The sequence below is a fragment of the Lytechinus pictus genome, chromosome 9 (genome assembly GCF_037042905.1).
Source record: "Lytechinus pictus isolate F3 Inbred chromosome 9, Lp3.0, whole genome shotgun sequence".
In the NCBI taxonomy this organism is placed as follows: domain Eukaryota; kingdom Metazoa; phylum Echinodermata; class Echinoidea; order Temnopleuroida; family Toxopneustidae; genus Lytechinus; species Lytechinus pictus.
The window spans coordinates 11,494,593-11,638,771 of NC_087253.1; the positions used below are offsets into that span (position 1 = coordinate 11,494,593).

At 36.1% G+C, this 144,179-nt stretch overlaps 4 protein-coding genes across 5 annotated transcripts; 3 read left to right on the forward strand and 1 right to left on the reverse strand.

The window, feature by feature from the left end:
• Positions 1-6,783: 6,783 nt before the first annotated feature.
• On the forward strand, positions 6,784-19,313 carry LOC129268802 (uncharacterized). Its single transcript, XM_064104678.1, has 7 exons — positions 6,784-7,088; positions 11,144-11,368; positions 12,241-12,430; positions 13,840-14,102; positions 14,603-14,818; positions 15,309-15,498; positions 17,199-19,313. The coding sequence occupies exons 3-7, from the start codon at positions 12,348-12,350 to the stop codon at positions 17,539-17,541; spliced, it is 1,095 nt and encodes a 364-aa protein (XP_063960748.1). The 5' UTR covers positions 6,784-7,088; positions 11,144-11,368; positions 12,241-12,347; the 3' UTR covers positions 17,542-19,313.
• A 2,311-nt stretch (positions 19,314-21,624) lies between these two features.
• Positions 21,625-68,534, reverse strand: LOC129267746 (uncharacterized). Its single transcript, XM_064104679.1, has 17 exons — positions 68,449-68,534; positions 58,463-58,606; positions 53,313-53,433; positions 52,121-52,171; positions 51,237-51,557; positions 49,391-49,441; positions 47,708-47,758; positions 39,717-40,031; positions 37,693-38,028; positions 36,962-36,994; positions 32,247-32,480; positions 28,454-28,690; positions 27,432-27,662; positions 25,894-26,016; positions 24,861-25,118; positions 22,602-22,687; positions 21,625-22,080 (listed from the first exon to the last, which is right to left on the reverse strand). Exons 3-17 carry the CDS (start codon positions 53,410-53,412, stop codon positions 21,790-21,792), a joined length of 2,718 nt encoding a protein of 905 aa, XP_063960749.1. The 5' UTR covers positions 53,413-53,433; positions 58,463-58,606; positions 68,449-68,534; the 3' UTR covers positions 21,625-21,789.
• Positions 68,535-79,170: 10,636 nt separating this feature from the next.
• Positions 79,171-99,712, forward strand: LOC129267745 (troponin T, cardiac muscle isoforms-like). Of its 2 annotated transcripts, XM_064104681.1 has the most exons (8): positions 79,171-79,240; positions 79,796-79,835; positions 84,162-84,263; positions 89,855-90,037; positions 91,949-92,161; positions 92,927-92,970; positions 93,410-93,467; positions 97,095-99,712. In XM_064104681.1, the coding sequence occupies exons 1-8, from the start codon at positions 79,212-79,214 to the stop codon at positions 97,107-97,109; spliced, it is 684 nt and encodes a 227-aa protein (XP_063960751.1). In that variant the 5' UTR covers positions 79,171-79,211; the 3' UTR covers positions 97,110-99,712. The 2 variants fall into 2 exon arrangements, with proteins under 2 accessions (XP_063960751.1, XP_063960750.1); XM_064104680.1 differs by lacking the exons at positions 79,171-79,240; positions 79,796-79,835 and adding an exon at positions 82,017-82,160.
• Positions 99,713-105,863: 6,151 nt separating this feature from the next.
• LOC129267742 (adhesion G-protein coupled receptor G2-like) lies at positions 105,864-118,771 on the forward strand. Its single transcript, XM_064104682.1, has 5 exons — positions 105,864-106,385; positions 111,632-111,915; positions 113,521-113,587; positions 115,828-116,083; positions 118,094-118,771. Exons 2-5 carry the CDS (start codon positions 111,714-111,716, stop codon positions 118,220-118,222), a joined length of 654 nt encoding a protein of 217 aa, XP_063960752.1. The 5' UTR covers positions 105,864-106,385; positions 111,632-111,713; the 3' UTR covers positions 118,223-118,771.
• Positions 118,772-144,179: the final 25,408 nt, after the last annotated feature.

Genomic DNA, 144,179 nt, shown 5'->3' on the forward strand with positions numbered 1-144,179 from the left:
CCCGGATCGCTATTTTCTGTCTAAATCTGTATATGAATAACTTTTCTAAGACGAAAGTATGTGTGTGTGATTGAGTTAGAGAAAGAAAGATCCTGGTTTATCTGTAATGCCTGTTGCACCAAATATTTTCTAAATTCTTATTTATCACAAAGGATTGGATTCGAAGAGGACATTCTAGATCCGACACAAAAAGACCAGTGCTTCACGAAGAGAAAATAATTCAAGTTTACCAATCTGGACTTTTCCTTTTCTGACCCGATGGCCGAGTGCGAGGACATGAAGTATATATGTGTGAGGATCGAGAGAAGAGATAACCCAATGACCACTTGGGACCTCGGCTATACTTTTGGAGTATACTCTGGCTCAACTTCACAGACCGGTTGTACTGAAGCACCCGAATGCCAACATGATCGAAGCCTTTTTAATTCGCTACTGTCAAAAGTACTTCAGCAAGATCGAGGACAGTTTATTATGAATGTATTTATATCCGATTCTGATTGCTGATTACCGATGTAGTGCGACCTAGGCTTTAAATTTTCTGAACATCAATAACCTTTGTAACATCGTAAAGCTGAATTAATACTGAATTTGTAAAATCGCTCGAACCAAGAACAGTAACAAAAAAGTTCTGTAAGAGAATTCAATATAGTCTACCTTTTAACAGTTAGCAAGTAATGCATTCCATAACAACAATCATGAAAAGTTAGTGTATAGTTTTTATAACTGCCCCCAAATTAATTAAACTATAGATTATACAGTGCGTATCAATAAAAGTGGACACTTTGATAAAAAAAATTCTGAGAATCTAAAGGATACAACATCTGGATAATTTTTCACATACAGTCTCGGTGTCTGGAAGAGAATCTTTTATGTTAAACGTAAGATAGCATTGTCAATTTTTGTTGTCAGCTCGCAGAAATCGGTTTACGCAAGAATGATGATTTTCAAGCTGTTACGAGGAAAAAGGGCGAAAAACGAACAGACCGTCCGGTACATTTCTCATATTACCCTTTGGCTTATTTAGCCCCCCCCCCAAAAAAAAAAAAATGTTGACCGCTTGGCAAACTGCAAGGCAAACTTTGCGTTTGCTACTATGGATGGATGTCTCTCGTCAACAATTTCTTCTGAAACATTTCTTCTGTCATAGTCCGATTTCGATGGCGCTTTCCAAGTGGGTATATAATGCTAATATCCGTTACTTGCTGGTCCGGATCAGGCCCAGGCTAAGTCGTAAAATTTTGAGTTTATAAATGGCGCCGGCTATTTTGGTGCTGCCTTTTAACAGCACCAGACCCGCACCATTCGCCGACCAAAGAGTTTATGAATGAAAGCAGAACCACGCCCGGCTAAACTACCTTGCGCGGACCGTAAGGTAACAATAAGGAGCACTTCCGCTCTGGATGGTGTGTAAAGTTACCATGACGGTTATCCCTCATATGCCTGAGTTTTTAAATGGGTGATCGTAAAAGTAGCGCGGCTCTGCTATAGTTACTGAACGCTTCTGGTGCGGACTACTTTAGTGCGGGCCTGGTGCAGACCAAAAGATTATGAGTTACTGAAAGCGGTATAACACTTAAGAGTTACTGAAAGCGGTATAAAAATCGTGAGTTACTGAAAACGATATAATACCACTTCCAGTAAGTAAACATGATTTTTGAGTCTGCACCAGATATAACAAAAGACATTCATAAATATACTTCCTTATTCATTTTATCATAATCTAATTCTTACTTTTCAATTTAAAGTAAAGACTGGAAGAAAAAATGAAGACTGCAGTGCTCCATTCCTTAATGCAGTCCTTAGAGTTATTCTTCCAGTCTTTAATTTTTATTTCATGTAGGGACTCTTTGTTATAATTTCATTTTTTTTGTATTATTATATTTTTATGGGGGCGGGTCAATTTTCAACACAGATAGGGAGGAGGTACTTAATATTTAAATGATGTTAAAACTGTGGGAGAGAAAAAAAGTAATATAGTAAAACATTGCCCAAGTTTTATCTTCTACTTTTCATAGACCTTCATAAGTCATTTTTTGTGAAGGTTCCAACAACTTTATAGGAAAGGTTGCCTGTAAATTGTTAATCAATTCACAGTAAAGACAACGTATAAAAGCCAAGACACGAGTTGAATATGGCGCAAGATAATAAAATTATGGGTGATAAAAGGGTTCACCTGACCAAAACAAAATATTTCTGAAACATGATGTAGCTCTCCAGACCGTACAATATTTATAACGTTAAGCATTTGATTATTTTAATACGGCTATTACTATACGGATTTAAGTTACCCTGACCTATGTGTCATACTCTTCATATCAAAATAAAGTTTTAAAACTTGCCCTAGTCGAAGTTGTCTTCTCGCTGTATTCTTTGTTATGTATAAGCTACTTCTTTAATCCTAAAGTAAGTCCAAGCTATTTTGCAGCTCCCATGCGTTACTGACAATTTACGAAATGTCTCTCCTAAATAATTTTTCATTTTTTTGGAAACATTCAGAATTTTTATCAATCATTTAATAAATTATTTGGTGGTATTGCGTAGAGGACAAAGTTAGAATAGAATCAAATAGAAAAAAATTACATGCAATATACATGTAAAGAGTAAACACAAGGCAACATTGAAAATAGATTCAAAATTAAAATACCATTGGAGAAAACAAAAGAGAGACAAGGAAAGATAAAGGAGAGAGAGAGAGAAATAGGTAGAGATGGGGAGAGAGGGCGAGTGCATGAGAGGGAGAAATAATATTACATATTCTACATTATATCCTACGTAAATTAAATCCTGTATGCTGATTGGTCTAAATGCCAGCATGTGACCAAACATATTCTCACTATTTTTCTATGATGTTGAAAATGAAACACTCACTGAAAAAAATTTGTTATTCCCGTGACGTCAATGATGGAGTAGAGCACTACTCCATCATTGACGTCACAGATCATTGGCATAGATCGACGTGCAGATTTCTCGGGCGTATGGCAAGCCGTTTCAACATTTAATCCTATTTCTTGCCATCGAGAATACGATTTCTTGATATCAAGAATTACCATTGCTTAACTACACAAAACCATTTCTTGATATCAAACATGAATTCTTAATATCAAGAATTCGATTTCTTGATATCTTGGTATCAAGAATTTGATTTCTTGATATCAAGAAATACGATTAAATGTTAAGGCTTGCCATACGGGCGCACTGGTCAGCGAGGTGACTCTACTAGGCTAGTCCCGTGAAGCGATGACTCGGGCACAAGTCCGCGTTCTGCTGAGCGCGTTGCTTCAGGAAAAGTAGATCAGTAAGCGCATCGCGTTATCAATATTTTGGTTCAGATTAATAGAATATGAATTATCTGTACAAGAACTATATTATCAAACTTATCTAAATGAACTTGAGGATATGAAAATAAACATACCAGGCCTTTATTTTCGAAAGTATAGAGGGAATTATTCATCCTCGGTTGTATGGCAAAATTACTATTTCTCTCTCGGGGCTTCGCCCCTCGGGAAAAATAGAAATGGCAGTCCAACCTCGGGCAAATAATTCCCGCTATATACTTTTACAAAGCCTGCCATATTTCTGCAATATTAATCTATTGATTCATTTTTGCAGTTTTCATAAAAAGTATATTTGCACAGCAAGTAAAATTACCTCAAAATTTCGTTTCAGTACCGAAATGTTAGGCTCGTTGCACTTACAGCTGGTGCACTTGAATAAAAGATGGAATATTGTATCACCTGCATCATTAAAGGATAAACCTCCCAAATCAGATCTTTCAAGATACAACAGAGGATCAGTGACCAATGATCTGGTATGGGATAAGACCCGAAAAGTTACTTTAGCGATTTTTAATATGCTTGGTTTTGGATGCCCTGGTAAAAAAAATGGATTTCACGAGAACTATAATACGAATGAGGAGAGAAATGACATGAAAATTATAGCAAATTCAACATTACAATTTCTTTACCGTTCAGTTAACACTGGTGTATACGTTGTGGGTCTGGGAGAGGCTTGGGGCAAAAAAAAAATATATATATAACGATTACAAATAAATGGAGTTAAAGAAAGGAAATGAAAAAGGTGAAATACGATACTATATACTGAACATGTCATAATCTGTCCCCCCAAAAAAATATATAAAAACGGCATTTTTCATGGCACACACAGCTTTTTAGAAACTTTGCCCTCTAAGACCTGTTTACCTCTGATTTTTTTGGCTCATTACGCCACTGGCAATGTATTACCAGTTATTTTATTCATGTATTTTGTTCATTGACTGAATCAATTTTTTATTGACTTTTTTTAAACTTAAAGAGAAATTCCAGTAGTTGCAGTAAACACTGATTTCATGAGAAAGTCTGTAAAACAAGGCTTAATCGTCAGTATATCATCGAGGATCTACATCTGGTACAATTACATAAACTGAACTTCGTGAAATCTTGAAATCTACGCTGAAAAATGTTCAGACTGAAGATCCCCAACACAGATAAGCGCACGTGGGACAGTGTATAATTATTGCTTTGAATGTCGTGCCCGACGCTCTACCCGAATCCTGTGCTTATTTGCTGATTTCTCAGCAATTACACAATTTCTTCCAGAATCCTTTGGCACATACTTTTTATATATACAAACAGACACTTTGATGGTCATTTCATTGGATTCTGTACGAACTCATTTTGATATCGCTACCAAAACTAGCATTTACCTTTAATTTTGTAGGGATGGCCTGTAAACAAATTATTCTATTGGATTCAGGTAGCGTTAGATCAAAAATCAACGACACTACAATATTGAAAATAGTATACCAAAGGTAGGACGAGAAGCATTTCTAAAATGTTTTTTTTTTAAATATGGCAAAATCTTCATTTTTTATGAATAACACATAGTTAACCACACTGCAGTTTTACAGAGCGACACATGTTTAACAACACAAAATAATTTTATCATCTCAAAGTTTTAAATCTTACTTGAGATGGAATTTGCACTTGGCCATGAGTATATCCATTTGTTTGAAGGTTTGATATCTAAATTTCACTCTGAAATATTGCTGTATCGTAATGCTGTGATCACGCAACATTCTGATACTTCAATTACGTTATGATATATACACGCCGCGGAGATAAGGCAAGTAAAATTTCAACTTGCCCTAAAAGTAATTGAATATTTTCCTGTTTTTTTGTTGTTGCTTTTTTACATCGTTCTAAATTCGACTGTAGATAAATGTGACACCACAATTTGAGAATTCTACTTACATAGCAATGATCTAGGGGATACATACTATCTACCTATGATGTAAAACCTTTTCTGTAGAGTTGGTTGATCTGTGGACCGAACTCATTTTCCACACGTCCTTGCTCCTGGTTTAAAGTGTTGAGAAGACTAAAACTTGATATCAAAATTAAATTACCCCCTATCTCCCCTTTAGGGAAAAGAAAAATTATCCAATAAATTAAATCGGTCTTGAATTACCTCTGATTACGTGTGAAACTAAAAGAAAAAGAAGAAACAGAAAGAAAGGAAATTCCATTTTCAAATGTCTGTGCCAAGAAACAAACACAATTGATGTAAGTATACAACAATATAGTCTATACCAATTTGGGTTCCTGTTAAAGCCCTTGTTCGCTTAATGAAATTGAAGATGGAGTGGTTTCTGCTTCTGTTTACATCAACGTTAAATTCACTCCTCTCTAGTTTAACGGTTAAGTCCACCCCAGAAAAATGTTGATTAGAATAAACAGAGAAAAATCAAACTAGCATACCGCTCAAAATTTCATCAAAATCGGATGTAAAATAAGAAAGCTATGGCATTTTAAAGCTTCGCTTATTTTTCACAAAATAGTGATATGCACAACTCAGTGACATGCGAATGAGTCAGTCGATGATGTCAATCACTCACTATTTATTTTGTTTTTTATTGTTTGAACTATACAATATTTAATTTTTTTACAGATTTGACAATAAGGACAAACTTTATTGAACCATATAGTATTAAACAATGCTAATTGCACATGTTCAGGGAGGAATTAATCATTGTTTCACACGGCAACAGGGAGAAAATTGGAATATTTCATATTTCACATAATAAAATACAAAAGAAATAGTGAGTGAGTGAGTGATGTCATCAGTCTCCTCATTTGCATACCGACAAGGATGTGAATATAACTGTTTTGTGAAGTTAAGCGAAACTTTAAAATGTCATAACTTTCTTATTTTACATCCGATTTTGATGAAATTTTCAGTGTTATGCTTGTTGGATTTTTGTCTTTTTGTTCAAATCAACTTTTCGTTGAGGTGGACTTTTCCTTTAATTTTTCATTTAATCGATAAGATTGCTAAGCAAACGAGCATTATCGGTACGCTGCGTCTGAGGGTTTTAAAACGAAATCTGCTAGAATCATTACACATATTGCCCTTTCACACTGAAACCAAACTAGAATCAAGAACGCTAATCACAATCACGAATTCAAATTCTACTCCTCTGGTGAATTTCAGTTAAGTTCCACTCGAATTACGGTACGAATTTTCCGTGTGAAAGGTCCGACGATTCTAAAGACGAATTGCAATCATCATGATTCAAGATTCATGTGTGAAAAGGTCCGTTGTATTAACATTGTATTTGACCTTCAAGCCTATTATTCATTTTCATGAGAAAGAAAGAACGAAAGAAAAAGACAAAGAGAGGGAAAAGAAACATTAATGGATTGACTGTTTAGTAGATAAAAGTGTGTGAGCGGGAGAGGGTGAGGTTATGTGTGCGCAAGCGTATGTAGCGCGTGCGCATTTGCTGCAGAATGAGGGGTAAACAATGTGCAGACAGGCTCCTTCCTCGAAACTGCGAGGTTCACAACGATTTTTACACCACAAAATCCATCTAAGCCCTACTTCAGACAGAAGTTCATTCGGAGACCCTCGATTCTTCTCGGCTAGAATACTTCTAATAGAGAGAGTCGACTGAGAAGTACGTCAGCAGAAGGGCTTCACTCGGTCCATATTATACACCATGTATAGCTTCGGGGAATAATTGCATCGACCCAAATGGTTTGCCCTACTCGGGTTCCTAGTCGTATTCCTGCTAGAATTTCATGCACAAGGTAAGACGCGTTTGCGAATATTGCCCAAGTAGGCTTAATACCCATTTAAACGAAAATCCAATCTCGATCGATGCAAACTATTCAACTACTATCTAAATGCATTTGAACTCAATTTTCTCAATGTCATTTTCAAATGGATTTTCTAATCATGCATCTCATCAACTGATAAAAAAAGAAGAGTTTAAATATTATTCTAATCGAAGACTGAAATTTGAATAGATACTGAATATCAGATTTGAACAGGAAAGCATTGCATAGGTTCCAGCAAAAGTGAATAAATTCATGTAAATTTGACCCGAATCCAGTTCATTTATTTAAATCAGCCCCCCCCCCTTCGATATTTTTTCGCGATAAATCTTTAGCGCGAAAAGCTAAAAAAAGTACATTTCATAATAAATTATTTAGTAGAAATATACATCATCTGCATAACATATTGAAACGTGCCAATAAAATTAAAAAAGTGGAGGGGCCTACTGAAAAGCAAAGGTTGTAAGATGTAGACCCCCTATCGAAATTATATATAAGGTTAATATATGATATGAATATAGCAAAATGATAAGCAAAATTCTATAAATTTATATATAAACACTGACACGAATGTATATACACTACATACAAAATTATATTATAAACTTTAAATTAATCAACACTACCGTGGATATTTGATTAAATCAGTATGAATTCAGAAGAAATTTTTGAAGTATTTAAGGACGTTCCACAGTTATGTTTGTGCGCATTATGATCTGCGCATAGTTTACACTCTGCGCGCTGACGTCACAATGGATGAACAGGTGATTAATTAGCTGCGGGTATGTGCTGATTTTTCTCATCTTCTGCACTTTAACTGCAGATCCGATGCGTTATTTCATGAAGCTAAAAAATTGAATTATTCCATGGACCATTCAAAAAAAGATTCTCTACAATTTCAAAATACTTTACTCTGCAATGCTGCCAAGAATCATGAATATTACGCCGAGTTTGAATAAATGGTAGAGTGGTTTTGATTTTTTCTTCACATAGATACAAAGCATTCGGCGCATTTTTGGTGTTTTAAAAAGCACATTTGCTCTAATAAAAATACTGATAGTTTAAAAACAAGCACATGAACCCCTATTTTTGAATGTTTGTTCCTCTTAGGTATACCTTCCTCTACAACTCTACAAATTTTGGTGAAAATGACATGGATTTTGAATAAAGTGCAGCATTTATTGTACTTTTGTAGTTTGTTACTGAAATTTCACATTTTTTAGATTGGGATTTTGTTATCTTTTACGCCATTTTTAAGAACTGACAGTGCTGTTAAACTTAAAATTGCAAACAAATAGCACTATAAATATATTCTCCATTCTAACAATACAATTATTAACTCTCTTGCGAAATTTGATGACTTTTTTATGTATTTTGACTGAGTAATACAGGTTTAAACTCATTGTAGTAATCTTGGGCGGTCTAAAAATGCCAAATTCTTTTGAATGCGCAATTCTTAAGAATTACATCAATTTGGGTGAACTTTGAAGTTCTATAGCAAAAAATCAAGCACATGGACCTATGTTAATTTTTGCATATTTCGAATATTAAGGTTCTAAAGTATCTATGTGCAAAGTTTGGTGAAAATGACATGGATTTCACTTTAACTGTGGAACGTCCTTAAATCGGTCCAAGGAAGATGCCTCTTTTTATTAGGTGTGAGGGGGCCTTTAAGACCCCCTCACACCTAACCGAATTGCCTGAAATATGCCTTGCGATGGTTGGCGAAATGCATTTTTTAAAAATCGTTTTCAATGGTAACTGATAGTAAATCATAATACCAATCGTGTTTGGGTTCGTACACCTACTGAACTAACAGCTGCGATTATTCAAATTCGCGCGGAAATTTTGAACATGTTTACTATTTCCCAACGAATTGAAAATCGTTGGTCATCTGTTTAAATTCGCATCTCTTATTTAGTCTGCGGTAATCGTTCGTTTATCGTTCGTGTGTTGTTGTCGCGCATAGTCCCTCATCGCGCTTTTGCCAAAGTGGACCGATCTCGAAAGAACCCTTCACGAAGCAACACGATGACACAAACGTAGAAGAACGCCCGATCTATTCTCTCGTCTCCGTTTCTATTCGCACCATTACTCACTGTCCGTTCGTCTTATTGGGTTGTTTCAACCCTTCGCTTGCCTTCGGCTGCAATTTACTCAAAGAGGTGAACCGAAAAATCGATAGGCCTATCCTTCGCATATCATATCCTTCGCTTACCGTTTGTTGATAAAATTTGACAATAGTTACTGATCGCATGATTTGTCAGAAATTTTATTTTAATTCGTTGATTTCACGTGCATTTCGTGCATTTTTCTTATTCGTCACCCTTCGTCCGCCTACATTCGGTCAGGTGTGAGGGGGTTTTTAAGCTAGAAACCGTGTAAAGGAAAGGCTGCACGTATGAGTGCAGGGCAAATGAGAACAGTGCGTGGTGTAGAGGAAAGCGTAGAAAGTGATCATTATTTTTTATTTATGTATTTAGATCTCGTGGGATGGAACACCCTATCAGCAAATGCTGTTTTTCGTAGGAGTCCATAAAATGAAAAGTTGCTCGCACGCATATTGATATTAACTAATATTAATCCAGTGCTTGAGTTTTGACAAATCACTTATCATTAGCAGGGGCGAATCTAGCCTTCGCCAATAGGGGGGGGGGGCGGATTTGCAGCCACATTTTCCCCGATCTGCCGCTCGAAGTTGATTTTTGTATGTTTCTTTGAAAGGGTAGTCCTAATAGTCACTTCTAAGCTTTATTCTTATAAATCAACATAAATATATGATAATCTCATAAGCCTTGTTTAAATAGTGCGAGCGCGAAGCGCGAGCTATTTTTTTATTTCATGTATTTTGTCCTAAAAATTAAACATTCTGGGCAATGTTTGTGATCCTAAACGAGACGTGTATCCAACTAAATAATTACTGCGAGCGAGAAGCGCGAGCAGAAAATGATGATTATCTTCCTATTTCTCTTCCTAAGCTCGAGATGAAACTTGTCGATATTCCATTCCCACAAAAGGGACAATTTGATGATTAAATTAATATCTTATTTATTAATCTTTAGAATAAGCCTAATGAGAGAGAATCGGTTAATATATAGGCCTGAAAACTGGACTTTTAAAGCTCTTTGTAAATATGAATAAGATGCATGAGTTAATATTTTTTCAACAACTAATGCAAGTGCAAATCGCGAGCCGAAACTTTTGATAAACTGTCATGAAATTGAGATTTTAAGTAGTTTGTTAAAGAATTAATATCGAGATATACATAACTCACCAATCAAAATGCGAGCGCGCAGCGCTAGCTTATACGTTTTGACAATCTGACCTGAATAGGGATATTTTGAGAACTTTTTTGGATACAGGAAAATAATAGGTACCTGACAAATCTAATCTTGCGAGCGGGCAGTGCGAGCGAAAATGTTAAAATTCAGACCATAACACATAAATTTTTAGAGCATTTTTAAAAATTGATTTGTAAATCAAACACAAAACAAGTTCAATTTCCGTGCTGAAATATGTTTTGTATATTGACTTCAAAATTTGATATTTTAATCTCCATATTGAGCAAGATATGTAAATCACAAAGTGACATGAAATTTTTTTTCCAAGTCTTCCCCTCATCTTATTTTATTCACTCGTCTTTCTCCTCTTATGTTTCACCTTCTTTTTCTCCTTTTTTCCCCCTTTTTTTTTATATATTTCTTTCGCCCTTGTTTTTTCTTTTTTTTTCCTCCGCGAATAAGGGGGGGGGGGGCTCGCGCCCCCTGGATCCGCCTATGCGTTAACATAGTAGAGCCATGCAAATTTCAGGAAACTGAAATGAGCATGGCCGTCTTGTTAATAAAGGTTCCCGCTTAAACATATTTAGCTTTGAAGTAAAAAGTGAGCCATCTATCAGATCTAACAATTTACTTTTGTTTTAGGATGTATATCAATGATTTCGATAATACGGCCTGTCGCCTTATGCCTTTGAATTTGGTGATTATATCAAAATGAAACCAAAATCCTTTCTCATTTTCTGTGTGTAGCTCAGGAGCCCTCATTCTCACTCAGCATCAGCTCCAGTGACCCTCTTTTGCCGTGTGTTTATCGAGGAGATCCGTACTTGAACGGCGAAACGTGGGCCGTAGACGAATGCACTACCTGTTCCTGTGATAACGGTACAACTACCTGTGTGATTGAAAGTTGTCAACCAGCATTCTGCGCTTCACCAGTTAAACCCGAGGGAGGATGTTGCTACGTCTGCCCATACAGTACGTCTTGTGTTATTATCATACGTGTACGTAATTAGGACACATATAACATTCAATGTTATCTCCAAATCGCTGACATCATTCACCCACCATCCACCATTGAGCCTACATTATAAATGGGTAATACAAGACGGCTTCAGCGTAACCACTTGATTGTGGTTAGATTACAAACAAACATAACTGAAATACATTATACAATATCATTAGCTCTCAAAATCACGGACATAAATTCCATGTGATTTTTTCGTATATTTTAAATCAGTAATTCACTATTCATTTGAATGCCGGGCGTCCGCACCCACAGCGTGTGTGCCTCCCATTTTCATAAGGAATTAACACTCATTTCTCTCCGCAGCTACCGGACAAGGAACCATCAAGAGTGCACCTGGTGCATAATTAAGACGTAACCGAGTGCTGTCAACATATAGGGTTCCAACCTCTGCGGGCCAGGAAACTCACAGGGAATAAAGATACTGCTAATTAAAATATGGCGCGAGAGGAATATGCAACTTGTGACTGTGAATCATTCGAGCGATTATGTACTGCTAAAATTGCAGCAATATCTCAACCAATAAAGTGACCGCATTTTTATAATAATAACTAGATTCACATGGAAATCGATAAAGCAGGACCATTTTTTGATGGACGATTTTTAGTAGGCCACATCAAAAGCCCACAGAGCACCTGAGACCACTTTCTTCATCAATTCTGTAATCAGGATGAGTACAAGCTCGTCGGAGAAGCACAACCATAATAGTATGCATATATTTCACAAGCTTAATAATGGAACATCAAATAATAAATGATCGTATAAATTTGGTTACCCAATATCCTTAGATTAAATTAGATTGATTACTTCTAAACCTTAACAGATGTCCTGGTGAAGAAAGTCCGGCCTGAAATCACAAGCAGAGATACATTCACAGAGGGAGGGAACAATCAAGTAAGCGTTGATGTTTCCATCAAGTTTCATGATGCTATGGACACCACCGGAGTCTCAGGAGAAGACCTTTGGAAGCTTTCTGCTTGGGCTTCAGCCACCCCAGACGGCAATGGACCAAGGTAAAGCCCTTGAAATTTAAAAACGGCTAAGAACGCCGTACGAACTTTTTTTTGACCATTTAGTAAGACCTTCTCAAGAGGTCATATGATGCCAGCGTACCCAGACCGTTCGTAGACCATTCGTAAATTTTGACTCGGTCGATGGTTTTGTCCAAGATTTTTTAAAACCCTTTCTTGATAAGCCGTACGTACCAACGTCGTATGAACTATGAACATCGTACGGACCAAGCAAGATGTTTGGAGGATCGAGAAAGAATCCTAGAAGACATTAATTCTTTACAATGGTCGTAAGAACGTATTAGGCTGTTCATAGAATGCTCTTACGACGTCCATAATAAAGCCTTAAGAACGGAAATTCGAACAGCACCATCTTACTTGGGGTTTTTAATGCCCCGTTCACAATTGGCGGTGCGACTGCTAACAACCGTTGCAATTGCAATATATGGTGAGCAAACGATCACTCCAGCCATTGTAAAAGCCCCTTAAGGGGGATGTAAGAAACACGTAGTATTCTTTGAACTGCTGCCATGTTGAAATTACTTTCAACAGTAACTGGATTTTCATTGGGACACGGCAGTGTCTTTTTTTAGAAACACAAAATATACATGAAGTCGGAAAAAATCCTCTCACGAATGGCTTGAGAGTACCGCCAGTTGCAACAACAGATATCGTAAGATGGCCTTAAGTCTGGCGAAAGAATAGTTGAAGGCATTTGGGGCCAGTGTAAGAACGGAAATAATTTCGTTTCCCGAGATGGCCTTCAGTTGTTCTTGCGACTTAAACGGCGTTCGAACGAATCTCTACTACGAACTCAAGAATTCATAAGAACTGTCAGATTCGTACGAACGCATCTTTCGTACGAGTTTTTGTAACTGTATATTAGCATAATTAATAAATAAACAACGTAGCGTAATCATCTATCCACCCAATCACCCGGATTCATTTCAAGTGCCTCTGGCCTCATCCGTCCTTGAAGTTGGTGTTCAAGATGGAAAATAAACAGTCCCTTGAGGCGTCCAAATTTTCCATGTTTTGCTTTTAAGCAGACCCCCCTATTTCATATTTTATTTTCTTCAAGAAATATCTAATTTTACTTTAATGAATATTATTTCAATTCCGCGTGGCTTACTTAAAGGTAATGTAAACGAATAGTAACATACCGTATATTTTTATATAGTATGTTCCATTTTTTGAAAAAAAATCCTATTGACAATTTTACACCGAACCAAAACTGATCCCCAATCATTTTTTCTGTCTAAACCGGTATGAATAACAGTGCTCAGATAAAATAATGTGTGTTAGAAAGAGAGGGAAATAGAGAGAGAGAGAGAGTGAGAAGGAGAGATCTTGGTTAGATTATAACCGTTGCTGGACCCAAATTTTCAAATGTGTTATTGTTTATCACAAAGGATTGGATTCGAAGGGGACATTCTAGATCTGAAACAAAAAGACCAGTCCTTAAATGGAAGAGAAAAAATCAAGTTTACCAATCTGGACTTCTCCTTTTCCGACCCAATGGCCGAATGCGTAGACATGAAGTATATCTGTGTGAGGATCGAGAGGGGAGATAACACATTTACCACTGGTTTCCTTGACTATACTTTAGGAGGATACCCAGACTCCAATGCACAGACTGGTTGTACAAGAGCTCCAGAATGTCGACGTAGTCAAGGTACTAATTTGTTTCGTTCGCTACTGTCAAAAGTATTTCAGCATATTGGTAAATAGTGGTTTATGAATGTGTTTGTTGAACTCCCGACTGCTGATTAACAATGTTATGAAGCATAGGCTTTAATCTCCGTAACTGAATCCATAAAATCATTCGGACCAATTAACAGTAATAAAGAAGCTATTCACCTTTTACTAATGCCATGTAAGCCAGTTATATTAAGCATCCTATAGGAAACAGAAATGAAAAAAATGGTTTAAGTTTGAACCTTTTTTTAATGTCAAGTATTACGCACCTTAAACAAGTTCTAATTTGCATCTTTTAGGGTGGAAACGAGCATTTCCTGGTGCAAATAATGATAATAAGGTGCATTTTTGCACCTTTTGCCATTTAGGGTGCAAGTTTACACCCAAATATGCCAGGCCTATTGCTTTATGTTTTTTATGATTTAATAAAGATTGGGCCAAAATCAAGCAAAAACCTTTCTTATTTTCTATCTGCAGCTGAGGGGTCAGACAGCGTCAGCTCCGGCGAGGGTCTTTTGCCATGTGTTTATCGAGGAATGCCGTACTTGCACTCCGAAAAGTGGGTTGTGGACGAATGTACCACCTGTGCCTGCGACAATGCTAGTACTACATGTGTAATTGAGACTTGTCAGCCAACATTCTGCGATACGCCAATAAAACCTGAGGGAATATGTTGTAACATTTGCTCGTACAGTAGGTGTTATGATCGATGGCAATAACTTTAATTATATACTCATCTAAACATATTTTTTTGGCATGCATACATTCTTAAAGACAAAGTAAAATACTATGTTATAGCTCACAATACTTTCAGCGCGTGAAGCTAATTTGAAAACGATTTTACCTAGACCCTGTTATTGCAGCATGCAGTATCTCCACCACGAAGACCAGTGACGGCAATTTCAGAAAAAAGAACTAGATTTACATTAAAAACCGATAATGCGGGACTTTTTTGTAGGAAAGATATTTTCGGATGCAACATCAAAAACCCATAGAGATTTTGAGGAAACTTTCCCAGATTCTGTCCTCAGGATTAGTGCAGGCTAGTTGGGGAAGCACAACCATGTGATAGTATGCTAATTTCGCAGGGTTAATATAACATCAGAGAACAAAATTAATGATTGTACAAGTTTGGTTACCCAATAAATTCAGTCATTTGCTTGATTGCTTCTAATCCTAACAGAAGTCCTGGTGATGACAGTCCTGCCTGTTATCACATACAGAGATACCATTGTAGAGGGATGGGACAATCAAGTTAGCATTGATGTTTCCATCAAGTTTCATGATGCTTTGGGCACCACTGGAGTTTCCGGAGAAGACCTTTGGAAGCTTTCTGCTTGGGCTTCAGCCACTCCAGACGTCAATGGACAAAGGTAAGGCCTCGAAATTTAAGAACGGCTACGAACGCCGTACGGTTTTTAGACCCCTTAGTAATAACTTCTCGAGATGTCCTATGATACCAGCGTACACACACACACACTGTTCGTAGACCATTCGTAAGTTTGTAACTCGGTCAATGGTTTTGTTAAAGAATTTTATAACGTAATCCAAAACCCTATCTCGGAAAGCCGGTCGTACGAGCGTCATATGAACAACATTCGGATCAAGCATGATTTTGTAGGATGGAGAGACTATTCTTTAAGCCTGAAATTATTACTATGGCCGTAAGACGCCTCAGCTGCAGCTGTTCGTAGAGGGCTCTTACGACGTTCGTAATTACGCCTTACGAATTATTACGGAACACGGGACACGGCAGCGTCTTTTTTTATAGACCAGACGAAATATGTAAAAATTCGTAAAATCGTCATACGAATGACTTGAGAGTGTGCCTTGAGTTGCACATAAGACCATCTTGCTACAAAATAAATCGTAAGATGGCCGTTGGTCTTACGGAAAATGTCAGAATTCTAGGCCCAGTGTATAACCGAAAATCATTTAGTTTCCCAAGATGGCCTTCAGTTGCTCCTGGGAATAGAACGGCGTTCGTACGAATTCAGATTCATTTATTGGTCCATATTAAAAAACAGATAAATCTGTCATTCAAAGGCAGTACATTATAATATGAAGTATATAAATAAACATTAATGGCGTATAAATTAACAAATATTAAACATTTAAGGAGTATAAATGAATATGTATTGTAGTAAATGAAAAAATGAAAAACAATATACTACGAACTCCAGAACTCGTAGGAAAAGTGAGACTTGTAACGAATGATGCGTTTGTACGAACATTCGTGACCGTAACTTCAATAGCATAATCAATATAAAATAGCATAATCAATATAAAAGCAACCTAGTGGCATCATCTGCCCACCAAATTATATGGATTCATTTCAAGTTCTTTCGCCCTCTTCCGTTGAACGTAAACAGCCCCTTGAGTCCTCCGAATTATCCAAGTTTTGCTTTTTAGCGGATCCCCTATTTTATTTGCTTACAAGTACTTCACTGATTTTTTTTTCTTTAACAATTCTACATGACTTACTTAAAGGTGATGTCAAACGAATAGTAATGTATTGTATATCCATCTTTTAGAAAACGTCTTTTTAAGTGACAATTTTAAACCAAACCAAACCAGAAAGCCACAATCATATTTTCCGGTCTATGCTATATGAATAACAGTTCTCAGAAGGAGGGGTGGGTGCACTAGCGTACCTACGGGGGGGGGGGGGGCAGAGGGGGCAGTCTGCCCCCCCTGACGACCCACAACCCATGCAAAGGACGTATCCCTGCCCCCCCTGACGAGCTTGAAAGACCTTTTTTGCCCCCCCCCCCCTGACGAGCATGAATACCTTTATTGCCCCCCCCCTGACGAGCTTGAAGCTCTTTTTTTTTTTTTTTGCTTGTCAATTTTTTTTTTTCTGGTACGAAATCCTTCATTTGTGATTGAAGACTTTTTTTTTTTTTTTTTGCTTGTCAATTTTTTTGGCGGACGGTTTTGCCCCCCATGTGGAAAATCCTAGGTACGCCACTGGGTGGGTGTGTTTGAGTCAGAGTGAGAGAGAGAGAGATACTGGTTTATTTATTTGCTGGCTGCACCAAATTTTCCAAACAATTTATTATTTATCACGAAGGATTGGATTCGAAGAGGACATTTTAGATCCGACACAAAAAGACCAGTACTTCAGCAAAAGAGGAAAATTCGAGTTTACCAATCTGGACTTCTCATTTTCTGAATGCAAAGACATGGAGTATATCTGTGTGAGAATCGAGAGGGGAGATAACCCAAGGACAACTGAGAACCTTAACTATACTTTAGGAGGATACCCGGACTCCAATGCACAGACAGGTTGTACAGAAGCCCCAGAATGTCGACACGGTCGAGGTACTTTTTTCAGTTCGCTACTGTCGAAAGTACTTCAGGAAGCTCGTGGAAAGATGATTATGAATGTATTCATTTCCGGTTCTGATTGCTGATTACCGATGTAGTTCACCATTGTCTTTAACTTTTTTGATCATCCAATAACCTTCGTAACAGTGTATAGCTGAATTAACACTGAATTTGTAAAACTGTTCGGACCAATTAACAAATATATATAAACAAATTATGCCAGAGAGTTCAATATAATCTCAACCTTGTTTGCCAGTTTATGCATTCTATGGCAATAATCATGAAAGTTCGTGTATAAGTGATTTATAAATGAATCAATTTATAGAGTGCGTATAATACAAAAAAGCGGGACTTGAAAAAGTCATGGGAATTAATAAAAAATACATCACATTTTTTTCCTATACATTCTCGGTGTTGGCTATAATGTACAATTAATCGTAAAAATCGAGTGTACGATTAATCGCTAACGTGTATGTTACATGTCCCTTATGTTACCGTCCTTGATGTTTGCGAAAGGTGGGTATTGCCGCTTTCAGTGACTCGCTGGTTCGGATCAGGCCTGGGCTAAGTCGTACAATTTTTAGTTAATGAATGGCGTGGGCACTAATATCCCGCGTCAGGTTCCGGGCTATTGCGGCGGTGATTACGGCAAAAATGCATTTCTGATATATAGAACAGCCACATTCTTTTCCGATTTTTGGAGCCTCCATTGCATGGCCCTGCGAAGCAGGGGTGTTGGGACGGTGTGCTGAAGCACGTCCAAGATAAGATTTTCTCAGGCGGTGCTGCGTGTATTATTTTCCATATGCAGCCATGGAATTTCGGCAGATGTGTCACATTAGGCAGATGTAAAGTAAAATAAGATTTTGCGTAGAAATCCCCTTTTTTGCTTGTCTGATTTCGTGGGATCAAAACGACCTTCATTTTGTAGGGAACCTTTTTTTTTTTTGCTTGTCGACGTTAGTTCAGCCCCCAGCAAAATAATCATTCCCAGGACCATGCTCCATGAGACAAAAATAACCCCTGCATTGGCGCTCGAGTGAGTGTTTGGGCAAGGAAACAAATGGAAAGGGTAATGGTTATCTACAAAGCAATGTTCTCAGCAAAAATCCATGTGCTCTTCATGATTAATGTCTACTTTTATAACTTTCCAAGTTTTGCACGAATCATTTAAAAAATATTGCTCACTTACGGGGAAAGATTTTCGAAAGTTACATCCCCATTCGCTTAAAAAGAACTGGTCCAATGTATAAATATGGAAAAAGCTTTACGATATCACACATATATTATTTCATGGGATTATTCCAAAGTGTATTTTTTACACGCACTATACATTCATGACATGATATAAAAGTGTATGCCCTAAAACAGTTACGATATGGAGGACATGACATTGAATTGTGTTATACATGATAAACTTTGCGATTTTACATGAAAAATCAATTCTATCGGGTGCTCTCTCGCGTCGGGTGCACAAGAACTGACGAAAAAAATATCACCTCCGCCTTGCCTTCTATGGTCATGCGTACTCATCTTCCTCTTTCTCAATCCATTTTTTTAAATGTCACTACTATATTAAAACATATATATATATATCTTTATGTATCTCTTTGTTTATATGTATGTGTTTCTTTAATGCAGAATTGCTATATCTTTTATATCTTTGGTACTATTTTATGTCTTCCATTTCTGCGGTTGTTACAAAGGCGATCTGTGCAAAGAATATTAAAGTAAAAATATGTTTTCAATTAATTAGACATACAATATAAGAAATAATCAAAACATAAAACAAAAGGTGGATGTGGGAAAAAATTCCATGCAATCAATACTTATAATCAGTGGCGTAATGCCCCCCCCCAAAAAAAAAAAAAATAATAATAAATAAAATAAAATAAAAATAAAATAAATAAATAAAAATGGGGGTCAGATTCGAGTATCGGGAAAAATCTATAAAAAGTTGTGAGCGAGCAAACATTTCGACATTTTTTTTAATTGAAAATTTTGTGATTGATTTTTATATAAATTCAGAAAAGAATATCATATTTCGTTTAATCTTTTTAAATAGGGTCTCGCTGACGACAAATGTTGTCCGCGCTGTCATTTTAAAGATTTAGTTCATGCTTTGTTCGATGTGATTTCTTTACTTATGTTAAGAGGATTACTATGTATACATTTAATGGCCAAATTCATGTGAATACTTTTTGTTTACTAAAAATGAATATCACTTTTCACTAACTTTTAAAAGTGAGTAGTGCTCACTCAAGTAGAGAGATTTTTCGAAAGTTATTTCATCATTCGCTTAAAGAGACCTGTACCAATACATAAATGTAAACAGAAAGCTTCAGTATATTTATAGGATTGTTTCAAAGTGTATTTTTTTTATACGAACTGTATATCATATGAAATTGTATGCCCTATAACAGTTATGACATGGAGGACATGAAATTAAAATGTGGCTTACATGATAGACTTCCCGATTTTGTATGCAAATTCAATTCTATCGAGGCCCTCTCGCGTCGGGTGCATAAGTACTGACAAAAACTACTGTATATATGTATATATTTCTTTCATCTAGCTCTTTATCATCTGCATGCGTTTTTATGCAGACTTTTTATATATTTTTATATCTTGGATACTCTTATCTATTTTATTTTTGCTGTTATGACAAAGATGATTTAAACAAGCCTAACTTTTAGATAGGCCACCTCTGTCCCATGTATCTGATATTCTTAATTCTTTGTTCATGAGTTTATCCTTGCGGATTTTTACCTTTTAATGATGAATGAATGTATTGTTCTCGGTTTTCAATGGAAACAAATAAATGAACTTAAACTTGAGACACCTGCGTTGCAAACCGTCTTTGGACGAATTATGGCTGAAATAGGAAACTAAAATGTGCACGCTTGGTATGGGTGTGTGATCAGGATCTATGACATTTGCTTCGGCGGCAATTTGCTCCGTTGTATATTCCGCACACAATTGGAATGACCAACTTTATCATTGGATTTACCACAATTCCCAAACCTAAACCTAACCCTTAATCTAACATAAAACCCTATTGCTACCATAACCCTATATCTTAGACGAAATAAATCCCGGAGCAAATTCGTGTCACCGTGTGGGTTGCACATGACTGGCACATGTTTTATGTCGGGCGTGAGCAAAGGAAGCGCTCTAGCATTTTGACAAGGCCTCGTGACCTGGGGAGCATTTCATGAAAGGACATGTCAGACGTTTTATCCGACAAGTCCCAGTTTATCAGACAGTTACCATAGTTACAGTGCTTCTCAGCCAATCAAAATCAAGGAAAGATGTCAGATCTGACAACTTGTCGGACAAAAATGTTGATGAAACGCCCCCCTGGCTATATTCCTCGTTAAGTAGTGACTGAAACTGGACTAGCGGTCGACGAATATCATTTGTTAGACCCGGGTAATGATAATAACAATAGTAATAGAAATAATAGTAATGATTATAATAAAAATAGGTATTTATATTGCGCCATCTATCGAGAAAAAATATTAATACCCCAAGCTTTAGCCCAAGCAGCTTTCCAGCGCTCAGTGCATTTCAAGGAATTAATCCTACTGGGTACTCATTCACCTCACCTGGGTTGAGCGCAGTACAATGTGAGTAAATGTCTTGCTGAAATGTCTTGCGGGTGAACGCACGATCTAACGACTTCAGAAGCTGAGCTCGCATTCACCAGGCATTTCGCGTGTGGTCTTTTCAGTCGGTAGGCGTTTGATAAAACAGACACGAGGCCTTGTGTAAGGGCTAATATCGCACATGCACTTAACACAGCATTCTTCGGTGACACAGACATATTTATCATTAATTAATGGAGTTTCAATTTTTAACACTAAATTTAGGATTAGATTGTGGTAGAATGTACACGGGGGCGGGTGTTATTGCTTCTATGAAAGTGTGATGAAGGTTGGAAGGAGGGTGAGGGTGTCACATTCACACTCCCACACACACTGGCTATATATATTCAAGACCTTTGGGCACTGATCACTGGCTGGATGATCATCAAATGCTGCATTGAGAGGCCAGACTGGCCGCCAGAGAGATCCGAAGTCATAGTGTTTGTGCCTTCGGTTATCAATCCTGATAGATGTATGTGCTGGAACCTTCTCTGCTTTTATTTTGTATTTTACTTTATTATTAATTCACTCTGCATCAAACGGGATCGGCAGCAGCGGGACCGGCATATGGCTATGAATAACTTACCTTGGATTTTGAGATTGGACTGAAGTTTCCTACTGTATATTCCTGAGATTTTTTAGGTAAGATTATACATGCTAAGAATCATTATTTTCCATAAGAAAGGATTACATGAAAATCAGAAAAAGCTGCTCACCGGTGTTTTCTGTGTCCATACTGCTGACATCCAAGAAACCGTTTGAGATGCTAGCTGCTTTTGTGAGAGCGTTCGTAACAAGGTCTCTTTCTTGCACGGCAGTCAGGCTGGTGGTATTCTTCATGTACACAGTGACTTCAGCATTAACTACATCAGTCCCTTGTTGGTTGAAAGAGCTGGGGTTGCAAATGACTTCCGGTGACAGATCTTCGTAGGATGTAAGACGAAGCTCGTTGGTACGATTCTTTAGACTATCAATTACCTTTTGAAAACAGAAACACATTACACAAATAAAACGGGCTTGGAAAGTTAAACCCTGAAGTCTGCATGGTCTGCTCTAGCTACTTTATTATTCAATTTAATTCAATTAAAATTCATTTCTCTCTACAATGAATACATGACAGGTAGAATTATAATTGTGAGACTCACACCGAATAAAATATTTCTAGTTGAAGTATTCTAGAATGCCTACGTCTTGGTGTTAAATCTTTTTCTTAAAAATATGTCTGGATTTCGAGCCGTAAAACATTTTTTTAAATAATCAATTGCATTGTCTCCAACTTACAATTGATCGCAAAAATCAAGCGTATGATCAATCGTTAACCTTTTTGTTACGGCTGGGACCCTCATCTTGTCTGCCGGATGGTGACGTTAAAAATATTGCAAAACATGCATGGAAATAATCAAGTCTGATTGAAACACGACTATAAAAAACCCACAAAAACACACCTGTATCCCTATACTGTATACACCAATGATACATCATTATGTTTAACTACTTACGAAGTCGCGAATGGTTGATGGTGTCTGCGAAGAAGAAATTCCATCAAGATGGAATCTCAATTTGGAAACTTTTATTGTGACCAAACCTAAGAAGAAGACATAAAAAACATTCAAGTCATCGCTATTTTATAAAGCTTGATCAGAATACCTTCGCATCAATTTATATGCCAGAAAGAACACCCGTCACCACAATGCAAAATAACTGTGTTCATACCATTGCGATAAAGCAACTCATTTTCACACTTAGGTACAGTGGCTTAACCTCAGAGAGAGAGAAAAAGTTTTCATCGCACTCTTTTCAAATGTGGTAAAGTCACTATGTAAACGCATTCACATTGTGACACATCATAGTGGGAAAGAGTGTTCCAATTTAAGGGGGGGGGGGCACAGCCGGCCCTTTGCCCCCCTTAAGAGGCACACTGGTTGATTGATTGATTTTATTCGTGAAGAATATCACAGGTGATTACAATGAAATTGAAGAATACCTTGACAGGATATCCCATGAAAGCCGAAAGGCTTATTTACAATGGGGTCCAATTGTTAGTATAAAGCATTAATATATTGTTACAACAAAAATTTGTAATGTAAAAAAGCAGTTAAAAAAAACAGCCCCCCCCCCCATTCGAAAGTGAAGACTTTTTTATTTGCTTATCTAATTATTCGTGGACGAAATGTCCTTATTTTATGGTTGAAATTTTTGTTTATCTATTTGTTTTTATTTGCTTGTTAATTTTTTTTCGTGTACGAAATATCCTTATTTTTTGGTTCAAAACCCTTTTTTGAGGGCTAGTCATTTTTTCCCTCAAGAAAATGTGCCCCCCCCCTTTTGGAAAATCCTGGATCCGCCCCTCCTGTGGACACACTTTGTTCATACTTTGGCTATATTAACACACTTGTGATTGCTATGTATTCGTTCAGACAGGGTTATTACATGGAAAGAACACATAAAACAGTGATGTCTCAAAGTGTGCTCACAATTTGATACGCAATGTGAAATCACAATTTCATACAGTATTAATCCCATTTTCATAAAGTGCGATATAGGGCACATGAGAGTAATTAATCCGCGCGCAAAGCATGTCGGACAGGCGTATTAAAGTAAAGATCACATGACTTTATTGATTAAAATAATTCATTTAAAATAGACAAAATGTTTGTATATCAAAATATAAATGATAGAAACAATGTCATGTTCATACTTTTTCATAATCAAGGCGTTTGGGGAGGCTAGACTGCATTTTTGTATTTGATTTTAATTATTATTACCCACAATGCAGTTCGGGTTTTTCTGGTAATGAACTGGCCGAAATTATGGATAGTCTTATTTCAGGCCATTTAACTTCTGATTGAGCTGGACAAGTACCCGATTAACATACCAAGTCTTAATGTACTGTTTATTGTGACTAACGTCAGTGAATAAAAGCAAAATCTTTCGTGGGATTGATTTTTGATGATTTTTTGATGAGCTTTGATTTAACACGTGAGTGAATGGGGTCTGTAATACTCATGTGAGCCCTATATGAGCACTCTGTAAACACCCAACCTGAAATTGTATTCTTGCTGTTAAATTTGAGCATTCGAACAACATAGATTACATCTTCACAGACCTTGTGTATGTACACACTGTAACCACCACCGTTCGATATTGTGTGTGTGTGTGTGGGGGGGGGGGGAGCAGGGAAATTTCACCGATTCAGCTTTAGGCTGCCGTGTAGTTTTCAATAAATACCTATCTTCCTTTTGAAGTGAAATCAACCTAATTCCAATCAAGTCAAATAAAATCAATACAATTCATGTCAAATCAAGTTAAAATATGCCCAATCAAGTAAAGTTAAATTAAAGCAATTCTAATCAAGTAAAGTCTATTCAACTAAAGTCAAATCAAGTCAAATCAGATCAGGTCAAATCAAATTAAACCACATTGAATCACACATAGGCCATATTATGAACTCGGGTATAAATTAAACTCTGGTTTAACTATGAATAGCCAATTGTGGCACAACGCTTTTTTATGGGTACATGATTAATTGAGCAGTTCATTTGACAGTCAAATCATTCATAATTGTCTCGGAATGTTAACGGATACATTTTTAGCATGAAGGTTAACGGGAAACAAATATTAAACATAATAAATATACAATGTAAATACAAGTTTTGAATTTGGGGCTTCCCATAATTTTAGCACAGAGTTTAAGTTGGTCTAAGTTAAACCTGACTTAAGAATACGGGCCATAGAATAAAATCAAATGCACGCCTTACCTTCGATGTAAATAGAAGCTGTCTCCGTGTCTATAGAGGATGACCGCTCATCACCATATCCTCTGCAAAAGTAGTATCCAATATGACTCGTATTTACAGATTGGATACGAAGAGTAGTTTTATCTGCCATGTTGGGCAAGGGGCTGTCATCTTTATACCATTCATAGGATGCAGCATTGTTAAAGCTGCATGTCAAAGCGACGGGGCTGTTGATCTGAACCTTCTTATTCTGGGGACGCGTGTTCACTTCAACGGGAACTGTGGTTTAAACGAATAAAGGGGGGTAACTTTACAGGATATATGTTTAATAGTAATACTTATATTAATAATAATGATATTAATAATATTAATACTAATGATAATTACAACATATAGGCCTACAATATTAATATTGCCGTTATTATTGTCATTAGTATCATTCCTATTTCAATTATTATTGTTACAACAATAATTAAAATATGATTGATAATAATGACAATAATAACAGCAATATCATATTCCACTTTAACATCGCGCTTAATACAATGACTTCCCCAAAAAACACAATCCCCAAACTTAGTTTCCTTATGTGAACTTAAGAAAAGAAATCACGAAAGTAACAATGTGAATTTTTTTCCAGAAGTTCCTGCTGCTGAGTCTCGAAAACAGCGCCTGTATTCCTACTGCATTCTGTAGGCCTAATCTTATATGTATAGTCTAAAATTACAGGTAATTGGTATTTGGTGTATGGAACTTAAGAAATTTACTGTATATTCTTTGTGTTTCTTTTTTTTTCAAAACAGACGTATTTTGGTAAATTGCAGAGAATAGCCTGTTTTTTTAACAATTTAACAATAATCCCCCCCCCGTATAATCTTGTTTTTCATATTATCTGTAAACTCCTCTTTAAAAACAGTATAGACTTGTAACAGTCCCTCCATTTGCATATTAGACGTTAGTGATAAATTGTGTTTCAAGGGCTATTGTAATATAATGTATACGTATACGCACAATGCATGATATGCATCTTAATTAAAAAAATGGAGAAACTCACGCTTTGGTTTATGAATGACGTCACAATGGGTTCCTTCGTAACCTTGAAAGCAGCTACATTGGTAGTTCCCTGATCCTAAATAGGTACAGTCTCCATTGACGCACGGTCGGGCTGTGCAAGGGTCTGAATAATTCGTATCCAATCAATTACAGAGAGAGAGAGAGAGATTGAGAGTGGGTGGTATGAATCATGAATCCGTTGATGTAAAGTCTGTGCTATGGACATGATGGAGGAAAAACTGCGTGATTTTCATGAAAGAATGACGGATGTTTTATCGATGTACTTTATCCTACAGTAACCTTAGTAACAGTCAGACACCTGTGCTAAGTATGCGTGTCTCCCAATCAAGAAATGTTGTCAAATTGGCAGGCAACGAATGCACGCACGTTGCCAGGGATATAGCCTTCAGAACTGTATAGTTATTTATTTCATGAAAATTTTTATTGATTATGTAAAATCATACAGTTTACTCTTAGTCCTTATAAAGCTCCAAATGTCCTGATTTTTGGTTCAGAAACTCTGTGCCATGTTCTCAGCAAATGCACGTAGAAAAATTGCAATATTTAAGAGATTAATTGATATGTATTTTATAGTTTTTGGAATTTCTTATGCATTTTCTTGTTTTTCGAGATTTTGTTTTAATTTTTATGATGAAATTAGATATGGACCCTGTTGTGATCATAAACAGCATGAAACACATGAGTCTAAAGCAGCAGAAGTAAAAATAATGAACCATTTATGACATTTGGTTGAAAACACAATTTTCATTGGTTTTGTACACAAAATCACGTTTTTTAGCGATTTGAGGTCTGGCATGCACTTACAAAATGCTGCGTTATTTTCAAACCGCGTGGCAAATTTATAGATGCGTTAGGCTTGAAGGTAAAAAAATGGCATGAAACATCGCCGCGAGAGCTTTACGCGTTCTAAAAATATTGCGCGAAACGCCGAGGGGCGGGGGGCTTATGGAAATAACAACGATTCCTTCAGTCATTAGTAAAATATGTGTATCAATATAAGCTAACTTGTAAAATAATCACAAATAGTTTAGAAAATGCCGTGGAAATAAAATCATAGATTTTAAAAGAAGCATAGCTCTCAGAAAAGAGCTATGCTCTTCTTTGAGAGGTATGCTCCTTTTCAATTGTACAATTTTATTTCTACGACATTTTCTAAACTATTTATGATTATTTTCTATATGCCGAAGCAGACTATTTCCATTACGCTAACTTGTATTTGGGTTGAACGAGCCATTTACATCATATCACATTCAATTGTCATGAAATCAACGATTTTCTTACAGGATAAGATACAATCTCCGATCTAAAACTGGGAGGATGATTGTCATCGACATCATAGTGAAAAGCCTGACCCTTGTTATTCTATTTAGGGAATGAGACGTCAACCGTAGGTTGCACCGCCCAATCATAAGAATACCTTGACGCCGCAAGGGATGCCAACGATGTGATACTGATTTTACACAGCCACATCTGCAACAATCATCGCAAAGGAGTGCGTGAAACTGTAGACTGTCTTACCTTGTACAGTAAGAGTGAAATTGCACGTAGCAGTGTTTCCTTCAGAATCAGACGCGTTGCATCTGATGGTAGGATCGCCGCCGAGAGGCAATTCATCAAAATAACCCGGAAAGCATTCAATGGATGGGATTCGATCTATGTTGTCTGTCACATCTGGAATGAAATTTGAAGGATCCTCTGCATCAAGGACGACCTGTCGGTCAGCGCAGGTAATCTGAGGAGGGTCTTTGTCTGTAATGTAAATGCGATAATCCAAGGTAAGGATTCAGTGACTTAAAAAAAAAACCTTTTTAAAGGGTAAGTACAACCGAAAAAAGTTGACTTGGAAAAAAAGATAAAAATAAAACAAGCATCAAGAAGATTTGAAGTTATTAGCCTTTGGTCCTTGTACCTGGCTTCGTTCCCGTCTTCACACAGTAAGCCCTTGGCACTTGGCCATTTAGCTCGCTAGTAGTCAGTCCTTGCACACCAGGCTTTGGCCTCAGACAGTCTTTGAACACATCGGGTAATGTGCCCTTGGCGCTGTTCTTGTGTCTAAGGACACTAGGCCTTGGCCTCAGCAGACAGTCAGTCATTAACATTGTCCTCGGCAAGTCAGTCATTGACCTGGTCATTGGTCTAGGACAGTGAGTCCTTGGCCTCAATCTGGTCTTGGCCTTGACTTTAGCGTCGGCTTTCCGGTCATATGTACAACACTGTTCTTGATCAGACATAAATCTTTGTAAATCCATGTCCAAGTTCTTTGATAATTTATATCTTGAACTGAGATTCAATTAACAAAAGTGACCAACCAACCTATTCTTTAGGTTCTTGAAAAGGGTGATTTGTATGTGTCCCGTAACTTTTTCCGTTCGTAGTTCTGGAACGACTAATCAATAAAGTTACACATTGTTTTGAACAGCCCACTGGAACTACTTCGAGATCAGTACCTTTAAGTTTCTTTTAATGCAAAAAGGTGTGATTTTATAGTGTCCCATACGGCACACATAGGAGTGTTATTTGATTGGAAAGTGTTTCGGTACCTGTTACTGAAACCGTGATAGAACACGTGGCGTTGTTTCCCAATAGGTCAGTCGCCGCACATGTTACAGAATGATTTCCATAAGGAAATGGAGAACCAGGAGAGCAGGACACAGACGGGTTCGGATCAGTATTATCGGAAACACGTGGATCGATTATGACATTGGAAGCGTAACGACTACCACGATCTGTAGTAGCGTTTATAAACTCGGGGCAATCCAGTTGAGGCGGGTCATCATCTAGAAAAGAAAGAAAATGAAGCAGAAAATGTTAAAGATATTTAACAGGGACGTGATTTTCCCTGTAGAAAAAAAGGAATAAGAGAAAGGTTGGACGAAAAGGGTCATAATAACCCTGACGCCACCTCTGATCATAATCATAAAAAAAGGAAAAAGTATCCATAACGACAACAAGTACCAATAACATGGTACTTCTAAATGGTAGAAGAACATATTTGTATTTCTTATTATCAAGTCTCGAAATATTAAGCCATGGTATCAAATAAAAAAATGATAACCATGATTAAGGTAAATAAATAAAGAGGCTTTAATAGGAGGAAATTATAATTTGTAAACAATTTTTCGGCTTTTCTCCTATGTGTTTAAGATCGCATGCTCGATCTGTAATGAAAATCATAAGTCAGAAAAAAATGGAACCAGTGGGATTCGAACCTGCCATCTATTGCTTTCCGGGCAGCGACTTAACCACCAGGCTATTCTGGTTCACGGTTAATTCACGATGAACTGGAATTCAAATACCCTCAATCCTCTTCTTTCGGACTTATTAATATGCAAATGCAGTCCGCCGTTTACAAATCATGATTAAGGTCTTATGCAAATTTAGTCCGCTGTTTAAAAATCATGATTAAGGTCTTATGAAATCGAAAAATGCTTTGTTTGTTCTGCTACTTTCACTCTACATTAAAATACCTAACTTCCATTGCTTCTGTTTAAAGTTCAAAATGGAGTTAGAAACCATCTTGTTGAATTGGACAATTTTTTCGGAGTGGGCATGATCTCAAATTTCCAAATTTTGAACCACTTCTGGAGTTCACTGATCCTGGATGCCACCGCTACTTGAAAGAACACAATGTCAGATAAGTGTGTCCGTGGTGTGTTCACAGTGTATTTGGGGTGCTTTTGGAGTGTGTTTAAAGGTCAAGTCCACCACAGAAAAATGTTGCTTTGAATAAATATAGAAAAATCAGACAATCATTATGCTGAAAATTTAATCAAAATCGGATGTAAAATAAGAAAGTTATATGACGTTTTAAAGTTTCGCTATTTTTCACAAAACAGTGATAAGCACAACTCAGTGACTTGCAAATGAGACAGTTGATGATGTCCATCATTCGCTCTTTCTTTTGTTTTTTATTGTTTGAATTATACAATAATCGATTTTTTACAGAATTGATAATAAGGACCATAGAACCATATTGTATTAAACAATGCTAATTGCACATGTTCAGGGTGGAAATTAATCGTTCTTTCACACGACAACAGGGAGAAAATTTGAATATTTCATATTTCATTTCATAAAATACAAAATAAATCGTGAGTGAGTGAGGTCATCAGTCTCCTCATTTGCACACCGGCAAGGATGTGAATATATCTGTTTTGTGAAATTAAGCGAAACTTTAAAATGTCATAACTTTCTCATTTTACATTCAATTTTGATGAAATTTTCAGTGTTATGCTTAGTGGATTTTTATGTTTTTATTGGAATCAACTTTTTGTTGGGGTGGACTTGTCCTTTAAAAAGGAAACCAAGTGACGATTTACATTATGAAAATACAGATAAATTAACACCGTTGACACCTATTCAGTGTGAGTGTTCATAGTGTGAAGGTGATTAAACATTGTGTTCCACACTGTGAACACACTGACAAAAACATTGTGTTCTGCACCGTGAACACACAGTGATTGTGATCATCGTGTCCAGCACTGTGGACACACTGTAAACACATTCTATTTTTCACTGTGATCTCACTGTGTTCAGCACTGTGTACACACTGTGTCCCGCCTTGTGAACATATTGTAAACACACTGTATTATGCACTATGAACACACCGTGTTCAGCACTGTGGACACACTGTATCATGCACTGTGAACGCACCGTGTTAAGTACTGTGGACACACTGTATTCTGCACCATGGATCTACCGTGAATACACTGTATTCTGCACCGTGAACACACTGTATCATGCACCGTGAACGCACCGTGTTAAGTACTGTGGCCACGCTGTATTCTGCACCGTGAACACACTGTATTCTGCATCGTGAACACACTGTATTATGCAACGTGAACTTTCCTTTGTCGGGTGAAGGTGGGTTTTGAACAATGACAAGCCGAATACTTTCTCCCATACGTGTACTGTATCAGAGCAATACCTTTGATCAAGCTGAGGCATGGCGGCTTGTCATTGTTCAAAATCCACCTTCACCCGACAAAGGAATTTATAATTGGTAGTGTCGAAAATCTGCCTATCTGACGGTCAGTCGGATCGGGGTCTCCCTAGCTACTAATCCGTCTCTGTGGTCTAGTGGTTAAGGCACCGGCGTTCAAAGCTGGGGGCCCGGGTTCGATTCCCGACAGAGACATTTTTCCGGCATCACCAATTTTTCTAAAGGGTAGATAGCTCTGGGGAACCTTGATTTAAGCTACGCCTACCATTCTTCTCTTCATCCATTTCTTTACAATATTTAAATAAAAGAGTTGCCAAAGCTGTTGTACATGTATAACTTCACACATTTGTATACTTTCTCCCATACGTGTACTGTATCAAAGCAATACCTTTGATCCAGCTGAGGCATGGCGGCTTGTCATTGTTCAAAACCCACCTTCACCCAACAAAGGAAATTATAATTGGTATAGTGTCGAAAATATGTATATCTGACAGTCAGTCGGATCGGGGTCGCCCTAGTCACTAACCCGTCTCTGTGGTCTAGTGGTTAAGGCACCGGCGTTCAAAGCTGGGGGCCCGGGTTCGATTCCCGGCAGAGACATTTTTTCGGCATCACCAATTTTTCCAAAGGGTAGATAGCTCTGGGGAACCTTGATTTAAGCTACGCCTACCGTTCTTCTCTTCATCCATTACTTTACAATATATATATATATATATAAATATATAAATATATATATAAATATATAAATATATAGGCTTATGTGTTATAAAAATAGGTTTGATGAAATCAGCAAAATATGTGTTAATAATAGAATACGAAGATCAAGTTTTTTTACATTAGGGTGTCTGCAACCCAGAATATTCTGAAAACGGATTACAACAGTGGCGTTAATAGGTAATATTGGGTAACTACTAAAGTCCCCATAAATTACTCGATGGATCAAATGATACTCCTTCATCGGAGCTACAGTCCCAATTCATGTTCACGAGGTAAAGAAATGGGCATCACTGATTCTATACGAATTTATTTTCATATAGAGTACCGAAGTGTGACGTCATCGATTTTCCCTTTTTGCATGTCAGCGTTTTTATATCATATTTTGGTTTCTAAATGTTAGAAACCATACATTGACTTTAATTGGGTTAATTTTGTATTCATGAGGTCATATCTAAGGCCCCCATAGACCAATATCCAAAAAAATTTGGTAGTGGGAGTTTTTCATTATGCTCTCTTAAAATATGGAATCAGAAACGCTGAAATGCACCACAAGAAAAAAAATGTGACGTCATCACTTCGGTACGTTAAATGACGTCGATAGGTGGGGGAAACCTCGCGCATATGACATGAACTAATCAGTAGTGTTCCTACCTCGTGACAGTCCGTCTACATACCTCTGATGGTGACGGTGAAATTACAAGTCGCATAGTTCCCAACATCATCTCGTACCGCACACGCAACCCACGTGTCTCCAAAGACGAATGCATGTTGCGAGGTGTAGGTACATCCCACCGATACGTTATCGTTTCCACCGTGATGTACGACAGGGCGGATGGTCACGTTAGAAGATGTATCACGACCTTTATCCGTGGATGATTCTATGTCAGGACACTGCAGACTGAGAGTTCCTTTAATAATAATAATAATAATATAGGTATATTTACCCAGGGAAGCCACTTCAGTTCTGAAAACTGTTCTCCCAGCTGGCCCTGCTGTTATTATTACCCCGGCTTCATCTGAGCTGCCTAGGCGCTCAAGCATGCAATGAATTTCTTCCTACCGGGTACCCATTCACCTCACCTGGGTTAAGTGCAGCACAGTGTGGATAAATTTCGTGCTGAAAGAAATTACGCCATAGCTGGGATTCGAACCCACAACCCTCCGTTTCAAAGTCAGAAGACTAATCCACTGGGCCACAACGCTTTGGGGTTAACAGTGAAGATAGGGCAAGTCATTAAAGGTAAAAGAAAGCAATTGCAGCAAACGATTATTTCATAAGAAAACTTTTAAAATCAAGGTTAATTACCGCAATATTATCATAGATCTTGATCTGGAACATTGAAATCAACTCATCTTGGAAATAATGAAATCTTAGCTGAAATCCGATAATTCCGTTGATAACTAACACAAAAACGAATATGTGGGACAGTGTATTAATTTTGCTTGAAAAAAATACCCGACAATTTATGGAATTTTGTGCTTGTTTTGCTCATTCATCAGCAGTTAATTTTTTTCCAGAGCCAATTGGCACATATTTTTTTTACTTGTACATACAAACCCTTAAGTGGTCATTTTATTGGATTCTGTTCGAACTCATTTTCAGGTCGTTACCACAACTGGTATTAAAGGAGAATGAAACCCTTGAAACCAGCTGAATCCATATCAAAGATAAAAATCAAAGAAACATATTGTTGAAAGTTTGAGGAAGATTGAATAAATAATAAGAGAGTTATGAGCATTTGAATATTGAGATCACTAATGCCATGTAGATCCTCCCATTGGCAATGCGACCAAGATCTGTGATGTCACACACGTACAACTCCCTCATTGCTTTAGTACTTATTTTACTTATATTCTCACTTTTATAGAATCTATCACAAGGTGAGGTGTTCTCTTTATGAGAGGACAAGTACAGAGGTTTCACAACATTATATCATTGATGAATCGTTTGTCATATGATTAGAATGAGCAAAAAGAGATGTTTTGGGGTATATTTTCAGTGTCCAAAAGGGGAGAGTTGTTCATCTGTGATATCATAGATCTTGGTTGCGTTGCCAATGGGAGGATCTCCATAGCATTAGTGATCTCGGCATTCAAATGCTCATAACTCTTCTATTGCTAGTCCTATTTTACTCAAACTTTTGTTGATCTTATTCTTTGATTTTTCTGCTTTCACAAAAGCTAACTTGCTCCAAGAGTTTCATTCTCCTTTAATGTTTAAAAAAACATGGGCCTGTATTCTGAACTTAGGTTTGATTTAACCTCTGGTCTAACCATGCTAGAAAGAACACACTATGATCACGGTGTTTTCACAGAGTGGACTCTGTTAAGATATTTACACTGTAAATATTCTCAAATTCATCAGTATGTATATATTTTCACACTGTGGACAACTGGACAGTGTGACTGTTCAGAGCGTGTTCACACGGTTTACTTTGTGAATATGTGGTTCACATTGTTGAAAGGCTGTAATTTAACAGCGTGGAGGTGATTTCACACTGTGTTCCACACTGTGAACACACTGTCTCACACACTGTGTTCTTTCCAGTAGGGAAAGCTGTGGGTTAAGTATAGAAAACTGTGACACAAATCAATCAAAGTACAAGTTCAATTTATCAGCTCATTTGGCACTAAAATTATTCACAAATGTAAGGAAATTACATGTACTGTATACAGAACATAAGAAACAAACGATGTAAACATAATTTTGGGCCAGAGTTTGATCATGGTCAACGTTCAGCCAGAAGTACGAATACAGGTCATTATGTCTTCAGCATTCGCTGACAGGAGTGTAAGTGATCAATAATAATAATAATAATAATAAAACGCTGAAGAGCGTTGAAAAAGCTGAAAGTAACAGAATTCCAAGACTTTCCTACTTATGCACATAGTAAACTTTAAATAAGCTGAATTTGAGCTTTAAGTAAAAAAAGGAATTCAGCTGAAAAGCTGAGCTCTCCCATCCTGACCTGATTTTAGGTGAGGAAGGGCAGGGGTATCAATTATAACAGGGGCGGATCCAGCCTTCGCCAATAGGGGGGCCGGAATTTTTTTTCAGCCATATTTTCCCCGATCGGCCGCTCGAATATGATTTTTGGTTTCTTTGAAGGGGTAGTCCTACTAGTCACTTCTTAGCTTTATTCTTATGAATAAACATATATATATATATATAATATCATAATCCTTATTCATATAATGCGAGCGCGAAGCGCGAGATATTTTTTTGTAAATATTATGTAATGTTTCCCTAACATTTTGAACATTTTGGGCAATGTTTGTTATCCTGAAAAAGATGTGTATTAAAAATGAATAATTACTACGAACGTGAAGCGCGAGCAGAACTGAACTAACAGAAAACTGTTAAAGACTGCTTGCAGTTAGCCCTGAAGACGTTACATATTTTTGACATTTTTACCTAAGGAATGGAAATTATTAGCACTTTTTGTAACTTAAACATAATAGGTATATAACTAAACAATTGATGCAAGCGCGAAGCGCGAGCGGAAAATATTGAGATTTGAAACCTACTGAACGAGACACTTTATTCAAGTTTTGTAAATCATGAAAAGGATGAGTAAGTGGGGATCTTCCTTACATTAATAATGCGAGCGCAGAGCGCGAGCAGAAAATTTTTATATACGTTATGAACTGATCGAAAAGGCACCTGTTAAGGACCGCTTGCACTTAGCTATGAAGACGTTTTATATTTCAACAATCAAATAATGCGAGCGCGAAGCGCGAGCTGAAAATTTTTGACATTTCTACATAAAGAATGTAAAATTTAAATCAATTTTTTTAATCGTGAATAGGATAAGTATACAACTAAACAATTGATGCGAGCGGGAAAAAATCGAGATTTAGACCTAAAAACGGGACACTTCTCATGTTTGTAAATCATGAAAAGAATGAGTAATAGGGAATTATCCTACATTAATAACGCGAGCACAAACCGCGAGCAGAAAATATTTGATATCGTGATCTGAAACTGGATAACGATTTAGATAGAAAACAAGTTGAGTATCTGAATAAACATGCGCGCGCGTGTTTCATATTTTGACCTAGATATGCATTCTAAATTCATCTTTTATCGTAAAAATCAAAGCGAGCGCGAGCTTTAACTATTTGGTATTCCGATCCTAACGGAGTCAATTTCAGCTCTATATTTCCAAGTAATTGGAAAGAAAATTGTGTGGAGGATATGGATCGCACTTAATAAAGAGCTGATATTTTTCAATATAATTACGTTTAGTTTTAACATAGGACCGGGAAATCCTTAGGACATGCATATGAAAATGATGACTATCTTCCTATTCCTCTTGCTAAGCGCGAGATGAAACAAAAGGGACAATTTAATTATTAAATCAATATCATATTCATTAATGCTTAATGAGGGCGCGAAATCTTATGACATTATGGCCTGAAAACTGGACATTCCAAGCACTTTGGTAATTATAAATAGGATGCATCAGTTAATATATTTTAACCATTTAATAATGCGAGCGCAAATCGCGAGCCAAAATTTTTGATAAACTGTCATGAAAAGGGGATTTTAAGTAGTTTGTTGTATAATCGATATTGAGACATACATAACTCGCCAATCAAAATGTGACCGTGCAGCGCTAGCTGATACGATTTGACAATCAGACCTGAAAAGGGATATACACGAAAATAATAGGTACCTGAAAAATCAAAATTTGCGAGCACACAGCGCGAGCAGAAAATGTTAATATTCAGATCTAAAACTGACATTTCTACATAGCACTCTTTAAAAATCAATTTGTGAATCACACAAAATAATGGAAGTTCGATTTCCGAGGTAAAATGTGTTTTGTATATTGACTTCCAAACTTGATATTTAAACTTCATATTGAACAAGATATGCAAATCACCTAACAGGCAATGCGAGCGCGAGCGAAAATATTATATAGTGACATGAAAGATTCTTTTTATTTTCTAAGTGTTCCCCTCATCTTATTTTATTCACTCGTCTTCCTCCTCTTCTTTTTTTCTCCTCTCTTTTCCCTCCACCCCCCCCCCTTTCTGCTCCGCCAATAGAGGGGGGGGGGGCCTCGTGCCCCCCTTGATCCGCCTATGCATCAAATTTGTCACATCCATGTACATGTATTAATCCCTCCTTTACACTGACTCTCTGACATGATGAGCGGCAACTTTTCACTTTGTTGAACCAAGGCTTCATGATTATGACACAGTCACATCCGTGAAGCCGACTCCATTTGACCGACCAAAGATTGCACGCTACTTCCAATGACATACAATCGGTCGATTTGGAGTCGGTGTCATTAGTGGGACTCGTGCATGATCATGTTTTACTAGCATGAGACAACCATACTTAATCATGGGACGAAAGAAGGCTTTTTAAAAAACTTACCATTTAAAGATGAGTCCAAGCTCAAATCGAACCCTGTGAAAAACACAAGGAAATGTAAATGAGTAAATGTAAAAGAGCAAACGGCAAAGCAAAATACCAAATGTCAAACTGTTGTCATTTGGGGAAATATCTACATTATTGTGGAAAATTGTTTAACCCTACATGGTTATTTTCAATTGAATTTTCGCATGTTTTACACCAGAAATCAGAGAAATGTTTATTATTTATGGTATTAATCGTAATATTCCCGTGGTATTTTGATACCTCTCACTCCGGGGGGGGGGGGGGGGGGGGCATTATGGCCCGATTAAAATCTTGGCTGCGAAAAAAAAAAATATTTTGGGTTTAAGTTAATGGGGCAAACTATCACTTCCTAGGCAATGCGAATCTATAGGGTATCTAGTGATGTTGATAGGGTGATTTTCATTTTAACTGATGGCTAAAAAAGAGAGTATGAAAGCGAGTCACCAAGCAATCAAAGGGCAGAAGGCTTAATATCCTCTCCGAGGAACCTGGTGATGAGGATAAATGCCTTACCAATAGACATTATCACACCTGATTGGAATCGAGTCCAGGTCAAAAGATTGGGAAACCATCTCTCTATGGACTGCATGAGCTATCACGCCTCCCCAGCTAACCTTCCACAAGAAAGCTAAACCAAAATTGTCTTTAAGAAATGGCTTTTCCAACTTCATTCTTTCACAAATGATTTTTTTTTTATTAAGTTATACCTGAAATGAAATCCAAACAGGCCGCACTGGCATCTTCATCATGAGCACAATCATAAAGCTGTGGTGTATCGTAGAAACATGTTTCCAGCTTGTGCTCTGTCCCCATGCAATCCACATTCTGGAGCAAGATATCCCCTTGTCCTTCGCCGTAAGTAGCCCTCACGGGTGCATATGCAGCACCGAAGAATCCAAGCATCCTGCATACCACATTAGCGTCTTGTGGATCCCAGAAATCGTCGCAGACGGTACCCCAGTGTCCCTGGTTCATCATCACCTCGACCCTTCCAATGTTGTTATTAGGACCATTGGCTAGACGGACCTGAAGAGGGACAGGCTCTGAAATAAAATGGAAGGTTGAAGTTGTTACAGTGTTATGGTCAATGAAGTTTGAATTGCCGTTAAGGGTGAGGTTTTTGGTATTTTGGCCTCGGACATCTAGTCCATGACGTTGGTCTTGGTCTCGAACACATTTATGTGGCCTTTTTCTTGGCCTCAGAGAAGGTCTTGGACATGGCATCTGGCATTCCTCGGGACTAATCTGCATGTCACCACCCCCTTAGAATCATGTCCCGATGTTTGGTTGTTTATTAGTTCAAACAATTAGAACTGGGTATTTGCTTTGATAATAGTTGGCATGGTCACCGAAATGGGAAAGAAAGAATTAATTGATAGGGTGTTTAGCCCCTCCCCCATGCCCACCAACCAATTAATCCAACCCTTCCCAGTCCGCAAAAAAAACATGCACTCATGGAGCTTCAGGTTATGCTATAGTCACACCAGTAGCGTACCGTGAACCGCAGGAGACAAAGCACTGGGGGGGGGGCACTGCATTGTCTGTGAACAATGCTTTGCCCCCCCAATGCTTTGTCTCCTCCGAGTCACGGTACGCTACTGAGTCACATCAACAGGGTTTCCGCACTACGAGATCCAAAACGAATTTCCTGAAATTCATAGACATTCCCTAAAATTTTCAAGTTTGATTTAAAAAAAAATCGGACAATGATATAGCGAGCCTAAACTTGGTCCAAGTGACCTAACTCAAGTAATTTAACCTTTTGTGATCACGCACTTTTTTTTTAAATAGGAACAAATTTACGGAATGTGAGTGCGGAACTCGAGCAGAAAGTTTTGAAAATTTTGAGCTACCTATGAGGCAAACAACTCTTAAAATACAACATAAATATTGAAAGTTGCTACAGTTTAATTTTAATTTTCGGATTTCCTGAAATATCCTGGCATTTTTTCTCTCCCCAAAATAACCTGAAAATGATCGGGATTTTTCGGAATTCGGGAAAGTTCCTTCAAAGTGGAAATACACCAATGAAACCAACTCCATGCACACAAAAGCAATAATGATGTTCTTGAGTATTCGCTTCCACGACGCGCGACGGATTAAAAAAATAAAAATGTATTGCCTTACATGACAATGAACAACCAAGAAGTCTTTGTTGAAAATCGGTTAATCTAAAAAAAAAAAGCAAAGCAGTTCCGTCCTGGACTCGGGACAAACGACATATTTGCATTTTCCCGTCAGTTCCAAAATCTTTGCCAAACGCCAGCTCCTAAACCTAGGGCGAAACTGCTGTTTTGATTCACTAATTTTCGACAAAGACTTATCGGTTGTTCTATGTGATTATGGGCATTTGACAATACATTTACTGTGTTCTTGAATCTATCGTGTGTCGTGCAAGCGAAAACTTCCTGATACCGATGACAGACCGTCCGTCGGTCTGGGCCCCGTCTGAAGAAAAGTTGCGATTTATCCGATCAGCCACAACTATGGAAAGCCAGCAACGTCAACACTTAGAGTACATGTTTGTTTGGAATATTTCCTATATACATTATTTGTTTTAATATATTTATAAAATTCCATGTGCTTTTATTTGGGACATTGTGCAAACTTCCCGAAGAAAAAAATGACATTGATGGACTTCCATATACTTGAGGTTCAGTCGTAACTCTTTATAAGACAGGGCCTGGAGTCGGTTTTGCAGTGGTGTGACTTTAGCCTATTGCACTCATACCTGTACAGACGATGCCAGCGTCCTCTTTATGCTCACAGTTATGAACCCAATATTTCTTCTTCCTGCAATCCTCAAGGCTGTACTCAGAGCCAGAACACTGAACATCATCCAGGAGGATATCTACTGTTCCTTCGCCGTATGTGGCCATAACCGGTGCTGATGATGCCTTGGGGAACCCCAACATTCTGCAGACGACATGGGCGTCGTTCAGATCCCAGCCATCGTCGCATACGGTTCCCCAGGTGCCGTTGTATAGTATCTCAACGCGACCCGAAGAATCGTTAGGTCCCACCAGCCGAGCCTCAAGATAGCGCTCTATATAGATAGAAAAGAGTTGCAACAATGCATATTTCAACATCCAGCAGTCACAAATTTTATCAGGATAGATATTGTGGTACGTTATTTCAAGATCGATTCGCATGCAGAACGAGCTGACAAATCCTTGACAGAAAGAATAGATCCCAAAAAATAATTATGCAAGGGAAAATATGCCATGAACAGATAATTATTTTATCTTGCCTGAAAGGGTATCTTCTCCCCAATAATATAAACCATATTTCATTTATGTGGTATGTGTTAACGTTTGGACAATCAAAATGAACTGTAATGTAAAGTTCGATCTACACGAAAGTAAGGCATTGCTGCAATGAATGAATCAAGATGTCAATGATGGTATAATCCTACATGAGTTAGTAAACATATTGTATCTTCAATGAAATCAACTTGAACATTGATACTAGAAAGTGTTTATTAAAGAATTGTAATGTTAATTATTAACAAGTGGAACGCCTCTGGCAGTCTCGCCTGCATTACGCGATTTAATATAGCAGCAGTGCTTACTTTGAAAACTATTATAAAATAATCATTCACAAAAACACTATTCATATAATGACATAATACCACGTTCATTGACCATAGATGACATTTGAACGGTGACTTAAGACTTGTCAACTACACCCATGTCCAAATTTCATTCACTCTATCCATAACCTTTCAAAGTTATGATGGCAATTCAACAATTACCCCAACATGGCCTAAGTTTATTGACCTTAACTGACCTTTGACCTTGGTTTTGTGACCTGAAACTCACAGGGGATGTTCAGTGATACTTGATTACTCTTATATCCCAAGTTTTATGAAATAGATCCATAAACCTTCAGAGTTAGGATGGTAATTTAACAAAGACCCCCAACAAGGCCAAAGTTCATTGACCTTAAATGACCATTGACCATGGTCATGTGACCTGAAACTCGCACAGGATATTCAGTGGTACTTGATTAAACTAATGTCCAAGTTTCATGAACTAGATCCATAAATTTTCAAAGTTATGAAGGTAATTCAACAAATACCCCCAACTTGGCCAAAGTTCATTGACCCTAAATGACCTTTGACCTTGGTCATGTGACCTGAAACTCGGGAAGGATGTCCACTAATACTTGATTAACCATATGTCCAAGTTTCATGAACTAGATCCATAAATTTTCAAAGTTATGATAGTAATTCAACAAATACCCCCAACCTGACCAAAGTTCATTGACCCTAAATGACCTTTGACCTCGGTCATGTGACCTGAAACTCGAGCAGGATGTTTACTAATACTTGATTAACCTTATGCCCAAGTTTCATGAAATAGGTTTATATACTTTCTAAGTTATGATGTCATTTCAAAAACTTAACCTTCGGTTAAGATTTTGAAAATAATTCTCCCAACATGGTCTAAGTTCATTGACCCTAAATGACCTTTGACCTTAGTCATGTGACCTGAAACTCAGGCAGGATGTTCAATAATACTTGATTAACCTTATGTCCAAGTTTCATGAACTAGGTCCATATACTTTCTAAGTTATGATGTCATTTCAAAAACTTAACCTTGGGTTAAGATTTGATGTTGACGCCGCCGTCGCCGCCGCCGCCGCCGTCGCCGTCGGAAAAGCGGTGCCTATAGTCTCGCTCTGCTATGCAGGCGAGACAAAAAGGGGTTTTGGAATGGATTATAATGCAACCCTTGTAGGATAATGACATCTGCTTTCATTAATTGCAGTCATGCTTTACTTTGGCGTAAATCAAAAGTGACATCACTGTTAAGAAAGCCTACTGATTATGATGTGTATAAAAGTAAAGATTATTATTTTTTTACTCACACGACATGGTATATATAAATTCTATTGAATGACAAATTAAATCAAACAAATATTCTAGTTGTGATGTATTGCTGTTTTGAATTGTGCTATGTGAATTCAAACATGTGATAGAGAGAGAGGATGGTTGAATTGGTGATTTATTGTTATATATATGTATATATATATATGTGTATATATATATATATATATATATATATATATATATATATATATATATATATATATATATATATACATAAATAAAAGAGTTGCCAAAGCTGTTGTACATGTATAACTTTACACATTTATATATACATACATATATATATATATATATATATATATATATATATATATATATATATATATATATATGTGTGTGTGTGTGTATGTGTATATATACATGTACATACTCATTAAAAGACGTCAATAGAATAATGTCTCGAAGAAGTTCTTTGTTAAGAGTTGTGAAATGTATATCAAAGATAAAAGAAATAGGAAACGAAAAGAAAGGTCAACATTAACGTAGCATGAACGATTTTCTAGAACAGTGTGAATGTGGAAAACCATATTTTACGTTAGATATTTACAACTTTTTTTTTTTTTAGATAAATCTTTTTCTAAATATAAGCTCAATATTTTATTAAAAAAACAACACAATAATTGATTTTCGATTAAAAGCGCAAAAAACAAGAGAATTTTATTAAAGAAGAGGCAAACAAAAAAAGAAGTATCCCTCCATCAGACATTGAAATAAGTGATAAAATTAATAAGAAACTAATTTGCACGTTTAATGATTATATCTACTTAATGTTCCTGTACACTGAATAACACTTTATTAATGTACCATCAGTTTTCATTGCAATACCTTATCCGCTACCGGGCTATTAATTATTCAAAATTTTGCATTGTTTGTCAGTGCGGAAACCGATCATGGATTTGGGCTTTCCGCGGGGCTGCCCCAAACTCTCTACATTTCTTTTTATAAAACAAAAGAGGAAGAAACAGATTTCCGATATGGGTAACATTAATACGCATGGATAGGCTACGAAAACATGGAAATTCAACATAGCTGTCAAAATTTCATTTCTAAACAATGGTAGAGGCGTCGGTAAAAAAAAGAGGGATTTGAGTTTGCTACAGTTGTAGATAGTGATTATCTCCATAAGAGGGAAGGAGGGGGGCTACCCAACTATCATATATTACATGTTAGAACTCATTTCACGCCCTTAATTAAAGTTGTGTGTAAAATATATGTTAAATTTCATACTTTTCTCTTTGAAAAAATTGAAAATAAGGCCTTTTTTCTGGTAGTTCAAAGAATCAATCTCTTCTCATCCTATTCACCTTGTGCAAAATCAATTTTTTCATAAGCATGAACGTGTCTCGGACATGTCAGAGAGGAGAATGAAATGTGTAAAATTAACAAAAATGAATGAATTAAAAAAGCTTAAAAAACTTATCACTGAAAGCTGGGGGGGTGAATGATAATAAAGTTCTGAGCATCTAAATGTTGAGATCGCCAATGCGACATCTAATCGTCCCTTTTAATAAGTCTTTCAGTAGATCATGTACTTTTAAAGTAACATTTATTAACAAGTCAATTGGGGAAGTAGGCATATTTCGGAACTTGTTGGGCTAGGGTTCCATACAAGAATAATCACGTTCGGTGCTTATGATCCATAGCCCAATAAAAAAAAATGCTCCTTGAGAAATCAACCGAGCGGCTTACCATATGGATAATATATGTATGTATAATATATACACAACAAAAAAAGTAAGACCCCCCTAAATCGAATTGTTGTAACTTTTGAACGGAATTATTTTGAGATATTATATTTCGTAGGTAGTTTTCTACACTGATTAAGCAACTCCTGGTGAAAAATGAGATTGATCGGTTGAGTCATGCATGAGTAATTAAAGATTGAATTAAAAATGACAATTTTTGAAAGTTAAAAGAGTATTTTTTCAGATTGTGCAAATACAAAGTTGGGCAAAAGTTGATTTTAGGTGAATTTTATGGTGTTATGCTGTTTTACTATCCATCATTTAGCCACTCCACACCCCCACTTTTTTCCAAAAGCATGTACAAAAATGTAAAAAAAGACCATACGATTGTGATGGTTTGCATGGTCAGCCCCCCCCCCCCCCACTTTGAAAACCGTTCCGCGGCCCCTGTATTGTGACGTATCATCATAGGGGTTTATGGTAGTATCCTCTACAACTTGTTAGATCATGTTAAAATTTGAAAATGTTGGTGGCTCCCCCCATTATAGGCCCCTCCCCCATTTTAAAATTCTGGATCCACAACTGATTTGTCCATAAATTAAACTGAATATGAGAAATTGTTAGGAAAATAATACATTTATGCAGTATAAAGAGTATTCATTCCTAAGTTTTCGAATGTGCTCGCTCAACCATGAAAATGTTTTAAGTTCGGAAAGTGTGTGGTGATAGAAATGATGGATGATAAAAACAACAGCAATTAAAGTCACATTTAAAACCGAATTCGCCCCCAATATTCACTTTATTACCCTTTAAAATGAGTCTGTGACATTGAAAATACAAATTTTCCCACTTTGATGCGTGCTCACTCATCCATTAATAAACAAATCGATTTAATTTTGCACAGGATTCTGCCCATAGGTTGATAAACATTACTGCCAAATGACATTGCTAAAGACAGCCTTGAAAAAGAGTTCCACCATATTGAATAAGGGGTTACTTATTCTTAAACATATGCACCTATTATGTACACAAGTCTATGAGAGAGGAAGTCAAAATTTTAACAAATATGAAATGAGGGTTTGTTTCATGGACGGTTTTTGTTACTTCTGCCAACAGTTATTTCATGAAACTTCGCACATGGATTCAGAGTAACATTATCCAAAAGGCGCGCACACCAAAATAAAAATTCAATACGGCACAGAGTGGGGCCAAGGCCTTGAACTTTCTTCTCATTTGCATAATTTTCGAATATTGTGTGCTCACTGTTGCATTAAACATTGCGATTTTCATAAGAATTAAATCAAATGAACTATGCAAGGAGGTTTTTGACAGATATCCATAGTTACAATTTGCATTTTTTCCAATAACGTAAAAAAGAGCTAATCACATTCCACATGTTCATTCAAGCGTGAACGTTTAATTAAACGCCTTTGAATCATTGAAGCATGTTAATTGGTCATGAAAATAACGAAAAAGTTGAGGAAAGATCATTTTCAGTTACCAAAATGAAACATTACATGCCTATGATATTTGACAATCGTATTTTTTGTTTTAATAAATGTTTATTGAACCGTGAAACGATGAATATTGTTGAAGATACTCTTCCCAAAAATAACTTTCATCATATTCGATCATTTTTATTGATAGAAATGTGTAAAAAATCCAATTAAGGCAAATTTGGACTTGTGTTTATTCAACCGTGAAATTTAGCCAAAAATGTTGTATCGTCTTTTAGAAAGTACCTTTTAAAAGCCTTCTGACTATTTTTCATGATGAGAATGTGGAATTAGTTCCAATAAAATGGAATCAAAGTAATGATATTTGGATTGTAACTTTTGAAAAGTGACATTTTTGCCTTTTGACGGTGCTCACTGAAGCATGACGTAAAACACGTCCATAACATTTACTCAGAGGATAGCTTATAAAATTACCTACACGCTCATGTAAAAAAATACATTAAAAACTCGCATTGGTTCGGAAATTATTGATGTTTGTTTAGGGGGGACTTACTTTTTTTTGTTGTGTATATATAACTATACATCAAATTCCATACATAAAATATGATCATTAAAAATATCATGTGAGTAAGACAAGCTTATAACGCCCATTCATCTATCATTTCGTCAAAGCAAAGTTGGGAAATGGAGGGATTAACTCAAAAGCAGGGTTTATTGGATATGAAGCCCTCAAACAAATAGGCTCCGATAACCAAGTTTCAAAGTCGTAAGCAATTGTATGACTTTATTCTTGTAATAGCAAAATGTTTGTTCTTCGGAATTTCGATTCCAAGTTGATGAATTCCATGTTAAGGCAATGCAAGTCAGAATTGTCAATACAATCTGTTTATTATCCCGACAAACCAAAAACAAAATATATATACTTTTGTATCCGACTATGAACAACTTTCCGAATTGACCAATATCTATATTTTAGGAATATGTGGTTATAAGAAAACGATACCTGCTCATCTCATATCTCAAGTGTTTTTATTGGTCTGTCAAATCGTCTTAAGAGTTTATAAGGACACTTCCGACTGGAAGATTTGGTTACTTTCATTTCTTATTTTAGGCTGATAAACATGATATCTAGTCATGCACTTGATTCACTATATCATGTACTACATGAGAACCTCACGCACTTTCTTATTTTTTCGACGCCAAATTCCTTGTTAAAATTGGTACCGGTCACACCAACGAAACCGACTCCAAACCGACCGATGATATGCCATTCAAAGTAACGAAATAGTTTTGATCTGTCTGGAGTTAGTTTCATTCGTGTGACAGGAGCATTACATCCTGGATGCACTTTCAGGAATTGATAAAAGTTTTGGCAGTTAAGTTGATAGTAATAGTCACGTGATACGATCACGTGGTCACAGAAGAAGGAACACGTAGATTTAAGGTTTTTTAAGGGAAATGATCAGCAGCAATATCAAACTTTCATGTTTCTGAACATACGTTGGTAATGATACTCAATGATGTTTCTCTTTAAGCCTATTCTCTCGATAATCACAAGGCCATATATTTTGTTTATGATTTCAACATTTTCCCATAAAATATTTTCGTAACATTAAGCCAACATTTATCGTCACGGTCATAACATATTTATATTGTTTTTGTGCAGAGATCGGAACGAGGAAATAACACCTAGAGTGCATTTAGCTTAGCGACATTTCGTGAAGAGCTTTGTCATTGATTTTCGCCGACTGATCTGCCATAAGCCAATCAGATGAATTGATTTCCAGTATAACATCTGTCGGTGAAAAGTCAATGTCATAACTATTAATGAAACGCTCCCCAAATCAGGGAAGCTATGTAGTAGCGTCATATAGATATATTTTTAGATAAAGATGAGATGAGAAAATGGTAGCCTTTCCCTAAATACTGGACAGTGCACAGCATCCCACAGTATGGACCACACTGTGAAACAACGTTCACACTATTAAATGTGAACATTTTAATAATGGGAATTACATGTTCACAAAGTCCAGTATATGAACACAGAGTGAACACTCACACTGTCGAGGTGTCAACAATGGGGAATTCCTTTCACACTTTAATTTGAACATTTTAACATGTATGAATCATATTTCACGAGTCCCCTGGCGCCCCAGCCTCTCCCTAGTGTGACGTTCAAGGTCACGCACACACACACACACTCACCCCCATATATATATATATATATATATATATATATATATATATATATATATATATATATATATATATATATATAAATATATATTTATATATATATAAATATATATTTATATATATTTTTTTTTATATGGAAATAAACTTAGTTGGAACTAGTACAATGCATTACCTCTTTGCCTCTTTTATCTCATCTGTGTCCAATACGCGGAATGTGATATCGTTTTGTATGTATATATATATATATATATAAACATGTATATATGTATATATAATCACATTGACCTAACAATCTAGCATCTTTGCGCTATGCTCTTTAAAATGTTAGGCATATTGTAACATGGATTCACTACTGAATGAAACGTACTGTATGCCTGGTTATACTTTGCTTATATGTAAAAGTGCATTTGATGAATACTTCAAGGTACGCGTTCTTGGTAAAAAATAATAAATCGAATTGAACTTGTAATCAAAGAGGAATAATCCTTACCTGAGCTTCTTGTAGATGGAATCCAAATTTCTGGTTGGTACACTGGCCAATCTATGATCAAAACATAGATTAACAATTTTCATGTTATTATGATAATGAAAATATATATTACTTATGTATACGCTTAAAGCTGATTTCATCAAGAATTAGTGCGCACTCTACTATGATGCAGCATAAATACCCTAGCACAAACATGACAAAGGTCTGCGCACTCCTATCTGAAAATAATACGATTGAACAGAGTAAATTAAGAATTTATTTTTGTTATGTCAATAATAACAGTTAAAGATTTTAATTATTCTGGCATGTTTGGTGTCGGTTAAATGGTTTTAAGAACAGAATAACCTCTTTATCCAGTAAGCTTTTAATGCCATCCCCCACTTCTCATTTTGTGCTTTTAATTATTTACTGGCCTAACATGGACACTGTGTGGGATCACCATTTCTGAAATTTATTATGTAACAATTAGCCTGATATGATTACATATTGTGTTTAAAATATGATGACACTAAGAACAATGAATATTCCTAACAATTTTCTCTGGAAAAGTGTGTAGAACCTACAGAAGAAATATTTCCTTTTTTAAGGAAACCTCTTTGTACGAGGAGGACAAGACAGAACAGAAAATTTGAGACAGTAAAAATAGGAAGAAATACCCTGCATAAAATCATCATTTTTACTCTAAATGAAAAATGAAATGGATATGAAATAAATTCATTCTTACTGTGGTAATAATAATTCTGGATTTATCTTGAACCCCCACCAATACACACACACACACTCACATCCACACGCACACACACACACACATATATATATATATATATATATCTCGAACTCTTCATTGATTAAAATTCAAATATTTAAGCTTCAGAAGGGTACTACAAGCTGAAAATTATATCAGTAGTATATCCTATTTTCAACATTCCTGGAGGACAAAATCTAAATAAACCTAATTTCATACAATGAACACTATGTATATATATATATATATATATATATATATATATATATATATATATATATATATATATACCTGCATACATATATATTAAATAAGAAAAAAGTAGGCAGATGGCATACGTAGAAAAAAACTGTTCACAAAAATAATGCAAAATTTTGAATTGCCATACCTTTCTGACATGTTGTACAATTTTGACAAAATGTTGAAATCTTTATATATCTGATTTTACTCCTCAAGGCAAATCATTTTTAGCGTGGGGTATCCCTTTCTTAATACGTTTGATTCGCTTCCTGAATTTTTGAGTTTACTATAGTGCAAGATATATAATGGATAATTTATAAATAAAATATTGAATAAAACATGATCACGAGTAAAAACGCGACAACGTACACTTGTTAGTATGTGAACCTTACAGTTGCTCTTTAAGCGGTTTAAGCAAGTGTTTAGAATAATAATCAATAAAGGTTCTTTTAAATATTTAATTCTCAGTGAATTACGCATGGTTGTTTAAACTGTTAAACAACTACTGCAAGGTTCATATAGTAAACAACGTTTTTACTGTGTAAATAATTCTTTAATCAGCATACAGTTCAGGGCTTGTTAAAGGTATAAGGAATTCCACCATCGAAAGTTCAAAAGTACACTGGTAATTAGATGATGTTCCAGAAAGAATACAAATTTATATCAGTTTATATTTTATACCATTAACCGATCCTTACCTATTTCGATTGCGCTCCAACTCCAGGTCACATCGTCCTCTTCTTCGGTAGCTATAGTTGACGCACAATAGATATAAGGAAGAAGAAGAATCAGGGAAATCAAAACTTTACCCCAATCAGCCATGTTGTTACATGGATGCTATGACTGCATGGAGAGTACTATTAACTGCAGTACAAAAGTTTGGTGAGTAGTATCACGATCAGGGTCGAGGGGTTGGTCATGTGATCTAAGAAAACATGATACTACATGTACTTCCTTCATCCACACTGGTGTAGGCTGCACCTTGAGAACCATGTGCCATGGAATTATCAATAATATTTTTATAATATTTTTTAATGTGATAAGCTACAGAAATCCGTGATGTTTATTGTCAGCATTTTTTTTTTTTTTTTTTGGGGGGGGGGGGGCGAATCAGAGGGGGCACTGTCGTTGATAATCCAAACTAGCGCATAGATCGTCTGACGAAATTTTTTTCTGTACTCGTTTTGAATTTTTTTCTTTCTTTTCCTCATTCAGAGGCTCTTTATTATTCATATTCCTTTCTCATTTTAATAATTTCTTTCGAGACACAGTGCATGAAGAGTTACAAAACAATTTACATTATATACATGCAGTAGACATCAACTATTTAATCTAAAATGTAATCAAGATTAAATTTCTCTACAGGGTAAAGCTCTTTGAACATTTGAATTAAATGAACATTGGATTTCAATCGCCGTTTTACATAAAAAACTATCTCTTTCTGAAACTCATACCAAATTGAATATTTATGTTAAAAGCTCTTGCATCTTATACATGACATATAATTTGTATATTGTATACCGTGCAAATAACATAAACAAGTTAACCAACGTGAACTTGCAATCGTGAATTTTGTATCCAATGAATAATGTCGTTTCGTTAATAGCAATTGTCATTTTAAACATAAATTGCAAAGAATTCTTTATCTTTATAAAAAATGGTAACATGATTACATTCTAACATAATATGAACAAACGTTTCTTCTGCTTTACAAAACATACAAGATGTGTCATTAGCTACAACGAAGCTACGACATCTGACGAATATAATCTAGCACAAAATAGCCCTTAACAGTACTTTCGGGGCGGGGCGGTAGTCGAATCTTTGTGTATACTTCCGAAATCCGGAAGAAAAAAGATGCGGAAAGGGGGGTTCAAGCTGAGACCCGTAATGCCGCCCCCGATGCATTAACGGGTTTCTAACCCCTCCCCCACCCCCCAAAAAAAAGAGAGAAAAAGAAAAAACATGGGAGAAGGCCGTCAAAGGCATGGAAGAATGAGGCAAAGTCAATGAAGAAGGGTATTTTTTTCATATAAACTCTATGAAGCTTAGCAAGCTCAGCTTACCATGCTTACTGAGGCTATTGTTACATGCACTGCAAAAAGTGAATGTATGGGACCTTGTCATACATTTTTTTCCCCAAACACTGTTCCTGTCATATTTGGAAGTAAGTAGATTATCAACTTCATCTTTTTCACAGATTTTTTTTTTTACTAAAACATGAAATTATTCAAATAACATGAACAATGTAGCTTCAAGGCACACAATCACAGCTTTTTGTTTGAGAGCCCCTTTCGAAAACGAAGAAAGGTTGGAGGAGTTTCACAATAAATAGAGTCAAAACTAAAAATCACACTTTAATATGACGCGCACATGATAATTAACGTGCAATGGCATTGGTTAATACGTGACCCTAACGCGCGTCCCACGACCATGATCTGACCAATGCGGTGAGGCGTGATATAGCACGTCCAATTTGGTAATTTAAGAGCAATATTCTAATCCGATTTGAATCTTTAAGAAACACCCTTTGTGTAAACCTACTTTCACATATCGCCCCTGCATCTTCCGAATGGACACAGTTATGAACTCCGTAGTCATTCTTGCTACATTCTTCAAGGCTGTTCTCAGACCCACGACACCAGACTTCGTCGAGGAGAATGACCCCGGATCCTGGGCCGTAACGGGCCATAACTGGTGCGGAGGAGGCCCTGTAGAAGCCCACCATTCTGCAGACGACATGGGCGTCGTTCAAATCCCAGCCGTCGTCACATACGGTGCCCCAAGTTCCATTGTAATGCACCTCAACGCGACCAGTGGTATTGTCTGGTCCATTCACCAACCGAGCCTCAAGGGGTGGTAATCCTGATAACAAAGAAATAAAGAGGGCGGGAGAGAGGTGAGTGGGAAATATATATGTATGTTTTTATATATATATATATATACATATATATTAGAACATTATAATTTTTAATTTTGGTGAAATTCAAAGCTCGATAGAGAAAAAAGGCAAGCACGGTAATTAATGTTATTTTTCCAAATTTGGAACAATCAGATACTGAATTAACTCTGTGCAATCACTGGCAAAATTTGGTGAAAATGACATTGATTTCATAATGGAACGTCCTTTACTCATTGGTCTACTATCAAATCGGTCTAATTCCCGAGTCTAATTTCCTTTTTAGTCTACACTAACACTTGATCTGATACCAAATTAATCTCAATTTCGTTGATCCCAATGCCAATTTGCTCGAAGTTCTACTTCGTTTAGTGAATCTATTTTTTATTAGTAGTTCAAATCAAACTTAGTTTCAATATCTGTTAACCTCTCCATATAGACAAGTGGTGTAGGACAAAGGTGATATCACTCAAAGTGGCTATAGTCTATGCATGCAGAGAAAATGGTAAATGGTGAAAACGGTTCTTACTTATCTCGGGAGTAGTCCACACTGTGGTCGCATAGTCATCCTTCCCGAGAGCTACAGTTGGCAAAAAAATGATATGGATGAAGAGTTATGAAAAACGAAACGTCTCCCCACTCAACCATGTGTGTGTTTACTGTGTGTGTGCGCAGGTTACCAAAGAGAGTACTATCACTGTATGGAGAGTACTGTAACCATCGATATGCTAACACACTCCATGTTCATGATGTTGTGATAACTGCTGTGCAATAGTGTTTGGTCACGTGAGCAAAGAAAACACACTTCCTTCTTCAAATTCCTACTAGAAAGAACACCGCGTGCCACAGTGTGTTAACAGTGTGAAACACAATTTGAGATCACCTTCACTCTGTCAAATATGAGCATTTTAACAGGTGTGAATCACATATTTACATATACCGTGTTTGCACGCTCGTCACAGCTCGTGGTGCAGAATCGGCTCGCGTGGCAAAAAACTGAAATGATCCGCGCACCAACAATATACGTCATAGGTCCATGGTCATAATAAATACAACGCTGGATCCGTGCTCTTACAAGTACGTCATAATGGTGAAGCAAATGAAATGCGCGCAAATTGCCGATGCCGAATCGGCTTTCTGTTTACACGTAGTAAAAAAGCCGATTCTGCATCGGCTCGCGGTTCTGAACCTACTACTTTGGTGGTGCAAAATTGCCGATTCTGAACCGAGAGCCGATGCAAGTTAATCGCGTTTACAACCAAAAAGCCGATGCAGCGTGTAAACATAATAGTCGACTACGTGAACACGCTGTCAACATTCCCACTGTCGTGGTGTCCACAGTGTAAAAAATATTTTCACACTGTTGAATATGAGAATGTTTAACCATGTGATTACACTGTGTCGTGCTGTTTTATTTCCAGCAGTGACTTCTTTTCCTCAATTCAATAACGTTTTTTGACATTTTCACAAGGTATTATTTTCATATAGTCATAAAAGGTAATTTTCAAGATATAGACCATGCTTTTCTACAGAATGCGGCGTGATTCCCTAAAAGCAAATACTTGTGGCCTTTAACAAATAATATATTACATACCCAAACTCAACCATTTTATTTGATCTAAATTTGCAATCAAATCCCAATGTAGTGAACCTGCCACGGAAGAAGATGCTGGCCTTCCTCAGCTACCTAGTATAATTTTCAAATCTATTTTCATACTCACATGATGATGAGTTCCATGCAAATGATGCTGTGGGTGACGACCCCCTCGCAATCCCACTCAGCACGCTCAGTAAAACAAGAAACGGTACAAGAATGTTCATTTTTGCGATACAGCTATGGTCCTACATGAGGAAAATCAAAACGTAGTTTTTTTAATCAATAATAACTGGTAATACAGAATTAACCGTAAGGTTTTAAATTAATATATTTTGTTATTTTGGACACAGTTCATCATGTCATTAGGAAATTTAATGCAGAAAAAACATAATTGAATACCTTGTTTATATAAATCTGTCGATTTAAACCTTACTCAAAGAATATGTAATTAAATTTCCTCTTAATTTATTGGATGGGTTAATTAATACTTATCTTGAGATCAATTTAGAGAAATATAAAATTGTCAACGATTATTTCTAAAAGTGATGTTTATTAAGTTTGGCCCGTTTTGACCCTGCCATGTCGTAATTTCAAGTTCAAGTTCAAGTTGATTAGCATCATTAACAAATACAAATCAAACAACCATCGCATACATGTATATAAAAAAATACAAATACAAATCAAATATAATTACAAATCAACTACAGATAAATTACAAAACATTTGTATAATTTTTTTTTTCAAGCTTGTTTGGAAATGAGGGGATCCACTAAAGAGCACTGCGTGTAGAGCGTCGATGCGCTAAAATAATATATTATACAATGAACAATTGGGAAGTCATTCCTCTGTGTAGGTTTACTAAAACAAAATATTTTGAGATAGAATGATAGGAATAAAAATAGATGATGAGTAACGACGAGAAACATTAAGAAGAAGACAGAAACGCGAGAAGATACTATACACACACACAGACGTGGGAATAATAGAGGGGACAGAGAAGGACTACAGTACTTTGCAAAACCTCCGGTGTTGATTTAACACCAGACCGGAATCTATATATGTCCACACCAGAGAAGTATTGAAACAAAACCAGTTTGGAATCAAACCGATGCTGTAATTGGTGTTGTATAAACACCTTTCTAGTGTTAGACCAAAACCAAACTGATGTTGTTTAACACTTCTCTGGTGTGGACATATATAGATTCCAGGCTGGTGTTAAATCAACACCGGAGTTTTTGCAGTGTACCGAAGGGGGTGCGATAGAGGGAGAGAGTGAGAGGGTATACCGTATTGGAAAATGTGAATTAAAATAAAACACTTTTTCAGAGAGCTTGATCGAGATGTTCGCACCAGCTATTCTGAACATGAAACAGTGAAAAAACTGTTAAAAATTAAAAACGAAAATAGATTAAATAGGGTAATGATAATCCCCCAGGGGGGGGGGGGTTCTCGACCAAAACAGTGGTAGGTATGTGCCGCGGGCGAGACAAAAAATGGGGGCTTTGGAGCGGGCTTATTGTAAAAAGAGGGTCCTCGGAACGGGCTTCGGAACGACAAATGTTTGTGAAAACGGGAGTCCTTGGAACGAGTCGCCTGCGTGTGAGTGCGTATGCGTCCCTGTGGAACGGGCATACGCGCATGCAGCTATCCCGGAGGCCGTGCCGCCGGGTGCGCTCGCGCAGGGGCAATGGTCGGACAGCGCTCTGCGACCGCTTTTCACCAAAATTGCAGCTCATTGCAGCGGATCAGTGCAGCCGGAACGGCGTAACAAACAATATATCTTTTTTTCTCGATAAGAAGAAAATGCTATGCTTTGGAGCGGCTTTCTTTGTTCTTTTTCTCAATAAGGTACAAATGCTATGCCTTGGAACGGAAATTTGAGCGTAAAATTGATGGTTCTCTCTGCGGCACATACCCACCACGCATTATGTACTGAGTGCCCCCCGGGTGATAATCACAATGTAAAGGGCTTAGAAGCCTACATATGAAGCGCTATATAAATGTAACTACTTTTATCATTATCATTATTATTATCAAATCTATTTAAATTTTTATTGAAAATTGCACAATGAAACGCATTCGTAGTACGGCTTTGATGTGTTTGTCAACTTGTACACTCTTAAACATGTTGGGCAGCATACTGTCCACACAACAATTGGTTATAACTTTATCAAATTCTGGGTAGTATTTAACCAATGTTGTGTTGCTTTGGGTAAAAACTACACAGTATTGGTTGAAAACTATCCAGAGTTGGATCCATTTTTTAGCCAATAGTTGTGTGGACAGTATGTTGCCCAACATTTTAAGAGTGTGGGGATAACGATATAATATTGGATTTCAACAGATTTGCACAGATAGTTTGTTCTTTGTTTGTGGTTACTGGTGGTGTCCTATGCACCAGTGCTGTTCATCTTTCTCTTCCCTATTATATGTGTGTCAAAATACACTCTTGAAATAGTTGGGCAAAAAATTTCCAACTTTTAACCAACCATGGGCAACATACAGTCCACACAACTATTGGTTAAAATCTGCCCAAACATGCCAAATTAGGTAATAAAAACTAATAATTGGGTAATAATTTTGCTCAATTGGATAATAATTGGCCAGAATAAATACATATATATGTATTACCAAAATACATTACCCAACACAGTGGACAGTCTGTTGCCCAACATTTTAAGTGTGTGCGTAAAAGTAATTCATGAGGCTCCTATGTAACACAGTATTTTCACAATGTCAACGAATATAACAAGTGATGCAATGAAATTCTAGTCTTAAGCTCGCAAGCACCCAGGATATTTTTTACAACTTTGATGATAAATAAATAACAAAATTGATGAAATAGGGCAGCTTACCACTTCACTCGAAGCCTGTCAGCCGCAAAGATGGAGTGAATGGTTGTGTCCTTTCTTCAAACAACTCATTTACGATGATATATTAACGTAACTTGATACTAACAACTGGGGCCAATTGGACAAAGCGTTGTAATCAAACGTAACTCTGAAAATTTAGACTCAACTTGATTGTCATTCAATCATAAGCGTGCATTCTGCATTCAGTTGCGTTTAAACCAAAATCTATCTGCAATCGGGTCCGTATCATTAATACAACATTGCTTCCTCATGATGCCCCAGTTACACCAAGGAAACTGAACCCAAATTAACCGACGCGTCTTTCATTCGAAATAACGATATAAGGACTATCGGTCTGGGGTAGGTTCCACCGGTGCGACTGAAGCTTCAGTATCACATCAGGCGTTCTGCCAATAGCACAACATTATCTTTATGAAGGAAGTAAAAATTGTTTTTTAAGAGTAAAGCTGAATTTGTAACATACCCCTTACATGTACTATCATTATCAGTATGGATATATACATCTAATGTAATTTGAAGGAAGATAGATAAATACATCTGAAATCTGAAACGTGTTTTACGCGACGCGTCGCAGTTGTAATTATTTCCTCTTTCCTTCCAGCTGTCCAGATGGTCCATCTGAACATCAACATGTTTAACAGCATGTTTAATAACCGGCTAAAAGTATATATTTAAACAGCTAATCGATTCGACTTTTGGTCTAAATGTGTGCTTCAACGATCAGTATGTGTAAATTATTGAGCCATATGTTTTTGCTTTACCTGTCAGTTTATGTGTTGCTTAATAAGCAAAATATTGAAAAAATTGAAAGTATGCAAAAATAATGCGAATCATCGAGGGCACTGGTAAATATTATACACGAACGAGATAAATTTGAAACATAAATATACGTCCGAGGCTAGCCGAGGCCGTCTGGACTATTTCAAAGGTAGCACGCGTGAGTAATTTAATGTCCGAGTAATAGGATGCTTATGCATGGACCTATGAAAAGATGGACGATTAACGCGAGCACTTCTTTGATCCAATGATAGTCACCGTCACCTGGTTATGCGCATCTTAATGAGAACAAACAGGTGTTGTAACAATAGCAATTACCATGACTACCAAGGGTATCTGATCACTCAAAGACGGAACAGTTTCACGGTCTTGATTTTTGTTGGCTGATACCCTGTTTCAGCATGTGGCTTTCAGTCAACATGTTTCATATATGGAGCAGCAAACTTGAGAAGCAGACGATTTTTATGATATAAAATATGATATTATTCGATCCGCTAACTACCGCTCACACATAAGGACTTCAATAATATTGAGAGATACACGATCTATACGTGTTATGTGCCATGTATATCTGGAATACTATGGAGAAACTTGCGAAAATTTAATTTTAAATGGTAAACAATCAATCACAATATTACCTCTATATCAAAATATGCAGACATTTCCCCAAATAAAACACATGTAACTAAGATTACCAAAGGTAAACAAAAACTGTACATCCATTTTCCATTATTTCATTGATTTTTTATCAAATGCGCATATAATTTGTGAAAATATAAATGTCCAATCACGAACTGCTTCAGTCCCTTCTCACGTTGACGATAACATGACCAAAGAAAACTAGTATAAAGAGAATGTTATTCAGATGACAATTACAGTCACCTGTTAGTGAATTCATTATCTTAGCGATGAATGTCCATCTATTCATAGGTCCATGGCTTATGAGACTTGGGCCATCACACCGGGTTATCGCGTCGGGTCGGGCAATCGCGAAACACGACAATTCGAGGAAAATGTCCCCTAAATTCCAGAAAAGTCTGGTTCAGGTTACCCCCACCATTCGAGAAAAGGGTCCCCTTTAATTTCCGAAAGGTCGGGCCCAATTAACCCGATGTTTTGTGAAAACTATAGCGAAATTATTGAATGGTCGTGTAAACTGGACTGGACGTTTCGGGAATTTAGGGGGCCCTTTTCTCGAATGGTCGGGTATATGTACATAACGTAATTGCTCGGCCCGAGGCGATAAACCCAGTGTGTGGCACAATCCGCGTATGATATGCTTTATAAGATAGTTATGTTGATCCTTGTTATTTTCATAAACCATTTCCATCTCAAAACCATGACCGGTCAATATAACTGGTCTGTTAGCTGGAATGAAAGACTGGTCACTTGAGAGATTTCAGCTAATCATTTAGTTATAGGACTAATATCACCATTTTATATTTCATAAACCAATATCAACATCAGATATCAGTACTTGATAGTTATTTAGTATTTAAACATCATATTATTTTCACGCAATGTTACTTTTCATCCATCAAGCGACAATTCAAGGTGATGCCATTTTATTTTGTCTGAAAAGAGACAACGCTTGAAATCAGTTTGCTATGTGTCTTTCACTTACAAGTTGTTACAACGCAGCCAAATGCCTCTATTACATCAATGACACTGACCCAAGACCGATCGCTGGTATGTTATTGAAAATAACGTAATATCTTTGGTTGGTCTGTAGTCAGTCTTGCTGATGTGACTGTGGTCTGGTATAACTCTGCGGTCCCGAGGCCCGTTTCATAAAGGACTTGCAACCACTAGCGTACCTACGGGGGGGGGCAGTCTGCCCCCCTGACGAGCCACAACCCATGCAAAGGACGTATCCCTGCCCCCCTGACGAGCTTGAAATACCTTTTTTGCCCCCCCCCCCCCTTGACGAGCTTGAAGACCTTTATTGCCCCCCCCCCCCCTGAAGAGCTTGAAGAGCTTTTTTTTTTTTTTTTTTTTTTGCTTGTCAAATTTTTTGGCGGACGGTTTTGCCCCCCCCCCTGTGGAAAATCCTAGGTACGCCACTGCTTGCAACTGTTGTAACTTTGCCATAATGGCAACTACCATGGTAACAGGGCTCAGCAGCCAATCATAATCAAGGTTTCCACGGTAGTTGCCATAATGGCAAAGTTTCAACAGTTGCAAGTACTTTATGAAACGGGCCCCTGGACAATGTTGACAACGGGGAGTTTTCGCTCAACGATGTCGCTTGTCCAGAATAAAAAAATTAAACAGCTGTTTTGATTGACAAAAACTTTTCGGTTTTTGTAATTTTTTTTATAGACGGGCATTCTCACAGTTCTTGAATCTTCCGTACGTTGCAGTGACAAAACTCCCTATAGACCAGTTCGTAGTTACATCAGGGACAATTTTGGTCAAATGACCTTTCATTTATTTCATTATAATGATAGGCAGGTTTCAAAGCAGGATATAACATATGCATGCCTTACATAGCAGGATGAAGAAATTGAATTATACCAGGTGACTAGAATAGCACACCATTGAAGACTCCATGAAGGTATTTGTTGCATTTCTACTTTGAATGCATATTATAGCATGTTGTACAATGTACTTGGCAAACTGCAGTGAAATACCATTCGTGGACGCATTTTTGTTCTTTGTGGATGCAAATGAGAAACACAATTGAAAAGAATATATGAATTATCAAGAAACCAAATTTGGTGCTTATCTCATTAAATTTTAAACCACCATGCCACTTTAGTACAAATGACCTTTCTCTGATCATGCGCAGAATGGAACTACGAACTGGCTTATTGCTGGTGCTAGCAACGGGTAGCCACGGTAGCCTAAAATGAAAGCCTACCACTAATGTTTGCTGCTTATTGTGTTTAACAAATCACCACAAGGGTTTGTAATTTCTTGGCTTAGGATGCCCCGGGAAAGCGAATCTGTTTGTTTTGTTTTCGTTTTGTTTTTGTTTTTCTTTCTTTTTTTAGGAGGAAACCCTGTACTATCTCTACAAAGTGGATATATATCTTTGCAACATGACCAAAGTATGAAAGGGAAAGTAAAAGCAAAATGTTATTTTCATCATTAAATGCAGTATCACCATGAAAATATTAGGAAAGTAATATGCTTGTCAATTTTTTTTTCAGTGCCAGTTTGGCGTGTGATAATTTCTTTACACTGGCTCACACAGTTACCTACGGCTAAAGCCTAATTTAATAGCACAAATGTAAGCACGCTATGTTAAGTTGTTGGGGAAAACAACCTGTATGATAATATTTTCAATGTTATTTTGTAAGGTGGTAATGTATATTCTGGCAAACACGGTAAAGTTATTGATCTGTTTGTAAGGATAATATTGCAACATCAAATATAGGAAGAAGCTCGTTGTCTTGTTGCAAGCAATTTTTACTTTTTGGCACGCCTATTAAATCTGACGCTTGTAAGTGTTTTCCTTTTGGCATATTAAATTGGATATCAGCCTATTTGTAATCATTATTTTTTCTTCTTTTTGGGGTCCTCGATTTCTCATGCTTTTGGTTTTTGTTTTACTTTCCCCAACCATTACATTCCATTAAAACTTTACAGTCTCTAAATGGTGTAATAATTCGTGTTCCTTTTTATTATCAAGGTAATATCAGTAACTATTTGCTTTATCAATTTGTTGTCATTGAAATTGGAGATATTTGTGATTTTTCAGATGTTTTTGAAATGACAGCATAACTTAGAATGTATAAGGACCTAGTTCATGAAACTTTAAGATAAGGTTGATCAAGTATTACTGAACAGCCTGCCTGAGATTCACGTCACATGACTGAGGTCGAATGTCACTTAGAGTTAATGAACTTAGACCATGCTGGAGGTATCAACATCAAAATCTTAACCTAAGGTTAAGTTTTTGAAATGTCATCATAACTTCGAAAGTATATAAACCTAGTTAATGAAACTTGGCCATAAGGGTGATCAAGTATTTCTAAAGATCCTGCCTGGGTTTCAAGTCACATGACAAAGGTCATTTAGGGTCAGTGAACTTTGACCAAGTTGGAGTATATGTTGAATTACCATCATAACTTTGAAAAGGTTTATGGATCTGATTAATATAACTTGGACATAAGAGTAATCAAGTATCACTGAATATCCTATGAGAGTGTCAGGTCACATGAACAAGGTCAAAGGTTATTTAAGGTCAATGAACTTTGGCCAAGTTGGGGATATTTGTTGAATTACCATCATAACTTCAAAAATGTATGGATCTAGTTCATAAAACTGGGACATAAGAGTAATCAAGTATTATTGAACATCTCGTGCGAGTTTCAGGTCACATGACCAAAGTCAAAGGTCATTTAAAGGTCAAGTCCACCTCAGAAAAATGTTGATTTGAATCAATAGAGAAAAATCAGACAAGCACAATGCTGAAAATTTCATCAAAATCGGATGTAAAATAAGAAAGTTATGACATTTCAAATGTTTGCTTATTTCTAACAAAATAGTTATATGAACGAGCCAGTTACATCCAAATGAGAGAATCGATGATGTCACTCACTCACTATTTCTCTTGTTTTTTATTGTTTGAATTATACAATATTTCAATTTTTACGAATTTGACGATTAGGACCTCCTTGCCTGAACCACAAAATGTTAAAATAATGGAATTCCACGTGTTCAGGGAGGAATGAAACTTCATTTCACATGACAATGACGAGAAAATCAAAATATTTCATATTTCATATAATAAAATACAAAAGAAACAGTGAGTGAGTAAAGTCATCAGTTCCCTCATTTGCATACTGACCGAGATGTGCATATAACTGTTTTGTGAAATGAAGCGAAACTTTAAAATGTCATAACTTTCTTATTTTACATCCGATTTTGATGAAATTTTCAGTGTTATGCTTGTTGAATTTTTCTCTTTTTATTCAAATCAAGTTTTTGTTGGGATGGACTTGTCCTTTAAGGTCAATGAACTTTGGCCATGTTGGAGGTAATTATTAAATTGCTGTCATAACTTTCAAAGTTTATGGATATAGTTTACGATATGTGGACATAGCGGTAATCAAGTATCACTGGCAACTCTTAGGCCACTTGGTAGGTCAAATATAATTTAGGGTCAATTAACGTAATATTGTATCATATGAATGGTGTTTTTGTAAATAATTATTTCATAGTAATTTTCGAAGTCAGTACTGATGCTATATTGAATTACGTATAAATGCAGGTGAGTCTGCCAGAGGCGCTCGACTTGTTTTAACTGGGGAACATTTGGTATAACATAACTGATGAAAGCATTGTCAGACAGATTTATCTCGTGTGATATGTTCAGACACCCCAAAATGTTAGCTCACTATGACGCTAAATTTTTATTTATTTTTGTATTCACATCACAGGGCAATTCATGACGAAAATTACTTTTCTATCCACCACACTCGTAAATTGCACCCAATCTGGTTCCAAAGCAAACTTAACTTGACCTTTTCAAACATGATATTTAAACAGCTTCACATTGGTCTTTCTTAATGTATTGAAATTCATTCATTACATTGAAATCTAAAATATACACCCAGACCTTCGTAAGCATACGCTTGATACACGTGTTTATTTTAGATATAACAATTGCACGATTTCGTTTGCTCCATTATCTTTATTGACTCGACTGCATTGATTTGATTTGTATTTCATTGATTATGAGTTAAATTAAATTGAATGTTATAAAATGAACCTATTCAAATAACACGGGCATGGTTTAACACTAAGGATATACAAAATATGATACCTACAAATAAAAAAAATATATAAAAGAAACCCATTAAGAAATTTATCTCCCTCATATCTATCTGGGAAATGATGTATAATCTTTACATTCTTAAACATGCTAAAAGCTTAGTTCCAATTCTGATATGAAAATCTTATTTCGACAGGAAAAGGGTTAAAAGCAATCCTAAATTATTTTTCATATGCCAGAATGTTTATTTAGAACAACACATTTCAATTAAAATAAATAAGGGTTGCTAGAAATCTTATTCATTTCATCACCACATGCTTTTCGTGGTGTTGCTAAAATGGACGGACGTTTTTCTGTCATCTTTTCTGATCTTCTTTTCCTCATTGCCCTGTAATTATATATTTTCCTGAAAAATCGTTCGGCAAATATTGTTTATTTAAAGTGTTCATAGTGAACATGTGAACATTTGATTTTCTGTTGTTACCAGTATCAGAGTTTATTTTTACGACGGTCAAATATAATATTACCCTGATAATCTTAACAAAACATAATTTTGAATCGAATGTTTCATGTACTTCCTTCCTTATTGCGGCTTCACGTATTCAGGATATTTTCACAACGCAGAGCGTGTTATTATGAAGTAAGCTTTGGACAGGTTGGCATCGCAATTAAAACGAGAATAAAATAAAATGTGAAAGAAGTAACATATAATTGTGTGAATCTTAAAGACAAAGGTTAACATTACAACTGTGCTATTTTGAAAAAACCGCAATATTGGACGTGTGTTGTATTAAATATAGTTCCTATGGATAATAAAAACGCCTACAGCAAAAAAAAAATAATACGTATAGACATCTTCACGGTTTGTCACTGAAATAATCATTCAGGGGAGACTAATCGTAGCACATGTAGTAAACCCTACATGGAATTAAATTGGAATGGCATTTTCGGTCACTTTACTTGAAATTTTTTGATGCACTATATATACACCTTTAATATACTGAACTATTCAAATCTACCAGAATCTATGATAGTAGAAATGTTCACTCTCACACACATACTTTCTCTCTCTCTTCCTCTTTTTTTCTTTATTCCCTTTTCTTCCGTGCTAAGTTATGGTTAGTCAGAACTCATTTTTTCATGTTATCTGGCCGCACGTATTTTCATTTGTTGTTTATCTTGGTGGGGATGAATGTCGTAATTTAATACATGCGCCCCCATCATTATAAACAACCTTTCTATGTGTTTTAATATTTCTTATGAATGATGTACAATTCGTGTAAAATGAATTTTTTAATATTTAATGTCGATTGTATGTTTATGTAAATGATTGTAAAGGGTTATGCAATTCGGCTTTTCAGCCGCTATAGATACCCTTGTTGAAATAAACCGTTTAAATAAATGAATACATAAATAACTAAATAAATAAATATATTCTGGTGCAATTTTTTTCAAAGCTTCATTTAAAAAAATGTAACACAGGCAGCAGTGCCAAACGGGACGTTGCATTGGAAACATTCACATAAAAAAAGAAAAAAAATCAATGTAAATGGATATCTTTAAAGATTTGGAGAAGGAAAAAAGAACAACGTAGGAACATATCCACTCCCTGCAATCTGTTAAATGTGTTCTATGATGCATGTTTATCTAATGTCATTCTTACGTTTTTTTATTTGCTTCCACTCATTTTGTTAATATTCTTTGTCAATTTTTTGGCTGAATTAATTCGTAATATATTTACAGTGATATTTCTCGTTTTCTTGTAATTTTCTATCATGACTGTCCAATAGTAATTTTGTTATATAAAATACTCATTACATTGGTTTTTTTATGTAATATCTAATTCATTACATTATCATGTTGATATTTATTGTTTTCAGCCTGTTGTATCATTAACATGATGGGAAAAAAAAACAGCTGTGATGATTACGATTTATCCTGAATTAATAAATTCAAATAAATAATAAAAAAGTAAAAAGAAAAAATGAAGGGAAAAGTCTGCACTTTAATTACGTCTAATAGACATCGATTCGCAAAACTGGCATGATGAGGTTCAAGGCAACACCCGATGCGTAAATTACAGAATCTTTAAGGAAAGTCTTGAGTTTGGACCCTACTTAACTCAGCTAAATGACAATGAAAGAATTCATCTGAGTAAATCTAGATGTAGTTACGACCGTCTTTCCATGTGTTACTTTTATATGCAAACATTCCCAGACCAGAGATAATATGTAACTGTTGTGAATCGAATATGTTGGGAGATGAATTTCATTTTATGTTGCAATGCCTTTTCTTCTGAGACATGTCGGATGACGGGATTAGGTGTATTCAGTCTTATTTTAGAATTCACCCAAATAGGCATGGGATGATGATGCTATTTAATACCAAAGACCCACAAGTATTGCCAAAACTTGCCAAGTTTGTAAAAGTAATACTTACTGAATTTAGAGTAGATGTTAAAGGTATATTATGCAAACCTGCATGCCATGCACATGCATGTTAAGTGCCATATTATAATTAATGGAGTGTCATATTTTAACGTTTTCTCTTAAAGCTATTGTTTAACTTTGTGAGCAGCCGATTAAAAAAATTCTCAAACCAAGACGACACATGTGTACAAGTGCATGTATTAGAACTAATAAACCCTGAATACAACCATTATTGAGAATGAAAAGCTAAAACTACAAGGCAAACCCCAATTTTGTAAATGGGTGTCTAATAGACGCCTAAATAGTACACATAAGTGTATGGGATGAAATTAAGATGGTGTTTTCGGTCACTTTATATTTCAATTTTTGAAGCACTAAATAATTATTTTCGAACGCAATTTTTTCTGGGCTTCATTTTTGTAACATATCACAGACACAGGTGACAAGTGTGACCTTCTAGTTCAGATTTTTTTAAAGTCAAAACAATGTTAACCAATCACTTTAAATGTTAAATATCTGTGTATTTCTCATACCCCGAAAGTGGTCGATTGATATTTGCATATAAAGTTCAAAATTCAAAAGTTCAACAAAAAATGATGATGATGATAATAATGATAATGATGATGATGATGCTGACAAAGATGACGATGAGTGATGATGATAAAGATTACGATGATGGTGGTGGTGGAGATGATGATGAACAATAATCGTATTTTTCTTTCTGTTAAAGAAAGACAGTACGAGATTTAAAAAAAATATATATATATTACGGGCATTTTCAAGCGAAGTCCTGAGCAGAAATAGAGTAGCGAAGTTTGACGTCAGTTGTCATGGTGCCATGGCCATGATGGCGGGCTGGTTCTAAACGGAGTCGCAGCTGACGATCGTCTGAACATATTTGTATGACTTTGGCTCGTCTGAAAAATAGGTGGCAAGCGATTTAATTCCGATAGCAGCCATTTTCTCCTATTAGAAACACACGCTTCCATTCGGCGGGTTCATTTGTTTAGAACCAGGCCGCCATGACACTATGGCAACTGGCGTCATCGCTTCGCTACTCTATCAACAAAAAACCATAACGATTGCCACAAAATAATAATGTGAAAATCAAATAGCGCCATCACATACAAACGACTAAACACACCGAGGTGTGGAAAAGGGTGTTCCTTACCTTGCTTGTGGTGAAGATACCATAACGTACAACTACCCACCCACCCACACATTATGTACACACGCACCCTCGCGTACGCAATCACACACAAAAACCCAATCACACACAAGTAATAAACCTAGACATGCCCCGCTTTTAATATACGCATACACACACACACACACGCATATCCACACCCTTACACCCACATACACACACCCTCCCACGCACTGTCACACAATTCTACATGAGCCACATTATCAGTTGAGCTGTGTCACACACTCCCCCCCCCCCCCTCCACTCCCTTATGAAAATATCTAACAAAGTGATACTCCATAATGAACGACACATACTAAAAAAAAAATATTGGGTAAAAGTGCTCCATGAGGCTAATTTTGTGTCTAACCAACATTTGGCATTTCTTTGGGCATTTTCATTTATTGAGTGTGGTGACAATTTTGCCCATTCTAAAGTAATTGCTGCTTACTTTTTAACCTTACTGGACAATATGCTTCCCGCATTTAGTAAAATACTTCCCCAATGGTTGGACACATAATTATCCTCGTGGTGGTTAAAAAAAGTTAACCCAATATTTTTTACAGTGTATTTGAATAGATAGGCCTATGAAGTGCCAGACAAACAAAACAATGAACATTGAATCAGAATGAGACAACGAGTAACAAAGTTGTGACATATGTGGACTAATTCGGCGAAACGGTTCTATACATGTCCTAATAGTAAAAATTGTGATGAGCGATGTCATGTCTACATTTATGTTTTGTATTGTATTATATGATATTGTTTTTTTTCTTCATATTTTGTCCAAAAAAAATGTAAAATGGGATCGACTCCTGATTTAACAGTTTAATGTGTAAGGTAGTCATTGCTTCAACTATTTTATTACAAGGGAGATGTGCTGTCCTCTAATGTATGGGCTATTATGATTTGATGTTATAGAACAAAGAAGAAAAGAAAAATGAAAGAGAGGACTTGACATCATCAGCCCACGTATTACATATTCATGACAGCCCTATGGCAGCAGCATGTCATATTTCACAAATATTGTGATTTGAAAAGCCAATACCTTTGTGAATAATTTTGTTTAAGATTTTTGTGACATTTTCCGAGTTTTCGCTTTTGTTTAGTTTTACTTTATTTGATTATATATTTTTAATTTTCAACAAGTAGTACGATTCTCAGTATACTGTATAGTGTAAGTGTATAGAACGCAAGGAGCGGGTGATGAAACAACCATTTATGATATAATTTAGGAAGATATTCCTAAAACATTATTATTGGTGTATATCGAAATAGCATGGTTGGCATAGAAATGATTCGAAGTAATTTGTTCCCTAGGAAACTCTTCAAAAGTCAAGTATTTGTTTCCTAATGAAATGTCTAATTCTTCCTCATGTAACAGTGACAGGATGCGGTCGAAAATTAAAGACTTATATACAAAAATTATACAAATTACACATTGACTATTCAATGAATAAAATACATGATTGTGTATTGAATAGCCTATAACCTGTGATCACGAAATAATTACGTCGGTCTGATTAATTAAAGTTTTAGAAGAATTTGACATTTTAATTACTGTGCATTAAAAAGGTTTTTTCCGTGTTGCAAACATATACATATACATAATAATGATAATAATAATATACAAAATTTATAAAGCGCTTTATTCGAAAGTTTCAAAGCGCTAAGAAAGAAGGGGAAAAGAATACAAGATATCTCAGTAAAAGAGCAACAAAGGAACTGAAAGTGAAAACACCATTACGAAAAATTATTTATACGTACAATTAAAGAGATAATCGGCGAATACACAACTTAAATATAACGGGTCGACAATCATGTATGTAAATTTAAATAATCCTAATAACTAACATGTAGTGCTTTTTTACAAGGATAATAAATGCCATGCAGACGGTCTGTATTGTCAAATTTGCAGAAAACTTCAATTTTGATTGTATTGAATTTAATGCAGGCCTAATACTCATTTTATGTAATATATAATTCACTATCTAATGAAACAACATTGTGATCAGCATACTATATTATGTCTGCGTATTCTTTAGATGCTATCTCGTAGTATCACATTCACATCCAGGTATGCACGGTATCTTAGCTATCTAGTGCGACAGAGATGGATATGCCCCCGCAACACCATGCGTTGAAGTGGGGCATGCGATAGTTATGTCTATACCCCCTCAGCACTGAAGCAAATGCATGAAATAGTCAAGTCTATACACCCTCAATACTATAGCATGCGATAATAATGACTATGCCCTGACATTGCTTACCATTTGGAGTGTCGCATCTACTATCTTGTCATTGGCGCACTGTGAAGATTCACAGGCTTCTTCGGCTTTCCCCGTCAGTTTGTGGTGGATTGTAAGTACTGTACCAACCTGCTCCGTTAATTTGAGTGATTTAACACTGATCGCGCGCGGTTTCGTATCATTTGATAATATTTGTTTGGAATGCCTGGGTGAAAGTCGCTCTCTGACCTTTGCTCTCCCATGTTCAAAACGAGCATGGGACATGTTGATGCATGAGGTTGCCATTTATATTTTTTTATGAAGTTTACGTGTTTGGTCGATTAGCTTATTTAGAACTTTTTCTATCTTTTGATTAATTACCTACGTGTTTCATTGTTGTGGGTCCATAGCTATTTCTTTCAGAAATTGCCCCTGCTTCACCCATAACTGGGATTGGCATGGTGTGTCCCACTCGTACAAAATATTTGAAAAAAAAGTTTTTGTTTTTTCAGGTGAATATGATTACATATTTGATATTTTCTTTGATGAAATGCCTATTTCAGTGCAAGATTGAATTATTGTCAGTTCACGTCTTCCGAGCGTCACTCAAACATCAAACCGTTTTAAGTATGGAAACCTACTGTACTCTTTACAGTTTGTCTAATTTATGATCTAGGCCCATAATATTCTTAGTAATTGTCAAAATTATTTAAAGTCCTATTTAGCCTTGTCCATCTCATTTTTATAACAAAAATGCATCTACATCAATTTCACCATTACTCCTCTGGCTACAATAATATTAGCAATATTGTCATATATTGTTTTGTGTGTGTATATGTTATAGTGAATGCTACATATTGATTTTTGTAAAATCTTTGTAATTACTTAAATTGTTTTATTAATTATCATCATAGCTATCATCATCAAATTACTCATCTTCAATATAAGAATTTGTTTTTGGCTACTTTCATCATTACAAATTTCAACAATGCCATAATCGTTATCATCATTAATATTATTGTCGTCGTTTTAGAATTTTCATGCAATCATGATCATCTTCATAATCATAATCAGCTTCATCATTATTATTTTCAAGTAAAAACAATTTCACCAGAGTCGTATAGTATCATGTGGTCAAGGTGGCTAAAATCATGAAAGTTACCACAGTGCGTGGTCAAACAACCTTACCTGATGTAAAGGTTTTTATTACATTTATAAAAACTCTTCACAGATTATTGGTAGCTTGACATACTGATAATTACAATAAGCATTATTTTGGCCCTTTTTTAATCATCAAATAATGTGTGAGCAAAAAGTGGTCGAAATTACCACAGGATCCAACAGTTAGGCCAATACCACGGGCCTATAAGGAATCATTGTATTGATTTTTACCCAAAAGTTTTCAAACTCTCCTGATTTAAAAATAGTTGATGCTAATATTAACGCCATCCTGAATTGTCTCCTCACCATTTTCCATATAGGCTGAATTAACATACTCATTGGGCAGGGGTCAAGGTGGCCAAAATGATCAGGGTAGTCATTTTAATTCAATTTAAAGAATTAATACACCAGTGACATGTGTCACAGCACATCCTTGTAACGATTCTAGTAACATTCGAAGTATTTTTTGATAAATTGAACTAATGGTATTTGGTCATTTTGGGGGCAAAAAGTGCCCGAAATGATCCTTATAGGTCAAAACTGACAGAATAAATTACACGAGGTTGATTGCATACGATCCAGGGCACATTTAAAAAAAAATGTGGATTTCTAAGAACGCACACTTAAATATATGTTGGTCAAAATACTGTCCACTGTGTTGTGTAACATATGTTGGTAAAAAATATATATATTCTGGGAAATTATTATCTAATTGAGCAAATTTATTACCCCATTATTAGTTTTTATTACCCAATTTGGGCAGATTTTAACCAATAGTTGTGTGGACAGTATGTTGCCGAGGGTTGGTTAAAAGTTGGGCATATTTTGGCCAACTATTTTAAGAGTGCATCTAATCGTAATTCTGATCAATATTTGTAACACATTTCAAACAAAAAAATCATGAAAATTGTCATTTTGGGTCAAAACTTGGACAAAATAACCAGTTCTAATGTGATTTGGCAAATTAAACCACTTAATCTGGAATCTGGTTGCATTTTTACGTAGGATAGACCCTAAATGGATGTGGTTACCAAAGTAACATGTTAAGAGACCATTTTCCAAAGAGTGGTCAAAATTGTCATTTTTTGTCAAAAATTTGCCGAAATGGCCATAATGCCGTGAGGACGGTCAATACGACTCACATTTTTGGAATCAGCACACAATTTTACCCCGGATAAGCTTGTCAAACCTTCCCCACCAAAAATTTTGAATAAAGCCCCCTATCTCCTAGAGACCTACACTAAAATGAACCAATCGCCGAATAAGCAAGGGCGTCGTATCTCAAATCAATCTTTTCCCATTTTTCTGCGCAACCTGGATTTGACATTAAAATGTCAAACTCGTCTTGCTCATTAATGCGTGAAATGTTCATCTCATGTTAGGTGTCGAAATAAAGAGGAATAATTGTAATTGAATTATATGATTATGTAAATGAAATATAATACATGTAATTTATTTGCCTTTGAAAAAAAAAAGACTTTTTTCCTGGGACGCACTGTACATGGATGCAGTGGCGTACCTGGGATTTTTCACAGGGGGGGGGGCAAAACCGTCCGCCAAAAAATTTGACAAGCAAAAAAAAAAAAAAAAAAAAAGGTCTTCAAGCTCGTCAGGGGGGGCAGGGATACGTCCTTTGCATGGGTTGTGGCTCGTCAGGGGGGGGGCAGACTGCCCCCCCCCCCGTAGGTACGCTAGTGCATAGATGTATACATTCATCATAGATTTACGAAAAGCAGATAAACATACATCAAGAGAGAGAGAGAGATAGAAAAAAGTCGCATAGAAAGGAGAATATGTTTTGGGGATATTGAGCAAGTGGCAAGTAGGTCCACCTCATTCGGTGAGGAAATTCGTGTGTTTTTTTTTATTGTAATGATCGTGCCCAATGTTATTGCTAATGAAAAAAAAGTTATATATGAAAAAATTTTATATTTATTTAGTTATAAATAAATCTATAACCATAACATTTTTGGAATATTTCACCCCGCGAACTAACTAATGAATCAGTCTTCTCAGTAGAGCGTGGCCTCTTGGGGAAATTTCAAAATAGTCTCCACCGCGCAAAAACTAAATTTTGCTGACAGATGTTAACATAACATACACAAAAATATTTTATAATTTACCCCTCTCTCCTACATTTCATTCCTTTATTTGTTTTTTATCTCGGTCATGGTAATTTTTATGCACTATAAATATAATTTAGGGGTGGGGCAAGTGACCCAACCACCTTTCTGCATAGCCCTAGGAAGCGGGGGTGCTGGAGCACCCCCATGAATTTCCTGGGGGTGTTGCGTGTATTATTCTCCATATGGAGCATCACAAGGAATTCTGGCAAGTGTGAAAAACTGTGAAATGTAAACAAAATTACCATAATTTGGTAGTGAAAATCTTTTTTTTTCTTCTTTTGCTTTTTTTCAAATTCAAATCAGCATTTGGGACATTACATCACTGTAATAGTCCAATGTAGTCATTACAGCCAACAAAGCACCCCAAGTGAAAAAAAAAATCGTCCCCAGGGCCCTGCCCGTCTGTATTTTTTCAATATTTTTTAGTTTGTTTTTATTTTACGGTGCTCCCATTCTAAGGAAAATATATACGCCATTACTCGAAATAGGGAAGGGATAAATGGCGCATGTTACGTATAGCGTAAGAACCCTCAGTACCTCTGTGTCTAAGGTAGATTGAACGCATCGCAATGCAATCCTGTCAAACGAAGTACGGTCATGTCGTGAATCACAGTCGGTAGCGCCCTAATTAGGTGATGCGCATACAGTGCTGCGCAGTACGTCACCCGTAGGGGAAGTCCCCCGTGGAGACGTAATCAATGTACCACTGAAGTAGGTGATAATAATTGGAGAGGTTTATAGGGGTACTCGACTTCAGAGTGCCGTGTCTTGTTACAGCCACAAAGGGGACGATCACATTTCATCAGATGAGAAAGGGGTTCATGGCGGTTCTCAAACGGTGACACGACATTTGCCCCGGTCTTAATGGCGTCTAAGATGTAGGATTAGGGCTGCAATAGGGTCTCATGCTAGTTATAGGTTTAGGGCTCGTGGGCCACTTCCATTGACGAGTGGATACCATGTGCGACCATTTAATTGGGTCTCGAAAAGCACCCTAAACAAGTATTTTCCATATTCTAAAAATGCACCCCTTAACAAGTACTGGAGTGTGAAACCCTACCCTTAACAAGTATTGGAAACAAAACGATACCATAGGCAAGTATTTCCTGAATTGAACCCCTAAACAAGTACAGCGATATTTTAATTGTTATGTCACGGACGTCGGATTTACTTTTTACATACATGTACATCATTGGGTTTAGTACGGCCCCACCTCCCACACCTCGCGCAAATCGGACTCTAAACACGTAGTGTTGACTGTTTGGGCAAAAAGTATTCCTTTATAAAACATTTTAGTCTTTTTAATACCCTCCCAAATTTGACCCTAAACATGTAACTTTCCTAGCGAAATAGATACCCTTTTTTCATTATTCTAGTGTTTTTGACACCCTTATTACGTTACGTACGTAACGTGCCCTATCTTGAAAAAGGCAGCCTTTTTACGTTTTTTTTCGTTACGTGTTGAATTTAGAGCGGAGCAATTGTCGCCGGAGCAAATGTCATAGAACCTCAAACCGCCGTGAGCCATGTACAAACGATCGCGTTCTCACCGCGAATTAAATTTACACTGTAAAGTTCCCGGATGGAAATCTCACGGTTTTTTACACGGTATAGGGCATCTTCGCAATCACTATACAGACACTTTCTACAACGCACCAATTCCTTTGAAACTGCAAGTCAAATCACAATGGACAACTGAGATGTTTTTGTCGAAAGTTGGTGGACCGGGACAGTAGTTCGTCTGAAGATTTGGACTGGACGAAATCATAGCAAATAGGCCTATCTGCCTATGTCGTTTGTCCGGAATCTAGGACAGCATTGCTGCTTTCATTCACCGAATTTCCACTCAGGCTGGTTTTTTTTCATTGAAGGGCTTTTTACAAAAGATTTTCTGCGTTTTCGAAATCGTCTGCATCGTAACTGGGAAAATGTTTTATTATTACGGATCTTGCGGTGCAAAAACGAAGGGTTTCGTTCTTAACATGATGAATGGCGTATTCACCAGTGTCAATGTCGAAACCGCCAAATCCGGCACGGATAGATTAAACATGTTTTATTTTTAGGTGATTTTGGGGTGATTTTTTGTGGTTCACATGATTTATCATGTTTATGGCAGTTGGGTGTTGGATTACCACGGTCTACGTACTTTGGCGGAGAACAGTGCGGTGGTATCACAGGCCTAATTAATTTCCCATAGACTCGTACGTGTTAAAGTGGCACTTAAAAAAAAATCATAAAAATAAGGAGGAAATTCGAGGGTTGAATGTTTTCTCCCAGGGACAGGATATATGTCTGACATTCCGTATCTGACCAGAAAAGGGTACCTCGACCGGCTCTTAAAAAAAAAAAAAATCGGCATTTATGAAGACTACACCTGACAGGATCAAATTAATCACTTGAGAGAGTAAAATGGCCCTCATTCTTCCGCCAGTAAAAAAAATAGTTCCAAAGTAGTGATATATCTTTCCAATTTGGAAAAAGGAAGTTCAGTAGGTACCCTAACTAGAATCAGTGTTAGATTGCAATCATATCATTATTTTTTGTCAATTAGCAATATCAAATGTAAAAATTGAGAATGGGTTGGGTCGAATGAATATTTTTTGCCTGCCAGTTGTAATTAGGCCCGTGTGACCCGGTATCTCGAATTGCGATGAACAGCCAGTTGTACCGGCGATGTGTGTCCTCCCCGCAGGGGCAGGGAGTAGAGCATATGGGCCAGGCTCGTTTCTATGTTGGGGCCTACAGCCTACTATCGTATTTATACATTTAATTTCCATTAAAAAAAAACCACATAATGAATACTACATGTAAAAACAGCATCATTTGGTCAAGAAGTAGCAGCTGCATTACAGGGAGACGAGATTTAAAAACAAGCATGCTGATATAGTTAAATATCAACTTGATATAGTTTGGCTAAATGTCATGAAGAAAATACAGAAACATATTATTGGGCATTCGTGTAAACAGAGATATAAATTGACATATTATTCGGCATTCGTGTAAAAAGAGTTATAAAGTGACTTAAGAATGACTATTGGTAGATTAGTGAAACATGTGAATTGAAAGAGCGGAATATACCGTATGGGCATTATTTTGGCTATTTCGTTTTCTTATTTGTACTCCAATTTGATTTGATTTGCTGTTTTTTGGTTTGGTTTGGTTTTATTTACCGTATAAAAATCACAATAAAATACATTTCTCAAGATATTAGATTAAATATAAATATATAAACATGCACATAAAAATATACGGATGGATCACTCTATTCAGGGCCATTGATATAATGGCTCTGTTCTTCCTAGAGGTCCAGTCAAAGTAACATGAGAAATAATATGACATATATATATATATAATGACACATTGATGATAACAAGTATTTAAAATATTATTAATTAAAAAACAAAAATAAATACTACACAAAAGCGAGTGGTAAACTAAATAATAATAATTAAACACAATTACACAATAACAGTCCTAAACCTTCCCTATTCCTAAGGATACCTTAAACCTTAACCCCCCCCCCCCCCCGGTCAACCAAAAGTTTAAAAATCAAAGGTTTCTGTCCATTTATCAAGGTCAGTTTTAAATAAAGAGAGTGTGTTGGGTCTGCGAAGATTAAGTGGGAGTTCGTTATATATTTTCGATCCACGATAAGAAAATGTCCGCTTACAATAATTAGTCTTTGGTTTTGGCAATACAAGATTTCCAACATTTCTTAGGGCATAAATACTTTCTTTGTGAACGAGATTATTTTGTAAATATTTCGGAGCTAAATCGTGAAAAATCTTATACAACATTACATACATGTGTTTTTTACGCCTAGTTTTCAGGGTCTCCCAATCTAAAAGTTCGTGAATTCGGAATATAGATGTGTGAGTGTAGTTTTTGAAGTTGGTCCAGAAAGATGTTTGGACATGATTGCCATACGGTATCAGCGTAATCAAAATGAGGGAGAATAATTGATTGATAGATTATATTGAGATAGGACTCGTTTAGTGAGTGCCTTAAAGTGATCATTTCACTTTGTTCTGATTTAAAAAATTCTCATTTTGGTTCTTGAAAATGGGCTAAACATTAGGCTTATAGTGTACAAATACCATCCCAAAAGTTTCAAAGTATTTTATCTACAGGATCAATTTTAAAACCTTGGAGATGTAAACCAAAGTTTGAAAATAATTGGGAGTTGGTTTCAATGACTTCATGTATGTGTATAGAGCGAATCTGTGCAACACAACACATCAACTCTAGATGAAACCAGCATGACCTACATACAGTGTGTATAAGGTATACACTGAATGTACAGTGCAGCTAATAATAGCATGTGTATAGGAGATACACAGAGCAGAAGGCAGTCAACATAGCCAACAGACTTTTTGAATTGGAGAAAACTGGTCATAAGCTGGAACCCATCTACTAGACGGTTCTCAAAATCAAGCTAATAAATTGCTACTTGTATCTAAAATAGAGTTTTTCCTCCTATATTGTGGTCTGTTTCAGGGTTTTTGAGGACAAATACAGGCACTCATACACATGTTTCGTCTCAGTGTGAGAATTTTTTAAATCAGCTGCTCACAAAGTTAAACGATCAATTTAACCTGCCCAAAAAGCTTACCATTTTCCCTATTTTCTTGATTAGTTCGTTTAGGTGGAGGTCCCATTTCAATTTGGAGTCAATGATCCTCCCTAAATATTTCATATGATTTACCTGATTTATAACAGCACTGATTATACCAGCACTCCTCTGCATTCAAATCATTCGGATAATAACTTTATCAAAGCGTAACAAACATATTTGATTACCGTTTTGGCATGAGAAATCATACATGACGTGTACTAAAAACTAAAATTCAGAACATTGTTTTTTTATATTAACATTTAGCAGAAGATTCAGTCTCATTAAATTGATTAATATATACATTCTAATGCATAATAGGTATATTTCTAAATGAAAAGAATCATTTCATAATTTGAGTAATGAAGATGGAGATGCTAATGATGAGGATGATGGTGACAATGATCAAGATGAACGCCATTTTTTTTTATTAAAATAAGAAATTATGGAGTAATGTCTTACTACAACGGGTGTACTATGGGAACACGACTCTCGTTATTTTGTTTATTTTCTTATTATTATTATAATTATGAAGCACCTTTTTTCAAGCAACATATGAAGAGTTTAGTTCCAAAAGGGGTTAGGTCCACTTTGGACCATTCCGAGAAAAAACACGTTTTTTATTCTGACTTATTGCAATATTCTTATGAGAAACTAAATTGTCATGATGTACTACCCTATCATGTGAACATAAAATTGGGTATAAAAGAAATCTACCTGTCTTCAAATTTGTTCTACATATTTAAAAAAAATTATCATTGTAGACCTAACCCCTTTTGCAAGTAAACTGAAATGAATCCAATCTCTTTTGATTAAAAAAGTGATTTTTCTTTGCCACTTTCATTCACGTTTTCATTTGAATTTCAAATTGTTTTTGGTATCATCAGAGTGACTAAAAATTTAGAGGTTTAGAGACAGAAAATGATAAAGTTATGAAAAATGGACCTAACCCCTTTTGACAAATGAGTTCTTCAGAAGAGTTTAGTTGCAAAAGGGGTTAGGTCCACTCCAAGAAAATCTTTTTTTTATTCTCCCATATTGCAATATTCTTATGCGAAACTGAATTTTCATGATACCCTACCATGAGTACATAAAATTGGGTATAAGAGAAATATACCTGTCTTCATATTTTTTAACATATTCTTTTCCAAAAAAAAATATGTGTGGACCTTACCCCTTTTGCAACTAAACTGAAATGGACCTAACCCCTTTTGAAAAAAAAGTTATTTTTCTTTGCCATTTTAGTTCACTTTTTAATAGGAATTTCAACTTGGGTATCATCTTATAGAGCTACTTAAGATCTATACATTAAGACATAAAAATCAAATTTGATGAAAAATGGACTTAACCCCTTTTGCAAGTGAGCTCTTCATATTACTACAACGGGTCAATTATGTAATAGCGTTATTCAAATAACGTCTACTCTTAAAACTCTTTGTGTTATGCTTTATTCCTCATATGTCTTTTATCGTTTTCTACTAGACATAATTCTCATCAATTTGATTTGTTTTATTGCATGGTGGAAAATTACATCAACCTTGCCCCCACCCCCAATGACAATTCAAAAATTTATATAAATGACTAAATAGAAACAAAAAATTATTATAATAATGACAAAAAAGAGATAAACAAATATTTAAAGTCCATCAAACGTCCCCTCTTTGCCTCCCCCACTCCTAGATTTGAGGGTGAAATGTACTATCCATTTGGTATATGTAATCTCCAGTGAAGACGAAGATCAGAGATAGCCAATCTTGGCATTTTGATAAGCAATGATTGATGTCTGCTATACTCCAAGACAAAAATAAAATATTATTTCGGGCCATGTTGTTTGAATGGAGGGTTTTGTTCTATTTCCATCGCCAGGAATTTGTAAGAAAGACCCAAGGGAAATGAGGAAAATGTCTTCCCGAAGATGGGAGAGGAAGATCATGTTATTTTGATTTGTTTTGATGCATCTTGGGTCCATTCTTCTATGAAAGAAGGGTGTCTATATCAGCAAAGTATTCCTTGAAAGTGTGGCATTTTGATTTTGGTTTCGTTCCCAGCAATTCTCGGAATAAGCATAAACTGGTTGATAAATAGAAGGTTGGATTCGCTGTTCCCGCCATTTTCATTCACCGTTATTATTCGCAATAACCCGTTCTCAGGTAATTAATATTTCATATTTCGTTGGTATGTCGCTTTGGATAATTATATCAATCTTTTTAACTTCACCAAAAAGCAAAGCAAAAAGAGGGGGGGGGGGGGTCTCTTTTACAAAGAGTTAATGCCCTTCAAAGTCGCACTTAGGATCTCATTTGCATTTGACTACTTCATTCGTATGTCGCTAAGAGGGAACTCCCTAATATTGCATAGGGGAGGCCGTTACTACGTGAATTTAGGTGACAAAACGTCATTGTTCTTTTGGTGTAATGATAACTGTAAGTCGCACTTTATTGTCTGTGATAATAACAAAAAGAAATAGTAAACAGTTCTTCAGTCTAGCGCATATCACACTAACGTCTCTATTCTCGTCCAAAGGGCTAATTGGATTTCATTAACCCCGCTTAAATTTGGCCGCCGTACACTGTAAAAATTATGTCCAACCAATTTAGCATATTGTCAAGTAAAGTTAACAAATAAGCAGCAATTACAATGGGCAAAATTCTAATCGCACTGGATAAGAAAGATGCCCAAAAGAAATGCCCAATGTTGGTTGGACACCCAGATTACCCTAATGGAGCATTTTTACCCAATATTTATTGGAGTGTAATTAATTAAGCACGCATACAATTCAAAGAATTAATTCCTACCAGGTACCACTTACCTCCCCCCCCTGCCCCCTTCCTCGCTTATGTTCGTTATCTTTTTTATTTTTTTTTTCAGGTCCTGTTGAGGGGGTAAACATATAACAGACTGTGAACATGGCGGCTGTTGAGCAAGAAGGAGAGCAGTAAGTTATTTTTTTCTCCGCTGGTTACAATTCGAAACTTCATTATTACCATTTCTTTTCATTCACTTTCCTTCTTTCAACTTTAAAACATACACAAGATCCTCACACACAAAACAAATACCTACATTACACGGTAACAAATACCACTTTCTCTAGCCCGTCTCATTAACTACAATTGTCTAATCCGATTTTGTACCTCACTTTAACTCTCTTTCAACTTTGGAACATACATACGTACATCCTCAGACAGCGACACAATTATCATGATTATGAACATTCCCCTGCTATCCCCCTTATTTATGTGTTATATAGTGATAATTAAACTAAATAATGAACTTGCTTGTATGTTTAAAAATACTATGGCAGCAAAAGTAACGATAATAATAATTATTATCCCATTCGACTGGCGATGGGGTCCCTAAAGATTGTTTTCATATATAGGGGATATTATGGAAATTTAGAATTGCTTAGAAAACCCCAGCCACAGAGAAGTAAAAGGAAGTGAAATCTATGAAATTGAAATAATTTAAATCTAATTATATTTCTACTACATAGCACTCTGACGGAAGAGGAGGAGTCAGCCATTTCAGATAAGGTTCGTGTCCTCCCTTATGTTCTACTTTCAATATAAATACACCTTTAAGAATATGACAAATCTGCACCCTAAATAGCACCACCGATTGCGGTGCTACCGCGCACCCCACATGAAAAAAGGTGAAAATATACACCATTTTGTATAGTTTGCACCCTGTGTAAATTGTCCATGGTTTAGGGATGCAGAGCTTTTTTTGCATTCACAAGGATGCAAAGTTTCCTTAAAGGTACAACTCTGCACCGCTATGGTGCAAAACGTAGACACCGTCCAACATTAAGGTGTAAAAAGCTCAAAATATTGCGCGCCAAACATTTGAAGGGTGCAAAAGTAATTGTTTTTCTTACTGCGATGCTCAATTTCAACATTTTGACGATGGATTTCTATACATTTTGTTTATTCATATACATTATATAGTGCTTTAAACTCGAAGCGATGTAAATGATTATTATACATGAATTAATATATTTACTAACATATTCGAGTTTTCTTTACTAAAGATATGCAGAAAAAATGCCATTACTTTGGCAGACTAATTAGAATTTTAAAAATCCGAACAAAGTAAAAATAATTAAACATGCTTGCTTTAAATCGATTTTGAATCGATCTTTGTCATGTGATGTAACAAAATCTAATTATATTAACGAGTATAGCAAAGACATTAATCCACTCTAACGCATCATGTACTTATTGAACTTTAACTAAATCTAAGCCTGTCTATTAAAAAGTTTGGTAAACGGTGCAAAATTTGTTTTATCATTCTGCCATTCGAACGAGAAAAAGTTGGATAAATATCATTTGATTTTTTTAATATTAATTTTAGGTTATTCAGATTTAGCGCCTTCTCTTATGTTTTATAATCTTACTAATTAAGACCTAGGCTATTTGAATACTTACCTTACATTTACTGCGATTGCATATCTGAAAGCCTAAATTCAAAGGTTGTATCGAAAACTTTGAATCCATTTATGCTTTAGAAGTGCTTCATGTCAAACAAATAAAACAAAAACCATTCTTGGCTGTTTGGGACCCTTTAAAAAAAAAAATCATGTAGGAAATTCGGATAATAATTCCACCAATAAATATGGGAATTAATATAGCATTTTTCGAGCAACAGGGATTCGTGTTTATGACTTTGAAAATGCATGATTATTTCATTTTCAGGAAATGAAAGAGACTTTAACACGGTTCGATTATAGTCAACATGGAGATAGAATGATATTTCTTTAAAAAAACTTCAAATTGTCAGCTTGACAAACAATATCTTTAATGAAATATGTTTGTTATGTGTTGTAAAACGAAAGCGAGGCTTGGTCTGTAAATAGTTTGTTCATACCTACGTATATTGTGAGTGGTGAAGATTTTAATTTCATATCGATGACAATTTCTTTATCATATTTTCAATTAATCGTATTATTACTATTATTATCATTTTATTTTACTATTATTATCAATGTTATTATTATTATTATTATTTTCATTATTTTACTGCTACTACTACTACTGCAACTACTTCTACTATGATTGCATTGTTATTAATGTTATTATTCTTGTTATTAACTGTATTACCTTTATTGTTTTACGATTATTATCATTAATTATTATACTATTCTCATTATACACAGGAAATCCCATGGCTAGGTCAACTATACTACGTGCATGTATAGCCATGTAACAGGTCATAGAATGTGTTCTATCGTGTCATATACACCTATTAACATTAATCTATTTCACTAGTTAGATGTAGTGTTAGAATCCGTTCCCCTATGGTTCCCCCTTACTCTCAATTACTAATTCACCTGAACTATGCATATCTTTCGATAAAACCTTTTGTGCAAACCATTTACAATTACAAGTTACATTAGTTTTCATAGTTTCCATTAAGAATATTTTTTTTTACACTGGTGGTGAAAATTTGGCGAATATGGATGGGTCCAGTATAGGTACATTCATGAGTTATTTATTAATGTACTTTATGTGAAAAAAACAATAATAGAAGAAATAATATTTCATGTAAACTGTTTTACTTTGGAGCATGATTATTTTAATGTAATATCTAAGCAATGGCAAAATAATTTTTCGAAACGAGCCCTCTATATTGTTCGTTAGGAGTCCATGTTTCTACTCGTCGCCTCGTTCTAATTCCTAACATGTCTAACACCCATCACGTGACTTTTTCGTCACGTGGTCTTGTCCATGTTCTGTGTTGTCACGTGACAGAGAAAGAAGAAAGAAAAGATGAGACTCGGGGCCCGAGAATCTCTCAAGCAAATCCAGGACTTGCTCGCCCAGTATGACGCCGAGGCAGACAAAGTAGTCTCAATTTTTGTAAGTACTTACAATTTTTGTAAGTACTTTGCTGTTCTCTCACTATAATCGTCGCCTGACTTGCAAAAGTGGGTTAGCATTTACGCGCATCTCTATTTACTTTCCTGTGCGGCTGGCAAGATGGCGTCAACTCAATGTACATTTCTCGTTGCGCACGCTTGAGGTGACGCCCCTATGCCAGGCGCACAGAAATTGAAAATCGATGGGCACGCGCAATCTAATGCCAGTCTGCTAGCCAGCCGACGTATATATCGGAGCGTGAATTTGAATGTCACTCAAAAAGCTAGCTTGCCCGTCATCTTGCAAATTATTTTATGTTTTAGGCAATCGCCGCCAAATTGTCTGAAGCATGAATAGACATCAGTTGTTGTTCTTGCACATGATTCACGTACCGCACACTCCCAAAATAAAATAAAATGCTCAAACGCTCAATATATCCTTGATATATCAGTTATATAGAAGGGAAAGGGGATAGGAAACAGGTTATCTGGATAATTATGAAAAATATTGACTGTGATCTAATGTTATTCGATTGGAAAAAAATGTAATAGAATGATGAATTGTGATATACTATAATTCGGTTAAAAAATAAACAACTATAATCATCATGTTTAGTTAAGACCCAGGATTGAGCGTCTGATCAAGATGGCCGTGCTAAAGCCGGGGTAATAGTATGCAGCGCTTTTAAACATTTGTATTAAGCGCTATATAAATGTTGCATATTATAATTATTCACTATAATCATGATAATGACACCAAGTCAGTTATTGTAATAGAAATGAACATCAATTTAATTGATGTGCATTCATTTCGTAGTCAAATGATTTTAAGGGAGGCAAAGCCATGTCAGACTGATATCTCAATCGCTTTTAATATCATTAATACCCCCCCCCCCAAAAAAAAAAAAAAAAAAAAAAAATCCGTTGCCTTTCTAAATAAAAAAGTCTATAACCTCACTTAACATCCCCATATCGAACCCCATTCCCATTATGCTCCCATCCCCCAGTAGAGTAGTGACGTCACTGCATGGAATATTGCATTATGCTGCAATGCATGACGGGAATATACCTATTTCCCTTTTAACCTCGGGAACGTTAAAACAACTTGAGCCTTAATATTTGTTTTTTATCCATAATGATAACTATAGACTCGTTAATTCATCTTACTTTGTCACGTGACAGTGTAACTTGTTCCTTGTTATTTTATTTTTGTTGTCATGGTTACATGTCGCCTTATATACTTCAGGGCGAACCAACTCCATGTTTCAACAGAGGGAATGAATCCCGAAACACTAGTAGAGATAAGATTACTAATTCGAAATGAAAATGCTCTTGAACTCCTTTTTTTTAATGGCATTCTTGTCCACTGACTGTTATGTCTACACTTCTTCTTATCATGATTAGGAATCATTATATTGTCTCTCGAAATGTGATCTTTTTGTCACACTCAAAAGTTTTGGGCATTTATTTTTAATACCCTACCTGTTGGAGAAAACACAACATCCGATAGTTTGTCCAAAGGGTCTGTTGAAGTGTGTAACACAATTTGAAATCCGTTTCACAATGTTAAAACACCCAATTTTAACAATGCGAATCAAGTTTATCTCACTTTGTGATCACAATGTGTGACACTATGATTTTTCCAGCAGGATAACTCCATTACTGTGATGTAAAGATGATATTAGACCGATGTTTTTAGCTAATCTTCACTATAAATAAATATAAGTTGTTACAAGGAAGACATGTAACCGTTATCTGTGTATCACCGTATTGTGACTATAATCACGTGTTTTGTCATTGTATATTTTTGTTTCATTCCTTGTGGTTTTTCGTCACTTGAGTAACGTTACGCTGTCACGTACGATGCGTTATATCAAGTAACATGAATAATAACAACTTAAACTTGTAACGTGGCTGTCACGTTTGTTTCCTCGTCTCAATGTGTTTGAGTCACGTGACTGTCACGTGGGTGTCGTTGTTTGATTGTGTTGTCACGTGACAGAAAAGGCAGGAGTTCAAACAGGAGATCATCCAGTCTTTGAAGATGGTGAGGAAGATCATCGAGTCGTACGACGAGGAGATAGCTGCCCTCAGGAAGAAAAGGGTAAGTGATAATTTGCATTTAACGTTTAGCATTTGGGGTTAAAAGTGTCAATGCATGTTTCTTAGGTGAAATTCGTGTTTTGTTGGCCAAAATTAAATCATGGTTGTGTAAATTCTACAAAGTAAATAAAGAGGCTTTAATAGAAGGAAATTTAATTTTTCAACATATTTTTGGCATTACTCTTATTTGTTTTAGATCGCTATGCTCGATCTGTAACTGTGTAATGAAAATCATAAGTCAGAAAAAAATGGAACCAGTGGGATTCGAACCTGCCCGGAAAGCAGTATAGTTGGCAGGCTCTAATCCCACGGGATCCATTTTTTCTGACTTATGATTTTCATTACAGATCGAGCAAATCGATCGTAAACAGATAAGAGTAAAGCCATATACTTAAAGAAAAACCTTTAGCAATGACGGAATCATGACACAATAGTAGGAGCCATTACAGGCGCAATTGTGCACCTACCTGATCTGAAAGTCGCACAGTTAAATATAGATGCGTGTAAATGTGCTGCAAGACCAGAAAGCCAGACGTCTGCACTTTTTTGTTAATGTTTGCATGCACTTGGAAAGGGTGCCAGGTAAAATGGCAGAGGTAATAATGGCAGAGGTAAAAATGGCAGAGGAAAAAACGAGCAGAGGTAATAATGGCAGAGGTAAAAATGGCAGAGGTGAAAATGGCAGAGGTAAAAATGGCAGAGGTAATAATGGCAGAGATAAAAATGGCAGAGGTAAAAATGGCAGAGGTAAAAATGGCAGAGGTAAAAATGGCAGAGGTAAAAGTGGCAGAGGTAAAAGTGGCAGAGGTAAAAATGGCAGAGGTGAAAATGGCAGAGGTAAAAATGGCAGAAGTAAATATGGCAGAGGTAATAATGGCAGAAGTAAAAATGGCAGAGGTAAAAATGGCAGAGGTAAAACTGGCAGAGGTAAAAGTGGCAGATGTAAAAATGGCAGAGGTAATAATGGCAGAGGTAAAATGGCAGGGGTTGTAATGAGAGAGGTAAATATGACAGCTCTAGGTAAAATATGGCCAGTGTTAAACCCCCATGCAATGAATTGTCAAAAAGCCCCCGCATGTAAAATCCTGAAGATTTTTCCACATGTTAACATTGGTACAGATCCATTTAAGCAAATGACGATATAACTGTCGAAAAATATTTCCGCTTGAGAGAGCACCACTTATATACTTTTGAAAAGTTAGTGAAAAATGGGGTGCTGGTTTGTTAAAAAGCCGAGAACAAAAAGTTTTCACTCCAAAATGAAAGGGGATTTGGTTAAGGGGGAAAATGACACAAAAAATAATTTCAACTTAGTGAAGTTCTTTTAGTGGCAAAAAGAAGCTGCTGAAAACTGCTTATCTAATAAAATAGAGCCAATGGAGTAAATTAGAAAGTCAAAAAGGGCCTAAGCTTTCGATCCTAGCAGAATCTTCGTCGGAGGCAAAATGACAAACATATAAAGTGGAACAACCATAATATAGACCACAGACAAGCTACAGCAACACTAGAAACAAGGAGACAAAAGGGACATTAGTGAGTAGAGAAGACCAATCAGGTTAGTGAAGTTAGTGTAAGTAACGCCAGTAAAAGACCTCAAGCCAAGAGGGATCAAGATAATGAGGCAGGCAACATCAAACAGGATCTGGAACATAACAGTGATAGAGGGTATGAGGAAGAGATGAATAACAACAGAATTAGTGAGAGGTGGGTCAAACAGGTTACAAAGAAACGCATAATAAACTGGTGCATAAGAGTGGGGGGAAAAAGGGAAAAGAATGGGGAACAACTGATAATGTGCAAAAGACATATGATAAAGCATTAAACAAACTAAGAGAAGAAGGTTAGTGTAAATATGTATATATAAGTGATATGTATATAAATATATCAAAAAAAGAAATGTATATGAAAAAATATAAATACACATATGGTGTAACTGATATTGTATATAGTATATAGTATAGGGAAAAAAAACCTGTATATGTGAAAAAGATGAAGCAAATTGCCTAAAAGGGTAAAAGCAAATATAGAAGAGAGGGGGTGTATTATGAAGAAACCATAGTATACATGTAAATAAGCAAAATTGATGATGTGGTAAATCTAAAAGAGGTGAGTGAAGAAAAAAAATATATATATAATAATTATTATATCGCCTGAATAAGGAAAGAAATATTGGAGCTGAGCTTGTATGAGATATGGGAGGAAAGTAGAGGAAGAAACTATAATGTAACTATTCAAAAGAGCTGAGGGTAAAAATAAGCCAGTTCACGGTTAGCTCATGATCAACTTTTCTCAAATGACCTTTGTGATTTTTCATTAGGATAATCACTATCATTTTCAAATGTAGATGTTGCGTAAGATTAACCGGTAGAGTATTCAAATTCTAAGAACAAAAGGCATTGTATAGACCAGGTGACTAGAACAGTACATCAGGGATAAAGTTTGGAAATCTGTTTTATTGTCTGCCTTTGGCACATTTGACTATTGTTTAGGCTACTGTCAAATACCAGTGATTATCAAGGCTCTATTGATTACTCTTCAGCTTGGATGTGATAAAATGAATATTTTGAAAGGAATACACGAATAATCATCAAATCACAAATGCCTATGTCAGTGAATTTGAAAGCCACCTTCATGGTTTATCTCAAATGACCCTTTTCTGCTCGTGCGCAGTTTACAACCTTGAACAGGCTTATTATATGTATACAGTGCGTCCCACAAAAAAACGAAACCGAGATGTATCGATGATTTATCATAACTTAATCACAAATACAATAGACAAATGACCTACCATTGTAAAGCTTAGAATCTCCTCTTTCATCCGAAATTACTTAGATTATTTCACATTCACGCATGAGTGAGCTAAAATAATTTGAAGAGGGGATACCAAAAAGTCATTTGGCGGGCTGTATCTGGGTTTCAAAAAGGAAACCACAGTTTTAAAAAGTTCAATATCTGCTCTTTAATATGATACCTCAATTACAGAAAATGGTCAAGAAATAACAGAGTTCTGGTTATTTGAAATAAGGCTTGAATTTCAATAATTTCATAAAATTAAGAGGTTCAACAGGCTAGCGTTCAAACTCACTTGACACTCCGTTTTGTTGACGATCAGCCATGCATTAAGTCTTTTGTTACCGTGCGATAGCTTCTGTGGGAAACCGGTGAAAACACGTTTATTTAATGAAATTATGGAAATACAAGCGTTGTTTCGAGGGAACATTACTTTTTTACTTGTTGACCATTTTTTGTGATTAAGGTATTAAATAAAAGAGCAGATATTGAACTTTTTAGGCATGTGATTTTCTTTTTGAAATTCAGATACCGAGTTTTTGGTATCCTTTCTTCAAATTATTTTTGCTCACTCATGCTCACTCATGCATGAATGCAAAATATATTTTTGTTTACAACAGCAACATTCATTCATATCCTACACTCATCCAACATCCACCTCACAAACCCGATAACAATATTAGCACATAAAACGATCAGACATCATGGCCCAGACATCTGGAATGATTTGCCCAATGATATTAAACTCACTGCATCTATCTTTTCTTTTAAAGCTTCATTAAATAAATTTCTTTTATCGAAGTATTCTTAAATATCACACCTGCACGTTCACCCACTTGTACACACACGCACACTTTATTTCTTCTTTTTTCTTCCTTCTCCTTTTCTGATGATTTGTGACGTAAGATTTTCTTCCAGACCTAGAACTATAGAATAATTGGTTTCCATGTAGCCCCTTTCCCCCTTTGGCTGCTATTACTCAAGCATTTATTTTGCTTATATAGTTTGCCACTGCATTTGTTTTTTTCACTACTTTGTTTTATCCTTAAATTGTATTCATGTCTAAATTTTGTTATGACACTTCTATAAATTTGTCACATTACAATGTACTTTCATGTCATACTATGATTATGTTTATGTATTGTAAATTTATTTTGACTTTACAATAAATGCAGAAACTCCTGCAAAAAAAAAAATGGAGAATAATCTAAGTAATATCAGATGAAAGAGGAGATTCTAAGCTTTACATTGGTAGGTCATTTGTTTATTGTATTTGTGATTAATTTATGATAAATCATCTCTTAATCTCGGTTTCGTTTTTTCTGGGACGCACTGTATATAAATTGAAAGTGGATAGGAAAGAAAAATTTGTCGTTCCCCTCTTGGATGTTCAGGCCATGAGGTTGGGTGGTGCGAAGTCGTCTCATCCAGAACTTCTCTCTGCTAGTACGGACTGAGTCAGGACGGGTACCTAAAGATTCGATGCCCTGTAGCATCATGTCAGTGATAAAGTGGTTGGGGAGGTTCTTTTAGGTCAGAAAAAGAATTTCAACAAAAATAATATCAATTAGATAATAAACAATGTTTTTTCTTCTGTTTGAAATATAACAGAGATTTGTATCAAATATCTACATTTTAGCATACCAAGCTAATTACCAAGAGGGTGCTGCTTATGGTGTACAAAATACCCAACAGTACTTCCGCTTCAAAGGGTTATGACCATCAAGGCGTTTATATCATATTGGATACAGCGGTAAAGTTTCAGGGTCTTCTTTTATGCAAAGAATCTGAACCAGACGGACTCCCTCGATCGACCCCAAATTGGTTTTTCAGTCAAAACAAGATTATTATTGATTTTCATAATCAGTTACATGTTCAGTGCCAAGCCTGGGAACGCATGCTTATTGTCATTCAATTATTTAAAAAGAATAGTACAGACGACATTACAAATAAGGACATAATATTTAACCACAATCATTCGTGAGAATTTCAACGTCTAAGCTTTCCCGCTATGTTCTCTATGTTTTTCCCCGCCCCCTAACCCTCTCTGTCTCTCCACCTCTCTTATGTCTACTCTTCCTCATTTTTGCATCGGTAAACCTGGCAAAACTTTAGATATAAAAAACCAGCCAGACAAAAAGGAATGTTATAAAATGATAAATGAGAATAGTGCAGTTTCATTTTGCTCCTGATAAATTGAATGAAAAAATATCTGTCGTTTGATTTCTTTTTGAAAAGCGTTCACGGTACACCTCCAACGAATTCGTAAATAGCATTGTTAAGGCCGATGAAGACATACTGATGATGAGATGCCTAACCGTGACATGCACTTCTTATTTAATGTATGTACATGCGGGGGGCTTTTTGACAATTCATTGCATGGGGGTTTAAGACTGGCCATAATTTACCTTGAGCTGTCATTTTACCTCTCCCATTATAACCCCTGCCATTTTACCTCTGCCAATATTACCTCTGCCATTATTACCTCTGCCATTATTACCTCTGCCATTATTACCTCTGCCATTTTTACCTTATGAAGTGTTTAGTTCTCAATAGGCCTGTGCTGGGCTTATCTTCCTGTTGTTTTTCCATACTAATGTAACCTCTTGTTTCTGATGTGTAAATATCGCCCCCCCCCCCCAAAAAAAAAAAAAAAAAAAAAAAAAAAAAAAAAAAAAAAAACGTATAGTACATTTTGGGAGCAGAAAATTCATAAATGCATACCTAATACACGTTTATTTATCAGATCTTGTATATTTGATGTTAGAATTTTCAATATATTTTTAACCTTATTTCAATCAGCTTGAGAGGAAAAATGAGCAAGCGATGTGGCTGGAGAGAATCACGAAGAGTGAAGAAGAGAGAAAGAGAAGACAACGGGAAGAGAATGAAAGACTAAAAGCACAGAGAGAACAAAAGAAGAAGGAGAGAGAAGAGAGGCAACGCGCCATGAGGAACCCCAACGCGTACAAGAATGTTGTTCAGGTAAGAATGTCTAATTGAGCGTATGTTACGGTCTTAAACTGTAAACTGCTGCTATAGAGTAACTCGCTCCCTAGCTTATTGAAAATGTGTCCAGTGTGTGCGCGCACTGCCTTTGTGTTGTTTGGTACCATTATTTGTTGGCGATATTACATGCAGATTGCAGATATATCGACAGAATGAAGTGTATTAGATCGTATGAATTCACGCCTGCAATTATATAATTACTCCCTAACACTACATAACCGATATAGTACGATTCTTTTAATAATAATCACGTGTTTTATGGAAAATTGGTGGTACCGTTTACTGACGTGATTATATCGCACCAACTCCCCATTCTGAGCGGGCGTGTACATTATTATTTACAATAGAACACTTTTTCGCGAACTTACCCGGCTTGTTGCAGGTTAAGCCCGAGTCGCTTATAAGATCGTAACAAGCGTACAAGCCCTTCAGTCATGTCAGTTTACAGTCACATACCCTGTTTGATCATAAGTGGGCCATGACACAAAATAGCACAAGTGTAACTTGAGAAGACTCTCATGTCAACAAGGCACAACCAGGGATGTTATGCTATATATTCAGGCCACTTTCCTGGAGTGGATGGTTTTAATGTCAGTCCATACAAGAACAAATTACTTACGAAATTGTCATGTAGTACTTCTGTGGTACTTCTTTTGTACCAATAGTGGTAACAATGTTGCGTTTGTTAGCACCACATAAGGTATCCTAGGAATTGTGAAAACTGTGTCGCCGATGTCCTGTACGTGGTCTGTGGTACTTATCTCGTATCCTTGATGTACCCACCTGGGCCGAAATCCCAGGGGGGACGCGTTCCCCTACCCAAAATAGTAGGGGGACACAATGTCATATGTCCCCCTAATATTTTTGGTCTTTTATGATGGAAAGAAATACATCGCTACGAGCGGTAATATGAATGTATAATTGACTCATGTACAATTGTGCAAAATTGCGAAGACGGCACGCCTATGTACGTGCATTTGTGCGAACGTGGTGCTCAAAGAGTTAAAAATCGACATTAAATATGTATTTTGATGAACTTACTTTTTGGGTGATAATTTTTTTTTCTTGTCAAATTTATTTTGGCCGAAATGTCCTTACATATGGGGTGATAACCTTCTTTTTTTTTGCTTGTCAAATTTATTTTGGTCGAAATGGCCTGACATTATCGGGTGATAACCTTTTTTTTTTTTGTTTGCTTATCAGATTTTTAAGCCCATGGTCCCCCTACCTTTGGGGAGAGATTTCCGCCCTTGTGTACCCGTGTTGTACATGTTAGTATCTTATAAATTACATACAATACAATACACGAATGGAAATGTATCACATTCCGTTGTATCAGCGCGTGGTATTCCCTTGGTTGTTCAGTATACCCGTGTGTTGTAGGTGCTAGTACCACAGGAGTGAATAATAATTAAAAAAAAACACCGCGCAGATTCTGTGGTAATAGCCATATCGCGAAAAGGAGTTCCTGGCATACACGAAGGCCATAAACTTCCTCTTAAAAAAAATCGATGTCAGAACCCCTTCACCGTGGACAGTTGCTTTCAAGATTCCCTGCTGCAAAGGACACAATTTTACGCAATGTGATCGTAGTGTGTTCACATAGTGTGAAAATATTATCCACTCTGTTAGAATGCTCGAATTATATAGTGTGAAGATGTTTTCACACTGTGGACACCTCGACAATGTGACTGTTCACATTGTCGACTATGCGAATATTGTGATGCACATTTTTGAAATGCTCTAACCGTGTGGTGATTTCAGATTGTGTTCCACAGTGTGAACACACTGTGGCACACCACGCAGGACAAAGTTCTTTGCAGTAGGCTTACCCAGCTCATATTGTGTAATGATGAACTCATAATGCCTCTGTTTTTTTTTCTTTAGGATGAGAGGATAAGGTTTGCCAGGATGACGGTTGAAGAGCTCGCTAGAGAGAAAGAAGAGACCCTTGCTAAACGAGCACCAGCCATCGATGTTGATTCCCTGACGTCGGAGGAAGCCATTAAAGAAGCAGCACGTGATCTTTATGCTAAGATCGTCAAAGCTTTCGGCAACCTCTTTGATCTACAGGAGAAAGAAAAGAGACAGAAATATGATGTAAGTTTTTACCTGCATTATATGTGTTATCAGCTGACCACAAGTCAATCATAAATACAAAAATCAATAAATTCGTAATTAGTGTGCAATCTATTGCTGGTATAATTTTTTGCAACATAGATTTAATTACTATAAATGCATATTTCATAGACAATGGTCAGCTGATAACATAAATGATGCAGGGTCACAAGAAATTGTTTTGCGTTTGGACTTGATAACCTTATGACCTTTTCTGATGTTGTTTTTGTCCTTGTAATATTTTCCATAAACCAACTGTCAACCTATTCTCCATCCTTTTTTGTCGACGAGAAATGAGTTTCACAGAAGTCTCCCCACCCCACCCTCATAAAAAGTGTGTAGGGGCCTGTATTGGCACTTAGTGTGAGATTGAGTCTATAAGGATGTTGAACAAAATCGATTGCGCGTCAATAGATGTCCACAAGTCAATTCGTAATTAGTGTGCAATGTACTGCTAGTATAATTTGTTGCATCAAAGATTTAATTTCTGTATTGGATCTACCAATATATAATTTAGAATCGATTGTACAACTGATTGCAAATTAACTTCTTGTGGTGATGATGTTTGCAAAGACGACAGCAACTTCACATATACCTGTTAGTTTGTAGATTGATGCAGTGTGGACCAGGATGTTTCTTGTAATGTCCATAGAAATGCAATACTTCAATAAAAGAACATTTGAATGTCCGAGCTTCAGTTTTCAATGGAGATACTATTCTTGCTATTCTTCTATCGTTTTTCGACAGATTAAGGAACTCAATACACGTATCGCCGCTTTGCAAGCTGCTAAGTGAGTCCTAACATACCACTTTTCCATTTCATTCTAGGAAATTAATTTTTCATCTTTATTTTCTTTACCTCTCGGTCACACATTCCCTATTTTCTTACAATACGAAATTGAGTAAAAGAAGGCAGCACTATTATGTCCTCATCCTTACTAATTGTTGATCATTTCAATATTGATGATATTATCGTGTCATAAAGCCCACCTATAATAAAGGATTAATCAAGTGGTAACTTCTTTCTCTTGTATTAAAATACGTTCCAGGAAGATGCCACATTTTTTACATATAATTGATAGATTGATGAAAACCTTAAGTCTGAAATATACGTTAAACTTAAGTATTTATGCAGTGATTGTGTTCACAATGTTTTACTCTGCTATATCATGTATATGTCCTGAGAGTTTCCTTCAAAATAATATAAACTATGTTCACCTTTATTTCTAGGGTGAAACCTACATCGGATGGCAAGATAAAGAAGATAACTCTACCTTTCGGAGATCAGGTAAACATGCACTCTAAACACCGGAGTGTACACCAGTTGGTGTCAATAGATGATCACACACTGAGGTGTTACATTTACACCCTAGAGATTGAATATAGCACTAAAGAGTGTACAAGTTACAGCCAAAGGTGTTATAATAGAGTACCGAACTGTGACGTCATCAATTTTCACTTTTTGCATTTCAGCGTTTTTATACCACATTTAAGTAGAGCATGGTTGCTTGCTCACAGGCATTCGTGCTTTCTTAGCAGTCAGGTAAAAACCTCGGTATAACATGATGAAAGACCCACACAACCCAAATATGGGGGGAATCGGTCCGTAGGGCCGTAAGATATGACCTCATGAATACATAATTGTCCCCATTGAAGTCAATGTATTATTGGCCTGGTTCTATAAGTTCGGAACCAGGCCGATAATACATTGATTATTGGGCTAATTATGTATTCATGAGGTCATATCTCAGGCCCCCATGGACCAATTCTCACCAAATTTTGGAAGTGGTGATTGTTTACCATGCTCTACCATAATATGGTATCACAAATCCTGAAATGCAAAAAAAAATGTGACGTTATCACTTCGGTACTCTATAACTCTCATAGGTGGTGAACTAGTCGATCTGGCACTGCTCGGAGTGGCTGCCCGGTCCAAGATCTATTGGGGAAAAAAATAATATTCCTTCGGGTCAGATATTTTAAATTTGGTGTGATCATCTAAGAACATCAACCAACACAGCAATATTTGCAATCAAATGAAAGTTAAAGTGCATTGTTGAAACATCTGCAAAATTAAACAGATCAGACGGACCACATCCGTGAAGATGACTGATGTGTTATGCGTACAGAATTTAACTAACAATATTTGCCGTGTCAGTGATGGATTATGAAAGTAGTTCTATCCTACTTTTGAAAACAAGCGAGATGTTTGAAACAAATTTATTTCACAGTCACACCAACAATACCGTATCCAAACCGAGCGATAGTATGTCATTGAAAATAGTCTAATATCTGTTATCGGTGTGGATCAATTTCATTGGGTGTGATCGCGGCATTGCCCGTGTTTAATCCAATTTCATAGGCTCGCAGTATTCTCTTCAATATAAATATGAAATCGTATTCTTTTATTTCCAACAGTTAAAAAAAAAAAAAAAATTAATTAATTACATGATTCCACTGCAGAACTGATGATATATGCAAACTGTGATTCAATTTTTTTTTACAAGTAAACTCTGGGTGAATTTTTAAGGTAAACCCTATTCTCTATCATGTATATAGCAAGACTTGAATGATGTCACTAATACACATGAATAGATTTTAAAACTGCCATTAATATATCAACAAAGATTTGATCTTATTCCAGGGGGCCTGGGGGGGGGGGGGCACTAAGAATATAATGCATAGTGGGTATGTGCCGCGGAGGGGACCCCCATTTTTACAATCAAACTGCCGTTCCAAGGCATAGCATTTTTGTCTTATTGAGAAAAAGAACAAAGAAAGCCGCTCCAAAGCATAGCATTTTCTTCTTATCGAGAAAAAAGAAGAAAGAAATCCGCTCCAAAGCTTCGCATATTTTCCGTAACGCCGTTCCGGCCGCATTGATCTGCTACAATGAGCCGCAATTTTGGTGAAAAGTGGCCGCAAAGCGCTGTCCGACCATCGCCACTGCGCTAGTGCACCCGGCACCCGTGTCGCCGGGCTAGCTGCATGCACGTTCCATAGGGATGCATACGCACTCACACGCAGGCTGCCCGTTCCAAGGACCCCCATTTTCACAAACATTTGTACTTCCGAAGCCCGTTCCGAGGACCCTCATTTTTACAATAAGCCCGCTCCAAGGCCACCTTTTTTTGTCTCGCCCGCGGCACATACCTACTACTTTTTTGGTCGAGTAACCCCCCCCCCCCCAGGCCAGGGGGCCGTTTCACAAAGCTGTGCGTTAGTTATTAGAGCGACCGGTTAACCTGTCTTACGCGCTAAATCATCGCCAATGGTGTATACCATTTACCACAAGAAAGGATCACCAGTCGTTCTTAAAGTCGCTCTTAACTTACGAACAACTTTATGAAACACCCACCAGATACCATTTATTCAAAGTGTAATATGCACATGAAATATTTTTTGAAGGTCTTATATTGGCCCCACCATCGTCACTTATCAAGAGTTTTAGCTAATCACTTTTAAGGCCTGGTCCAATGGGCCCACGGATACAAAACGTATTCATAACGGATACAGCGGACAAGCAAAATATCGGCGTGGCTCCATCCGTTTTCATCGGCTCCAGACAATGGACAAAATGGACGAACAATGAAATCACAGTGGACGGATGCTCGATGGATATAGAGCGTATGCAACACGTATGCAAAGAGTACACAACGGATGCATAGTTTTTTCCAACGGATGGCAATATTCTTCTCCGTTTTACATCCTCTCTGCAGTTGTAAGCATGGGCGAAAATCCCAGGGGGGGGGGGGACCGAAAATAGTAGGGGGGACACAATATCAAATGTCCCCCCTACTATTTTCGGTCTTTTATGATGGAAAGAAAGACATTGAAATAAAACATGTATTTTGGACGAAATGACCTTTCATTTGGAGTGATACCCTTCTTTTCCTTTTTTTTTTTGCTTGTCAAATTTATTTTAGTCGAAATGACCTTAATTTTTTGGTGATACCCACTTTTTTTCTTCTTTTTTTGCTCGTCAAATTTTCCAGCCCCTGGTCCCCCCCCCTACCTTTGGAGACAGATTTCCGCCCTTGTTCGTAAGTACAGTGGGACCAAGCCTTAAGGAATTTTCATTCTTATAGAAACAAATGTGTTGATTTGAACAACTCTTCGTCCGTATTTGGAACCTTTACCAAATTTAAAGGTTCTTCAAAGACGCGCGAGAAGAGTCTGAGCAGTCTTTCAGAACCCCGTTGGGATCTTCAAGAAACCCATGAAGTTTCTTTACTTAGGATCCCATTGGAAATAAGCCTTTCGTCTTTCATGGATCATCCTGTTCAAGGTAGAACATTGTATCTCATATTACCTGTGATATTCTTGACGACTAAAATCAATCAGTCAATCAATCAATCAATCCAAGTGGTTATTAACTATGCAAATAATCCAGTAAGTTCAAGTTGAACTTACTGGGTTCAACCTAATAAGGTTTCCGTAGAACAGAACAAAACTTGTTCTGAAAGACTGTTTAGAACATTCTGCTGTTTCTTTGAGGAGCTTAAAGGCTTGGTCCCACTGTACCTACGGATTCAGAGAGGATGTAAAACGGAGAAGAATGATCTTGCCATCCGTTGGAAAAAATTATGTATCCGTTGTGTACTCTTTGCATATACGTATTTCATACGCTCTATATCCAGATATCCATCGAGCATCCGTCCACTGTGATTTAATTGTTCGTCCATTTTGTCCATTGTCTGGAGCGGATGAAAACGGACGGAGCCACCCCAAAATTTTGCTTGTTCGCTGTATCCGCTATGGGTACGTTTTCCTCCGTCGGCCAGTGGTACCAGGCCTTAAAAGATATCAAATATGGGGCAAATAGGGGTTCTAAGATATATAAGAGTGTTCTAGTGTATTTTACGCTTATTCATTATAATATAACATTTTTATACCGTTCAAAATTTATTTACAGGAGGCCGCTGAATAGACTGGTGCACTCAACATCTTGTTGCCAAGAATGAATGGTTAGATGAAAGAACTTCATTGGGGGAAAGTACACCAGTCTGATAAGCTAGCTGCATATCGGCGTATAAACATCAGAGGTTTATTACATCCAAGAATGTAAAAGTGACAAAATAAAACAATGTCAAATTATTCAACTATGCAATTAATGACCACTGATTTTTACACTGCAAAAAGCTCTGTGTTAATTTATTTGAAGGTGAAATAATATTGACTGAATTCGGTATAGATTAATGGGAAATGGTATGTAGAAAACGAAAAAAATAGTTGAAATATTAACTTTAAAACCAAATTGGTTTCTTGATAATAGCTTAAAAAAGGATCCCAAATCTTCCTTCCTGATTTTGGGAGGAATTGGTTGCAAAACTACGTCACATTTGGCGATGCCACGGGAGGCAAGCAATGTTGAAGTCATTATGAGGAATTCTTGAAACGTCTAACTTCAGGTCGGTAAGCTTAAAACATAATGAGCTGCTAAAACATGTATTACTTAAGATTACATTTAGTTCATTGAAATATATAAACTGTGTGTGAGGGACTGTCGGGGATGATGTCACTTCAGTTGTAATTTCGTTTCATGCCATGATTTTTTGTAGGTTTTTAGACCGCGCTTCTCTTTCGTCGTACTCCCTCAAAGAAAATGAGTTTGCTACATTGTTTTGAGGGGCTTAACAGTTTTATTTTGATACATTGACCCATTCTTTTTAAATGTTATTGTGTTTCAGCTTTAACACCAACACCAAGCCTATATGTTTATTATGTTCGCATCGGAGAAGTGTTGAAACAATACGCCTGTTCACGGTTGTAAACTGCGCACGAGCAGAAAAGGGTCATTGGAGACAACCATGAAGGTGGCTTTCAAATTCACTGACATAGGCATTTGTGATTTGATGATTATTCATGTATTCCTTTCAAAATATTTATCACATCCAAGCTGAACAGTAATAAATAGAGCCTTCATTATCACTGGTATTTGACAGTAGCCTAAACAATAGTCAAATGTGCCAAAGGCAGACAATAAAACAGATTTCCAAACTTTATCCCTGATGTACTATTCTAGTCACCTGGTCTATACAATGCCTTTTGTTCTTAGTTATCACAATTACTGATAATGACAAAGCAACAGTAATTATTTTTTATCAAGCCTCAAAGCCTACACTCTTAAAATGTTCGACAACATACTGGGTGATTTCAAGTCCGCTGTTGGCCTTGGTGTTGGTGTTAGTGTTGGAATTTGGATTGCTTCCCCTAGCTCCAAAACTCATTCAGATTTTGTAAAACTGATCCAGATCACATTATTGACATCTCAACAACTAGTGAGTAACTTTTCGGGACCATCTTCATGTTATGTTTGATGTTAAAATCGTGTAAAAATTGACCTAACACCAACACCAAAAGGTCAACACCGGACTTGAAATCACCCACTGTCCACACAACAATTTGTTAAAAATTTTATCCGGGCATGGTGGCTCAGTGGTAGAGCGTCCGCATCATGTACGGGGGGTCGCGGGTTCGATACCTGGCAGAGTCATACCAAAGACTTATAAAATGGGACCTTCTGCCTTCTTGCAAGGCGCTCAGCATTTTAGATTGGAGAAGGGTAATAATAAAATATTGTTATGCAGGGCCCGCTGGTAGAGCAGTTTTCTAACTGAAGTGGAAGTGGCTACCCTGGGTAAATAACACATTGTTATTATTATTACTTTATTATTGATAAAACTCTGGGTAGTTTTTAGCCAATACTGTGTAGTTTTCACCCAAAGCACACATTATTGGTTCAAAACTACCCAAAAATTTGACGAAGTTTTAACCAAATGTTGTGTGGACAGTATGTTGCTTAAGAGTGTAATGGTAATGTTATAATGGGAATAATTTGTAATAGTAATCAACAATTTATATTACTGCAAGATTGTTTTTTGTTGTTAGTTGGTTGTCTAAAGTGTTTAAAACGATTAATATTGAAGTGGAAAGGAATACTATCGGTTATACTACAAATTAGATTCAAGAACAGTACTGGTATGAGAATATTAAGGCCGTCCATGATTCGTATTAAAGCCGAGACTGGACCACTCGAGTATTCACTTGTTACTTTATCCTATGCTTACAAGGACACACTTGCGACAGAGATTTGAAATTTCAGATTTCTTAACATGTATTTTGCGGTTCACAAAGTGCAACAAATAAAATGAAAGTAACAATACACCGTAAAAACATACAAAGTTTAATGTCAATTGAGGATAACAAAATTGACCTTGGCTATAAAAAAGGATAATATAAAATAATAGATAAAGAGCGTACAATGGTATCATGGATAGTATGTGATAAAATGTATGATCTTTCAAGAAAATCAGGAATTTTACTTGCATCTATTTATTTATTCATTTATTTATTAATGTGTATTGTATTAATCATTCATTAAGTCATTAATTCATTTGCGTGTTTTTCTTATCATTTACTCATTTAGTCATTCATTATTTCTTATGTTTTTTTCATTAGTTGTTGACTTCTTAAAAATAAAATTTATAAATAATTCACACGCGGTGTTTATTCAATTTTTACATATTATCTAAAAACAAATTAAAAAAAAAGAGGCGGCGGCGTTTAGAGCACCGATGTATTTAAATGTGTTTTGACATTTTTTTGTTTAAATCACTGTGTCAATATAATGCCTTTTACATGATAAACAGTTTTGGGCAAAGAGCTCCAGCTGCAGTAAATCATTTGTTTGCAATGTGGAAAAACGTAATTTCAATACTGCATTATTGCAATAGTAATAGTTATATAAATATAAGTGAAGTATATATAGCTTTTCATCTCATATGAAACAACCGATGTGTCAGAAAGATTATTATTTTCTTATGTTTGATAAAAATGTATCATCAATGTAAGTCTATCAATATATAATTTTGTGCATTTGATATATAGGATATAATACCTTTATACAAGTGCTGGAAAAATGTTTAGTTTGAAACTCCATTAACTCTACATGTTATATATGTTAATTCGTTTTTCGTTTTTTTTCCAAAAGAATCGCTTTTTAGAGGCTTGAAGAATTATATGCACGTAGTGAGTACACAACTGTGTTAATCGTGTAAATCCAATTTGTATTAAGGCCTTCTTGTTAATGTAATTGCTACATCATTACTTGAGTAGTAATTTAAGGTTTAATATGTAGTTGCGACAAACACTAATTTCATGAGAGAGTCTGTAAAATTGAGGCTAGCTATCCCTCATTCATTATCGTGGGAGGTGTAGATCTGGTTTATTTACTGTAACCTGTAACTCTTTGGAATCATAAACTATAAGCTGAAAATTTACCACACTCACCAACACAGATTAGCACACGTGGGACCGTGTCTTAATATTTTCTGGAAAAAGACCCGATATTTGGCTCTTATGCCATACTTTTTTTATCAATCAGAAATTAAACATTGTCTTTAAGAATCATTCGGCACATTTTTCTTTTATTCATAAATATCAATACCTTCGTGTTTATTTTATCACATTCTGTTAAAACCCATGTTAGATGTTTCCACAGCTGGCATTTATATTCAGTATTGGCTGTTCCCATTGCAACCAGAGCTGTAGCCTACTGCATTATGTATGCGTAAGTGTGGGTTGAATTTTCATAGTGTTGCGTACAGCAGAACATTGGCCGGGGTTAGGCTGTACGCTCACTAATAAGGTTGTGCCCCACTTAGTCAGTTAACGTGAACAAGCAGAATGGCAATGGAAACAGCTCAATCCCATCAAATTATTTTAACATTATCGCATGCAGAAAACACAAACAACCAAAAACAAAATCATAAGCCGCCTATGTTGTAATCATGATTATGACGCACTGAGTGATGACGCTAAGACTACTATGGTACAGGAAATAAAGCTTAATGTAACTTGAATTATTTGGTTTTTGTATTGTACTCTAATGATCCCTGCAAGCGTTTTTATCTGATTGTAGAGTTTGTGCCTAATATGATGATCTCAAGGAAAGGCCACTTTGACTTTTTTAATATCGTATTTCTTGTCTATTAGGTGCTCATAAATGTTTTGCATTGTTACAGAGTATTATAAGTTCGAAGGCAAAGATTGAAAGAAATGACAAAAGAAAAAATTATGAAGTTATCAGATAGATCCTTAGTTTGATAGCTTTAAATTTGCGGTGCAACTTCTTTGACTCGCTTATTTCACACAAGAGCTATGCAAATGCGCAAAACAGGTACTTCCTGTATAGCGCGTGCGCATAACCGTATGTTTACCAAAAAGCGAGTCAAGTAAGTTGCGTCACGAAAATCTCTTAGGAGAAATTGTAAGATTATTCGGATCGGTTCTAAATCAAGTGTAAGTAAAAACGAAATTCAAGTAAAAGTCATTTAATTACGTTGATAACTATAAATTGGAAGCTGCTTTGCGTTCAATTGAAACTCGTCTTTCTGACAACGCCCCTTTATGCTTGATGTTCGGACTTAATTATATGCTTGATTTGTATTTGAACGGAAGTTTGTTGCTACACCCATTCATGTTTGTGGCACACGAATCGGTATTTCATTTTGCGCCAGTCAGGAAGATTCGGGTATGCAAATTCGCATTACACTTTGCAGACGCAATCTTATAGTTCAAACACAGTCGCATCTTGATGCATGGTGACGTACGTACGCGTCAAACGACTGTGCGTAAATGTGTGTGAACATGGAGATAGCGACTACACGTGTCATGCGCAGTATCTCCGATTGTCTTTGAACGGCGCAATAGAAATGCCTTTCGTGTTCTGCATGCATTACACAATATACCATGGAGGTTTTAAAATGCCAATTACTTGACGATGTGGCAAGATACATTTATTTCATCACTTAATTCGTTACTTTGTGTAAGTGGACGTTGCGACATTATTTTATTGCCAAGTCGACTTTTAAGTACTTGCCTGCCATGGTGACGTATAAGGTTTATTGTATTATTGTTTATTTGACTATGTTTTCATGGTGACATAAATTGTCTTGCCTAGTCGACTTAAAAGGAAATTAAGTCTGTATGACGATGTGTACCTTTCGAGATGACGACATGGCAAGAAAACTTATGACGTCATTTCAACTTGCTAAGTCGACAAATTTACCCTCTCACCATCTCGTCAAGTAGTTGACACTCTAATACCTCGGTCACATTTGCTCTACGGCGGCCGTACGGCGGGTCGAAAACAGCCGTTTTATCATTTTTTATTCAAGCCACCTGGCTCTTTTCGACCAGCCGCACGGCCGCCGTAGAGAAAATGTGACCGAGGTATTAAGCTTCCTTAGTTATGAATTATATTGAATACCAAGGTGATGACGTCACTTTTTTTAACGTTTTTTATACCATACCACTGAGGGGCATTATGAAACTTCCCACAACCCAAATCTGGTGGGAATCGTCCATGGGGGCCCAATTGAAGTCACTGTATTACTGGCCTGGTTCAAAACATTTAGAAACGGGCCAATAATACATAGATATCAGTGAGGCTAATTATGTATTCATGAGGTCATATATTGGGGCTCCATGGACCGATTCCCATCAAATTTGGGTTGTGGAGGTATTACATCATGTATGCTCGACCGAAATATGGTGTCAAAAGGGTAAAATACAAGATTTAAGTGCGACTCTAATTCATACTTAAATCTTTGTGAAACACCCTCCTGGATCATAGTTTATGTTACTATATTTCTTGTTTTAACAAGAGCTAAATCTCCAAGTAAATCCAATACAAATTGCCATTTGAGCTCAGTTTATACACAAAACTGATCAAGTTGAATTATATACATTTTATCCTAATGAAGTTAAGAATGTTTTTTTTTTTACAACGTGTCTTTATCATGTTTATGCAATGACTGGGAATGTTGGCAAGTCAAAGAAGGTGTGGGTTTGTAAGCGCAGAGCGCCCTCTTGTTAATTTAGTTGGACATATATAAATAGTTAAGAGAGAAAAGGGCAAAATTGTTCTATTGTCTATAATTGTGATTTGTTTTTCTTTTTATCGCATAAAAATTGGAAATCTGGCGATTTTTATTTTTGTTAACTTAATTTGTAAGGTCAGATTAAATTAATAAAGCCACTGAATATTTTATACGTCAAAATAAAAACAAAGAAGCAGGACAATATTTTACCACATGGAACGGAGCATAGAGCCGAACAGAAATTGATGAAAGTTTTCGTAAAGAACGTATTTCAGCTGAAATAATAAAGTATGTTTTCTCAAGATCTAAATACGATGGTTTAATTATCTTATTGTACAAATCTATTTTGCCAATGTATGGTGATGGCGAAGGTGATGATGGCGATGATGAAAATGCTCATGTCCGATCAAGTAAGGATCCGTTTTCCGTCGGTTCCGTTGGTATGCCTGTCCTGCAATAGTCAAAATAAAATTTTACAGACGATGTATATTGCCTCGTGTTTTATCATTATGTCTATAACCAATGTTGTAAATAGTTCAAAATATAAGCATCGCTTGCTGTGTTTACTTTTGTTTTATTTACTTTGCCTAACTATATACTATAAACTAAATAGGTTCATTATTGCAGACTGAAATAATCGCTAGAGGGTATTTATTTGTCTCGCAATCTACTATGGTCAACAAGGAAATTCGCGATCACTCTCGCAAAAAATGTTCACTAGCTTTCTAGGAAATTCGTGATCACTCTCGCAAAAAGTGTTCACTAGCTTACAAGTTCACGAGCTTTCGAGTGCCGCTGCAACTCTTTATCAAGTGACGAAAATTATCTGATAACGTAGTCTATTTATACCAGTCCCCAGGACCGTACGCACGAACGCGGGAACAATAGGTGGGCACTGATCCGTTGTGTGATTGGTCGGGCGTTTCGCCAATCAGTGCGTCGATGTACGGTGCGGCCGGTGATCCGTATATGCAAATAAGCCTGAGGTATATGCAAATACGCCGCGAGTCGGCAATATGCAAATAAGACAAAATTGGCGGGCTCACTAGTTTCCCGTGGGTGGGGGTTGACTAGCTGAGCGGTCCCTCGCTCGGGGCCGGGAACGATCGGGTCGTATATACTATATACGTCAAAAAAAAATTCTAGCTCGCTCATCTATGTTGCGTAATGGCGAAAAAGTAGTCCTTTATAATATTTCACAGAGGATTATTGTGGAGGGCGAATAAAATCATAATCACCGTCAGTTAAAGTACTTTCTTATCGATATATACACACACGTGACAGCGGTACACCTGTCTGAAACTTTAACGACATCTATTTTTCTTCTCTATATAGGCCTATATGCGCGAATCCAGCGAACGTGTAGATTTATTTCCAATTCGTCTAATGCCAATTCGTCAAATTGCCAACTCGTCTACTATCATATGGTCTACCATCAGTTCGTCCACTCACCACATGGTCTACTTTCATTTAGTATGATGCTATTCCGTCTAATGACCAGTTGGTCCAATAGCCATTTAGTCCATATACCATTTGGTCTCATGGGACTTAGTGTTCTTGTGCAAAATGAATGAAAATGGCATGGATATTAGACCAACCGATTATGAGACGAAATTGTGATTACAGTGACATCAGACGAAGTGATGATTGGACCAAATGGTTATTAGACGAAATGTTGATGGACGTAATGGCATTAGACTAAATGAAAGTAGACCATGTGGTGAGTGGACAAATTGCAGTAGACGAATTTCCAATTTACCAACGTGTAGAGGGGGAGGGGAGGTAGGTGCACGCAGAAGATATGATAGTATGAATAGACAATTAGGCCTAATGAGGCATTGTTTACTCATTAATAAGGAACACATGACGTTAATACATTAATAACGGAACAAAGAATAAGACATCCTTCCTACCTGTAATGAAAAGAAGGAAAGGGTTCCTCTGAATATCTCCTTTATGGGAGTCTTGGTTCCTCGAAATGACGAATGTACAAGAGATATGTTTCAAAAGATTTACCGCCCTTTCACACGGTTAAAAAAAATCGTTATTTGAATGGTAATTCCAGTGAAAAATAAGGCTAATGACTAATTTTTAGCGCGTATAAAACCAAACTAGAATCACAAACGCTCATCACAATCACGAATTCAAATTCTACTCTGGAAGTGAATTCCAGGGGCTTTTCCCACGTGAATCTTGAATCATCATTGTAATGACGATTGCTATTGTTATCGTGACTGTGATTAGCGTTCGTGATTCTAATCATCTCCTAGTTTGGTTTCACATGTGCTTAACATTCGTCATTAGCCGTATTTTTCACTGGAATCATCACTTAAATTACTTTTTTTTTTTACCGTGTGAAAGGGTGGCCAGTTAAGTTTCACTCAAATTACGGTACGAATTTTCCGTGTAAAAGCTCCGATGATTCAAAAGACGAATAGAAATCATCATTACAATAATGATTCAAGATTCACGTGTGAAAAGGCCCGTGGTATAGTGCATCTACGTGTTTGTACAATGTGCAACACTGTGCCTGAGATGAAGTGGCATGGCCAGGTTCTTTGTGAGTTTCCCTTTTATGGAGTGCAGAAAGGGTGGTCCATGCAATGGTGGGACGCAGAAGGTATTCTTTTGTACTTCATTTCTTTTGTGTAGATGTTCCCCTATTGTGAGTAGATAGGACGCAGAAAGATTTATCAAATTCTTTGTCTGAATAAAATTCCCTCTTCCGTGGCGGATTTTCTTAAGGCATGGAGTTTTCAGGACCTGTGATAGGTTGAAACTTAATCAGGTATCTGGTCAGTGAGGTAGTCAGTGAGGCATGACTTGTGCTAGCTTGTGGTTGGTGAACTAATTGAAAGAAATGCTATTATTGGTTGATGGCGTGGTGCATATGAACGTATAGTATTGCTGGAATTTCGAAAGGACATCCTGGTTTGTTTAGCACTTAGCTACAGACCAAGATCGCATCAACGTGTTAATTCCATTATATCATCATCAACATGGCATCCTTTACCATGTTAAAGCCCCTTTCACAATTGGTGGTGCGACTGCTTACAACCGTTGCGATTCTGTGCAACATCTATTGTGACCAAATGCTCGCAAACGATCGCACAAGCAATTATGAAAGCCCCTAAGTTACTCAAAAGACGAAAACTGAGGCAAGAGCAGTAGCTAAAGCAGCTTAGGAGGGGAATAACACACCCACAAGACTCAATCTGGCATAGAAAAACAGAGGAACAGTCCTCATGAGTTTCCCAACTACCGTGACTGAGCAGAAAAGGGTCACATCATCGCCTCCTCCAGGATTTCATAAATTGGTGGTAAGTGCGAGGGTAGGTGCCAATGATTATTTCGGGGTTCTTGTTTGTTTGTTTGTTTATCTCTTAATGTTTCTGTGTTTAAGATGCAAGAAACAAGTATTCAATACCTAATCAATGTTTATACGTTGTTACTGACTTTTCATTTGTACTCATATTAGGCATCTGAGGAAAGAAAAGGCGAAAAATTGGTTTACGGTGCGGGAAGAGGGAGGGTGCCAGGAGATAGATTCATATGAATTTGAAGAGAGTTCAAAACCTTTCGAATTCAGTGTCTTCATAATACGGTGCGCCATAATTCGCAATGCATGCCTAATGGGGAAAAAGGTCGACATCTGTTGCCTGCGCTATAGTGCATGCGATTATTCAGCGCTGGCCGACGCGGCTCGACCGGATATACTTTAGATTTAGATTTAGATTTCTTCATTTTCCGTTCACAAAGCACAAACAAAATCAAAGTAACAATACATAGTCAATTTAAAGTACAATATCAATCGTAATAATGCATAAGAATTAGAAGGTATAAACAATGAGAACTAATGAGAACTAAAGTAACTTTGACTAATAACTATATAAAACAGAACGGAGGGGTTTGCCAAGAAAAGCAAAGCTTGTATGGGAGTCAAGCCCCTGTAACTTAGTTTCAATACGTAACTTAGAGACAACATTACAAAACTATAGTATAAAGGAGAGACGGAAGACAGTTTAAAAGGAGGCTATACAAAATATCGAAGGTAACAACGAAAGAGTGACACAAATTAGAATAAATGATAAAAGTAATAATTAAAAAAATAATAATAAATAAAATAATAATAAAATACTGTTTACTAGGGTCCAGGAGCTGGGAGAGAAATGTGCCCACATATTTTTAACCGATTTCTTTTTAATTCTTGCCATATGGTTTTCATTTTTGAAGCACCACAGTCACATTTAGTCCAGGCTAGGCCACATAGAAAATTAACCAATCCTTGTTTTTTCATTTATACAATATTTTTTTAATGGTTTCTTGTCAATTCGAGGGTGCTGATTGCGAATCTGAATGATGCCACTCGTGTAACCTTGAGCATTTTCCACAAATTGGCAAAATCCAATATGGCCGCCAAAATATGCAAATTACACATAAAAAACATAAAATTGCCCGCACATTGGTTATAAAATGTGTGTATTTGTGTTGCAGGGGTGAAATATTCTCTAAAAAAACGATTTTTGACAAAAAAAATATTTTCTAGATATTCAAAATGGCCGCCATAGACCCCCTGTATTCTATAGTATGTACAGTACGAATGGGGAAAACTACATTTCACAAAAATTAGCACTATTAAAAATGCAAGTAATTGTGATTTTTAGTGAAATAATGGATGAAAACATGATTGCTAACGAAGTGTATCATTTGTTATTTCATGTATGTAATAAATGAAGCATTTTAATATTAAAAAAGCCACTAAATGCCAGGACAGTATTATGGACAATGTTAATGGGGCAAAAGAAAATCACAAGAGTGAGTACTAAAATACATATTACTAGTATTAAGATAAGCGAGTGGAATACTGGATAAATACATAATTTTTTACGAAATATAAATGCAGTTTATGTGATAAATGCTGTATTTTGACATTCAAAATGGCCGCCATAGGCCCATTATACATCATGTACAATGCGATTGGAGAAATTAATTTTCACAAGAGTAAGAACTACAAAATTCATGTAATTGTGATCACCGAGGAAAATGTTGTCTGAAAACATGCTTTTTAGCGAAACATATCATTTCTTTGTCATGCATGAGATAAATGCTGTATTGTGAAATTCAAAATGGTCCATATAGGACCTAACAGTATTATCTACAATGTAAATGGGGACATGTAATTTTGTAAGAATTTGGATTTACTTGAATATGAAATCCATGAAATCCTGTTGTATGATAAAACATTATTTGAAAACAGGATTTGTATGAAATATAGCATTTCTTCTGCCATGTAAGTGATAAATACTGTATTTTGACATTCCAAATAGCTGATGCAAGCCATAACTAAATTATGATACATGCGCATAGGGAATCTAATTTTTACAAGAGTGAGAATCATAAAATGCACGTAACTGTGATGTATGAGTAAACATCATTGTATTAAACATGATTTCTAAATAAATACATCACATATTGGTCATGGAGGTAATAAATGCTGTACTTTTAAATTCAAAATGGCTGCCATAGGTCCTAAAAGTATTATGTACATTGTAATTTGGGACATATAATTTTGACAGTTTTGGCTTTGCTTGACCAGTATTGCATATAATTGTGATGTAAGAGTGAAATATTGTCTAAAACCATGGTTCCTAACGAGGTATATCATATGTGGTGCATTTAAGGTGATAAATGCTGCATTCTGAAATGGAAAATGGCCGCCATTGGCCCTTATTATATTATGTACAATTAGAATGAGGACAGGTAATTTCCACAAAAGGGCATATGGCGGCCATTTTGAATTTTGAAATATAACATTTATCACCTGAATTTTAGATGATATGATATATTTCGTCAGTAAGATCATGTTTTCAGACAATATCACTCACACAACACCATTTAGTCAAGTAAGCCAAAATATGTTAAGATCATTTGTCCCCATTCACATTGTACATAATAATGTTGGAAACTGTAGCGGCCATTTTGACTTTCAAAATACAGTATTTATCACCTACCTGGCAGAAGAACTGATATATCTTTTTAAAAATTATGCTTTCAGACAATATTTTACTCATAGATCACAATTACGTGCATTTATGATGCTCAATCGTGTGAAAATTTGTTTCTTAGTTCGCATTGTACATTATACAATCAATGTCTATGGCGGCCATTTTGAAAGTCAAAATACAGTATTAAACACTAACTTTAAACCTGATAGATATATTTCGTAAAAAATTTTGTTTTTTAGACAGTATCCAATTTATTCATTACAAATGAATGCACTTCAGTGCTCAATTTTGTGATTTCTTTGGTCCTCTTTCTCATACTGTTAGGGCCTTTGGCGGCCATTTTGGATATCAAAATACAGCATTTATCACATACATGGCATATTAAATGATATATTTCGTTAGCAATTGTGTTTTAGTCAGTATTCCGCTCGTTTCTCTTAATAACATGTATTTTAGTGCTCACTCTTGTGATTTTTGTTGGCCCCTTTGCCATAGAAAATAATACCATTTGGGCCAGTGGCAGCTATTTTGAATATTAAATACAACAATTTTCCCATACATGACATAATAAATGGTATATCATGTTAGCATTGATGATTTTTATATATTACTTCGTCCATAGATCACAATTACTTGCAGTTTAGTGATAATTTTTGTGAAAAAATATTTTTCCCTATTCATATTGTACATAATAGGCTATACAGAGGTCTGTGGCGGCCATTTTGAATATCAAGAAATGAATATTTTGTCAAAAAATGTTTTTTTCAGAGAGTATTTCACTACTGCAACACAATTACATACATTTTATAGCCAATTCACTTGCAATTTTATGATTTTCATGGGTAATATGCATATTTTGGTGGCCATATTGGATTTTGCCAATTTGCGGAAAATGCTCAATGTTACACGAGTGGCATCTTTTAGATTCGTAATCAGCACCCTCGAATTAACAAGAAACCCCCCAAAAATATTGTAAATATGGAAAAACAAGGTTATGCCTCTTCTATCCTGGACTAATTCCAGTTCTGTGCGCTGCCTGCGCCTGCGCGCGATGTCGACTCCGACACAGGGGGCGCGCCCCCCTCCTAATGTTTGAGCGGCGCCGAAAAAAAAAGTAAAAGAAAGAAAAGGCGCAGCTTGAAAAAATAAAAATAAAGGAAAGAAAAGAAAAGGCGCCGCTTTCAAAAAATTATACACTGATATATTAGCAACAGTAGAGGAAAGATTATCCCGCAGCATATCATCTTCCTTATCTTTTCTTTTAACGACCCTTTTCCCAACAACTTCGCAGGTTAAAAATAATCAGCAGTGCGCTGCCTGCATAAGACTGGCGCCAATCGAGAATAATCAGCACCACCTAAATCTAAATCGGCGCCGGACAAGAATAATCAGCGCCATTGAAATCGGCGCCAGTCAAGAAAAATCGGCACTGCCAGAGTCTTAACCGGCGCCGATCAAGGATAATCAGCGCCACCTTAATCTAAATCGGCATCGGACAAGAATAATCAGCGTCATCTGGTTATAAATCGGCGTTAAATTGATTTTAAATGATAACTTACTTTGTGACACACAATGGATTAGGCAATCAAAATTATATTGGTGGACATCGTGTACTTTGTACAAACTGTGGACGCACTGTGTGGCACACTGTGGGGTACTGTGTTCTTTCCAGCTGGGATTTAACGTACATTTATCACAATGAAACAAATTAAAATTATGTTAGTGTTAACCACGGGCGTAAATCCATGACGTCACGTTATTCAAGTGGGGTATGGAACAATAGATCAACCCCCCCCCCCTAACATGAACTATAGGTAAGACGCAAGGATTTACGCCAGTTGTGTTAACTTAATTTCACACTGTGGACACACCGTTAGCACACTGCTGAACACTGTTGGAAGCACTGTGAGACACTGTGTTTTCCCAGCTGGGATGTAAAATACATTCATTCACTCTAAAAACATAGTGTAAAAATTTACCCAATATTGGGTAGAAAGGGAACATGCATGTTTGCTGGGTATTTTTTTACCCTCAGTATTGGGCAAAATGCATGTTTGAGGGGTAAATTTCAACGCAACATTGCATAGAATTAACAAAATATTTGGTATATGTTTACCCAAGAAACATGCATGTTCCCATTTTACCCAATATTGGGTAAACCTTTTTTTTTAATGTTGAAGCAAATGTAATTTATATTAAGTGTTACCTTTATTTTACACTGTGAGACACTTTATTTTTTTCCAACTTGGGATATAATGTATATCTTACATTTAATAAAATGAAGATTACATTTGTGTTAACGTCCTTTAACATTTGAACACACTGTTGGAAACACCCTGGGGCACTGTGTTTTCCCAAGCTGGGGGTGTAATGTATTTACTGCATTTTTATCAAAGAAGATAACACATGTATTGTGTTAACATATTTATTTACACTGTGAACATACTGTGACGAGAGCTGTGACACACTGTCTATTTCCCAGTTGGGATGTAACGTATTGACCACACCTAGCAAAATAAAAATGGGTAAACTTCATGTCATTTCATTCCTTATTCCGAAAGGGTTTTGAGAGAGAAACAGACGAACAAGATCTTCATCTGTCTCTGCGCGACATTGCTCTGTCTCTACATATCATTTATTGTTATGATGATGCTTGACACTGCAAGGCAGGAATGCCGCATTAAGGACGTCGGATGCGGATTCATCGCCGGTCTCATCCACTACTTCGTACTGTCGTCAATGACCTGGATGGGAGTCGAAGGATACAACACGTACCTCATCATCGTCAAGATCTTCAATACTTACATCGAGAAATTCATGTATAAGGCGGCTGCTGTTGCATGGGGTTAGGCCTAAATGAGTTATCAACAAACAATTATTCTTTACTCTGACCGTGATATGTTGACGCCGTCCACGTTCATTAGTATACAAATAATGCACGTAAGCGCGTGCATGCAGGGCCAAATAATGATGTGCGAGAAGAGCCAATGGATATACCGCACGGAGTTCCTCAGGACCGAGTGCGGTATATCCATTTGGCGAGTCGAGCACAGAGTTCATTATTTAGGTCCTCTATGCACACGAATGCATGCATTGTTTTATACAACCCCCCTCCTCCCCGTGATACTGAGATGCCCAAAATGCTATATTTGATCTAAATTCTAGATAATTTTAGATAATTCCAGACCTCGCACTATCCTGCACTCTGACGTCAGAGTGCAGGATAGTACTTTTGGCATGACGTCAAAATGCAGGATAGTGCACTTTGGATGCAATAATGCAATTCGCTGAATATCATCTGATCCGTTTTGGACCAATCAGATTACAGAACATTCTTGGGAGTTGTATAATTTTTCTACTCATTCCAGTAGTTGGGCCTATATCAATTATGCAGGGGCAGCACCGGGGTATTTTTGGTGGAAGAAAATTGGGTACGCAATACAACCTAAGGTGCCGTATTTTTTTTTTATTATTAATCAATTAACTTGGTCTGGGAATTACATGATCAAGACCTAACGGTTCTTATCTATACCTTTGTCACCCTCTTTTGTTTTCCTGTCTGTACTATCAAAAATTATAGAGGTGGGTACCCCCCCCCCTTAGTGCCCCCATTTGGCTTATGTGTAATTTATATCGTAAGGTCTATTTAATATTTGATTTGTTTAATCGAGTTCATTTTCGTTTCATTTATTTTCTCGTTTTGGCATAAAAAAAAGCACCAATAATACAATTACAGACCAATGAAAAGTATACCAAGAACATGTTACCAAGTAAGTTTATAGTTTAACCCTATGATAGCCCTGGCTATTTTGAAATTGCATAGCCCGCGCGTGCTGTTTCTGCCCTCCCCACCCCCCCCCCCCCCCAGATATCAGCAGTTGATTGTGCGGTCGCGACGAAAATTGGCACGCATATCACCCATGTGATGTAATCTCCACAATTTGATAGTCAGTTGTACCAAAATTATTCAGATTCATTTTTAATTAGTTAATTACGCTAATTAATGCATGAATCATAATTTAGGAAAAGGTTGGGTATATTATCAAAAAATGAGCGCGAAGCGCGAGCCAATTTCTGTTGTTTTTTTATGGGGGTGGTTCTTACCTAAAATATGTTACTTCAGAAAAGATTTTTCATTTCATCAGGGACATGATTCTAGTCATAAATTGCATCAAATTAAATGACAGTAAAAGTGAGAATACTCATTTATTTATAAATTTTAGATGGAACAGCTTTTGTATTGATTTTGTACATGATACGTTTTTGAGCAATTTCGGTCTGACATGCATTTACATAATGTTGCATAATTTTATAACCGCGTGCCCGGGCGTCATAAATTTGATCTCACTCCCCCCGTAAGCTATAGGGTTATACAGGAATTCAGATTAAAGGCATATTTTTTTATTTCACAATTATAAAATTCTGTCAATTTTTTTATTCCGAATCATAGGCTTGCCTGCAATGATCGTCATCGTGACAGGATTCATTAGGCAAGAAAAATACATTCATCAGGATTTGTGAGTAACTTATTTGATACCTTTAAACCTATTATGCCGTAGCGCCTCCTCAAGACCTACACTACCCCGCAACAATTGACCTTTATGGACATAATAACATGATTTATAATTAAAAGTGTTACCGCTATACATTATCTTTATTATATAGTCGTATAATATATACTCATAAGTTATTACAATGATGAACAATTTCCTTTTCAACTTTTCAACACCTTAAACTTGACGCATGTCTCACATATTGTGTCATTATATTAAAAAATATAGGGGTACTCCGGGCTGAATGTGTTTATATTTAAACAAGTAGAGTAAAATTCACATAGCGAAATGCTAAAAAAATCATCAAAATTTGATAACAAATAACGAAGTTATTGAATTCTAAAATTATTCAATATTTTGTGAAAACAGTTATATGCACGTCGTCATGAATATCTGGCGGGCTGGTGATGTCACATTCCCACTTTCCTTTTTCTCATTTGTTATTACATGATATCATAATTGTTTCGTATATATGTGAATGGTATGTCTCCCTAATAATGAAATAAGTTGCAGCAATGAATATCTAATGCGCTAAATCAGTTGTCAATCAACTATTTTAATTCTTGGAGGAAAAAATGTAATAAACCTAATTGCATTTAATAAAATACAAAAGTACGAGCGGGGATATGACATCATCAATTCGTTCATTAAATATTCATGAAAACAACTGTTTAAAGCAAAATTTTAGAATATCATAACTTTGTTATTCCTTGTCCAATTTGATCAAACTTTCAGTGTTTTGTTTGTCTGATTTTTCATTATCTTTTCAAACCATATTATCCTCAGCCTGGAGTATCCCTTTTATATGTGAGAGAAGACTTTTTGAAGAAATATATACAGGTACCACACAGTTTTTTAATTATCAACATTGTCTTTTTTATTTTTAAATTAAATGAATATGCTAATAAATTCATACAATCACAGTGTGGCTGTAAATTCTTAAGTATAGCCCCAAAACTGCGGGTCTGTGCTTTCTTCAAATATAAATTTTTAAAATGGCTGCCCGAATTCTTAGCAAAACTTCGAAATATACGCATATAACGCCTGTTCTAAAAGAACTTCACTGGTTGCCTGTGGTGGAGAGAATAAAATTCAAGATTTTGTTGCTTACATGGAAAATTGTTAATGGTTGTGCTCATCATTATCTTAACGATCTTATCTCTGAATATGTACCCTCTAGAAATCTAAGAGTTGTTGACAGTTCGTAGAATCAAATGCTCATTTGGTGAAAAAGCTTTTGCTCATAGTGCTCCAAATTTGTCGAATGCACTCTCATCAACAATACGCAATGCCAAATCTGTAGAGTCATTCAAAGCCAACCTTAAAACATATCTATTCTCATCATATTCAATTCAATTCAATTCAAATTTATTTTTCATTCTTCAACATAATATAAATATGTACAAGATAATTGATTCAATTTAAACAAAAGCATGAACAAGATTCAACATTCAATAAGTAATTCAAATATAGATTAACGTGTATATCAATTTTAAATCAATATAATCAATATAATTAAATATAATTAGAATCAATATAAGTATATATCAATGAGAAGAATGGAGAATGGAGGGGTCCACTAAAAAGCAAAGCTTGTAGAATGTGGACCCCTCAAAAACTTAGATACAAGGAATATTGAAATATACGTAAAGGAGTACATGAAAATAAGTAACGAAAAGGGGGGGAAAAAACAAAAACAAAAATCTTATGTACAGAATTTTGAAATTCAGAGACAAGGACAATAACACGACACAACACAACACAAGTACATGAGGTGTCATATTTCAAATGACACCCCCCTCTCTGTGTAATAATTCCATCTGCGCCTCTGAATAGGAAACTAGATAGAAGGCGCACTCTAAATGATATATATTATTATCAGTTTTCTTTACTTTATTGGATATTTTCTTAAATTTCTTGTATTATCTATTTTTGTTATCTTTTCATTATTATTATTATTGTTATCATCATCATCATTATTATTATTATTATTATTGTAATTATTGTTATCATCATTTTTGTTATTATAATCATCATCGTCACGAATATTATTATTATCTCAAGTGCATTCCATCACATTTATCGTTTACAATTTAGTTTTCACTTTCATTCATTCGATTTTTAATATTATTGATCATGCATGAACTTTACCTTGTAACACGTACGTTCAAATCTTCGTGTACTTTTCTTTCCCTGGCCGCTAGATGTTTCCTGGAAGTGACGTCTCAGATCGGAGGTCTCCTCATTCCCATCGCCATCATCGTCCTCGTCAACGCCGTCATCTTTGCCCTGGTGGTCGTCCAGCTGATGAAATCCTCAAACTTTGCTGGTCGGGTGAGAGTTGCTAAATCGAACCGTCGAGAGACCATCGAACGGGTTGAGAACGCCATCTGTATTCTGCTTTTGCTTGGCCTGACATGGATTAGTGGATACTTTCTCTTGATCCCGCGTTTCAGTCAGGTACAGTTTTTAAAAAATCATTAAAAGGATCGGCTTATTTTGTTCAAAATTAGTCTTTCATCATCCAAATCGGAAATACCACATTAAACATGAAAAGCTATAATTACATAAACATTATAGAGAGTAAATATGAACACATGTTTACGTAATGACTACAATCAAATGATGTACATAAAGCCTTTGATTATATTATATGACATTATAAGTTACATAAGTTATCAATACAATTCGGTATAAATCAGCTGAGGGAAAATTTAGGTAAAGAGAAAGATAATATTTATTATAAAAATAAATCATTGTAAAAGCTTTGATGACTTTTGATACAAGTGGGAAAAAGGCGAGATGACAAACACTTAAAATTCAGTAGAAATGCATGGAGTATATAAATAACTAGTAATTACTTTTTTCAGTACAAACAATGTATTTCATACCTATAATAAATGCATGTAGTATTAACCTATTCATTAAAAAAAATATTGCCTCCAAAATGTTTTAATATAGATGTATGTGTTTGATATTTCTGTAATTACCCCCGAGAAAACCTCTGCATTTTTATAGTGTAAATCGTGTACACACTGTGAACATTTGCATTGCCTATCCACAGTGTGGATTTGTCTTCACACTGTTGAGTTTGAGCATTTAGACTGTGGAAATTATAACATATACAAAGTCAACTATATAAAAACTGTCTATCACTGTGGACACACTATGAACGCACTAAAACATATTATGAACATACTGTGAACACACTTTGAACACACTGTGCACATAGTGTGAGCACACTAGGAACGCATTGTGTAATATTATGGACACACTAAGAACACGCTCTAAGCACACTAAATTACACTGTATTATTATGAACAAACTGTGAATAAACTTTGAACACAGTCTGCACATAAATGTACTGTGAGCACACTATGAACGCACTGGGTAATAATATGGACACACAACAAACGCACTCTGAACACATCGTGGACACACTGTAATATTATGAAGACACTGTGAACACACTATGAACACACTAGGCACATGATTTAAGTTCACTTTGAACGCACTGTGTAACATTATGGACACACAAATATCACACTATCAGCATGATCTTTAACCAAACAAGTTCCACTAGGCACTATGAACACACTGTGTTTCTCCCTACAGTGCAATAGGGCGGACACAAAAAATACACACTGTCAACACATTGTGTAACCAAAAGGTTGTACTGTGAACACATCGTGAGCACACTCAAAACACACTGTGTAACGCTAAGAACACACTGTGTAATAGGGTGGACACACTAAGAAAACACTGTCAACACACTGTAACTAAAGAGGTTCTACTGTGAACACACTGTGAACAAACTGTGATCACATTTGTGAGCATACTTAGAACACACTATGTAATAGAATGCACACACTAAGAACACACTGTCAACGAACTTTGTAACCAAAGAGGTTCTGCTGTGAACATACTGTGTGACACACTGCGACCACATTTTGAACACTCTGTGGTCACATTGTGAGCATACTCAGAACACGCTGTGTAATAGGGTGGACATACTAAGAAAACACTGTCAACACACTGTAACCAAAGAGGCTCCACTGTGAACACACTGTGATCACATTGTGAGCATATTCAGAACACGCTATGTAATAGTGTGGACACACTAAGAACACACTGTCAACAAATTGTGTAACCAAAGAGGTTCTAATGTGAACACACTGTGACAAACTGTAACCAAAGTGGTTCCACTGTGAACACACTGTGATCACATTTGTGAGCATACTTAGAACACACTGTGTAATAGAATGGACATACTAAGAAAACAATGTCAACACACTGTACAACCTTTTGCAAAAAGCTTCCACTGTGAACACATTGTGAGCACTCAAATAACACACTGTGTAACCAAATAGGTTCCACTGTGAACACACCGTATAACACTGTGTTTCTCACTACAGGATGATATTACAAGCAAGTCCAATTTCAAACTCCATTATCCTTTTTACATCACAGATTTCGGAACCCATCTTCATCGCGCTGAACGCGTTCCAGGGCCTGTTCATCTTTCTCCTTTATTGTGTTCGTAAACCGATGGTTCGCAAGCAGTGGGGACTGACCTGTCTCGGTAAAGGCGAGCAATGAGGTACCACCCTGTCAAGTATCGGCACGCACAACTCCAAGAATACCATCCTTTCTGCGGGGAATAGTTGTTCCAGCTCGATGATGAGCTCGATATCGCACTCGATGCCGATGGAGAAGGCCCCAATGCTCGAAGTGCTGGATGAGAACTTGCAATAATCCAACTTTCAAGGTCACGTACTACGTCTTGTCCTCTGTTTTAAATCAATAAATTACATTCTGATTCAATATTGCATTGCAAGTTAAAAAAAAAAAAAGCCGTATTGAGTCTTGGAACTCTTGTTGGAATGTTCCCAATGGAATAGAGAAGGCCATACATTGTATGCGGGCATGCAAGGATCCGATGACCGGGGTAATAATATGATGTAAAGCGCTTTGGGCCATTATGGGAAAAACGCTATATAAAAAATAGCTATTATATTCTAAAGTCTGGTTTTACTTAGACCGTGGTCTAACTTTGTGCTAAAATTATTGGAAACCGAAAAAAAGACATTTTTTATTACAATATTGTTTCAAATATTTACTATGCTCTTTCCGCATGTATACATGATGAAGAAAAAAAAATATTTCTTGACATTTATAAATGATATGAGTCTCAAATGAGCTGAAAAATAAACTTATACTGTTACAGATTTGCGTCACAATTGGCTCTCCATAGACAAACCACAATTTTAGACCAGAGGTTAAATTGAAACCGAGTTCAGAAAAGGAGCCTTAGTTACGGTCCTCAGAACTTTTAAAAGGTCTTGATATCATTTTGAGAACGTTCAGATGTTTGCTTGAAATGTAAATACAATATGAATATTATGGGCGCGTAGAATCAGATACACAGAATATATATATTTTGTTCATTGCATATATATATATATATATATATATGTATATACATATATATATGTAATGAAGAAAAAAATATTCTGTGTATCCGATTCTAATTGAGAAATTTGAGTATACAGAGAGGCTATAATTATAGCCTCTCACGTGAATTGGTTTAAAAAATCCAAAGTCACAAAATGGCACAAGAAAGACAATTGAAAGTGAAATGGGATTAAACAAACTTCCCAGTTTATTACACATGTCCATCATGGGCATGTTTAATGATTGGCTAAATAATAATAATAATAATTACTATTATTATAACGGTATATTTACCCAGGGTAGCGACTTCAGTTCTCCCAGCGGGCCCTGCTATTATTATTACCCGGCTAAGCTAGGCTACCTATCCAGGTGCACACAGCTTTTTGAGAAATTATTTCATGCCGGTACCCATTTACCTCACCTGGGTTGAGTGCAGCACAGTGTGGATAAATTTCTTGCTGAAGGAAAACACGCCATGGCCAGGATTCGAACCCACGACCCTCTGTTTGAAAGGCGAGAGTCAGAACCACTAGACCATGACGCGCCCACGAAATTTACATTAACATTTTTAATGACTGGAACAATACACAACCACACACGTAAAGATCATTGAAGCTAGCCTGTGTAAAAAAATTATCATTTTGACAGTGCCTTTTTAAAGTTTGATCAGTTTCTTTTGGAACCCAGTCTATATTGATTTCATTCATTATCAAAGTCTTGAACTTGAAGTCAAGCTGAAACAGCAACCACTTGTATAGTCATGTAAATAGAACAGGGCACACACCACTAACTATTTCCCCATAGACCCATGTGTTAAAAATGAGATTTGAAAAAAATATCGTCAAAAATACGTCTTAATAATGATATCATCCGCACCTTTATCATTTGGTAGTTCATTCAGTATGATTCAAATGCTAAAAATATGAAAAAGGGTTTTTCAGCATTTTTTGCGCTATAGGGGCTCAAACCAAGACTACATGCAAACTTGGTTGCAGTCACAGTGCTCACAGGGTTTCTTGGGCAACTAATTAAGTTCCCATAAAATCCAGCATTGACAAATTACTGCTCTCCCATGGGACTGAACAGAACCAGTAGTAATCCCTCTCTATGCCCTTATGAAAAAAACTGTTCAGATATGCACCGTTGATTTTATATGAATATTTTTCCAACCATTTCGTCATGTCATTTTACGGGTACGGGTCTAAAGGTCATTCCCGAAATTGCCGGAACCCATTAGTGGTGTGCGTCCTACAGAGTGTAATGTAATTGATTATTCCATGTAGTTATAAATGTTATAGCGCCATCTATAGGGAACATACTGTATATATTCGGCGTACTTCCCCTTTCTTTCTTTCTCTCTCCCCCTCCCTCCCCCTCTCATGTCTCCTCTCCCTCTCTCCCTCTCTCTCTCTCTCTCACACACAAGTCTCCTCTCCCCATCTTTTCCCTTTCGTCATCTTATTCCTTTTTTCCCATCTTTAATCCTTCTTCTATGACTTCTATATATTGCTTCATCGTCTCTTTTCTGCTTATTTATTTCTATATCTCTTGACAATGCATGTATGCATGGGAAGTAAATTGCTGCATAGTGCAATGCCCACAATCAAATAATATATATATATATATATATTTATATATATTTATATATATATATATACCCATATTTTAAGTGCAATAATGAAGTGCAGTCACATTGAAGCTACACTTGATGTAAGCAATAGCAGCAATGTCGTCTTTAATTTTAAAGATTTTGTGTGAACTGGTTATAATCAATAAAAAAGATCTTCTGAAAGGGACGGCTATATTTTGTCAAAAATATAAAACCCTGGGATGAGAATCATTTTTCAAACCTATAAATGTAATCGTGTATAAAATTGATTTGTTTTTGCATGGACCTACTACATCAGAGTAGGAGATGTTTGCTACCGAAATGTCACCGGTTTTAATTTGAATCAAGTTAGTGTTTTGCAATATTTGATCACCTTGATGTTCTAACTGAGCAGTGTCCAACTTTTCGAACCACTGCTTGAGGTAGAGCGGTTTTGATTTTTGCATATCGAAATAAGGTACAAATTATTATTTGATAGTAATGTGTAATAGGCCTACTTTCAGAATTTCTCCATGAACCATTTTAGATTAAAATCGTTTGTTTTTACTCTACCTTTTCGTACCACTTTCTGAAATACAATGAGCTATTTTCATGTTTCATATTTGAGTTATTCAATATAATTTCATTTTCACGACAAGTCACGTTGAATATATTAAGATAGTATATTTCAGCCCATGAGGTAAGAAAATCTGTATAAAATGTACGTAATTATTTTTTTTCTTCATAATATCAGCATGTCTTATTGGTAACGGCATACCCTTTAATTCAACCAAAACATACAAGTGTATTTTCATGTTGGTTTTTTACCTCTTATAATTTTGGGTAAAAAGGAAAGTGTGACTGATTTTAGTATAGAATTTACGTCAATCATACCAAAGAATCATGGCCGTACGCAGCGGGGGCAGGGGCAGTGGCCCCCTCCCCCTTGCTTAGCGAATTTTGCCGGAACTCTTTTGGGGGTCATTTTCACATTGTAAAACATAATTAATGAATGTTTAAGTAAACGTTGCGTTATTAAAACATTGCAAATTTCATTTCGGATATTTTGCGGAATTTACCGGATGTTTTTATTTCTCCTTTTTCATTTTTACTAAATATTACGTACAACAAATTTTCTGGTGAAATGAAAAATTGTGCAATTTAGTAAATTACACATTTTTCCAAAATTTTTCGGAAAATTCGCCGGTATTCGAATCGTTTCTGTGATTTTTTTTTTCATTAAAAATCATCAACACAGAATTTTCAAGCAAATGTTTTGAAATTGATACACAATAGATTGTGAAAATTCTTGAAGGAAAATCTATGTAATATTTTTTTAGAAATATGCGGAAATTTTGCAAAGTTTTACCTAAATTTTTTCTACATATTTTTTGTCAAAAAATATCACCTGTGAATTTTCAAGTAAAATGCTGTAATTATTAACACCCTCTGACAATGTTAAAATTCTTGCTGGAAACTTAATTGAAATCTAAAAAAAGAAAATTACGGACAGTACAAAGAATTTTTTTTAAAGATTTTGCATAAAAAACATCAATTATGAACTGTCGAGTAAAATTTAGCTGCTATGGAAAGTAAAGCGCCTATCATTGTGCAATTTGAGAAAGCCAATTTCGGTAAAATCGTCTGAAATTTTAGAGGAATTTTCAAGGCGTATTACGTGTCTCAAACTTCATTTCGTATTAACTGTCTTTCATGAGCATTATCACCATCATCAATAATCATCACGATTGTCATCATCACATTAATGATCACTTTAGTCACGGTCAAAATATATTCCCATGATGTCTATCTTTAAGATTATGAAATAGATCATATCTAAATGATTCATTTCATACAACTTGAGCCGACACTGAATGAAATATCATGACAGACCATCTAATTCGTCCTCATGACGAATTAAAATCTAGTTTTGTAAATGTTGTTATGATAAATAAAACCTTTAATAATCTGAAATCTGATTGTGAAATAAAGCCTTCCTTGGCCTACCCCACTTTTAGATAATCGCTGATCCGCCCCTCCGACCATAGGCGGCGGAAGCGGGAGGGGGGGGCCTGCCCCCCCCCCCTAAATTTGAGGTGGGGGACGATCCCCCCTAAAATTTTGGTTGATAACTTTTTTTTTTTTTTTTGTTCTTGTCAAAAAAATTTGCTGGTCCCCCCCTAAATTTGTTGGCTTCCGCCGCCATTGCCTCCGACCCACTTATAGTTCGAAGTGAAATGAGTTATTGCGTATGAATAATGAATTCGTATCCTGGGAATGAACGGGAACTTTATATGAAGTCAATGACCTCCTAAGGTATTTCTCTATAGGCCTATACACAAAAGCCATTTACATTTTTTATTGGCGAAATGAGCAATATCCATGGAGAAATTATGACCGAAGGAAACTTTCATCGTAATTTAGGATGTTAATAATGTAATGTTTGAACCTGGCTTGAAAAGATCCCCAGGAATAAGAAAGAGCCTGTCGACACAGTACGTATCTGTTTATAGTCTTCTCAATCTACATGTTCATTATGTTTGATTTATTACGGTGCAATTACATACTTTGTAAATTTGTTTCCTTTATTGTTATCTCTGTGAAGTGATATCAAATTAAATCATTGAAGAATCGAACAAAAAATATTGCTGTTCTGGTACTGATTTAAACCTTCTTGGCTTATATTCCTAAAGAAAACGGAACGAAAAATGATAGAAAATATTGACAACATTGGGCGATGTTAGTTGAACAGGGTACCCTATCAATAGGCAATTCAAAGCTAATTCAGTCGCAAGAGTATTCACGTCTGGTTATATATGAATTTTGCTGTTGCACCCAATTCTATCTGATTGAATTCAATTTCATATAGTTATGATTTGAATTAATTATAATCATAATGATCACTGATTTGATCTTCTTTTACATTTTAGTTAATGTTTTGAAATCATCATAACCCTTGATCTGTTAATGTTTTGGAGGGATTTCAAATTTTTATTCAGGCAGCACTTTTGTCATTTTTTTGTGATTCAATAATGACGTCATCACCGCCATTCCACCATTTTGATTCAAGTGGAATCCTTGAACTTGAACTGTGCACAAAGGAACGAGTGAAGTTTCCGAACATTATTTATAGCTCTTGAATGTCAAGGCCCGACAGTCTACGTCAAAAGGCACGTTGATTCTCACCATCAGTCGGTAACTTCATCCTGCTACATGATATGAAGTAATGGGTCTTTGGATCCTGTTATTGTGCGTCTCGATTATAACCGAATAAAGCGGCGAAACAGAGGCGAAACGGATGCCTTTAATTCCGCTAACATCATACAGCTTCTCGTGTTGAGTTTGCGGAGACCCTGTTCAGATCGCGCTGCGTATTTTATTTTCGTTATCACGCTCATGAGAATGATGTTGATAGTGATGATGATGAGGTATATAATAATGACAGTGATGATGATAATAATGATGGTGATGGTGGTGATGGTGGTGATGATGGTGACAATGGGGATGATGACGGTGTTGAAGATGATAATGATGAAGGTGATTATGATGATGACAATGATGATGATAATGGTGATGCTAGTGATGACGATGATAATGATGATGGTGGTGGTGATCAGATGATGATAATTGTGTTAATGATAATAATGATAAAGTATAGTGATTAAAATGATGACAGCAGCGATAATGAGATCATGATCAAAATGTGTGTGTGTGTGTGTATATATATATATACCGTGTATGGGGTTCAATAAAATTGAAAGCTGCATGTGAGCGAAGCGCACGAGCTTTCTTTCTTTTTACTATATGATACAAAAATGTAACTTTCGTGATTCATATTTTTCATAATAATCTGAGAATAATATTATACTTCACCATTTTCCATTCCCTTTTCTTCATTTTTCTTTCTTGGTCATTAAAATGATGGGGGCATGGCCCAAGCCTCGCCCCCCCCCCCCTCCCTCTGTACGCCAGTGCTACCCAGAGCACTAGAATGATCCCTGTCCTACCCAGCAATAGAGAGATTTCGATCCACCACGCATCCCGGATTCAAAAACATAGAATATGTATTGTCAAACGCCCTTCATGACAATAAGCGTCAAAGAAATCTTTGTCGAAATTTGGTGTATCAAACCGCAATTCAGTCCTGGGCGTCAATATTCTGCAATGACCTGCCAGCTCCTCATTATCATTTGACCGACATTTTCAAAAAACATTTACTGTGTTTCTGAATCCGTCGTGCGCCGTCAAACAAAAACTCCCTATTAATAAATGTGAAGTGGGTTCCGCGCTAATCTAACCAAGTCAGAAACCGAATATGGTGTTTCCCGAGCGACCGATCGATTGGCGACGTTTCGGGTAAGTGGGTCTTGTCAGTCGAGTGCCAATGACGGGGGTGAGTTCACGATGAACTTTTCTTGAAAGGGTCAAGAGAGACGAGATCAAACCAGGTCCATTAATGTTGTTGAAGGCTCAGCCTAACAACGTGAGTGTTAATCCATGCATTATATTTATAATGAGTAAAATCAGGGACGAAAATAATCATTCTTCATTCTTCAAAAGAGTTTAGTTGCAAAAGGGGTTAGGTACACTCCAAGAAAATCTTTTTTTTTCTCCCATATTGAAATATTCGTATGCGAAACTAAATTGTCATGATACCCTACCATGAGAACATAAAATTGGGTATAAGAGAAATCTACCAGTCTTCATATTTTTTAAGATATTATTTTCCAAAAAAAATTATGTGTGGACCTAACCCCGTTTTGCAACTAAACTGAAATGGACCTAACCCCTTTTGAAAAAAATAGATTTTTCTTTGCCATTTTAGTTCACTTTTTAATAGGAATTTCAACTTTTCTTTGGTATCATTTTATAAAGCTACTAAAAATCTATACATTAAGACATAAAAATCAAATTTGATGAAAAATGGACCTAACCCCTTTTGCAAGTGAGCTCTTCATATATATATATATATTTATTTATATATGCGTGTATAATGCAGAGTCTGTTTACCTTTGTGTTAATGTATGTGATGCCATTTCCACAGTAATTGTGTTATCACAACAATAAGTCCTTATTCAATTTCTTCGGCAGCCACTTTAGCTGTAAACGCATAGTTCAGCTTGTAGAGTATCGTGGGATGTTTTGTTTTTCACCCTTCTCCATCATTTTCATTCTAAAAATATGCCAAGAGCCTGGCAAGAAAGCCCAGAAGGTGCTACTCATTTGGATGTGGTATGGCTCGGCTATGATTCGAACCAACATCTTCCAGTTCATGTGAGATGTGAGGCACTCGACCACTGAGCCTGATTACTTTTCCTTAGCCACGTAAGCACGTAGAGGTGAAAAGAAGGTGTTTTTCTCTTACCCCCCCCCCCCCCCCTCTTTTCGTATACATGTACTTAAACTGACCATAAGTAATCAAACATGATGTAGAATCTATCTCCTTATGGACAATAATAACTGATGTGGAATGTAACAATTATCAATTCCCCCATTCCTTCCATAAAGCCCTTTTCATGCTTTTAGACCCCGTTTACCTGAAAAGAATTACGCGTAGAAAGTCCATTAACCGACAATGCAAGACCTCTGAGATGGATAATGCACTGAAAAGGATAATACGCTAAAAAGGTTTAACGGCTTTAATCACAGAGATTTGCTAATGTTAAAGAAAATGAGGGTACACTTTAGGACAGGATATAAAACCATCTACAGAATAAAATGGGCAATATTATAAATGTTATAAGGGGGGCATCCATTATTAATTGTGGGTCATTTGTGCTAAAGTCACACGAACGATGGCTTCGTCAGACCGATCAAAGATAGTATATTATTTTCAAAGAAATGCTATCTGTCAGTTATGATTCGGCTTCGCTGATACACTGCAAAAACTCCGGTGTTGATTTAACACCAGCGCGGAATCTATGTATGTATGTCCACACCAGAGAAGTATTGAAAAAACACCAGTTTGAAATCAAACCGATGCTGTTTTAATACTAATTGGTGTTGTATGAACACATATCTGGTATTAGACCAAAACCAAACTGGTGTTGTTTAACACTTCTCTGGTGTGGACATAATATAGATTCCGGGCTGGTGTTAAATCAACACCGGAGTTTTTTCAGTTTACGACTGTTTCGTGATAAATGGCCGCCCAATGCCCAGTCGTATAGCCTTTTCAGACAGATGGGATGATAATACCTGTTCACACCAACGAAACATACTCCTCACTGACCGATAGTGTGTCGTTTCAAATAACGTTATAGTTTTGATCGCTGTGGAGTTGGATTCAGTGATATGACGGGGGCATTATGATAATTGACTAAAGAGCAAAATGTATCCAGGTAAATGGTTTTTTTTTTCTTTCTTTTTCAATATGTCATTAACAGAAGGCCACAAACTTAGTTCGTTAAACTGCCAAATGTATCAACGTATTATGTTTTTCTCTATATATTTGATTATGTCATTAACAGAAGGACATTATGAAGAGCTAATTTAGCAGGTTATTCCACGGGCACACCTACGAAACCGACTTTGAACCGGCCGATTCTACACCAAGACCAATGGCAATAACACATTGCTACAGTCGAACCGACAAAACCGACTTCAAGCCGACCAAATATATCACAATATTTTCAATGGCAAACCATCGGTCGGTTCGGGTTTGGAACCGGTTTTTTTTTTTAAAGTTGTTATTGAATTCATTCAATACATAAATATATTATAATATCACATTTTTTTTCCTTTCGAGTAACTTAATACAAATAAAATATACATAGTTTCACAATTCGTTTGACTTGATCATAAATAAGAAGTATCTGTAAGAATATGTACATCTGTAATATGCAACTCATATACCTTGTACTGAATTAATTGAATTAAGTAAAAATATATAAACCTGAAGGACAGGAAACCCACCACCACACACATAAACACCCAAACAACAACAATGGAAAAAAATACCAAAACATGTAAACACCCTAAAAGAAAAAAAAACCTTTTCGTTGGGCGACTATAGCTTAATCGTGTTAACCGATTTGGTCGGTGTTCAGTCAATTCCGTTGGTGTAACTATAGCATTACTTTGAACCATATTACCGTGACAATTTCTTTCTGAAGGTTCCTCCTGATCGAGGCCAGCTATTTTGTAAACAAGGCTTGTTAAAGAGAAGACGTCATCATCGTCAAAATTGCCTGTGAAGGGGAATAACAATGCCCGTGTTACTTCCAATGGTAACACAATTCGAAAGAACCGACTATTATCAACGCTTTTCTAGACTTTCTAAAACACAATACCATCTTCTTCAAACCGCCACGTCGACCCACTTCCCAGTGGTCCATTAACCCATGGGGGAAAATGTGTATTTTAAATTTCCCTTTTTTTAATACATTGTACCAAAACTACCAATGATATGTGCTTTATCATTGGTCATTCGCAGTCCTAAAAGCAAAGACCGAGGTTTGCATGAACATCATTGCATTTCTTGCAGCTTAATATTTTAAAAAATCCGATTTAAATTTTTTTTTTTATTTGTAGCTGTATTTATATACGGTGGTAATGTCAGTTTCGAAACTGCTTTCCACAACGGTCCTGTCATAATATACAATTTGTCATAATTGAAGAAATTTGAATCAGTAATATTTACATACCAATAGCACAAATTAAATATACACTTATACTTATACATATCTAAATAAAGAACCCAAAAGAATTGAAAAAAGACTAACAAACAAAAAAATATGTTCATTAAAATCTAAACAATTAATCAATTGGTTTCAAAATAAACGAAACCATCAAAAACACCCCCCCCCCCCACAAAAAAAAAATATATATATATAACATTATTTTTAAAATAAGTAAACAAATCAGAAGAAGTTCGTCCTAATCCAATAATCAAAATAAAAATTGATAACAAACTGTCACACATTTCTATTAAACCGGGCTTCATATATTTTGATTGTTTTATACGATATACGGAAAATCGTAATTTCCTTAAATTTTGATAATTAAATCCTGATTTAAAAGCATTTAACGACCGACTGTTTCTTTGATTTACATTGAGGTTGTTCAACCCAGCATATCCCATGAATTCAAATGTCCGACTGGCCGCACTATTATTCAACTTTATGGTATTACTGAGAGAGCCATTCATGCGGAATCGTGTTTCAATTCCATGACTTGGCTTGGAGATGATACATTTCAGATAATCAGGTGCAAGATTATAAGAATAAAAATAAGAATAAAAAATAATGATTAAAGTAAAACTCACAACAAAGAAATAGCACCAAACAGGGTCCCGTTTCATAGAGACTTGTTACAGTAACAAGTGCAAAATTTATATGACAAATTTTGAATCAACCAATCAAATTGCAGGATTTCAGTAGCTTTAAACTGTTATTGCAATGTGGTTACTGTATTATAACAAGCTTTATGAAACGGGACCCAGATCTCAGAAGGCAGATAGAGTGGTATACTTTCAGGCTTCACTGATCAAAGTAGTTCAGTCATCTTGCAACAGTCACACCAACGAAACCTTCCCTATTCGACCGATGAAATGCTATTCAAATTACGTAATAACATCGATCGGCCTGTACTCGGTTCCGCCAGTGTGACGGTCCCATTAATTGCTGCAGCTCTCACACAGCGGGGATGGTCTCGCCTCCCGTATCAAACATTATTGGAACGACGTGATAGGAAACATTGAAATGTGTCACCGATAGCCAATCAAAGATCAATCGAAGAGAATATCGCCCCTGACAGTTATGAAACAATCACGCTTGAGGTTCATTCTCGCATCTCCCCGAGGTCAGTGTACATTTTAAACTATTTTCTTTAGAAGAAGAGACACCTTTGAGGGAACTGGCGCCCGATTGAGGTGTTATCACTTTGGCGCTGATGAGTAAGTGAGTTTATCATTGGATATATTACAAAGGAGCGGATAAGTACAAATGAGCTCACCGCGACGGGGCCGGGGAGGTTAATGAGGAGGATCGCTCAACTCGCCTCATCTTACAGTAAGTGAAAATGAGCAATATTCTCAAAAAATTGAATATCGCAATTACATTCAGAAAGAAAATGGCAATGAGAAATGCGATGGCAGTGCATTGTATTGATGTTATTTCCTATTTGCATTTTATACATCATTTTTGGTGTGTGTGTGTGTGTTGTTTTAATTGTCCACTCGATATTGAATGATTAATAATCAATACACATTAACGTAAAAATGAACTTAGGTTGTAGCGTCTTTTTTTTTATGTTAGTATTCCATTGGTCGTCAAGTCCTGTTCAAAGAGCACTAAACTATAGCCGATTCATGACGTCAAGAATGCTTGTATTTATGCCTACATTTTCATCATTCATTTAATTTTCACATGCAGATATATCATATAATTTTTACTATTTATTTATGTTTGGGGGTGGGGGTAGTATGACTGGGTGTTGGCATGATACATTTACGGGGAGGAATTTAAAGAAAAACTATGTTGATTTGAGGTGTGATTAAAGGCGATATGTGTCCATGTAAGCCTATACAACATCAAGTGGAATGCCCAGGCCGAGTGGTCTAAGGCGCCTCCCTAGACACAAGATAGTCCGGGGTTCAGCCTCAGCCTCAGCACTTATGTTTGTGAGTAAGAATTATCCTGCATTCAAATAAATGGAATTACTACATGCATTCTCGGTAACTTTTTTCGAATCCATTATTGTCTTTCTTAGTTTCAATTTTAATTTTGTATTTTCTTTTTCTATATCTTTTTCGTCTTCATCACGCTCTTTGTAATGTGATTTTTAATATTATTAGTTTTCTCCCTCTTCTTTTTCGTTTTCTTCTCGTTCTTCTACCCCTTTTTCTTCTTCTTCTTTTGCTTCTTCTTCTTCTTCTCCTCCTCCACCACCACCTCCTCCTCCCCTTTTTCTTCTTCTTCTCTTCTTCTTCGTCTTCTTTTTCTTCTTCTTCTTTTTTCTTTTTCTTCTTTCTCTTCTTCTTCTTATTCTCCTCCTCTTCCCCTCTTTTTTCTTCTTCTTCTTCTTCGTCTTATTTTTCTTCTTCTTCTTCTTCTTCTTATAATTATTATCATTATTATTATTATTCATCTTTTTCTTCTTCTTTTTCTTCTTCTCCTTCTTCTTCTTCTTCTTCTTCTCCTTCTTCTTCTTATCTGCTCCATGTTTTATTCCTCTCTTTCTTCTTCTTTTTCTTCTTCTTTTTCTTCTTATTATTCTTCCTCTGCAGTGTCTTCATTTTCTAATTTCTTTAAATTCCTGCTTCTTATCAGTCCTCTTCGTATTTTGCGCCCACCCCTCTACCCACTCTTTTTTACCCCCCCCCCACCCTTTCTCTCTCTCTCTCCCTCTCTTGCTCTCATTCTCTTTCCAAACTTTTCCCCATGTCTCACATCATCTTAGCTTGCAGATTATTTTATCTTATCACTTATTCTTGCTCCATTAGTCATGTTAGTTTCACTCTCTTTATTCTAAATCTCCTGATCGATGTTAAATGGTCCGTTAATTACTTCGATTGCTCATTTTATCCAATCGTTCGAGGGTCAACTTTCAGAAGAAAAGAGAGTTAGAATCCTCATTTAACCTTCCCCCATTTTCAACAATCAATTTCTGCTTTGGCTTAGGTAAGAATTAGTTTAGCAGAACATTCTTTAGTATTTTTAAAGGAATTGAAATGTGAACGGGTTATGATTAAATGGATTCGATTACGCAACTTGTAATTTATCATGGAGGTTCAAAGCAAGTCACCACTAAGATATCAAATAGCTTCTTAAAGGGATAGTTTTGGCTAAAAATATTTATATCTAAATAAATAGAGTAACATTCACAAAGCAAAATGCTAAAAAATTACATCAAAATTGGATAACAAATAACGAAGTTATTGAAATTAAAGTTTATCAACATTTTGTTAAAACAGTTATATGCACATCGTCATGAATATTCATTAGTCGGGCTGATGATGACATATCCCCACTTTCCCTTTTCTTATGTTATTACATGAAATCATAATTGTTGTATTTTGTCATACATGTGTAAATGATGTGTCTCCATTATGATGAAATAAGTTGCGGCAATAAAAAACTAATGCACTTAATCAGATGTCAATCCAATTGCTTTAGTTCTCGGTAGAAAAATGTTGAATAAACCTTTATTTCATATAATAAAATACAAAAGAACAAGTGGGGATATGGCATCATCAGCCCACCTAATGAATATTTATGAAGACATGCCTAGAACTGTTTTACCGGAATAATGCAAATCATTAAAATTCAATAACTTCATTATTTGTCATCCGACTTTGATGAAATTTTCAGCATTTTGCTTCGTGAATTTTACTCTATTATATCTCCAACCTGGACCATCCCTTAAAGATATATTTTGCATTTATTTGTTACTCCCCTCACCCCTCCTCTCCCTCTCTCTCCCTGTGACAATGAGTTTCGTATCCCTGAACAAGACAGAGGTTTGCATCGAAAATTTGGAATATAATTTTTTTTGTAAGAGCTGCATTACCTCGCACAGGCAATGACAGGTGTACTCTCTATCTCCTTTGTCTCCTCATCTGTACACGCGGAATGTAATATCGTTAAATATAATTATATAAACGTCCCAGATCACCAAGGGTATAGTGGCGTATAGTGGTCTGTGGTGATTTATACTGGCCTACGAACAATTGAGTACATTATCCATAATTGTGGGTGCGCGTGTGGGTGTTAGTTTCAGGTCACATGACCAAGGTCAAAGGTCATTTTTAGGGCCAATGAACTGTAACATGTTGGGGAGTCAATATCGAATCTTAATTTAACTGTTTAAGGTTAAAATTTGAAATTTCATCATAACTTAGTAAGTATATAGACCTAGTTCATGAAACTTGGCCATCCTGCCTGAGTTTCAAGTCACATGATCAAGGTCAAAGGTCATTTAAGGTCAATGAACTTTTGCCAAGTTAGGGGTATTTGTTGAATTACCATCATAACTTTAAAAGTCTATGGATCTTATTAATAAAACTTGGACATAACAGTAATCAAGTATCACTGAACATCCTGTGCGAGTTTCAGGTCACATGACCAAGGTCAAAGGTCATTAAGATCATTGAACTTTGGCCATGTTGGAGGTAACTATTGAATTGCTGTCATAACTTTCAAAGTTTATGGATATAGTTTATGAATTGTGGACATAGGGGTAATCAAGTATCACTAACTAGTCTTAGGTCACATTATCAAGCTTAAATGTCATTTAGGGTCAATGTATAGTATTGTATCATTATACAAATGGTGTTTTTGTGAATAATCATTTCATAGTAGTAATTCCAAAGACAGCACTGCTGCTGTATTGAATCGCGTAATGCAGATGAGACTGCCAGAGGCGCTCCACTTGTTATTTACCCTGCTCTCTTATCACGCACGTGCTTAGAACAAAAATAGATGTGAGTGGGGGTATGAAAGAGGATGTGTGTGTGTGAGAGAGGGTGGGTGTGATGTGAGGGTGTGTGAGGATGCGGTAGGGTGTATGTGTGTGCGTGCGTATTGAGCCACACACTGTGAATGAGCAGAACACGGTATATTGGGAGCAATTTCACAAAATAAATTGCGAGCCAGTGAAGATTTATTGTTATTTTCCTATCACATCGATCGAGTCAAAGTGTGATCCTGAAAATATTCAATGTGGAGGTGCCGTGACCGAGTGGTCTAGACCTTTGACAGTCCGGGGCTCGATTCCCGACCACGGCACATATGCCCGGGAGCAAAGCGTTTAATCGGCACTGCTTTTTTATCTTACATTAAAATAAATGGAATGCAATATGCATGTCTTTAAGCATAAATGCATTTCAGAGTATTAATACTCTATGCCCTGTTGGCCGATCCCGTGTCACTACGTGTGGTTGGTCTTGTGGTCGTTTGTTACGAATCAATGTTTAATGGGCCATATATTATTGATGTGAGAGGATTAATTTCTTTTTTTAAACGTTTAACCCTCGACTTTACAAAACAATACCCTTTTAATCCCCTCTTCACCCTTTTGATCTTACTGTCTAATCTTGTTAAGAACTTTGCTTTAACTTCCTATTTTACGCGTAGGCCTAATCATTTCTATTTAAAGGTCAAGTCCACCTCAGAAAAATGTTGATTTGAATCAATAGAGAAAAATCAGACGAGCAGAATGCTGAAAATTTCATCAAAATCGGATGTAAAATAAGAAAGTTATGACATTTCAAAGTTTCGCTTATTTTCAACAAAAAAGTTATATGAACGAGCCAGTTACATCCAAATGAGAGAGTCGATGACATCACTCACTCACTATTTCTTTTGTTTTTTATTGTTTGAATTGTACAATATTTCAATTTTTACGAATTTGACGATTAGGACCTCCTTGCCTGAAGCACAAAATGTTAAAATAATGGAATTCCACGTGTTCAGGGAGGAATGAAACTTCATTTCACATGACAATGACGAGAAAATCAAAATATTTCATATTTCATATAATAAAATACAAAAGAAATAGTGAGTGAGTGATGTCATCATTTCCCTCATTTGCATACCGGCCGAGATGTGCATATAACTGTTTTGTAAAATGAAGCGAAACTTTAAAATGTCATAACTTTCTTATTTTACATCCGATTTTGATAAAATTTTCAGTGTTATGCTTGTTGAATTTTTCTCTTTTTATTCAAATCAAGTTTTTGTTGGAGTGGACTTGTCCTTTAACTAACATCTTGCTCTTCGTATCACCTTCAATGAATCTGATTTTATTCCAACTGTCCTTCAAATATATAAATATTTGCTGGCCTATACATTAATCTTTTTCGTATTCCTTTTATTTTATTTCGCATCTCAATTCTAAGAAGAAAAAAATTACGAAATGGTAGAATATTTTGGAATGAAAAAGAATAAATGCAATCAATCAATATCAATTTGAAATCATATTTCATTCATAATTTTCTCGTATTTGATTGCATTGATTACATGCCAATATAATTAATTGTTGGGCAGGAATCTGGCGACTTTTAATACCGCTATTTTGCATTTTATTTTTTCTTTTCTTCCTTTTTTCAAAATATACATTTAATGGATTTGTATTCATGTTTACTTTTTTTTTTTATGGGGGTACAATTTTTATACGAATATTTTATGAGGAGGCTGCTCTCTACAAGCTCCGCTTTTTAACAGGCTCCTCCACTCCCAACCTGTTTGTATGACTATCTTGATTATAACGTATATTTTTTTATAGCAAGATGTACATGGAACAAAGTATATTGAATACCCTCTAGCGATTATATTGTAATTGTTGGAAATGGAAAACAAAATGAAAAGCAATGAAGTGAAAGAAATGGATTGGAATTCTCTTGTTGTTGAATCTGTCTGAATGTTAAATTCAGATCACGATCCCTTTCAAAATGAATATTGAATTATACAAAATATCAATTATATTTGAATGTATTTTTTTCTTGTTATCGCAGCTACGTGAAAACATGTTCCATAATGTGCCATTTTTCTTACTTTACGTGGTTGTAAATTTCTTGTCCTATTTATTCAAACCAAGCATCTCAAAAATGTCACCGCACTCGCGCTAATGGTCCATAAAAACGATTTTAGCTCAATGAAAATTGAAAACATGTGAAGGCGTTTTCACACATCAAACGGTTCATAACCTTAAACACCATAAGAAGGCAATTGTTTAGTTTAGAGCTGCTATCCGATTAGACTCAGTCAGACAATTCGATGTATTTTGTTATGTTAATACTTTAATCTATATTAATCTCTAAGGTCTAACCGTCTTTTAAGCGAAAAAAAACTCTTATTAGCTTCCAATAAAGAAAATAAACTGTCTGCAGGGGACATTTCCTTTCTTTATTGCACCATTCGGTTTCGGTGACCCGGTTTCGATTCCCACTTGGTGCGCTAGTGCCCTGTGGTAAGGCATTATATGATCTTAAGCCGTCGGTCCTTTGGTTGCTTGCTTACAAGCATTCATGCTTTCTTAGCAATCAACCAGCACCAAGTCAGGTCAACCCCTACTCATAATTATTGCGTACCCGCGCATTCAAAAGTTCATATCATTATTGTCATCAGTTTCAGATATGTGACAGGTTTTTATAGTCTTGCGCTGATCAATATAACGCTGTCGGTAAACTGATGCAAGCTCAGTTATTAGATATACAATATCATTAATATCTTCGGACATGTTGGATGATAAAGTTATCAGGAGTGCATTTTTTATGACACTGGTGCATTATTTTTGCTAGATGTAAACTTGGGCATGTCGGTACTTTTATTTAGACGCTAAAATATTTGTGAAATATGCCAAAGATTAGGCCTACTGTATCTTTAGAAAACATACATAGCGAACATTGAAGTGAATTGTTTTTGTAGCTTTATTGCTCGAATTATCTTGTGTAACACCTTTTTATATTCTTGATACATTCCCAATAATTCTTGCTTTTTTTCAAATAATTTTCTATCTTAATACATTTCTTTATCATAACTCAAGAGAAATTATTATAACATAATCATCATCATTATCATTATTATCATGATTATTATTATTATTATTTCTATCATTATTAGGCCTAGCAGTATATAGTAGCATCATACTCACCATCATCGCCATGACCATTAACAGTTCGCTATAATTATCATTATTAATTCTTTAGACATATGCCTTAGCTGTGATTTGAATTTCATCTCCAAGAAATGCCTTCACACTCGCACCCACCAAATATCAAATAGGTAACATGATTGAGGATTACACACTCAATTTATCACATACACATTCTTCGCATTGAACGCCACACGCATTTGTGTCAATAAACACACAGCACACACACACACGCCCAATATACCCACGCTCCACGCACATCTGCGCTCAACGTGTGTGTCGTGACGTCGTGCCGAGTTATCTACCCCTGATAGTACGCTAGTCACGCGGTTTAGCGGGGAATCTGTTGAAATGATGTATGGAGGTGATAAGATTAGTGCCCAATTTAGCCACTGATCAACGGATTGAGCATGTGAGCGCACGCTGGCGAAATGGAGTGCGATAACCTTGCATAGGTGAACGTTCCATGGCAGCAATGGAAGATGCTACTGATGATGAGGTTGATGATGGTGGTGATGATGGCGGTGGTATATCCGGGCAATTTACTGAACGAGATTGCGCTCAAAAGGTCTGGCCCAGAATGCGTGGAAGGGTCGTGGTGTTTGCTGTGTCCATAACCTGCCCGACTGAAGTACAAAATGACATAAATATGCTCTAGGAAAATCTTCTCATTTCTGTTTTTCTTCTTCTTTTTTTCCTCTTCTTCTCTATATGCCTCCTCCTTCTTTTTCGTAATCTTCTACACTTTTTTTTCTTCATATCCACTAAGAAGAGACAATCCTCTAGTTAGCACGTGTTTTCATTATTAGGCTATTTGTATCATCAAATTTAATGTTTGCTGATTCAAGTTCGTTGTTTTATTTACCCGATTTTCCCTCATGTCTTCATCACCCCTCCTACTTTTCCATTCAATCCCATATAAACTTTCCCAGGGTGTCGAAACAGTGACAGGAGGGGGGGGGGGAGACAATCAAAAGATGAAATCATTTGAACTCGATTAAATAATGGGGATATAAACATGATTAGCCATGTTAGCTGCACTATCTGAACCTCCTTTTAAATACTGTTCTTTATTCCCTTCTACCTAATTAATTTTTCTTTCTTTTTAATAACCCCCCCCCCCCATTCTTTAATAATCCCCCCCCCCCCCCGAAAAAACTCTCTCTTAAGATTGACGCCTCCACGGTGGTAAAGCTCCTTGAGTGATCTGATGAAATGCAAGCCAAACACCAGACTATGTGATGTAAACATTGCCAAGAGCCTTGTATATATCCCTGAGAACATTGATGAGACGGAGCATTCACACTGTTTGTTGTTCTGGGACGCCATTTTTTATTGACTCTCTCATGCATGACATTAATGTAAAAATGTTATTCACTGCCATTTCCGATAATTGTCGACACAATGACCCATTTTAGACTATATTTTGAAGAAAAAAAAAATTGATGGTGAATACTACTTCCCAACGACAAAAGTCAAAATTATTTATTGGTTAAGATTTATCAGAATTTGGGTTGATCATTTGACCATTTTTATCGGCCGGACACATCTTCAACTGACCAACAGATTGGATAGGCTTACTTTGGTCAATACTTTTTTTTTTACGAGTGTATATGAACAAAACCATTTAAAAAAAGGAATACAAAAAACATTCAGCTCCATCGCCTTGCTCACTCGCTTGTATATGGATTTGAATGTTTTACGAACTATCAGCGTGATAGGGGAAAATGTGCGTACAAGTGTGTGCTTTATATCCGGTACAATATACTTTTTAATTTTGACAGTGTGAACTGGTTCCTCGGTATGCTAGACCGGTCTATGATGATTGGCTCTGATAACAGTTTGTGAACTTGTAAAGAGGCGTATATCATCTGTAGAAAAATAATCAGTAAATGCCCGTTTAGACAGCGCGAGACAGCGACACTATTTACAACCACGTATCCTACTCCGCGATGCGTTATTGTGTAACCCCCCCCCCCTAAATTTATTCAAAATTATGTTTAAGTTCTCTGTATTTTTTTTAAGGACAGTGACTTTATCTTTTATGAGCATGGTTAGGCTACTCCATTTCCCATACCCCCCCCCCCCCCTTTCCCGCTCCCAAGTCAGCGCCCCCGCCTCTCTCTCCCTCTCTTTTATACCCCTCTATCTCTATTAAAGTACTCACAAATTTATTTCCCTATTTACAATGCAGCAATGACCAGTACAATTTTTAATTAAAACATGAAAATTATTTCACATAAAAAACATATATACACAGCAAAAACTGTGGTGTTAACCGGTGTACATAGAGGACCACACCAGTTATTTTACACCGGTGTTAAATTGACAGTGTTAGTTTAACACCTACATGTGTTATTACAACACCTTTGGTTGTCACGTCAACACCCTTTGGTGTTATGTTCAATCCCTAGGGTGTAATTGTAACACCTCATCGTGTGGTCCTCTATTAACACCAACTGGTGTCAGTTTTAACACCTCAGTTTTTACGGTGTATAATGCAATTATTTTCAATTTGACATTTATTTGATGAATGTGTAGTCGAAAAGTATGAGGATCATTATCATTATTAAACAAGTTTGTTAGCTGGGTTGTTTTTCAGTTTTGAATATTTGTAATTGTCTTTCGAACTACATCAAATTAAACAAAAATGTCGACGATATCTTTCAGAATTATATTCTTAGGATATCGAAAATGGTAAAAGAATTGTAATATCTATTTGATCACTTATTATTGTCGGAATGGATAATCGGGGAATTCTCCTGCTTGCGCCGTGATTCTCAGCAGATTCTGAAATATTCTAAATATCACATAATTTGTGTGGATTACAGATAAATGTAATAAACCCTATAATATATATCCCTATATGAATGCAATAATATGTCGATTTTATTAATATTGAGGAATTTTTACAATATCCCTGCCAGGCAACTCATTTATGATTATGAGCTGTTGACGTCAAGCTGTCTGTTGGATAAATTCACAAACAAATTGATTTTATAACGCTGGGTAGAAACATAATAGAGCACTTCAAGACTAATGTTTTTATATTCTTGTCTTGTTGGATAAATGATACCAAGTAATATTCACGAGTTGGTTTTATAATCGGATCGACAAACACTCGGTCTATTTACATTTTACATTACACTGCACTTGGCCTAGCCTTCTTTCAATGAAATGAAGAATTTCCCAAAAAAATTGCTTAAAGTAATCAATTTGTTGGTGAATATGTTTCCGACCGATAAACTTGGCATCAACCGACATTCTGGTAGGTACGAGTCAATGAATTGGTTACTTTTGACTTTTTTTTTCTGTGAGACATATAGGTTTATATATTTAGTTCACCAACGTATTGGTGAATTTGATAATTCCTTTTCAGGAGCGAACATCAGCTTGTTGAATTGACAAGATTTGTATTCAGGTGTGTGCACCTGACATGTTTACTTATAGTACTATTTTTCTCGTTCGAACTTAAAAAAAAACTGACCGTGTTCTAGTCAAATTTGACTATGAATTTTAAATTATGGGCTGTGGAACGATTTTGCACATGGTTGGGGACTGACCATGAAAAAATGAATTACAATCAGATGGTCATTATTACGTAATGTGCACATCGTAATAATAATAATAATCTTTTGCGTGTATTGTATTGTAATTATTATGTACTTTTGTTTTAAATCGTTTGTAAACGCTGTTATATAGTTAACTATGGAGAGCGTACTAAATGCTAGTTATTATTATTATTATTATTATTGATAATGGGGTATAATTAAAGCGCTGAACAACCCCCCCCCCCCCCTTCCCCGTTCCACGACCCCTGTTTAGTGTAATGTTAATGATAAAATAAGTAAAATATTTTGTAATGATCTCGCGGCTTTAACCACCAAATGTATTAGTTAGAGTCATTGAACTATCTGCCCATTGAAAATAAAGAGTAAAAATACAAAAGTTTACCAAACCTTATATATCGTCTCATTTTATCATTAGTTTCCCCCGCATTGTAATTGTTATAGTACCACTTGCTTCTCTGTTTCTTCACTGGCAACGATTTCACCTTTCTTGCTAGTCGTCCTACTTTTTAAAAATGAAATATAATCGTTTTGCTTCCCAATACTCGATGCATGTGGGCTTTTCCCCTTGCACTTATCTCATTATCAATTTTCTGCCAAAAGAATAAGAATAACTGAATATTGTTCCGTTGGTATGAAGTAAAAATCAATATCTCTTTGTATGAAACGAGACTAAGTATTGAACGGAAGAAAAACATCTTGCTATTGCGATTACTTATGAATCAATAATTTTGAGGGATTAGTTTTTTGTTGACATTTTGGAACGAGGAGGCGTGCTCATGAAATTTCATACATCTTCAAGCAAAGAAGCGGTTTGTTGACACTTCTACTTAAGCCCTCTCTTACAAAACTTCCACAATCCACTTCATTTGAAAACCATGATTTGCGAAAAAGGCAATGTCTGCTTCAGAAATATTATGACTTTAAAAAAATGAAACCTTATACCCAAAATGAATTTTAGAAAAAATAGTGAGGTACAGTATATGGGACATTTTTTCAAAGTCTCGGCAAGCGAAAGATCTGAACGTCTTAAGATTAAAATATAATATGTGATTAAGCAGTTTATATCATATTTCACCGTTTTATTTTCCTTCTCCTTTTTTTTTCTTGGAACATTTCTTATTTGGGGGAGGTCCATGCCCCCGTCCACCCCCGCCTATACGTCGGTGATTCAAGGAGTTCTTGTGGGCGGTTTATGAACACATCAAATTGATCATTCGTTCTCCCAGAACAAAAATCCTTTTCTGTCCCTCCCCCCCCCCCCCCCCGGAGGGGAGGCGACGCATATTTTCATAATAACAATACCAAAAATTACCATGAAAAAACCCATACATAAATATTCACATGAAAGGGGAAACAACGTGATATGTTATGACTGTTGTTTCGAATAATTTACTTTCTTCAAATACTGATATTTTTCAGCTAATCTAATACTACCTACCGATTCCTGTGTATTTTTTCACAATTGTTGAGGACTAACCAAACTATATTTGAACTTTAAGCTTTAAAGGGGAAGTTCACTTTGAAGAATGTTTGTTGTAAACATTCCAGAAACAATAATAAAAAGATGAAGAGCTCAATTGCAAAAGGGGTTCGATCCATTTTACATCAAATTTGATTTTTTTTTTTTTTGTCTCAATGTATAGACTTTTAGTAGCTCTATAGATGATACCAAAAAAAAGTTGAAATTCCCATTAAAAAGTGGACAAAAATTGCAAAGGAAAATCACTTTTTTTAAAAGATCAATTCCAGTTTGTTTGCAAAAGGGGTTGGATCCACAAAGGTTATTTTTGGAAAAGAATATTAAAAAACATGAAGCCATGCAGATTTCTTTTATTCCAAATTTTATGTTCACATGGTAGACCATCATGACAATACGTTCCGCACAAGAATATTGCAATATGGGAGAATAACAAAAACAATTTTCTTGAAATAGTTTTAAATGGATCTAACCACTTTTGCAAACAAACTCTTCTGAAGAGCCCATTTTCCAAAAGGATTTAGATTAATTTTTTCTTAAAATTTGATTTTTGGGGTCTGAATGTATTGATTTTTAGTCGCTCTGATGATACTAAAGGAAAATTGAAATTCCCATTAAAATGTGAATAAAAATTGCAAAGAAAAATCACCTTTTGTATTCAAAAGGGGTTGGATCCATTTCAGTTAGTTTGCAAAAGGGGCTAGATCCACAATGGTGATTCGTTTTTTAAGAAATATTTGAAAGATATGAAGGCAGGAGCACGTGGTAGGGTATTTTATGACAATTTAGTTTCGCATAAGAATATTGAAATATGGGGGAATAAAGAACGTGATTTTCTCGAAATGCTCATTAGTGGAGCTAACCCCTTTTGCAAACAAACTCTTCAAATTGGTGAAGGTTTGAGGAAAATCCATTAAAGGTTAAGAAAGTCACTAGAATTTGAAGTTTTGGATTTGTGACGTCAGCTGCCCTACATGTTGTGTAATATAAAATGCATGAATTTCAATTTTTTTATCATGGTTCGTGGTGACTTACTTTTGTTTTCTTTTAAGGAACGGTTGTGAAATGACTTGTCTATTGATACACTCAGGGTACATCAGAAGCCTTATTTCCAATTTTCTGAGAAAATGACAATTCACTGATTTTTTTACCATACGATATGTAGGAAAGCTGCTCGTAAATGACGTCACAAATCAAATACTTAAAATTCTAATAACTTTTTTAGTCTTTGTGATGGATTGTTCTCAAACCTTCGGCAATATATATATATGAAGAGCTCACTTGCAAAAGGGGTTAGGTCCATTTTTCATCAAATTTGATTTTTATGTCTTAATGTATAGATTTTTAGTAGCTCTATCAGATGATACCAAAGAAAAGTTGAAATTCCTAATAAAAAGTGAACTAAAATGGCAAAGAAAAATCACTTATTTTTTCAAAAGGGGTTAGGTCCATTTCAGTTTAGTTGCAAAAGGGGTTAGGTCCACACAGATTTTTTTTTGGAAAAGAATATCTTAAACAATATGAAAACAGGTAGATTTCTCTTATACCCAATATAATGTTCTCATGGTAGGGTATCATAAAAATTCAGTTTCGCATAAGAATATTGCATTATGGGAGAATTAAAACAATGATTTTCTTGGAGTGGACCTAACCCCTTTTGCAACTAAACTCTTCTGAAGAACTCGTTTGTCAAAAGGGGTTAGGTCCATTTTTCATAAATTTTATTGTTTTCTGTCTCTAAACCTCTAAATTTTTTGTCACTCTGATGATACAAAACACAATTTAAAATTCAAATGAAAACGTGAATGAAAGTGGCAAAGAAAAATCACTTTTTAATCAAAAGAGATTGGATTCATTTCAGTTTACTTGCAAAAGGGGTTAGGTCCACAATGATAATTATTTTTTAAATATATAGAAAAAAATTGAAGACAGGTAAATATCTTTTATACCCAATTTTATGTTCACATGATAGGGTAGTACATCATGACTATCTAGTTTCTCATAAGAATATTGCAATAAGTGAGAATAAAAAACATGTTTTTTCTCGGAATGGTCCAAAGTGGACCTAACCCCTTTTGCAACTAAACTATTCATATATATATATATATATATATATATTGGCTGATATTCTTTCAATAGACTTTTTGTCATAGTGAACTTCCCCTTTAAGCAATAGTAATGGACTTATTATGCATGGGGCGATATTGTTGAATGTTGATATTTCCTCTTCGGCATTAACCACGTGACTAATCGTCTATTAATCGAGAGATCAGTGGCCCCTATAACAATGATTGCATGATCATCATCGCCTTCGTAAATATTATTTTAATACCAAACTCTCCCATTCACCCAAACCACTTCAAAAATACCATGGTGCTCATATTGTGTCATAAGTTGCAGAAATCAGTGCGATATGATATCTGAAAACAATTGCCTTTATTGGCCATTGGGCTGTGTCTAATATATGTCTATAGAGCGGTGTATTTTCATTTCTGCTAACAAAAACAGACAAATCTTTGGAAATTGTATTTGTCAGATATTTCATTGATGACTGATTGTTCTGTGTCAAGTTGTGCGTGGGTGACAGAATTTAGTCTAATTTAAACAGGTCTTACCATGTGTTTGAATTCATGGGGAACGGTAATGGTCGTTGGGTAAAGTATAATCCAAATGCTGTGTCAATATTACACATTGTTGTGTAAAATGTTCCCTTGCAGCATGCGTTTATATTTCAACAAACAGACGTTTGTTAAAACGTTGTTAAAACGTTGTTAAAACCCTAACCCTCTCTTTTAAAGGCAAGGGTACCAAACCACAACGCTTCACTTGGCATATTTGGAGGAAATTATAAATGAGAAAACAAAACACATT

Bases quoted from the DNA above. Each gene is read 5' to 3' on its own strand.
- LOC129267746 (XM_064104679.1), bottom strand. From the start codon at position 53,412: ATGAACATTCTTGTACCGTTTCTTGTTTTACTGAGCGTGCTGAGTGGG. The intron at 36,995-37,692 runs GTATAACTTAAT...TGTTTTTCACAG, and splicing joins CTGTTTGGATTTCATTTCAG to GGTTCGATTTGAGCTTGGAC. The intron at 26,017-27,431 runs GTAAGACAGTCT...CGAATTATTCAG, and splicing joins TTTCACTCTTACTGTACAAG to ACCCTTGCACAGCCCGACCG.
- LOC129267745 (XM_064104680.1), top strand. From the start codon at position 82,071: ATGAGACTCGGGGCCCGAGAATCTCTCAAGCAAATCCAGGACTTGCTC. The intron at 82,161-84,161 runs GTAAGTACTTAC...GTCACGTGACAG, and splicing joins ACAAAGTAGTCTCAATTTTT to AAAAGGCAGGAGTTCAAACA. The intron at 92,162-92,926 runs GTAAGTTTTTAC...GTTTTTCGACAG, and splicing joins AAAAGAGACAGAAATATGAT to ATTAAGGAACTCAATACACG.
- LOC129267742 (XM_064104682.1), top strand. From the start codon at position 111,714: ATGATGATGCTTGACACTGCAAGGCAGGAATGCCGCATTAAGGACGTC. The intron at 113,588-115,827 runs GTGAGTAACTTA...CCTGGCCGCTAG, and splicing joins AAATACATTCATCAGGATTT to ATGTTTCCTGGAAGTGACGT. The intron at 116,084-118,093 runs GTACAGTTTTTA...TTTACATCACAG, and splicing joins TGATCCCGCGTTTCAGTCAG to ATTTCGGAACCCATCTTCAT.
- LOC129268802 (XM_064104678.1), top strand. From the start codon at position 12,348: ATGGACACCACCGGAGTCTCAGGAGAAGACCTTTGGAAGCTTTCTGCT. The intron at 14,103-14,602 runs GTACTAATTTGT...TTCTATCTGCAG, and splicing joins AGAATGTCGACGTAGTCAAG to CTGAGGGGTCAGACAGCGTC. The intron at 14,819-15,308 runs GTAGGTGTTATG...TAATCCTAACAG, and splicing joins TTGTAACATTTGCTCGTACA to AAGTCCTGGTGATGACAGTC.